The sequence below is a fragment of the Lepidochelys kempii genome, chromosome 10, assembly GCF_965140265.1.
Source record: "Lepidochelys kempii isolate rLepKem1 chromosome 10, rLepKem1.hap2, whole genome shotgun sequence".
In the NCBI taxonomy this organism is placed as follows: domain Eukaryota; kingdom Metazoa; phylum Chordata; order Testudines; family Cheloniidae; genus Lepidochelys; species Lepidochelys kempii.
In genome coordinates this window covers 47,847,604-47,984,237 of record NC_133265.1, presented here as the reverse complement: position 1 = coordinate 47,984,237, position 136,634 = coordinate 47,847,604, and the positions used below count along the sequence as shown (strand labels likewise).

General features: G+C 49.4%; 11 protein-coding genes and 1 pseudogene across 11 annotated transcripts; all 12 read right to left on the bottom strand.

The window, feature by feature from the left end:
• The window catches only part of LOC140918018 (zona pellucida sperm-binding protein 3-like), a 5,638-nt pseudogene extending 380 nt beyond the window's left edge, over positions 1 to 5,258 (bottom strand).
• Positions 5,259 to 9,901: 4,643 nt separating this feature from the next.
• LOC140917930 (zona pellucida sperm-binding protein 3-like) lies at positions 9,902 to 13,194 on the bottom strand. Its single transcript, XM_073361460.1, has 9 exons — positions 12,781 to 13,194; positions 11,905 to 12,023; positions 11,721 to 11,824; positions 11,467 to 11,644; positions 11,266 to 11,386; positions 11,074 to 11,165; positions 10,840 to 10,985; positions 10,591 to 10,716; positions 9,902 to 10,046 (listed from the first exon to the last, which is right to left on the bottom strand). Exons 1-9 carry the CDS (start codon positions 13,192 to 13,194, stop codon positions 9,940 to 9,942), a joined length of 1,407 nt encoding a protein of 468 aa, XP_073217561.1. The 3' UTR covers positions 9,902 to 9,939.
• Positions 13,195 to 24,442: 11,248 nt separating this feature from the next.
• On the bottom strand, positions 24,443 to 27,719 carry LOC140917929 (zona pellucida sperm-binding protein 3-like). Its single transcript, XM_073361459.1, has 9 exons — positions 27,302 to 27,719; positions 26,436 to 26,554; positions 26,252 to 26,355; positions 26,003 to 26,180; positions 25,805 to 25,925; positions 25,613 to 25,704; positions 25,379 to 25,524; positions 25,130 to 25,255; positions 24,443 to 24,587 (listed from the first exon to the last, which is right to left on the bottom strand). The coding sequence occupies exons 1-9, from the start codon at positions 27,713 to 27,715 to the stop codon at positions 24,481 to 24,483; spliced, it is 1,407 nt and encodes a 468-aa protein (XP_073217560.1). The 5' UTR covers positions 27,716 to 27,719; the 3' UTR covers positions 24,443 to 24,480.
• A 4,339-nt stretch (positions 27,720 to 32,058) lies between these two features.
• On the bottom strand, positions 32,059 to 35,349 carry LOC140917928 (zona pellucida sperm-binding protein 3-like). Its single transcript, XM_073361458.1, has 9 exons — positions 34,863 to 35,349; positions 34,094 to 34,212; positions 33,910 to 34,013; positions 33,659 to 33,836; positions 33,458 to 33,578; positions 33,266 to 33,357; positions 33,032 to 33,177; positions 32,783 to 32,908; positions 32,059 to 32,238 (listed from the first exon to the last, which is right to left on the bottom strand). Exons 1-9 carry the CDS (start codon positions 35,274 to 35,276, stop codon positions 32,132 to 32,134), a joined length of 1,407 nt encoding a protein of 468 aa, XP_073217559.1. The 5' UTR covers positions 35,277 to 35,349; the 3' UTR covers positions 32,059 to 32,131.
• A 3,800-nt stretch (positions 35,350 to 39,149) lies between these two features.
• On the bottom strand, positions 39,150 to 44,350 carry LOC140917927 (zona pellucida sperm-binding protein 3-like). Its single transcript, XM_073361457.1, has 9 exons — positions 43,937 to 44,350; positions 43,071 to 43,189; positions 42,887 to 42,990; positions 42,633 to 42,810; positions 42,435 to 42,555; positions 42,243 to 42,334; positions 42,012 to 42,154; positions 41,723 to 41,848; positions 39,150 to 39,324 (listed from the first exon to the last, which is right to left on the bottom strand). The coding sequence occupies exons 1-9, from the start codon at positions 44,348 to 44,350 to the stop codon at positions 39,191 to 39,193; spliced, it is 1,431 nt and encodes a 476-aa protein (XP_073217558.1). The 3' UTR covers positions 39,150 to 39,190.
• A 6,650-nt stretch (positions 44,351 to 51,000) lies between these two features.
• On the bottom strand, positions 51,001 to 54,258 carry LOC140917926 (zona pellucida sperm-binding protein 3-like). The gene is made up of 9 exons (XM_073361456.1): positions 53,841 to 54,258; positions 52,959 to 53,077; positions 52,775 to 52,878; positions 52,526 to 52,703; positions 52,328 to 52,448; positions 52,136 to 52,227; positions 51,902 to 52,047; positions 51,660 to 51,778; positions 51,001 to 51,115 (listed from the first exon to the last, which is right to left on the bottom strand). The coding sequence occupies exons 1-9, from the start codon at positions 54,252 to 54,254 to the stop codon at positions 51,092 to 51,094; spliced, it is 1,317 nt and encodes a 438-aa protein (XP_073217557.1). The 5' UTR covers positions 54,255 to 54,258; the 3' UTR covers positions 51,001 to 51,091.
• Positions 54,259 to 58,597: 4,339 nt separating this feature from the next.
• LOC140917925 (zona pellucida sperm-binding protein 3-like) lies at positions 58,598 to 61,889 on the bottom strand. The gene is made up of 9 exons (XM_073361454.1): positions 61,403 to 61,889; positions 60,633 to 60,751; positions 60,449 to 60,552; positions 60,198 to 60,375; positions 59,997 to 60,117; positions 59,805 to 59,896; positions 59,571 to 59,716; positions 59,322 to 59,447; positions 58,598 to 58,777 (listed from the first exon to the last, which is right to left on the bottom strand). Exons 1-9 carry the CDS (start codon positions 61,814 to 61,816, stop codon positions 58,671 to 58,673), a joined length of 1,407 nt encoding a protein of 468 aa, XP_073217555.1. The 5' UTR covers positions 61,817 to 61,889; the 3' UTR covers positions 58,598 to 58,670.
• Positions 61,890 to 65,693: 3,804 nt separating this feature from the next.
• On the bottom strand, positions 65,694 to 70,894 carry LOC140917924 (zona pellucida sperm-binding protein 3-like). Its single transcript, XM_073361453.1, has 9 exons — positions 70,481 to 70,894; positions 69,615 to 69,733; positions 69,431 to 69,534; positions 69,177 to 69,354; positions 68,979 to 69,099; positions 68,787 to 68,878; positions 68,556 to 68,698; positions 68,267 to 68,392; positions 65,694 to 65,868 (listed from the first exon to the last, which is right to left on the bottom strand). The coding sequence occupies exons 1-9, from the start codon at positions 70,892 to 70,894 to the stop codon at positions 65,735 to 65,737; spliced, it is 1,431 nt and encodes a 476-aa protein (XP_073217554.1). The 3' UTR covers positions 65,694 to 65,734.
• Positions 70,895 to 77,544: 6,650 nt separating this feature from the next.
• Positions 77,545 to 80,803, bottom strand: LOC140917923 (zona pellucida sperm-binding protein 3-like). The gene is made up of 9 exons (XM_073361452.1): positions 80,386 to 80,803; positions 79,503 to 79,621; positions 79,319 to 79,422; positions 79,070 to 79,247; positions 78,872 to 78,992; positions 78,680 to 78,771; positions 78,446 to 78,591; positions 78,204 to 78,322; positions 77,545 to 77,659 (listed from the first exon to the last, which is right to left on the bottom strand). The coding sequence occupies exons 1-9, from the start codon at positions 80,797 to 80,799 to the stop codon at positions 77,636 to 77,638; spliced, it is 1,317 nt and encodes a 438-aa protein (XP_073217553.1). The 5' UTR covers positions 80,800 to 80,803; the 3' UTR covers positions 77,545 to 77,635.
• A 4,339-nt stretch (positions 80,804 to 85,142) lies between these two features.
• Positions 85,143 to 88,433, bottom strand: LOC140917921 (zona pellucida sperm-binding protein 3-like). Its single transcript, XM_073361451.1, has 9 exons — positions 87,947 to 88,433; positions 87,178 to 87,296; positions 86,994 to 87,097; positions 86,743 to 86,920; positions 86,542 to 86,662; positions 86,350 to 86,441; positions 86,116 to 86,261; positions 85,867 to 85,992; positions 85,143 to 85,322 (listed from the first exon to the last, which is right to left on the bottom strand). Exons 1-9 carry the CDS (start codon positions 88,358 to 88,360, stop codon positions 85,216 to 85,218), a joined length of 1,407 nt encoding a protein of 468 aa, XP_073217552.1. The 5' UTR covers positions 88,361 to 88,433; the 3' UTR covers positions 85,143 to 85,215.
• Positions 88,434 to 95,668: 7,235 nt separating this feature from the next.
• Positions 95,669 to 100,725, bottom strand: LOC140917920 (zona pellucida sperm-binding protein 3-like). Its single transcript, XM_073361450.1, has 9 exons — positions 100,312 to 100,725; positions 98,740 to 98,858; positions 98,546 to 98,649; positions 98,296 to 98,473; positions 98,098 to 98,218; positions 97,906 to 97,997; positions 97,490 to 97,632; positions 97,195 to 97,320; positions 95,669 to 95,843 (listed from the first exon to the last, which is right to left on the bottom strand). The coding sequence occupies exons 1-9, from the start codon at positions 100,723 to 100,725 to the stop codon at positions 95,710 to 95,712; spliced, it is 1,431 nt and encodes a 476-aa protein (XP_073217551.1). The 3' UTR covers positions 95,669 to 95,709.
• A 7,162-nt stretch (positions 100,726 to 107,887) lies between these two features.
• LOC140917919 (zona pellucida sperm-binding protein 3-like) lies at positions 107,888 to 111,166 on the bottom strand. Its single transcript, XM_073361449.1, has 9 exons — positions 110,742 to 111,166; positions 109,886 to 110,004; positions 109,702 to 109,805; positions 109,452 to 109,629; positions 109,251 to 109,371; positions 109,055 to 109,146; positions 108,802 to 108,944; positions 108,541 to 108,666; positions 107,888 to 108,060 (listed from the first exon to the last, which is right to left on the bottom strand). The coding sequence occupies exons 1-9, from the start codon at positions 111,153 to 111,155 to the stop codon at positions 107,930 to 107,932; spliced, it is 1,428 nt and encodes a 475-aa protein (XP_073217550.1). The 5' UTR covers positions 111,156 to 111,166; the 3' UTR covers positions 107,888 to 107,929.
• Positions 111,167 to 136,634: the final 25,468 nt, after the last annotated feature.

Sequence of the window (136,634 nt, the reverse complement as noted above, 5' to 3'; positions counted from 1 at the left end):
GGAGATAAGCCCAGCCTACAGTGGCCGACAGTCCTATGTATGACTGACTCTGGTTGGACCATCTCAGCAAGAAGCCTTCTTGAGTCTCGTTTACTCATTGCTAACACCCCTGTCCTTGGGGTAAGGGATTCTTACAGCTGACTTTGTAAGACTCATTTCTTCCATCCTTTAGATCAACTTTTCCAAGCCACCCTAATGTAGATTAAGTGACAATAGAGACACCATGTGACTTGTTCTGAGTAGTACTAGTTACCTTCTGACGCAGTCTTCTCTGCTTCCATTTGACCAGTTAAGAGATCCCTTGATCCTTGATCAGCATCAAAGATGATTAGGGGTCCTACCACAACATCAGCCCCACCTTCCCTCACCAAGGGCTCACCTGTATTGAGGAGAGAAGCACTACTAGAGAACCAATACAGGTCAGGTTAGTCTCATCCATCCCATTTTGGGTGAAAGATCCCCTAGGAACAGTCTGTTGGAGTAAGCCAAACATCTTCCCAGGTGAAGTGGGCACAGAACCTACCATGCCTAGAGGCCACATCTCTCTGGAAGCGCCTCCCTGACCATCTGTCCAGAGGGTTCACTCTCCTGGACTGTCCAGCCAGCCCACAGTTCCCAGTCTCACAGCACCTGCAGATGTCTCGGGTGCCTTCCACTGGAGACCAGCTGGAACAGAACGGGAACAGTCATCTACAGTGAAGAGTTCTGTTCTAGGCTGCCTGTCACTCCCCTGATGGGGTTCTAGGCTACTCACATGTTGCCTGCTTTGTTGAAGGAACAAGCCTTGTTCAAGGCATCTGGGGCTTGCTCAGCTGCAGTGACTTTCAGATGACAGGTGATGTAGATCTGGAAGGGAAGTGGGAAGAGGGGTTAGGACCATCCCAGGGGACCCTAACAGCTGCTTAGCCTGGGGAAATCGACTTGGAGCAGAAATGTGGGCTCTCACCAAGTTCCTGGCATCTCCTGCAAACCTGAACACATCCACCATGAACTGCAGCGTGTCCTGCCTGGGCCTGGGGGATATGAAGGCCGAGGTGGTGTCATCTGATCTCCCATCCACCAGGCACCTACACACAAGAACTCTGGTTAGTAAGATCCCCACAGACTTGAGGTAGATTCTAGACTAGAAAGGGCTCCCAGCTCTTACCCATTGAAGTCAATGACAGCATAACGGGGAGAGGAGTCCCTGTCTGGGCTCAGGGTGGCCACACAGCTGTCCACAAAGAGCCTCAGAGCCACATGGTTCCCAGTGTGGACATCAGCTTGGATATGCATGACCTCCCCCAGCTGGAATCTATTGGAGGGTCTCTCAGCACTCCAGTCATCTGCAAGGCAAGTTCACAGTGAGCAGGACAGACAGGCAGGCAGGGCTGGGCTCCCCTGAAGGCTCCTCCCACCTACCATTCATCAGGTGCAGGGAGAAATCCAGCCTCTCCTCAGCAGACAGGGTGGAGCTGAAGGGAACCCATGTTGGCTTGATGGCTTTACTGCTCACATTGTCCTTCCTGGGAGGAGGAGCAAACCTCAGTCACTGAGCCAGATTCCAGAAGGGGACAGAGGGGATCTGAGCATCTCAGACTCTCACCTGGGGTAGTGACACTCAATGGGAATCACAGCTGGATTGGTTCTCAGGATCACTGGGTTGCTGGCAGGGGTGGGGTTATAGTTCAGGCTTGTGCTATAAAGCAGGGAGTCTGGGGTCTTCTGGGAAGGAGCAGACATGGAAGGGTTAACAGTAGTACACAGAGCATTTGTAAAGTCATTCAGATGGGCCCAAGAACAAGCCTCAGCCAGATGGAAAACTTGAGCTCAAGTTTTCCAACCAGTGCCCAGTCAACTGGCAACTGCCTTTGGAAGGACTGGACACTAGAAGCAGGGGATTTCAGAGCTCAGTCTGCTAGAGCAGCCATCGGAAGATGAGCACCACAGTAGTGCCATTTTACACAACTCTGCTCACTGGTTTCCTCTGTGCAGGTTGTGAAGGAATCTCAGACAGTAAAACCCCCAGGGTTAATCTGTTAGCTGCCTTGAGGTGAATTTTGAGCAGGGATTAAGGAAGCCAGTAGTCTGTCCCTTTCCCTCCTACAGACTATGCAGAGCTCAGGCTAACACCAATCAGTTTATTCAGTTGCAGGCTCCGGTCTGTGGAGTCTGCAGACAGACTTTGGACCGGGGGGGGGGGGGGTCGGGTCTAGAAGTAAAGTCTGTCTGAGCCACAAGAGCACCCTCTTCAGGCTCCACTTGTGAGCCTGCTCCAGGAGCTGAGCAAGGCAGAATTCTTTGCCTGGCGCATGAGACTGGAAGCTAAGAAGAAGCACCCAGGAAAAACCAGGGAGCTTATCAATAACATGGACAAAATCCCACCCACTGTTCTCTCCTGCTGCCCCATTTTTACCCCATCAGACAAGGCAGGGGCAGTGATGCTAGGGATCAGTAGGGGCTCCTGGCTTGCATAAATCCTTACCTGCAAGGTGCTGCCACATTCATGGAGCCCAGCTACAAAGATCACTGTGTTCTCTGCAGCATTAAGGGACACGTACCGGCAGGCAGCTGGGCCAAGGCTCAGGTCAGCAGCTTTGATCAGTCTCCCCATCCCAAACAGATCCCTGTGCACAGTGATCACCATCTGAGCCTCCTCACACTGCACTGTGACAGGCTGCAGCAGGGACACAGCCCTGAGCTGGGAAGAATCAACCCGAGCCCAGGGGGAGGGCTGGGCAAGAGAAGGCACATGGGCTTGTCATTGAGGGGGCTCAGCTCTGGGGGTGGGTCTCCAGACGGCTGAGTCAATCCTAGAGAAATCCCAGGGATTGTAACAGGTCACTCTACTGACCACCCAGCACAGAAAACCAAAGCACAGGTTGCATAGACAATCCAGGAAGTTTTTGGAAAGCGTAGGGGACAATTTCCTGGCGCAAGTGCTAGAGGAGCCAACTAGGGGGGGGTGCTTTTCTTGACCTGCTGCTCACAAACCGGGTAGAATTAGTGGGGGAAGCAAAAGTGGATGGGAATCTGGGAGGCAGTGACCATGAGTTGGTTGAGTTCAGGATCCTGACGCAGGGAACAAAGGTAAGCAGCAGGATACGGACCCTGGACTTCAGGAAAGCAGACTTCGACTCCCTCAGGGAACGGATGGCCAGGATCCCCTGGGGGACTAACTTGAAGGGGAAAGGAGTCCAGGAGAGCTGGCTGTATTTCAAGGAATCCCTGTTGAGGTTACAGGGACAAACCATCCCGATGAGTCGAAAGAATAGTAAATATGGCAGGCGACCAACTTGGCTTAATGGTGAAATCCTAGCGGATCTTAAACATAAAAAAGAAGCTTACAAGAAGTGGAAGGTTGGACATATGACCAGGGAAGAGTATAAAAATATTGCTCGGGCATGTAGGAATGTTATCAGGAGGGCCAAATCGCACCTGGAGCTGCAGCTAGCCAGAGATGTCAAGAGTAACAAGAAGGGTTTCTTCAGGTATGTTGGCAACAAGAAGAAAGCCAAGGAATGTGTGGGCCCCTTACTGAATGAGGGAGGCAACCTAGTGACAGAGGATGTGGAAAAAGCTAATGTACTCAATGCTTTTTTTGCCTCTGTTTTCACTAACAAGGTCAGCTCCCAGACTGCTGCGCTGGGCATCACAAAATGCGGAAGAGATGGCCAGCCCTCTGTGGAGATAGAGGCAGTTAGGGACTATTTAGAAAAGCTGGACGTGCACAAGTCCATGGGGCCGGACGAGTTGCATCCGAGAGTGCTGAAGGAATTGGCGGCTGTGATTGCAGAGCCACTGGCCATTATCTTTGAAAACTCGTGGCGAACCGGGGAAGTCCCGGATGACTGGAAAAAGGCTAATGTAGTGCCAATCTTTAAAAAAGGGAAGAAGGAAGATCCTGGGAACTACAGGCCAGTCAGCCTCACCTCAGTCCCTGGAAAAATCATGGAGCAGGTCCTCAAAGAATCAATCCTGAAGCACTTGCATGAGAGGAAAGTGATCAGGAACAGCCAGCATGGATTCACCAAGGGAAGGTCATGCCTGACTAATCTAATCGCCTTTTATGATGAGATTACTGGTTCTGTGGATGAAGGGAAAGCAGTGGATGTATTGTTTCTTGACTTTAGCAAAGCTTTTGACACGGTCTCCCATAGTATTCTTGTCAGCAAGTTAAGGAAGTATGGGCTGGATGAATGCACCATAAGGTGGGTAGAAAGCTGGCTAAATTGTCGGGCTCAACGGGTAGTGATCAATGGCTCCATGTCTAGTTGGCAGCCGGTATCAAGTGGAGTGCCCCAGGGGTCGGTCCTGGGGCCGGTTTTATTCAATATCTTCATAAATGATCTGGAGGATGGTGTGGATTGCACTCTCAGCAAATTTGCGGATGATACTAAACTGGGAGGAGTGGTAGATACGCTGGAGGGGAGGGATAGGATACAGAAGGACCTAGACCAATTGGAAGATTGGGCCAAAAGGAATCTGATGAGGTTCAATAAGGATAAGTGCAGGGTCCTGCACTTAGGACGGAAGAACCCAATGCACAGCTACAGACTAGGGACCGAATGGCTAGGCAGCAGTTCTGCAGAAAAGGACCTAGGGGTGACAGTGGACGAGAAGCTGGATATGAGTCAGCAGTGTGCCCTTGTTGCCAAGAAGGCCAATGGCATTTTGGGATGTATAAGTAGGGGCATAGCGAGCAGATCGAGGGACGTGATCGTTCCCCTCTATTCGACATTGGTGAGGCCTCATCTGGAGTACTGTGTCCAGTTTTGGGCCCCACACTTCAAGAAGGATGTGGATAAATTGGAGAGAGTCCAGCGAAGGGCAACAAAAATGATTAGGGGACTGGAACACATGACTTATGAGGAGAGGCTGAGGGAGCTGGGATTGTTTAGCCTGCAGAAGAGAAGAATGAGGGGGGATTTGATAGCTGCTTTCAACTACCTGAAAGGGGGTTCCAAAGAGGATGGCTCTAGACTGTTCTCAATGGTAGCAGATGACAGAACGAGGAGTAATGGTCTCAAGTTGCAGTGGGGGAGGTTTAGATTGGATATTAGGAAAAACTTTTTCACTAAGAGGGTGGTGAAACACTGGAATGCGTTACCTAGGGAGGTGGTAGAATCTCCTTCCTTAGAGGTTTTTAAGGTCAGGCTTGACAAAGCCCTGGCTGGGATGATTTAACTGGGAATTGGTCCTGCTTTGAGCAGGGGGTTGGACTAGATGACCTTCTGGGGTCCCTTCCAACCCTGATATTCTATGATTCTGTACCCCATCCTGCCTGCTTGCAGCAAATCCAGTATGGAGAGAAACTGCTGCTCTGGGGCTTTATACCGTGACTCAGAGCCAGGTGACAACTGTCCCAGGTAATTAACACCCTCCCCTAATCTGCAGGTAACCGGGGCCCAATCATGCCCAGTGCCCACGCCCTGAACCAGGGAAATAGGAGGGCCAATGGGAATCAGCTCCACCTGTTGGTCAGTACATCAGCTGCAGTTTGGAAAATTCCTGCCCTGTTTTGTTCAATGGAAGGCTAAGGGTGGGCTCCACCACAAAGGGACCCAGGCCCCTCAATCCCCAATTTAGGCCTGTAAATCCTGGGTTTGGCTCCACTGTGATCCAGAAATCACACAGCGGCAAAGAGTCCTGAGGCACCTTATAGACTAACAGAGGTATTGGAGCATAAGCTTTCATGGGTGAATACCCTCTTCATCAGACCCACCCACTCCCCTCTGATACAAACCATATAGCGAACTCTGTAGGTGCCCAAATTCAGCAGCACCGAAATTTTTACACTATAAAGGTCCCTAGGTGCCCGTGTCTCAGCCTCTGGGCACATGCCCAGCTGCCTCCCTCTGGGAGTCTGGGCACCTGTCTGCCACCTAAGGCCAGAGCTGTCCATGAGCTAGGTGAAGTTAGGCATTTAGTTGCCTATGTCTTATGTGGAGCCCAATTCACTAGCTGTGCTGCTTGCCAATGTTGACCCCGTTCACAATTGCACTGGAGCAGGACGTGGGGTCCTCCTCAGATGTTTTAGCCCAGCGGTTAGAGCATTCATCTGGAATATGGGAGACCCAGGTTTCATTCCCCCTCTCTGCTGAGGGGAGAGAAAGGACGTGAACAGGGGTCTCCCATCTCTCAGAAGAATGCTTGAACCACTGAGCTAGGGGACATTCTGATGTTGGGCTTCCTCCTACTCTCCCATTCAAGCTGTTCTGTTGTGGATAAATGATGAAAGAGGGACCAGACCCCAGTGCTTCCACCTCCCACCGGGCTACAGCCGCATTCCTGGTCACTTGTTCTCTCAGTCTGGGCCACCAGGTGTTCCACTGTGGATAAGTGTGAAAGTAAAATCTGTTCAAGGGGAAATTTGTGTCCTCTCTAATATCCGCATAACTCGTCAGATGAGTTCCAGAACTGGTGTTCTCCTTCCAGGGTTGGGGTGGAGTTTGCTGGGTTGAATTGTTTTCCCCAACGTGTACCCACATCTGCCCCCATATCTCCCCTCCCCAGAATGCTTTGTTTCTCAAAGCGAAGAGAGGGCCTGTCCTGGAGGGAGGATCCATGTGAAACTGAGATTCCTGGGATAGGGACTGTGACACTTCTCAGGGCAGCCAGGGCTGTGCGGCAACCTAGTTGCCACCAGCCTCCTGTATGAAGGAGCCTTGCCTGTGCCAGCTGGGTTTTAGCTCCCCAATGCAACCAGCCCATCAGCGCCTCAAGCATTCTTCTCTGGGATAGCCCAGCCCTGTGTTTTGCCTGGCAGGATAACAATTAATGCGCCCCAGGCTTCAAGTCCCTTCAAAGTGGGCCCCCCTGTGGTTCAACCCCAATCACTGGATACCCAGAGAAATCCCAGATGCTCTGTTTCCAAAGGAACAGCGCATCCTCATTCACCAGTTTGGCTTTAGCTCAGTGCTCTTGTATCACACACAGCACTTCAGCTCAATTCTAAAGTAAAAGGAGATTTATCCTCCAATCTGGAAAGCGTCTCACCCAAGTTCCCTCCAGCATTTGCAGCCAAGCCTGGCTGAAACCCCTTATTCATGATGCCAACTCGCTGTTAGTTTACTTCCTAGGCACCTGATGTTGGGATGTCTTTTTGCCCCTCAAATATTCAAGCAGGCACCTTTGATGTTTATCAGTAGATAGGGTTCCCCCTCCAATGTTGACTTCTTCCTGTTAGTTTCTGTCTGAAGTCTCTGCCAGCTCCTCATTGGCATTTGTCTTAGACATTGCATGACATACAACACACAATGGTCCACCATGAAGAAAAGCATCGCCCACCCCCCCTGTCTGCAGGATTTTGTCTCAAACCCACTACCTTTGAGAGGCCTGCTTCATCTACAAGGCCTACAGAACCTCATTTTCAGTGCTCCTTGCATACTTCCCATACCTACATCTCACAATGGTTATGATGACCTGTGTGACTCAGGTTTTCATTAGAGACCTTACATGTCATTCTTCTGGTGAACCCAGAGAGTCCCTGTGCCTCCCAGTACCCTCTGCCAAATACGTATTTGTTCCTGCAGTGCTAATAACAGATTAAGGCTTCATAGCCCTATTCCAGGGCAAGGCAGCTCTCATGCTCTGGCATCTTAGAGCTAAGCAAACTGAGAAGTTACATCATGTTCTCCCTGGGTAAGCTAGAAATAAAATCTAGGTCTCTCCAGATGACCCCAGTCACAGCCGTGCTGCTGTCTGAAATGAATGCATGGAGTGAATGCAGTCGGTTACATTCCCTGTGCTAAGCAGGAGACCACAGTCTCCTTCCAGAGCTGGGTCAAGAACCCAGGAATCCTGATTCTCTGCCAAGCAGCTGTGAAGCCCACTGACAGAAAGGTTAGGTCAAGGAGCAGAGGACTGTGTCCAAACCAGGTGAGTCCCAGGGGTGTAATTTTGGCACCACATGATGGAATTGCTCTTTTCCCAGTTTAGTGAAGGTTGTAGTGAAATTTCTATTTAAAAATCAGATTTTGGCATCCCCTCTTCAAGGCACGTGAGAAAGCCAGAAAACTGGCAGGTCAGGGCCTGACAGCTCTACCAGCTGCAGTACCTCCAGGCATTGAATCCACACCCCTCATGCAGCACCAACTCCTCTTAGTTTGGGAACTGGCCACTAATTTTGGCTTAGCAGCACTGAACCTTAGAGTCTCCTCTGTGAAATGAGGACAGGAATGATTCCTGCTCTTTGTTTCGATACAGCCAACAATATTTGGGAGGGAGAGAAACAAGCTGAGTGCAGAGAAAGGAGGGGGATTTGAAGGATGTCAGGGTCTTGGAGCTTCCCAACTAGAGGACCCATATTTTAGAGGAAGGGCTGGAGTTGTGCCAGAGGCAGGGGGAAATGTATCTACGGCTTGAGGGCTGGATCTCAGCTAGTCAGAGGGGTCCCTTCAAGAACAGAGGGACTTTGGGAATATGGGCTGAAAAGCATTGAGAGACATGGTCTGATGGTTGAGACACCACCTTGGCATGCAAGAGACCAAGGTTAAATTCCACATTGTGCCAAAGCCTTCCTGGGCAACCTCACTTAATAACCCTGTCTTTTCCCCCCTTGTATGAAAGGTGGTCAGCATTCCCCTACCTCCCAGGGCATTGGGGGAGTCATTGGACACTGTAGATGAGGCGCTCTGACCTTAGACAGTCCCTGTCAGGACCTTACTCGCTCAGAGTCCCTTCCACTTGCAGGTGCACAGCAAGCCTCCAAGGGCCCCTGCTCAGAGAGCTGCATGTGTTGGAGGAAAGAGGCTGCTCCTGCCCCACTGCAGCATCACACGGGAGAGGGTGAATAACCACTCCGGCAGAGAGCTTGTTCTGGGAACATACACGCTGCTGCTCCCTTTGCTCTCCTCTGGCCGGCTGAGGAGGTTTATTTGTGCAACCCTGGTCTTGGATCTGCTCCCCACACAGCTAAAGGGCAGATGTTGAAGAAGTGACATCCTGTCCTAGAGCAGGGTTGGCTGTGTTGTCTCTACCACGGTAGTGACCTAGATAGAGCCTTTTACACTTGGGTTTGAGTAGAGGCTGCATGATCATTGTTGTACAGGCCTCACTCCACTGCAGGTAAGGGCACAGAAACTGGAAAGTTTTTTTAAGACACTTTCTGCCTAGGCCTGGTGGTAAGAGAACAGGGCTAGCATGCAGAACTAACTAGCCTGAGTCTAAAGAGTTCACCCCAGCCATGATTTCATTCCATGGTGAGACCAGTTTGTCTAAAGTGCCCCGATCCTTCTCTCTAAGGTGAGTAGTTACCCTAGAGCAGCAGTTCTTAAACTGCAGGCTAGGATCCCAAAGTGGGTCACCACCCCATTTTAATGGGTTTGCCAAGGCTGTGTTAGACTGGCTCAAACTAAAGTTGCCAACTGAGCCCCAGTGCCCAGGGCCAAAGCACAAGAGCTTCAGCCCTGTTTGGCAGGTCAGTCTTTTGCCCTAGGCAGTGGGGCTCAGGTTACAGCCCCTGCTCCCCAGGGTAAGCCCTGGGGGTTTGACCCCCTGGACCAGGGCAGTAGTTGGACAACAGGGATTACAGTGCAATGAAGTTTAAAAACCCTTGCCCTAGAGCATCACCTAAAGCCAGTCATGGAGTCAGTAGGAACTCCCTCATGGCATCTGTTTCACTTAGAGGGCACAGTGGCTGGGGGATGTGTGTTCTCTCTACTGCAAGAGCCCTGTAATGGTTACAGGTGCCAGATGGACAGTTCAGGTGGAGGGAAATCCCCCTGCCATTTGCCTCTGGGAGCCTGAAGGCAGCAATCTCTGCTTTCTTCACCTTCACATGATCTCTCCCCATGCAGCCCCGTGGGTGTGTCCATAATGTGGTTGGTGCATCAACCACACCATTTCCTTCCCCACAGAAGGGAAGGCATCTCCCTTGCCCATTAATACGTCACAGACCAGAATCAAGTCATTGGGGTTTATTTACATTAGACAGAAGGTAAAAAGGCCTGTGACTGCTCAGGCACTGGAATGGCTGCATCTTCTGTATACGAGTATCCCCAGCGTAATAAAGGCCAGTGCAATGGCAGCTGCCACTGAGATCAGACCAGCTGTAGAAGAGAATCCTACAAGAGGAAGGACACATGGTTAAAACTGCAGCTAGTTGCTTCTCCAGCAACCTCTCCTCTCCAAAAATCTACCAGGGACTCGCTGGGTACATGAGTCAAGGCCACAGTTAATAAAATGGGGGATTTTTTCTTTGAGCTGTATTGTAGGGCTGTGTTTTTTGAAGTCTTTTATCGCCATACATATTGGAGTTTGTCTACTAGAAGTGGCTGGAGCAGGAGATCAGCACCTCTTTATAAATCCCACTGGATAATAGGTTGCAGGTCTCAGGTCACACAACTGGTGTCCCAGCAGATAAGCCCAGGCTACAGTGGCCGACAGTCCTATGTTTGACTGACTCTGGTTGGACCCTCTCAACAAGGAGCCCTTCTTGAGTCTTGTTGACTCATTATTAACACTCCCTCCTTGGACTAAGGGATCCTTACAACTGACTTTGTAAAACTCATTTCTTCCATCTTTTAGTGCATCTTTTCCCAGCAAACCTAATGTAGATTAGTAGTGACAATAGAGGCACCATGAGACTTGTTCATTAGAACTAGTTACCCTCTGATGCTGCCTTCTCTGCTTCCATTTGAGCAACTGAGAGATCCCTTGATCCTTGATCAGTATCCAAGATGATCATGGGTCCTACCACAACATCAGCCTCAGCTTCCCTCACCAAGGGCTCACCTGTATTGGGAGAGAAGCACTACTAGAAAACCAATCCATCCCATTTTGGGTGGAAGATCCCCCAGGAACAGTCTGCTGGAGTAAGCCAGACATCTTCCCAGGTGAAGTGGGCACAGAACCTACCATGCCTGGAGGCCACATCTCTCTGGAAGCGCCTCCCTGACCATCTGTCCAGAGGGCTGCCTCTCCCAGACTGTCCTCCAAGGAATGCGCAGTTCCCAGTCTCACAGCACCTGCAGATGTCTCGGATGCCTTCCACTGGAGACCAGCTGGAACAGAACAGGAACAGTCATCTACAGTGAAGAGTTCTGTTCTAGGCTGCCTGTCACTCCCCTGATGGGGTTCTAGGCTACTCACATGTTGCCTGCTTTGTTGAAGGAACAAGCCTTGTTCAAGGGATCTGGGGCTTGCTCAGCTGCAGTGACTTTCAGATGACAGGTGATGTAGATCTGGAAGGGAAGTGGGAAGAGGGGTTAGGACCATCCCAGGGGACACTAACAGCTGCTTAGCCTGGGGAAATCGACTTGGAGCAGAAATGTGGGCTCTCACCAAGTTCCTGGCATCTCCTGCGAACCTGAACACATCCACCATGAACTGCAGCGTGTCCTGCCTGGGCCTGGGGGATATGAAGGCTGAGGTGGTGTCATCTGATCTCCCATCCACCAGGCACCTACACACAAGAACTCTGGTTAGTAAGATCCCCACAGACTTGAGGTAGATTCTAGACTAGAAAGGGCTCCCAGCTCTTACCCATTGAAGTCAATGACAGCATAATGGGGAGAGGAGTCCCTGTCTGGGCTCAGGGTGGCCACACAGCTGTCCACAAAGAGCCTCAGAGCCACATGGTTCCCAGTGTGGACATCAGCTTGGATATGCATGACCTCCCCCAGCTGGAATCCATTGGAGGGTCTCTCAGCACTCCAGTCATCTGCAAGGCAAGTTCACAGTGAGCAGGACAGACATGCAGGCAGGGCTGGGCTCCCCTGAAGGCTCCTCCCACCTACCATTCATCAGGTGCAGGGAGAAATCCAGCCTCTCTTCAGCAGACAGGGTGGAGCTGAAGGGAACCCATGTTGGCTTGATGGCTTTACTGCTCACATTGTCCTTCCTGGGAGGAGGAGCAAACCTCAGTCACTGAGCCAGATTCCAGAAGGGGAGGGAGGGGATCTGAGCATCTCAGACTCTCACCTGGGGTAGTGACACTCAATGGGAATCACAGCTGGACTGGTTCTCAGGATCACTGGGTTGCTGGCAGGGGTGGGGTTATAGTTCAGGTTTGTGCTGTAAACCAGGGAGTCTGGGGTCATCTGGGAAGGAGCAGACATGGAAGGGTTAACACTAGTACACAGAGCATTTGTAAAGTCATTCAGATGGGCCCAAGAACAAGCCTCAGCCAGATGGAAAACTTGAGCTCAAGTTTTCCAACCAGTGCCCAGTCAACTGGCAACTGCCTTTGGAAGGACTGGACACTAGAAGCAGGGGATTTCAGAGCTCAGTCTGCTAGAGCAACCATCGGAAGATGAGCACCACAGTAGTGCCATTTTACACAACTCTGCTCACTGTTTTCCTCTGTGCAGGTTGTGAAGGAATCTCAGACAGTAAAACCCCCAGGGTTAATCTGTTAGCTGCTTTGAAGTGAATTTTGAGCAGGGATTAAGGAAGCCAGTAGTCTGTCCCTTTCCCTCCTACAGACTATGCAGAGCTCAGGCTAACACCAATCAGTTTATTCAGTTGCAGGCTCTGGTCTGTGGAGTCTGCAGACAGACTTTGGACGGGGGGGGGGGGGGGGGTCTAGAAGTAAAGTCTGTCTGAGCCACAAGAGCACCCTCTTCAGGCTCCACTTGTGAGCCTGCTCCAGGAGCTGAGCAAGGCAGAATTCTTTGCCTGGCGCATGAGACTGGAAGCTAAGAAGAAGCACCCAGGAAAAACCAGGGAGCTTATCAATAACATGGACAAAATCCCACCCACTGTTCTCTCCTGCTGCCCCATTTTTACCCCATCAGACAAGGCAGGGGCAGTGATGCTAGGGATCAGTAGGGGCTCCTGGCTTGCATAAATCCTTACCTGCAAGGTGCTGCCACATTCATGGAGCCGAGCTGCAAAGATCACTGTGTTCTCTGCATCATTAAGGGACACGTACCGGCAGGCAGCTGGGCCAAGGCTCAGGTCAGCAGCTTTGATCAGTCTCCCCATCCCAAACAGATCCCTGTGCACAGTGATCACCATCTGAGCCTCCTCACACTGCACTGCGACAGGCTGCAGCAGGGACACAGCCCTGAGCTGGGAAGCATCAACCCGAGCCCAGGGGGAGGGCTGTGCAAGAGAGAGAACATGGGCTTGTCTTTGAGGGGGCTCAGCCCTGGGGGTGGGTCTCCAGATGGCAGAGTCAATCCTAGAGAAATCCCAGGGATTGTAACAGGTCACCCCACTGACCACCCAGCACAGAAGAGCAAAGCCCAAGTTCTTTCTGTGCCCCATCCTGCCTGCTTGCAGCAAATCCAGTATAGAGGGAAACTGTTGCTCTGGGGCTTTATACTGTGACCCAGAGCCAGGTGACAGCTGTCCCAGGTAATTAACACCCTCCCCTAATCTGCAGGTAACCGGGGCCCAATCATACCCAGTGCCCACGCCCTGAACCAGGGAAATAGGAGGGCCAATGGGAATCAGCTCCACCTGTTGGTCAGTACATCAGCTGCAGTTTGGGAAATTCCTGCTCTGTTTCGTTCAATGGAAGGCTAAGGGTGGGCTCCACCACAAAGGGACCCAGGCCCCTCAATCCCCAATTTAGGTCTGTAAATCCTGGGTTTGGCTCCACTGTGATCCACAAATCACACAGCGGCAAAGAGTCCTGAGGCACCTTATAGACTAACAGAGGTATTGGAGCATAAGCTTTCATGGGTGAATACCCACTTCATCGGATGCTACCCCTCTGATACAAACCATACAGCGAACTCTGTAGGTGCCCAAATTCACTCAGCAGCACTGAAGTTTTTACAGTATAAAGTTCCCTGGTGCCCGTGTCTCAGCCTCTGGGCACGTGCCCAGCTGCCTCCCTCTGGGAGTCCGGGCACCTGTCTCCCACCTAAGCCCAGAGCCATCCATGAGCCAGGGGAAGTTAGGCATTTAGTTGCCTACCTCATATGCGGAGCTCAATTCACTAGCTGTGCTGCTTGCCCATGTTGACCCCATTCACAATTGCACTGAAGCAGGACGTGGTGTCCTCCTCAGATGTTTTAGCCCAGCGGTTAGAGCATTCACCTGGAATATGGGAGACCCAGGTTTCATTCCCCCTCTCTGCTGAGGGGAGAGAAAGGACGTGAACAGGGGTCTCCCATCTCTCAGAAGAATGCTTGAACCACTGAGCTAGGGGACATTCTGATGTTGGGCTTCCTCCTACTTTCCCATTCAAGCTGTTCTGTTGTGGATAAATGATGAAAGAGGGACCAGTCTCCAGTGCTTCCACCTCCCACCGGACTACAGCCGCATTCCTGGTCACATGCTCTCTCAGTCTGGCCCACCAAGTGTTCCACTGTGGATAAGTGTGAAAGTAAAATCTGTTCAAGGGGAAATTTGTGTCCTCTCTAATATTCGCATAACTCGTCAGATGAGTTCCAGAACTGGTGTTCTCCTTCCAGGGTTGGGGTGGAGTTTGCTGGGTTGAATTGTTTTCCCCAACGTGTACCCACATCTGCCCCCGTATCTCCCCTCCCCAGAATGGTTTGTTTCTCAAAGCGAAGAGAGGGCCTGTCCTGGAGGGAGGATCCATGTGAAACCGAGATTCCTGGGATAGGGACTGTGACACTTCTCAGGGCAGCCAGGGCTGTGCAGCAACCTAGTTGCCACCAGCCTCCAGTATGAAGGAGCCTTGCCTGTGCCAGCTGGGTGTTAGCTCCCCAATGCAACCAGCCCATCAGCGCCTCAAGCATTCTTCTCTGGGATAGCCCAGCCCTGTGTTTTGCCTGGCAGGTTGACAATCAATGCGCCCCAGGCTTCAAGTCCCTTCAATGTGGGATCCACCCTGATCACTGGAGATCCACAGAAATCCCAGACCTTCTGTTGCTAAAGGACAGGGCGTCCCCCTTTACTAGTTTGGCGTTAGCTCACCGCTCTTGTATCACACACTACGCTTCAGCCGAATTCTAAAGCAAAAGGAGATTTATTTAAGACAGAATAGTCACATAAAAATGGTGTGAGAGCTGGAAACAAACGGCTAGCTGTGAAACAAAATCATAACTTGCGTTCTGGAGCCTCCACTTAACTAACAAGTTATCCTCCAGTCTCGAAAAGTGTCTCTCACCCAAGTTCTCTCCAGCATTTTCAGCTAAGCCTGGCTGAGACTCCTTTTTCATGACACCAACTCGCTGTCAGTTTACTTCCTAGGCACCTGATGTCGGGGTGTCTTTTTGCTCCTCAAATACACCAGAATGCACCTTTGATGTTTACCTCTAGCTAGGGTTCCCCCTCCAATGTTGACTTCATCCTGTTAGTTTCTTTCTGAAGTCTCTGCCAGCTCCTCATTTGCTGACTGGAGGAGTTTGTCTCAAGATGCACACCTTTGAGAGGCCTGCTTCATCTACAAGGCCTACAGATTGTAATTTTCAGTGCTCCTTGCATGCTTCCCATGCCTACATCTCACAAAGGTTATGATGACCTGTGTGACCCGGGGTTTCATTCGAGACCTTACATGACATTCTTTTGGTGAACCCAGGGGGTCCCTGTCCCCCGGTGTCTCCCAGTACCCTCTGTCAGTTGGTTCTTGGGACAGAGGTACCCCTGTGGGAATCTAGTGGCCTGCACCAGGGGCAAGCTCCAAAAGCTAGTCCATATGAAGTTATTCAACTTTATCTCTGGTTTGATGGAGCAACGAATGGGACTGCTGAGAGCCTGCATGGAATGACAGTGTGCCCAGAGGGAGACAGACACTTGTTCTCAACACCATACCTGTGGGGAGCCCATGGGATGGCATGCAACTGAGCTAATGTACTCAATGCTTTTTTTGCCTCTGTTTTCACTAACAAGGTCAGCTCCCAGACTGCTGCGCTGGGCATCACAAAATGGGGAAGAGATGGCCAGCCCTCTGTGGAGATAGAGGTAGTTAGGGACTATTTAGAAAAGTTGGACGTGCACAAGTCCATGGGGCCGGACGAGTTGCATCCGAGAGTGCTGAAGGAATTGGCGGCTGTGATTGTAGAGCCATTGGCCATTATCTTTGAAAACTCGTGGCGAACCGGGGGAAGTCCCGGATGACTGTTTTGGTGTGGTTTGTGTTTCCCAGATTAACAGGATTTAGGTGGGAAGGCTATGACAGATTCAGAGGTGGCAGTGGAGTGACCCATGTAGCAGATGACACAATGAAGATGACTGGATGTGGAAGCTGTGGTATGTACATGATCCTGGAGGGGGCACCTGGTAAGAGTTTTGTCTGCATGAAATGCCGTCTGATAGAGCTGATGGAGGAAAAGATCAGAGGTTTGGAGATGCAGGTGGAAAGTCTGGTAGAGTTTAGGAAGGGGTTTGAGCAGATTATGGAGCAAAGACATGAGGTATCTGAAGGGAAAAGCTCAGACTTGCAGATGGAAGCAGGACTAGGGAATTTTGAGGGGAGACTGGGTGAGGAAAGTGGTCAGTGGAAGCATGTGACTAAAAGAACTAGGCAGAGGAAAAGACGGGCTAGTGAAGGAGAAATAGACCTTCAGAATAGGTTTGCAGAGTTGGAAAATGAAGAAGGGGCTCAGCAGGTAGTCACTGAAGGTGACAGGGCAAGGAAGAAGAGAAGAGCGGTTAGTCCTATAGGAAAAGGGGAAGAGTTAATGGAGATTACACCAAATATGAGCCCCAGGAGGATACAGGATGGGTTAAAAAGGATTACAAGGGAGAATGGGAATGGAAAAAACTTGCAGCCAGAGGGAACAGGGGATAGACTGGAGAATAGCACCGTCACTAGGAAAAGGCAGGTCTATGTGATTGGGGACTCTTTATTGAGAAGAATAGATAGGCCTGTAACCAGAGCTGATCCAGAAAATAGGAGGGTGTGCTGTCTTCCAGGTGCTAAGATACGGGATGTAGACCTGAGGTTAAAAAGGATTCTAAAGGGAGCGGGAAAGAATCCCCTAATTATCCTTCATGTGGGAACAAATGATACGGCTAGATTCTCACTGGAAAGTATTAAGGGAGACTATGTTAGGCTGGGGAGGACGCTTAAGGAAATTGAGGCTCAGGTGATCTTTAGTGGGATTTTGCCTGTTCCTAGAGAAGGGCAACAAAGGTGTGACAAGATTATGACTATCAATAGATGGCTTAGGCAGTGGTGCTATAAGGAGGGCTTTGGGATGTATGGCCATTGGGAGGCATTCATGGATAGAGGACAGTTCTCTCGGGATGGACTTCATCTGAGTAGGGAAGGAAATAGACTTCTAGGATGGAGGCTGGCACAACTGATTAAGAGAGCTTTAAACTAGGAATTTGGGGGAGATGGTTGGGAGATGTCCAGGTAATCTCCACGCCAGAATTTAGCATAGAGTGGAAAGAAAATGAAGTAAGAGTGGATACAGCTGTAGGTAGGAGGAAGGGCAGTGTAGATACAAGTCTAATAGGTTATACTGGTAGTAAAATAACCGTGCCTAATAGGGTACAGAATGTGAGTGAGGCCAAACAGCAAAAATTAAGATGTTTGTACACTAATGCAAGGAGCCTAGGTAACAAAATGGAGGAACTAGAGTTACTGGTGCAGGAAGTGAAACCAGATATTATAGGTATAACAGAGACCTGGTGGAATAGTCGTCATGACTGGGCTACAGGTATTGAAGGGTATGTGCTGTTTAGGAAAGACCGAAATAAAGGTAAAGGTGGTGGAGTAGCACTGTATATCAATGATGAGATAGAATGTAAAGAAATAAGAAGCGATGAAATGGATATGACTGAGTCTGTCTGGGCAATAATTAAATTGGGGAAGAAAACTATTAGAGCCTCCCCTGGGATAGTGCTTGGGGTGTGCTATAGACCGCCGGGATCTAATTTGGATATGGATAGAGCCCTTTTTAATGTTTTTAATAAAGTAAATACTAATGGAAACTGTGTGATCATGGGAGACTTTAACTTCCCAGATATAGACTGGAGGATGAGTGCTAGTAATAATAATAGGGCTCAGATTTTCCTAGATGCGATAGCTGATGGATTCCTTCAACAAGTAGTTGCTGAACCGACTAGAGGGGATGCCATTTTAGATCTGGTCTTGGCGAGTAATGAGGATCTCATAGAGGAAATGGTTGTAGGGGATAATCTTGGCTCAAGTGATCATGAGCTAATTCAGTTCAAACTGAATGGAAGGATTAACAAAAATAAATCTGCAACTAGGGTTTTTGATTTCAAAAGGGCTGACTTTCAAAAATTAAGGAAATTAGTTAGGGAAGTGGATTGGACTGAAGAATTTATGGGTTTAAAGGTAGAGGAGGCCTGGGATTATTTTAAATTAAAGCTGCAGAAGCTATCGGAAGCCTGCATCCCAAGAAAGGGGAAAAAATTCATAGGCAGGAGTTGTAGACCAAGCTGGATGAGCAAGCATCTTAGAGAGGTAATTAAGAAAAAGCAGAAAGCATATAGGGAGTGGAAGAAGGGAGGGATCAGTAAGGAAAGCTACCTTATTGAGGTCAGAATATGTAGGGATAAAGTGAGACAGGCTAAAAGTCAAGTAGAGTTGGACCTTGCAAAGGGAATTAAAACCAATAGTAAAAGGTTCTATAGTCATATAAATAGGAAAAAAACAAAGAAAGAAGAAGTGGGACCGCTAAAAACTGAGGATGGAGTGGAGGTCAAGGATAATCTAGGCATGGCCCAATATCTAAACAAATACTTTGCCTCAGTCTTTAATAAGACTAAAGAGGATCTTAGGGATAATGGTAGCATGATAAATGGGAATGAGGATATGGAGGTAGACATCACCATATCTGAGGTAGAAGCGAAACTCAAACAGCTTAATGGGGCTAAATCGGGGGGCCCAGATAATCTTCATCCAAGAATATTAAAAGAATTGGCACAAGAAATTGCAAGCCCATTAGCAAGAATTTTTAATGAATCTGTAAATTCAGGGGTTGTACCATATGATTGGAGAATTGCTAACATAGTTCCTATTTTTAAGAAAGGGAAAAAAAGTGATCCAAGTAATTATAGGCCTGTTAGTTTGACATCTGTAGTATGCAAGGTCTTGGAAAAAATTTTGAAGGAGAAGGTAGTTAAGGACATTGAAGTCAATGGTAAATGGGACAAAATACAACATGGTTTTACAAAAGGTAGATCGTGCCAAACCAACCTGATTTCCTTCTTTGAGAGAGTAACAGATTTTTTAGATAAAGGAAACGCAGTGGATCTAATTTATTTAGATTTTAGTAAGGCGTTTGATACTGTGCCACATGGGGAATTATTAGTTAAATTGGATAAGATGGGCATCAATAGGAAAATTGAAAGGTGGATAGGGAATTGGTTAAAGGGGAGACTACAACGGGTCCTACTGAAAGGTGAACTGTCAAGTTGGAGGGAGGTTACCAGTGGAGTTCCTCAAGGATCAGTTTTGGGACCAATCTTATTTAATCTTTTTATTACTGACCTGGGCACAAAAAGTGGGAGTGTGCTAATAAAGTTTGCAGATGATACAAAGCTGGGAGGTATTGCTAATTTAGAGAAGGACAGGGATACCCTACAGGAGGATCTGGATGACCTTGTAAACTGGAGTAATAGGAATAGGATGAAATTTAATAGTGAGAAGTGTAAGGTCATGCATTTAGGGATTAATAACAAGAATTTTAGTTATAAGCTAGGGACGCATCAACTAGAAGTAACGGAGGAGGAAAAGGACCTTGGAGTATTGGTTGATCATAGGTTGACTATGAGCTGCCAATGTGATATGGCTGTGAAAAAAGCTAATGTCGTCTTGGGATGCATCAGGAGAGGTATTTCCAGTAGGGATAAGGAGGTTTTAGTACCGTTATATAAGGCACTGGTGAGACCTCACCTGGAATACTGTGTGCAGTTCTGGTCTCCCATGTTTAAGAAGGATGAATTCAAACTGGAACAGGTACAGAGAAGGGCTACTAGGATGATCCGAGGAATGGAAAACTTGTCTTATGAAAGGAGACTCAGGGAGCTTGGCTTGTTTAGCCTAACTAAAAGAAGGTTGAGGGGAGATATGATTGCTCTCTATAAATATATCAGAGGGATAAATACCAGAGAGGGAGAGGAATTATTTAAACTCAATACCAATGTGGACACAAGAACAAATGGATATAAACTGGCCACTAGGAAATTTAGATTAGAAATTAGACGAAGGTTTCTAACCATCAGAGGAGTGAAGTTTTGGAATAGCCTTCCGAGGGAAGTAGTGGGGGCAAAAGATCTATCTTGCTTTAAGATTAAACTCGATAAGTTTATGGAGGAGATGGTATGATGGGATAACATGGTTTTGGTAATTAAATATTCATGGTAAATAGGCCCAATGGCCTGTGATGGGTTTTTAGATGGGGTAAGATCCAAGTTACCTGGGAAAGAATTTTCTGTAGTATCTGGCTGATGAATCTTGCCCATATGCTCAGGGTTTAGCTGATCGCCATATTTGGGGTCGGGAAGGAATTTTCCTCCAGGGCAGATTGGAAGGCCCTGGAGGTTTTTCGCCTTCCTCTGTAGCATGGGGCACGGGTCACTTGCTGGAGGATTCTCTGCTCCTTGAGGTCTTCAAACTACAATTTGAGGACTTCAATAGCACAGATATAGGTGTGAGGTCTTTTTTAGGAGTGGTGGGTGAAATTCTGTGGCCTGCATTGTGCAGGAGGTCAGACTAGATGATCATAATGGTCCCTTCTGACCTAAATATCTATGAATCTATGAATCTATGACTGGAAAAAGGCTAATGTAGTGCCAATCTTTAAAAAAGGGAAGAAGGAGGATCCTGGGAACTACAGGCCAGTCAGCCTCACCTCAGTCCCTGGAAAAATCATGGAGCAGGTCCTCAAAGAATCAATCCTGAAGCACTTGCATGAGAGGAAAGTGATCAGGAACAGCCAGCATGGATTCACCAAGGGAAGGTCATGCCTGACTAATCTAATCGCCTTTTATGATGAGATTACTGGTTCTGTGGATGAAGGGAAAGCAGTGGATGTATTGTTTCTTGACTTTAGCAAAGCTTTTGACACGGTCTCCCACAGTATTCTTGTCAGCAAGTTAAGGAAGTATGGGCTGGATGAATGCACTATAAGGTGGGTAGAAAGCTGGCTAGATTGTCGGGCTCAACGGGTAGTGATCAATGGCTCCATGTCTAGTTGGCAGCCGGTATCAAGTGGAGTGCCCCAAGGGTCGGTCCTGGGGCCGGTTTTGTTCAATATCTTCATAAATGATCTGGAGGATGGTGTGGATTGCACTCTCAGTAAATTTGTGGATGATACTAAACTGGGAGGAGTGGTAGATACGCTGGAGGGGAGGGATAGGATACAGAAGGACCTAGACAAATTGGAAGATTGGGCCAAAAGAAATCTGATGAGGTTCAATAAGGATAAGTGCAGGGTCCTGCACTTAGGATGGAAGAACCCAATGCACAGCTACAGACTAGGGACCGAATGGCTAGGCAGCAGTTCTGCAGAAAAGGACCTAGGGGTGACAGTGGACGAGAAGCTGGATATGAGTCAGCAGTGTGCCCTTGTTGCCAAGAAGGCCAATGGCATTTTGGGATGTATAAGTAGGGGCATAGCGAGCAGATCGAGGGACGTGATCGTTCCCCTCTATTCGACATTGGTGAGGCCTCATCTGGAGTACTGTGTCCAGTTTTGGGCCCCACACTACAAGAAGGATGTGGATAAATTGGAGAGAGTCCAGCGAAGGGCAACAAAAATGATTAGGGGTCTGGAACACATGACTTATGAGGAGAGGCTGAGGGAGCTGGGATTGTTTAGCCTGCAGAAGAGAAGAATGAGGGGGGATTTGATAGCTGCTTTCAACTACCTGAAAGGGGGTTCCAAAGAGGATGGCTCTAGACTGTTCTCAATGGTAGCAGATGACAGAACGAGGAGTAATGGTCTCAAGTTGCAGTGGGGGAGGTTTAGATTGGATATTAGGAAAAACTTTTTCACTAAGAGGGTGGTGAAACACTGTAATGCGTTACCTAGGGAGGTGGTAGAATCTCCTTCCTTAGAGGTTTTTAAGGTCAGGCTTGACAAAGCCCTGGCTGGGATGATTTAACTGGGAATTGGTCCTGCTTCGAGCAGGGGGTTTGGACTAGATGACCTTCTGGGGTCCCTTCCAACCCTGATATTCTATGATTCTATGGTCCATTCCACTGACAGCTCTTAATACGTATTTGTTCCTGCAGCACTAATAACTGATTAAGGCTTCATTGCCCTATACTAGGGCAAGGCAGCTCTCATGCTCCGGCATCTTAGAGCTAAGCTAACTGAGAGGTTACATCATGTTCCCCCTGGGTAAGCTAGAGATAAAACCCAGGTCTCTCCAGATGACCCCAGTCACAGCCGTGCATGAATGAATGAATGCATGGAGTGAATGTGGTCGGTTACCTTCCCTGTGCTAAGCACGAGACCACAGTCTCCTCCCACAGCTGGGACCAGGAATCCTGATTCTCTGCCAAGCAGCTGTGAAGCCCACCGACAGAAAGGTTAGGTCAAGGGGCAGAGGACTGTGTCCAAACCAGGTGAGTCCCAGGGGTGTAATTTTGGCACCACATGATGGAATTGCTCTTTTCCCAGTTTAGTGAAAGTTGCAGCAAAATTTCTATTTAAAAATCAGATTTTGCATCCCCTCTTCAAGGCACCCGAGAAAGCCAGAAAACTGGCAGGTCAGGGCCTGACAGCTCTACCAGCTGCAGTACCTCCAGGCATTGAATCCACACCCCTCATGCAGCACCAACTCCTCTTAGTTTGGGAGCTGGCCACTAATTTTGGCTTAGCAGCACTGAACCTTAGAGTCTCCTCTGTGAAATGAGGACAGGAATGATTCCTGCTGTTTGTCTAGATACAGCCAACAATATTCGGGAGGGAGAGAAACAAGCTGAGTGCAGGGAAAGGAGGGGGATTTGAAGGATGTCAGGGTCTTGGAGCTTCCCAACTAGAAGACCCATATTTTAGAGGAAGGGCTGGAGTTGTGCCAGAGGCAGGGGGAAATGTATCTACGGCTTGAGGGCTGGATCTCAGCTAGTCAGAGGGGTCCCTTCAAGAACAGAGGGACTTTGGGAATATGGGCTGAAAAGCATTGAGAGACATGGTCTGATGGTTGAGACACCACCTTGGCATGCAAGAGACCAAGGTTAAATTCCACATTGTGCCAAAGCCTTCCTGGGCAACCTCACTTAATAACCCTGTCTTTTCCCCCCTTGTATGAAAGGTGGTCAGCATTCCCCTACCTCCCAGGGCATTGGGGGAGTCATTGGACACTGTAGATGAGGCGCTCTGACCTTAGACAGTCCCTGTCAGGACCTTACTCGCTCAGAGTCCCTTCCACTTGCAGGTGCACAGCAAGCCTCCAAGGGCCCCTGCTCAGAGAGCTGCATGTGTTGGAGGAAAGAGGCTGCTCCTGCCCCACTGCAGCATCACACGGGAGAGGGTGAATAACCACTCCGGCAGAGAGCTTGTTCTGGGAACATACACGCTGCTGCTCCCTTTACTCTCCTCTGGCCTGCTGAGGAGGTTTATTTGTGCAACCCTGGTCTTGGATCTGCTCTCCACACAGCTAAAGGGCAGATGTTGAAGAAGTGACATCCTGTCCTAGAGCAGGGTTGGCTGTGTTGTCTCTACCACGGTAGAGACCTAGATAGAGCCCTTTACACTTGGGTTTGAGTAGAGGCTGCATGATCATTGTTGTACAGGCCTCACTCCACTGCAGGTAAGGGCACAGAAACTGGAAAGTTTTTTTTAAGACACTTTCTGCCTAGGCCTGGTGGCAAGAGAACAGGGCTAGCCTGCAGAACTAACTAGCCTGAGCCTAAAGAGTTCACCCCAGCCATGATTTCAGTCCATGGTGAGACCAGTTTGTCTAAAGTGCCCCGATCCTTCTCTCTAAGGTGAGTAGTTACCCTAGAGCAGCAGTTCTTAAACTGCAGGTTAGGATCCCAAAGTGGGTCACCACCCCATTTTAATGGGTTTGCCAAGGCTGTGTTAGACTGGCTCAAACTAAAGTTGCCAACTGAGCCCCAGTGCCCAGGGCCAAAGCACAAGGGCTTCAGCCCTGTTTGGCAGATCTCAGTCTTTTGCCCTAGGCAGTGGGGCTCAGGTTACAGCCCCTGCTCCCCAGGGTAAGCCCTGGGGGTTTTTACCCCTGGACCAGGGCAGTAGTTGGACAATGGGGATTACAGTGCAATGAAGTTTAAAAACCCTTGCCCTAGAGCATAACCTAAAGCCAGTCATGGAGTCAGTAGGAACTCCCTCATGGCATCTGTTTCACTTAGAGGGCACAGTGGCTGGGGGATGTGTGTTCTCTCTACTGCAAGAGCCCTGTAATGGTTACAGGTGCCAGATGGACAGTTCAGATGGAGGGAAATCCCCCTGCCATTTGCCTCTGGGAGCCTGAAGGCAGCAATCTCTGCTTTCTTCACCTTCACATGATCTCTCCCCATGCAGCCCCGTGGGTGTGTCCATAATGTGGTTGGTGCATCAACCACACCATTTCCTTCCCCACAGAAGGGAAGGCATCTCCCTTGCCCATTAATACGTCACAGACCAGAATCAAGTCATTGGGGTTTATTTACATTAGACAGAAGGTAAAAAGGCCTGTGACTGCTCAGGCACTGGAATGGCTGCATCTTCTGTATACGAGTATCCCCAGCGTAATAAAGGCCAGTGCAATGGCAGCTGCCACTGAGATCAGACCAGCTGTAGAAGAGAATCCTACAAGAGGAAGGACACATGGTTAAAACTGCAGCTAGTTGCTTCTCCAGCAACCTCTCCTCTCCAAAAATCTACCAGGGACTCGCTGGGTACATGAGTCAAGGCCACAGTTAATAAAATGGGGGATTTTTTCTTTGAGCTGTATTGTAGGGCTGTTTTTTGAAGTCTTTTATAGCCATACATATTGGAGTTTGTCTACTAGAAGTGGCTGGAGCAGGAGATCAGCACCTCTTTATAAATCCCACTGGATAATAGGTTGCAGGTCTCAGGTCACACAACTGGTGTCCCAGCAGGTAAGCCCAGGCTACAGTGGCCGACAGTCCTATGTTTGACTGGCTCTGGTTGGACCCTCTCAACAAGGAGCCCTTCTTGAGTCTTGTTGACTCATTATTAACACTCCCTCCTTGGACTAAGGGATTCTTACAACTGACTTTGTAAAACTCATTTCTTCCATCTTTTAGTGCATCTTTTCCCAGCAAACCCAATGTAGATTAGTAGTGACAATAGAGGCACCATGAGACTTGTTCATTAGAACTAGTTACCCTCTGATGCTGCCTTCTCTGCTTCCATTTGAGCAACTGAGAGATCCCTTGATCCTTGATCAGTATCCAAGATGATCATGGGTCCTACCACAACATCAGCCTCAGCTTCCCTCACCAAGGGCTCACCTGTATTGGGAGAGAAGCACTACTAGAAAACCAATCCATCCCATTTTGGGTGGAAGATCCCCCAGGAACAGTCTGCTGGAGTAAGCCAGACATCTTCCCAGGTGAAGTGGGCACAGAACCTACCATGCCTGGAGGCCACATCTCTCTGGAAGCGCCTCCCTGACCATCTGTCCAGAGGGCTGCCTCTCCCAGACTGTCCTCCAAGGAATGCGCAGTTCCCAGTCTCACAGCACCTGCAGATGTCTCGGATGCCTTCCACTGGAGACCAGCTGGAACAGAACAGGAACAGTCATCTACAGTGAAGAGTTCTGTTCTAGGCTGCCTGTCACTCCCCTGATGGGGTTCTAGGCTACTCACATGTTGCCTGCTTTGTTGAAGGAACAAGCCTTGTTCAAGGGATCTGGGGCTTGCTCAGCTGCAGTGACTTTCAGATGACAGGTGATGTAGATCTGGAAGGGAAGTGGGAAGAGGGGTTAGGACCATCCCAGGGGACCCTAACAGCTGCTTAGCCTGGGGAAATCGACTTGGAGCAGAAATGTGGGCTCTCACCAAGTTCCTGGCATCTCCTGCAAACCTGAACACATCCACCATGAACTGCAGCGTGTCCTGCCTGGGCCTGGGGGATATGAAGGCCGAGGTGGTGTCATCTGATCTCCCATCCACCAGGCACCTACACACAAGAATCAAGGGTCAGTAAGAGTCCCTGATCAGTCTTGTTTTAGTCTAGAAAGGGCTCCCAGCTCTTACCCATTGAAGTCAATGACAGCATAGCGGGGAGAGGAGTCCCTGTCTGGGCTCAGGGTGGCCACACAGCTGTCCACAAAGAGCCTCAGAGCCACATGGTTCCCAGTGCTGACATCAGCTTGGATATGCATGACCTCCCCCAGCTGGAATCCATTGGAGGGTCTCTCAGCACTCCAGTCATCTGCAAGGCAAGTTCACAGTGAGCAGGACAGACAGGCAGGCAGGGCTCCCCTGGAGGCTTCTCCCACCTACCATTCATCAGGTGCAGGGAGAAATCCAGCCTCTCCTCAGCAGACAGGGTGGAGCTGAAGGGAACCCATGTTGGCTTGATGGCTTTACTGCTCACATTGTCCTTCCTGGGAGGAGGAGCAAACCTCAGTCACTGAGCCAGATTCCAGAAGGGGAGGGAGGGGATCTGAGCATCTCAGACTCTCACCTGGGGTAGTGACATTCAATGGGAATCACAGCTGGATTGGTTCTCAGGATCACTGGGTTGCTGGCAGGGGTGGGGTTATAGTTCAGGTTTGTGCTGTAAACCAGGGAGTCTGGGGTCATCTGGGAAGCAGCAGACATGGAAGGGTTAACACTAGTACACAGAGCATTTGTAAAGTCATTCAGATGGGCCTAAGAACAAGCCTCAGCCAGATGGAAAACTTGAGCTCAAGTTTTCCAACCAGTGCCCAGTCAACTGGCAACTGCCTTTGGAAGGACTGGACACTAGAAGCAGGGGATTTCAGAGCTCAGTCTGCTAGAGCAGCCATCGGAAGATGAGCACCACAGTAGTGCCATTTTACACAACTCTGCTCACTGTTTTCCTCTGTGCAGGTTGTGAAGGAATCTCAGACAGTAAAACCCCCAGGGTTAATCTGTTAGCTGCCTTGAGGTGAATTTTGACCAGGGATTAAGGAAGCCAGTAGTCTGTCCCTTTCCCTCCTACAGACTATGCAGAGCTCAGGCTAACACCAATCAGTTTATTCAGTTGCAGGCTCCGGTCTGTGGAGTCTGCAGACAGACTTTGGACAGGGGGGTCTAGAAGTAAAGTCTGTCTGAGCCACAAGAGCACCCTCTTCAGGCTCCACTTGTGAGCCTGCTCCAGGAGCTGAGCAAGGCAGAATTCTTTGCCTGGCGCATGAGACTGGAAGCTAAGAAGAAGCACCCAGGAAAAACCAGGGAGCTTATCAATAACATGGACAAAATCCCACCCACTGTTCTCTCCTGCTGCCCCATTTTTACCCCATCAGACAAGGCAGGGGCAGTGATGCTAGGGATCAGTAGGGGCTCCTGACTTGCATAAATCCTTACCTGCAAGGTGCTGCCACATTCATGGAGCCCAGCTACAAAGATCACTGTGTTCTCTGCATCATTAAGGGACACGTACCGGCAGGCAGCTGGGCCAAGGCTCAGGTCAGCAGCTTTGATCAGTCTCCCCATCCCAAACAGATCCCTGTGCACAGTGATCACCATCTGAGCCTCCTCACACTGCACCATGACAGGCTGCAGCACGGACACAGCCCTGAGCTGGGAAGTATCAGCCCGAGCCCAGGGGTAGGGCTGGGCAAGAGAGAGAACATGGGCTTGTCGTTGAGGGGGCTCAGCCCTGGGGGTGGGTCTCCAGATGGCAGAGTCAATCCTAGAGAAATCCCAGGGATTGTAACAGGTCACCCCACTGACCACCCAGCACAGAAGAACAAAGCACAGGTTGTTTCTGTACCCCATCTTGCCTGCTTGCAGCAAATCCAGTATGGAGGGAAACTGCTGCTCTGGGGCTTTATACCGTGACTCAGAGCCAGGTGACAGCTGTCCCAGGTAATTAACACCCTCCCCTAATCTGCAGGTAACCGGGGCCCAATCATGCCCGGTGCCCATGCCCTGAACCAGGGAAATAGGAGGGCCAATGGGAATCAGCTCCACCTGTTGGTCAGTACATCAGCTGCAGTTTGGAAAATTCCTGCCCTGTTTCGTTCAATGGAAGGCTAAGGGTGGGCTCCACCACAAAGGGACCCAGGCCCCTCAATCCCCAATTTAGGCCTGTAAATCCTGGGTTTGGCTCCACTGTGATCCACAAATCACACAGCGGCAAAGAGTCCTGAGGCACCTTATAGACTAACAGAGGTATTGGAGCATAAGCTTTCGTGGGTGAATACCCTCTTCATCAGACCCACCCACTCCCCTCTGATACAAACCATATAGCGAACTCTGTAGGTGTCCAAATTCAGCAGCACCGAAGTTTTTACACTATAAAGGTCCCTGGTGCCCGTGTCTCAGCCTCTGGGCACATGCCCAGCTGCCTCCCTCTGGGAGTCTGGGCACCTGTCTCCCACCTAAGGCCAGAGCTGTCCATGAGCTAGGGGAAGTTAGGCATTTAGTTGCCTATGTTTCATGTGGAGCCCAATTCACTAGCTGTGCTGCTTGCCCATGTTGACCCCGTTCACAATTGCACTGGAGCAGGACGCGGTGTCCTCCTCGGATCTTTTAGCCCAGCGGTTAGAGCATTCACCTGGAATGTGGGAGACCCAGGTTTCATTCCCCCTCTCTGCTGAGGGGAGAGAAAGGACGTGAACAGGGGTCTCCCATCTCTCAGAAGAATGCTTGAACCACTGAGCTAGGGGACATTCTGATGTTGGGCTTCCTCCTACTTTCCCATTCAAGCTGTTCTGTTGTGGATAAATGATGAAAGAGGGACCAGACCCCAGTGCTTCCACCTCCCACCGGGCTACAGCCGCATTCCTGGTCACTTGTTCTCTCAGTCTGGCCCATCAAGTGCTCCACTGTGGATAAGTGTGAAACTAAAATCTGTTCAAGGGGAAATTTGTGTCCTCTCTAATATCCGCATAACTCGTCAGATGAGTTCCAGAACTGGTGTTCTCCTTCCAGGGTTGGGGTGGAGTTTGTTGGGTTGAATTGTTTTCCCCAACGTGTACCCACATCTGCCCCCATATCTCCCCTCCCCAGAATGGCTTGTTTCTCAAAGCGAAGAGAGGGCCTGTCCTGGAGGGAGGATCCATGTGAAACTGAGATTCCTGGGATAGGGACTGTGACACTTCTCAGGGCAGCCAGGGCTGTGCGGCAACCTAGTTGCCACCAGCCTCCTGTATGAAGGAGCCTTGCCTGTGCCAGCTGGGTTTTAGCTCCCCAATGCAACCAGCCCATCAGCGCCTCAAGCATTCTTCTCTGGGATAGCCCAGCCCTGTGTTTTGCCTGGCAGGATAACAATTAATGCGCCCCAGGCTTCAAGTCCCTTCAAAGTGGGCCCCTCTGTGGTTCAACCCCAATCACTGGATACCCAGAGAAATCCCAGATGCTCTGTTTCCAAAGGAACAGCGCATCCTCATTCACCAGTTTGGCATTAGCTCAGTTCTCTTGTATCACACACAGCACTTCAGCTCTAATCTAAAGTAAAAGGAGATTTATCCTCCAATCTGGAAAGCGTCTCACCCAAGTTCCCTTCAGCATTTGCAGCCAAGCCTGGCTGAAACCCCTTATTCATGATGCCAACTCGCTGTTAGTTTACTTCCTAGGCACCTGATGTTAGGATGTCTTTTTGCCCCTCAAATATTCCAGCAGGCACCTTTGATGTTTATCAGTAGATAGGGTTCCCCCTCCAATATTGACTTCTTCCTGTTAGTTTCTGTCTGAAGTCTCTGCCAGCTCCTCATTGGCATTTGTCTTAGACATTGCATGACATACAACACACAATGGTCCACCATGAAGAAAAGCATTGCCCACCCCTCCTGTCTGCAGGATTTTGTCTCAAGACCCACTACCTTTGAGAGGCCTGCTTCATCTACAAGGCCTACAGAACCTCATTTTCAGTGCTCCTTGCATACTTCCCATACCTACATCTCACAATGGTTATGATGACCTGTGTGACTCGGGTTTTCATTAGAGACCTTACATGTCATTCTTCTGGTGAACCCAGAGAGTCCCTGTGCCTCCCAGTACCCTCTGCCAAATACGTATTTGTTCCTGCAGTGCTAATAACAGATTAAGGTTTCATAGCCCTATTCCAGGGCAAGGCAGCTCTCATGCTCTGGCATCTTAGAGCTAAGCTAACTGAGAAGTTACATCATGTTCTCCCTGGGTAAGCTAGAAATAAAACCTAGGTCTCTCCAGATGACCCCAGTCACAGCCGTGCTGCTGTCTGAAATGAATGCATGGAGTGAATGCAGTCGGTTACATTCCCTGTGCTAAGCACGAGACCACAGTCTCCTTCCAGAGCTGGGTCAAGAACCCAGGAATCCTGATTCTCTGCCAAGCAGCTGTGAAGCCCACTGACAGAAAGGTTAGGTCAAGGAGCAGAGGACTGTGTCCAAACCAGGTGAGTCCCAGGGGTGTAATTTTGGCACCACATGATGGAATTGCTCTTTTCCCAGTTTAGTGAAGGTTGTAGTGAAATTTCTATTTAAAAATCAGATTTTGGCATCCCCTCTTCAAGGCACGCGAGAAAGCCAGAAAACTGGCAGGTCAGGGCCTGACAGCTCTACCAGCTGCAGCACCTCCAGGCATTGAATCCACGCCCCTCATGCAGCACCAACTCCTCTTAGTTTGGGAACTGGCCACTAATTTTGGCTTAGCAGCACTGAACCTTAGAGTCTCCTCTGTGAAATGAGGACAGGAATGATTCCTGCTCTTTGTTTCGATACAGCCAACAATATTTGGGAGGGAGAGAAACAAGCTGAGTGCAGAGAAAGGAGGGGGATTTGAAGGATGTCAGGGTCTTGGAGCTTCCCAACTAGAGGACCCATATTTTAGAGGAAGGGCTGGAGTTGTGCCAGAGGCAGGGGGAAATGTACCTCCGGCTTGAGGGCTGGATCTCAGCTAGTCAGAGGGGTCCCTTCAAGAACAGAGGGACTTTGGGAATATGGGCTGAAAAGCATTGAGAGACATGGTCTGATGGTTGAGACACCACCTTGGCATGCAAGAGACCAAGGTTAAATTCCACATTGTGCCAAAGCCTTCCTGGGCAACCTCACTTAATAACCCTGTCTTTTCCCCCCTTGTATGAAAGGTGGTCAGCATTCCCCTACCTCCCAGGGCATTGGGGGAGTCATTGGACACTGTAGATGAGGCGCTCTGACCTTAGACAGTCCCTGTCAGGACCTTACTCGCTCAGAGTCCCTTCCACTTGCAGGTGCACAGCAAGCCTCCAAGGGCCCCTGCTCAGAGAGCTGCATGTGTTGGAGGAAAGAGGCTGCTCCTGCCCCACTGCAGCATCACACGGGAGAGGGTGAATAACCACTCCGGCAGAGAGCTTGTTCTGGGAACATACACGCTGCTGCTCCCTTTGCTCTCCTCTGGCCTGCTGAGGAGGTTTATTTGTGCAACCCTGGTCTTGGATCTGCTCCCCACACAGCTAAAGGGCAGATGTTGAAGAAGTGACATCCTGTCCTAGAGAAGGGTTGGCTGTGTTGTCTCTACCACTGTAGAGAACTAGATAGAGCCCCGGATAAACTGCAGGCTAGGATCCCAAAGTGGGTCACCACCCCATTTTAATGGGTTTGCCAAGGCTGTGTTAGACTGGCTCAAACTAAAGTTGCCGACTGAGCCCCAGTGCCCAGGGCCAAAGCACAAGGGCTTCAGCCCTGTTTGGCAGGTCAGTCTTTTGCCCTAGGCAGTGGGGCTCAGGTTACAGCCCCTGCTCCCCACGCGCTATCTCAGAGTAACCCCCTGGGACCCAGGGGCAGTAGTTGGACAACGGGGATTACAGTGCAATGAAGTTTAAAAACCCTTGCCCTAGAGCATCACCTAAAGCCAGTCATGGAGTCAGTAGGAACTCCCTCATGGCATCTGTTTCACTTAGAGGGCGCAGTGGCTGGGGGATGTGTGTTCTCTCTACTGCAAGAGCCCTGTAATAGTTACAGGTGCCAGATGGACAGTTCAGGTGGAGGGAAATCCCCCTGCCATTTGCCTCTGGGAGCCTGAAGGCAGCAATCTCTGCTTTCTTCACCTTCACATGATCTCTCCCCATGCAGCCCCGTGGGTGTGTCCATAATGTGGTTGGTGCATCAACCACACCATTTCCTTCCCCACAGAAGGGAAGGCATCTCCCTTGCCCATTAATACGTCACAGACCAGAATCAGGTCATTGGGGTTTATTTACATTAGACAGAAGGTAAAAAGGCCTGTGACTGCTCAGGCACTGGAATGGCTGCATCTTCTGTATACGAGTATCCCCAGAGTAATAAAGGCCAGTGCAATGGCAGCTGCCACTGAGATCAGACCAGCTGTAGAAGAGAATCCTACAAGAGGAAGGACACATGGTTAAAACTGCAGCTAGTTGCTTCTCCAGCAACCTCTCCTCTCCAAAAATCTACCAGGCACTCGCTGGGTACATGAGTCAAGGCCACAGTTAATAAAATGGGGGATTTTTTCTTTGAGCTGTATTGTAGGGCTGTGTTTTTTGAAGTCTTTTATAGCCATACATATTGGAGTTTGTCTACTAGAAGTGGCTGGAGCAGGAGATCAGCACCTCTTTATAAATCCCACTGGATAATAGGTTGCAGGTCTCAGGTCACACAACTGGTGTCCCAGCAGATAAGCCCAGGCTACGGTGGCTGACAGTCCTATGTTTGACTGGCTCTGGTTGGACCCTCTCAACAAGGAGCCCTTCTTGAGTCTTGTTGACTCATTATTAACACTCCCTCCTTGGACTAAGGGATTCTTACAACTGACTTTGTAAAACTCATTTCTTCCATCTTTTAGTGCATCTTTTCCCAGCAAACCTAATGTAGATTAGTAGTGACAATAGAGGCACCATGAGACTTGTTCATTAGAACTAGTTACCCTCTGATGCTGCCTTCTCTGCTTCCATTTGAGCAACTGAGAGATCCCTTGATCCTTGATCAGTATCCAAGATGATCATGGGTCCTACCACAACATCAGCCTCAGCTTCCCTCACCAAGGGCTCACCTGTATTGGGAGAGAAGCACTACTAGAAAACCAATCCATCCCATTTTGGGTGGAAGATCCCCCAGGAACAGTCTGCTGGAGTAAGCCAGACATCTTCCCAGGTGAAGTGGGCACAGAACCTACCATGCCTGGAGGCCACATCTCTCTGGAAGCGCCTCCCTGACCATCTGTCCAGAGGGCTGCCTCTCCCAGACTGTCCTCCAAGGAATGCGCAGTTCCCAGTCTCACAGCACCTGCAGATGTCTCGGATGCCTTCCACTGGAGACCAGCTGGAACAGAACAGGAACAGTCATCTACAGTGAAGAGTTCTGTTCTAGGCTGCCTGTCACTCCCCTGATGGGGTTCTAGGCTACTCACATGTTGCCTGCTTTGTTGAAGGAACAAGCCTTGTTCAAGGCATCTGGGGCTTGCTCAGCTGCAGTGACTTTCAGATGACAGGTGATGTAGATCTGGAAGGGAATTGGGAAGAGGGGTTAGGACCATCCCAGGGGACCCTAACAGCTGCTTAGCCTGGGGAAATCGACTTGGAGCAGAAATGTGGGCTCTCACCAAGTTCCTGGCATCTCCTGCAAACCTGAACACATCCACCATGAACTGCAGTGAGTCCTGCCTGGGCCTGGGGGATATGAAGGCCGAGGTGGTGTCATCTGATCTCCCATCCACCAGGCACCTACACACAAGAACTCTGGTTAGTAAGATCCCCACAGACTTGAGGTAGATTCTAGACTAGAAAGGGCTCCCAGCTCTTACCCATTGAAGTCAATGACAGCATAGCGGGGAGAGGAGTCCCTGTCTGGGCTCAGGGTGGCCACACAGCTGTCCACAAAGAGCCTCAAAGCCACATGGTTCCCAGTGCTGACATCAGCTTGGATATGCATGACCTCCCCCAGCTGGAATCCATTGGAGGGTCTCTCAGCACTCCAGTCATCTGGAAGGCAAGTTGACAGTGAGCAGGACAGACAGGACAGGGCTCAGCTCCCCTGAAGGGACCTTCCACCTACCATTCATCAGGTGCAGGGAGAAATCCAGCCTCTCCTCAGCAGACAGGGTGGAGCTGAAGGGAACCCATGTTGGCTTGATGGCTTTACTGCTCACATTGTCCTTCCTGGGAGGAGGAGCAAACCTCAGTCACTGAGCCAGATTCCAGAAGGGGAGAGAGGGGATCTGAGCATCTCAGACTCTCACCTGGGGTAGTGACACTCAATGGGAATCACAGCTGGATTGGTTCTCAGGATCACTGGGTTGCTGGCAGGGGTGGGGTTATAGTTCAGGCTTGTGCTGTAAACCAGGGAGTCTGGGGTCATCTGGAAGGAGGGGACATTGGACAGATTAAGGGCAAGTAGTTCAGCTGAGAGCTGAGAATTTAAGACAGTTCTCCAGGAAGCGGGCATGTCTTCCAACAAGTAGTTCCTGTGCTCATTCTGCTGAGCAGCCATCGAAATACTGGAGCTATGGTAGTGCCCCCCATCGCATGACTATTCACGAGTTTCCTCTGTGCCTGTTCTGAGGTATGTGCCATACAGTGACTGCCCCCCCCCATGTAAAACACATCTCACTCCACTTCTCAAGTTACTGCGCTAGCAGAGTACAGAAACACATTCAGCTGCCTCCTTCCCATCTACAGGGTTTGGGGAGCTCACAGAATTCAGTGAGCCAAACTGGGCTTTCCTGGCAGTAAAAGTCCCTGGCTTGGACTGAGCACAAGGGTCCACTTGTGAAATCTGACAGAGCCACCATGGCTCACTCCCCATGCATGCTCTTAAACCTCCTTTTGGAGCATAAAGACATGAAATAGTTCTTAACTGTAAGGAGACTGAAGACTAAGGGGAAAAGACACCCTCCCCTCCAAGAAATAGCTAGCGGCTCAGTAACTGAGCCAAGACCCTGTGCTGCACTGTTACCCCTTTTTAATCCCACAAATAGGAAGCTCCTGGTTTCTATGAAGCTGCCTTACCTGCAAGGTGCTGCCACATTCATGGAGCCCAGCTGCAAAGGTCACAGTGTTCTCTGCAGCATTAAGGGATGTGTACCTGCAGGTGGCCTGGCCAAGGCTCAGGTCAGCAGCTTTGATCAGTCTCCCCGTGCCAAACAGATCCCTGTGCACAGTGATCACCATCTGAGCCTCCTCACACTGCACTGTGACAGGCTGCAGCAGGGACACAGCCCTGAGCTGGGAAGCATCAACCCGAGCCCAGGGGGAGGGCTGGGCAAGAGAAGGCACATGGGCTTGTCGTTGAGGGGGCTCAGCTCTGGGGGTGGGTCTCCAGACGGCTGAGTCAATCCTAGAGAAATCCCAGGGATTGTAACAGGTCACCCCACTGACCACCCAGCACAGAAGAGCAAAGCCCAGGCTACCTCTGTACCCCATCCTGCCTACCAGTAGCAAACCCAGTATGGGGAGAATCTGCTGCTGTGGGCCTTTTATACCCTGCACCTAAAGCCAGTTCACAGCTGCTCCAGGTAATGAACACCCTCCCCTAGACTGCAAGCAGCTGGGGCCCAATCACATCCACTACCCATCCCTGGAGCAGGGAAATGGGAGGACCAATGGGAATCAGCTCCACCTGTTGGTCAGTTCATCAGTTGTATTCTGGGAGATTCCTGTGCGGTTTCATTCAATTAAATCTGACACATTTTGTCGTGGATGTGAAACATCAGCTGTGCAGAGTCTGCAATGCTGATACTCAATTCCAAAGGGGATTTTTATTATGGAGCAGTGATCGCTGCATCATGGTTACGTTTGAAACCCACTCTCTGTTTAAATTCCTGGTCTCTGAATTTTGCCTCTTATCTGAACTTGGTGTCGATAGTCAGATCAGCTCCCAAACTGGCAATCTAGTTCAGCGGCTGAGGTGCATTTTGGGATGCCAACTTGAGTTCATTTGACCAAAGGGTTTGCCAGCCACAGCTCTCCCAAGTGGCCTACTTTTAAATTTTGAGTATGCTGTTGGAACAATCTAATCATGATATTTTTGCACAGCTAAGAAATGATCAGGGAGGGATCCCCGTGAAACGGAGATCGTTGGGCTACCCCTGCTGAAGGCTAAGGTCCAGTCCAAAGAACAAGTCCCAAAACTTAGCCTATCCAAAATCCTTCTGTTTTATTTCTGGTCCTGGGGAAGAGCCCAGGGGTTTTCTGTGAGCCATGCATGCTGTGCCTGTATGCACAGATAAACACAGGATTCCTCTTTCAACCAGGGGACAGGGCACTGGGCTAGGAACCATGACCCAGCTCCTCATAGGTAGTTAGGCTCAATGGAATTTAGGAGCCTAAATACCTTGGAAGAACTGGGCCCAGGAGACTGTAAGTTCAAGATTTGTTGCTTCCAGCGATGGCTGTTCATATTTATGTGTATTTATACTTGACTAGCTTCCTCCGCATGCACTAGGGGAGACAGGTCTCATTCTCCCCTGTTTTATAGGTAACGTCACCAAGAGGCTGCACAATGGTCCTCTTGGGAAAGGTCACATTTATATCTAGCTCATTAATATGGCAGACCTGAGTGTCATCCACTGAGCCAGGCTGTCTATTGAAGCGAACATCCAAAGCATGTGGTTGGTTGTCCTGTCTGTAGCCACGGTTCTAACCACTAGAGAACACTTCCATTCCTGACACAAGCAGCCTGACTCTGCTGCTGTCTAACCAACCGTTGAACAGTCCACTTATACGGTGGATTAGCTGAATGGGCAGAGGGCCACGGGCTGGTTCTAAAGGGCCTGCGTTAAATTGGATGCCGATCATGGTTGGGCATTTTATGGTTCCACCTGATAGAAATTCTCTGTAGCCAGTTCAGTGAAGGCCGCAGCTAAATTTCTCTTTAAAACCAAATTTTGCATTTTTTTTTTCAAAATCACTTACATGGGAATTTAGATAGGTGGCCACTAATTCTGGCCCTTTGTCAGCGTGCCTCAGTTCCCCTGTGAGAGATGGGGATGATTACACGACCCCTCCCTAACTGCAGGTTTGGATAGATAAATGCAGTCATAGTGGAGGGATGTTAGGGGCAGGGAGCTGTCTAGAGTGGAACAAAGGGCTGGGTTGAAAGCTTAAGGAATGGGGGGAAGGTTAAAGTTGTCCTAGAGGCAGCTGAGCAGTCAGTATCTCTGCAGCACCAGGCGTGGGAAGGTTGGGAGAACAGAGGGACGGTCAGCGGCTAGAGCCAGCTCTGCTCTTTTGAGGGCAGTATGTGTGCAGAACCCCGCTGATGACCTTGAGGTGTGTTCTGGTGGTTGAAGCACTGGCTTTGGACTCCCCAGCTCAGGGTTCAACTTCTAGTTCTGCTGCCATATTCTTGGGGGACCACGACCATGTCACAGCCTCTCTATGTCTCAATTTCCACAGGTGTAAAATAGGGATAAAATTCCTCCCTGCATCTTGTGTCATCACAGGTGCCGACTCCATGGGTGCTCTGGGGCTGGAGCACCCATGGGAAAAAAAATGGTGGGTGCTGAGCACCCACTGGCAACCCAGTGCCTCCTGCCTTCCAGCGGGCCTTGCCCATCAGCACCTCCCGCTCCCTGTGCCTCCCACCCACCATGAACAGTTCTTGCCTCTGTGCTCCCAGCCAGGAGGGCAGGTACCTGGGGCTTCTTGCTTCCAGCAGAGAGATCCACAGCTGGAGTCTAGCTGGCTGCTGTACTCCTGGCAGGGACTCTGGGGGGCAGTAGGGCTCCCAGTGGGGACCCCAGGTAGCAGCCCAAGCCAGAATAGCAGCCAGGCTGGGGAACTGGCTTTCTTGTTAGTTTCATGGCTCCCCTGGAGCCACAAAATTGACAAGAACAGCTGATGTATGGAACAGTATCTACCCAGACACTCCATCATCCTAACTACATGGACAGAAGTGCTACACCACTCCCTGCGATGGTTTTATGATGTTGCCATTGCAGGGGAGTTACATTTCAGCACAAGTGTTCACTGTAGACAAGGCCATAGTTTTCCCCACAGCAGCACAGCCCTATGAAGATGTTTAGGAGGCACATGGGATTATTTCCTATTCCACATCTTGTCAGATAGGAACATGCATCTTAGCTGCTGGCATCCTCCACCCTAGCATTACTGGTGCCCTCAGTGGTCCTGCTCTCTATGCACCCCTTCCCCCCCACCCCCCCCCCAGGCCTGCTCTGTCCCCTGCATTTGCAGTTTTCCTTCCAAGGGAGTTTTTACTGTACCAGGTTTCAGAGTAGCAGCCGTGTTAGTCTGTAGTTGCAAAAAGAAAATGAGTACTAGTGGCACCTTAGAGACTAGCTAATTTATTTGAGCATAAGCTTTCGTGAGCTACAGCTCACTTCCTCGGATGCATTCGATGCTCAGATAAACTGGTTAGTCTCTAAAGGTGCCACTAGTACATCTTTTCTTTTTACTGTACCAGGACTTTTCTACAGCAAGGCAGGTTGGATGGAGGATGCTGGCTACAGAGGTCATCAGAGGCCAGCTGCAGCGTCCCTTCCCCACACTGTAAGGGGTGTCATGCAGCAGAGTTTTCTGACCAAGATAGTGCAGGAGGTTGTTTAAGTGATGTTGGCTGGGCCACTGTATAAATAAGCCAAGCCCTACTGAACCACCGCAGGGCCAGGACTATGACTAATACCTGGCCACCGAAGTTATACCAGGGATGAGTTTGGTCCACTGGTAGCTTGTTCTCCTTAGTAATAATGCTACCCTAGACTTGACCAGGTGTAAATTCCAGCTGGAGGAAGCTTATCTGCACTTGGCTGTTGAGCTTGCCAACTTTAAAATAAAATGGTTGAGTAGGGTAGTGAGGGGCTAGTTGCCCTGACAGTGATACCCTGGTACATAGGGAGGCAGGGAGCCCCTCCCACTCCACAGCCACACTAGTTATAGCGTGGGTGTCTCCCCTCGAGGTGGAATTTATACCTTTCTATCTAGGATAGGCCTGCTGTTAGATCGGTTCTCAGCATTCTGGCTGCCTCTAGCTGTTGTCACCAGTGACTTCCAGCCACGACTCCCCCTGCAAATTAAGGCAGACTGCTTTTGTTTGGAGAAGGACTACAGGTAGCAGGTGTTAGATCCCAAGCAGCTCAGGACAGCACTGCCAACATTTCACATTAACAGCTCAACTCTGTTGCCAGGAGAGAGGCTAACTCTGCCCTCATCCCCCCACTGTGTGAATAGTAATCACTGCAGTGTCAGTTCATGAGGAGACCAGCTGGTTGAGTTACCCCCACAGCACAGAAAGCATCACTCCCACCCATTAAGAAGTCAGCACTGACCAGACTCAAGTCCATTTATGGGTTTATTTTACATGACACAGAAGGGCCAAGTCACATGACAGCACCAGCCATTGCACGGCTGCGGTTTTTGTATATGAAGCAGATGGTCAGAGTCACGGAGGCCAAACCAATAGCAGCCGCCACCAAGCTCAGCCCAAGCACCAGCCCAGGAGTCTCTTCTGCACCTGTAGGAAAGATCTGTGGTTAGAATGGGAACCAGGCACTTTTCCAGCTTTAGTGAAATCGCTGGGTGTTTGTATCCTACATAGGCAAGCCAGTTATTCCCTCTTTTGTAGCCAGGCATTTGATTTTTCCCTTCTTAAGTGTAGTGCTTAGCACTTCATGGACTTCCATCTTGAATTCTCCAGTCAGTTTTGAATTCTTATCCTGTACTCCAGAGCGCAAGCTGAGACGGGTTGCACGGTGTCAGCCACCCTTTAAGTACACTCACCCCTCTTATCTAAGAGATTCACAAAAATATTGACTAGTACCAGACCCAGGGACTGTCTGCTTAAATACACCCTCTCAGAGTCACAGCAGACCACTGATAATTACTGAGTAATATCTTTCAACCAGTTGCATCTACATGCATTTCCTTAGTTTGCTTATGAGACTCATTGGACTGATCCAAGGCTGACTAAAAAAGTCTATACACACACCTGACATCTGCTTCCCCCACCTCCTGCACCACTAGGCCAGTAATTTCCTTTTTTGACAGTTATTGATCAAGAACAAATGTCAAACCAATTCATGCTGCCTACTCCCTATAACCCTATTGTCTTCTAGGCGCCTACCTGTAAGGTATGGCGCAATCAGTTTGTAATAAAGTTAGGCTAACTAGTCCTATTTCCCAGGCCTTTGGTTCCCCTTTTTAAAGCTTGGTGCAAACGTAGTGCCTATCTAGTCCTTTGGGACCTCATCTCAGAGTGCATGGAGGACGAGTGATCACTAACGGTTCAGAGATGGTTTCAGCTAGTTCCGTAGGATAGATATCAGGCCCTGCCAACTAGAATACAGCTCAATACTTTCTATCCTGTTCTTTACCTACTTTGGCTTGTGTTCCTTCCACCTTGTTAATAGTGGTGTTGAGTATCTGGTCACCGTAAACCTTTTTAATGGTGACTGAAGAAAAATAGGCACTAGACACCTCAGCCTTCTTGATGTCATCCCTTATTAGATCCCCTCCCCACTAAGGAAAGGGCAGCCCCTTTCCTTAGTCTCTTGCTCCTAATGTATTTGCAGAATGGCTTTTTGCCTTTTATGTCCCTTGGCAGGTGTAACTCATTTTTGTGCCTTAGTCTGATTTTGTCCCTACATGCTTGTGCTAGCATTTTGTACTCCTTAGCATTTTTAGGACATTAAAGAGCTCTTGATGGAGCCATAGTGACCTTACTCTACCTTTCCTTTAAATTGGGATAGTTTGCAGGTGTGCTTGTAATATTTCTCCTTGAGAAATTGCTAGCTCTTCTGAATTCCTTTTCCCCTTAAATTACCTTCCCTTGGGACCTTTCCCTACCTGTCTGTTAATCGGCTATTTTTGAAGTCCATTATCTTGATTTTACTGCTCTTGCCTTAGGCTTGTAAGAGATCATTGCAGGATCTCTTCCACCCCAATTGCCTTCCACCTTCTGATTTGTTACCAATGCCTCCCTGTTGGTCAGGATCAAGTCTCAGATGGCTCTCCTCAGTTACTGCCTCTACTCTCCAAAACAGAATGTAGTGTGAACTTGTTGGAAGAATTAGTTTTTGCTGTATTGGACAACCCAGATGTCTTAGAAAAGAAAGTCCCCCATTACCACCAGGTCTCCTGTTTTGATATTTCTATTATGTCCTAGAAATTCCTCATCCACTTCTTCCTGATTTGGAATCTACAATGGACCTGCACTCCCCTCCCCCGGATATATTCTTTAGGCAGAGACATTAAACTGATCTAAGATCCAGGAGAGGACACAGAACACATGTACATCAAGAATAGACAAGGTATCCTTTTTTTAAATCCTGTCCTTCCTGAAGGAGCTATATCCATCTATAGCTACATTCCAGTCATGAGATTTCTCCCACCAAGCTGGGACATAAGCTAAACTTATGTACTTCTACCACCACTTTATTCCCCATACTCCTTGGATGTTGATCCACAAATCCAAGACATGATCAGATTCCCACCTTGTTAATCCTATGACCCTACTGTAATTTTCCATGTTCCCTCCTAAATCTAGCCCTCTGTTAAGGTCACTCTATTGGTTCTGTGGTATGTGTTTTGTCATAACTTCCTGGAGCAGGAGTCAGGCACTTCCTGTTAAACAAGCCACCCAGATTATAAATTAGTCTCAGCCACTTTAGTGCTTCAGCCCAGCTGGGGGTGGAGTCAGGAGTGGAGGATGGAGAACTTCCCTGGATTCTAGTTTGCTTCTTTTGGGTCCTCCCCACTGGTCTGACAGCCCATAGGTTTGTCCTGGCAAAGCCATTTACTCAGTGTTCCCTTGGGTTGCAGGGCTGAGCCTGGTGGTTGCAGGGAGTTTTCACTTTTCATAAAAGGCCCAATGCCCTGAAGGTGCATGGATTACTACTATACAAGTTAAGTACCTGGTGATGCTGCCTTCCCTACTTCCATTTGATCTTCCACAAGATTCCTGGATCCCCAATAGGCATCAGTGATGAATAGGGGTCCTACCACAACATCAGCCTCAGCCTCCCTCAGTGAGGAGTCACCTGTATTGAGGTAAGAGATGTTACTACATGGGTGTTGCTTCGTTATCCACATTGTGATAAAGCCAAGCTGAAGGTCCCTGGGTTGTCTAGCAGAACCCCCTTTTTTATTGAGAGACCTAAACACCACACAGCCACCTATTAACTCTGATTATAGAGATCCTACCATGCCTGGAGGCCACGTCTCTCTGGAAGCGCCTCCCTGACCATCTGTCCAGAGGGTTCACTCTCCTGGACTGTCCAGCCAGCCCACAGTTCCCAGTCTCACAGCACCTGCAGATGTCTCGGATGCCTTCCACTGGAGACCAGCTGGAACAGAACAGGAACAGTCATCTACAGTGAAGAGTTCTGTTCTAGGCTGCCTGTCACTCCCCTGATGGGGTTCTAGGCTACTCACATGTTGCCTGCTTTGTTGAAGGAACAAGCCTTGTTCAAGGCATCTGGGGCTTGCTCAGCTGCAGTGACTTTCAGATGACAGGTGATGTAGATCTGGAAGGGAAGTGGGAAGAGGGGTTAGGACCATCCCAGGGGACCCTAACAGCTGCTTAGCCTGGGGAAATCGACTTGGAGCAGAAATGTGGGCTCTCACCAAGTTCCTGGCATCTCCTGCAAACCTGAACACATCCACCATGAACTGCAGCGTGTCCTGCCTGGGCCTGGGGGATATGAAGGCCGAGGTGGTGTCATCTGATCTCCCATCCACCAGGCACCTACACACAAGAATCAAGGGTCAGTAAGAGTCCCTGATCAGTCTTGTTTTAGTCTAGAAAGGGCTCCCAGCTCTTACCCATTGAAGTCAATGACAGCATAGCGGGGAGAGGAGTCCCTGTCTGGGCTCAGGGTGGCCACACAGCTGTCCACAAAGAGCCTCAGAGCCACATGGTTCCCTGTGTGGACATCAGCTTGGATATGCATGACCTCCCCCAGCTGGAATCCATTGGAGGGTCTCTCAGCACTCCAGTCATCTGCAAGGCAAGTTCACATTGAGCAGGACAGACAGGCAGGCAGGGCTGGGCTCCCCTGAAGGCTCCTCCCACCTACCATTCATCAGGTGCAGGGAGAAATCCAGCCTCTCCTCAGCAGACAGGGTGGAGCTGAAGGGAACCCATGTTGGCTTGATGGCTTTACTGCTCACATTGTCCTTCCTGGGAGGAGGAGCAAACCTCAGTCACTGAGCCAGATTCCAGAAGGGGAGAGAGGGGATCTGAGCATCTCAGACTCTCACCTGGGGTAGTGACACTCAATGGGAATCACAGCTGGATTGGTTCTCAGGATCACTGGGTTGCTGGCAGGGGTGGGGTTATAGTTCAGGCTTGTGCTGTAAACCAGGGAGTCTGGGGTCATCTGGGAAGCAGCAGACATGGAAGGGTTAACACTAGTACACAGAGCATTTGTAAAGTCATTCAGATGAGCCCAAGAACAAGCCTCAGCCAGATGGAAAACTTGAGCTCAAGTTTTCCAACCAGTGCCCAGTCAACTGGCAACTGCCTTTGGAAGGACTGGACACTAGAAGCAGGGGATTTCAGAGCTCAGTCTGCTAGAGCAGCCATCGGAAGATGAGCACCACAGTAGTGCCATTTTACACAACTCTGCTCACTGTTTTCCTCTGTGCAGGTTGTGAAGGAATCTCAGACAGTAAAACCCCCAGGGTTAATCTGTTAGCTGCCTTGAGGTGAATTTTGACCAGGGATTAAGGAAGCCAGTAGTCTGTCCCTTTCCCTCCTACAGACTATGCAGAGCTCAGGCTAACACCAATCAGTTTATTCAGTTGCAGGCTCCGGTCTGTGGAGTCTGCAGACAGACTTTGGACGGGGGGGTCTAGAAGTAAAGTCTGTCTGAGCCACAAGAGCACCCTCTTCAGGCTCCACTTGTGAGCCTGCTCCAGGAGCTGAGCAAGGCAGAATTCTTTGCCTGGCGCATGAGACTGGAAGCTAAGAAGAAGCACCCAGGAAAAACCAGGGAGCTTATCAATAACATGGACAAAATCCCACCCACTGTTCTCTCCTGCTGCCCCATTTTTACCCCATCAGACAAGGCAGGGGCAGTGATGCTAGGGATCAGTAGGGGCTCCTGACTTGCATAAATCCTTACCTGCAAGGTGCTGCCACATTCATGGAGCCCAGCTACAAAGATCACTGTGTTCTCTGCATCATTAAGGGACACGTACCGGCAGGCAGCTGGGCCAAGGCTCAGGTCAGCAGCTTTGATCAGTCTCCCCATCCCAAACAGATCCCTGTGCACAGTGATCACCATCTGAGCCTCCTCACACTGCACCATGACAGGCTGCAGCACGGACACAGCCCTGAGCTGGGAAGTATCAGCCCGAGCCCAGGGGTAGGGCTGGGCAAGAGAGAGAACATGGGCTTGTCGTTGAGGGGGCTCAGCCCTGGGGGTGGGTCTCCAGATGGCAGAGTCAATCCTAGAGAAATCCCAGGGATTGTAACAGGTCACCCCACTGACCACCCAGCACAGAAGAACAAAGCACAGGTTGTTTCTGTACCCCATCTTGCCTGCTTGCAGCAAATCCAGTATGGAGGGAAACTGCTGCTCTGGGGCTTTATACCGTGACTCAGAGCCAGGTGACAGCTGTCCCAGGTAATTAACACCCTCCCCTAATCTGCAGGTAACCGGGGCCCAATCATGCCCAGTGCCCACGCCCTGAACCAGGGAAATAGGAGGGCCAATGGGAATCAGCTCCACCTGTTGGTCAGTACATCAGCTGCAGTTTGGAAAATTCCTGCCCTGTTTCGTTCAATGGAAGGCTAAGGGTGGGCTCCACCACAAAGGGACCCAGGCCCCTCAATCCCCAATTTAGGCCTGTAAATCCTGGGTTTGGCTCCACTGTGATCCACAAATCACACAGCGGCAAAGAGTCCTGAGGCACCTTATAGACTAACAGAGGTATTGGAGCATAAGCTTCCGTGGGTGAATACCCTCTTCATCAGACCCACCCACTCCCCTCTGATACAAACCATATAGCGAACTCTGTAGGTGTCCAAATTCAGCAGCACCGAAGTTTTTACACTATAAAGGTCCCTGGTGCCCGTGTCTCAGCCTCTGGGCCCATGCCCAGCTGCCTCCCTCTGGGAGTCCGGGCACCTGTCTCCCACCTAAGCCCAGAGCCATCCATGAGCCAGGGGAAGTTAGGCATTTAGTTGCCTACCTCATATGCGGAGCTCAATTCACTAGCTGTGCTGCTTGCCCATGTTGACCCCGTTCACAATTGCACTGGAGCAGGACGCGGTGTCCTCCTCGGATCTTTTAGCCCAGCGGTTAGAGCATTCACCTGGAATGTGGGAGACCCAGGTTTCATTCCCCCTCTCTGCTGAGGGGAGAGAAAGGACGTGAACAGGGGTCTCCCATCTCTCAGAAGAATGCTTGAACCACTGAGCTAGGGGACATTCTGATGTTGGGCTTCCTCCTACTTTCCCATTCAAGCTGTTCTGTTGTGGATAAATGATGAAAGAGGGACCAGTCTCCAGTGCTTCCACCTCCCACCGGACTACAGCCGCATTCCTGGTCACATGCTCTCTCAGTCTGGCCCACCAAGTGTTCCACTGTGGATAAGTGTGAAAGTAAAATCTGTTCAAGGGGAAATTTGTGTCCTCTCTAATATTCGCATAACTCGTCAGATGAGTTCCAGAACTGGTGTTCTCCTTCCAGGGTTGGGGTGGAGTTTGCTGGGTTGAATTGTTTTCCCCAACGTGTACCCACATCTGCCCCCATATCTCCCCTCCCCAGAATGGTTTGTTTCTCAAAGCGAAGAGAGGGCCTGTCCTGGAGGGAGGATCCATGTGAAACCGAGATTCCTGGGATAGGGACTGTGACACTTCTCAGGGCAGCCAGGGCTGTGCAGCAACCTAGTTGCCACCAGCCTCCAGTATGAAGGAGCCTTGCCTGTGCCAGCTGGGTGTTAGCTCCCCAATGCAACCAGCCCATCAGCGCCTCAAGCATTCTTCTCTGGGATAGCCCAGCCCTGTGTTTTGCCTGGCAGGTTGACAATCAATGCGCCCCAGGCTTCAAGTCCCTTCAATGTGGGATCCACCCTGATCACTGGAGATCCACAGAAATCCCAGACCTTCTGTTGCTAAAGGACAGGGCGTCCCCCTTTACTAGTTTGGCGTTAGCTCACCGCTCTTGTATCACACACTACGCTTCAGCCGAATTCTAAAGCAAAAGGAGATTTATTTAAGACAGAATAGTCACATAAAAATGGTGTGAGAGCTGGAAACAAACGGCTAGCTGTGAAACAAAATCATAACTTGCGTTCTGGAGCCTCCACTTAACTAACAAGTTATCCTCCAGTCTCGAAAAGTGTCTCTCACCCAAGTTCTCTCCAGCATTTTCAGCTAAGCCTGGCTGAGACTCCTTTTTCATGACACCAACTCGCTGTCAGTTTACTTCCTAGGCACCTGATGTCGGGGTGTCTTTTTGCTCCTCAAATACACCAGAATGCACCTTTGATGTTTACCTCTAGCTAGGGTTCCCCCTCCAATGTTGACTTCATCCTGTTAGTTTCTTTCTGAAGTCTCTGCCAGCTCCTCATTTGCTGACTGGAGGAGTTTGTCTCAAGATGCACACCTTTGAGAGGCCTGCTTCATCTACAAGGCCTACAGATTGTAATTTTCAGTGCTCCTTGCATGCTTCCCATGCCTACATCTCACAAAGGTTATGATGACCTGTGTGACCCGGGGTTTCATTCGAGACCTTACATGACATTCTTTTGGTGAACCCAGGGGGTCCCTGTCCCCCGGTGTCTCCCAGTACCCTCTGTCAGTTGGTTCTTGGGACAGAGGTACCCCTGTGGGAATCTAGTGGCCTGCACCAGGGGCAAGCTCCAAAAGCTAGTCCATATGAAGTTATTCAACTTTATCTCTGGTTTGATGGAGCAACGAATGGGACTGCTGAGAGCCTGCATGGAATGACAGTGTGCCCAGAGGGAGACAGACACTTGTTCTCAACACCATACCTGTGGGGAGCCCATGGGATGGCATGCAACTGAGCTAATGTACTCAATGCTTTTTTTGCCTCTGTTTTCACTAACAAGGTCAGCTCCCAGACTGCTGCGCTGGGCATCACAAAATGGGGAAGAGATGGCCAGCCCTCTGTGGAGATAGAGGTAGTTAGGGACTATTTAGAAAAGTTGGACGTGCACAAGTCCATGGGGCCGGACGAGTTGCATCCGAGAGTGCTGAAGGAATTGGCGGCTGTGATTGTAGAGCCATTGGCCATTATCTTTGAAAACTCGTGGCGAACCGGGGAAGTCCCGGATGACTGGAAAAAGGCTAATGTAGTGCCAATCTTTAAAAAAGGAAGAAGGAGGATCCTGGGAACTACAGGCCAGTCAGCCTCACCTCAGTCCCTGGAAAAATCATGGAGCAGGTCCTCAAAGAATCAATCCTGAAGCACTTGCATGAGAGGAAAGTGATCAGGAACAGCCAGCATGGATTCACCAAGGGAAGGTCATGCCTGACTAATCTAATCGCCTTTTATGATGAGATTACTGGTTCTGTGGATGAAGGGAAAGCAGTGGATGTATTGTTTCTTGACTTTAGCAAAGCTTTTGACACGGTCTCCCACAGTATTCTTGTCAGCAAGTTAAGGAAGTATGGGCTGGATGAATGCACTATAAGGTGGGTAGAAAGCTGGCTAGATTGTCGGGCTCAACGGGTAGTGATCAATGGCTCCATGTCTAGTTGGCAGCCGGTACCAAGTGGAGTGCCCCAAGGGTCGGTCCTGGGGCCGGTTTTGTTCAATATCTTCATAAATGATCTGGAGGATGGTGTGGATTGCACTCTCAGTAAATTTGTGGATGATACTAAACTGGGAGGAGTGGTAGATACGCTGGAGGGGAGGGATAGGATACAGAAGGACCTAGACAAATTGGAGGATTGGGCCAAAAGAAATCTGATGAGGTTCAATAAGGATAAGTGCAGGGTCCTGCACTTAGGATGGAAGAACCCAATGCACAGCTACAGACTAGGGACCGAATGGCTAGGCAGCAGTTCTGCAGAAAAGGACCTAGGGGTGACAGTGGACGAGAAGCTGGATATGAGTCAGCAGTGTGCCCTTGTTGCCAAGAAGGCCAATGGCATTTTGGGATGTATAAGTAGGGGCATAGCGAGCAGATCGAGGGACGTGATCGTTCCCCTCTATTCGACATTGGTGAGGCCTCATCTGGAGTACTGTGTCCAGTTTTGGGCCCCACACTACAAGAAGGATGTGGATAAATTGGAGAGAGTCCAGCGAAGGGCAACAAAAATGATTAGGGGTCTGGAACACATGACTTATGAGGAGAGGCTGAGGGAGCTGGGATTGTTTAGCCTGCAGAAGAGAAGAATGAGGGGGGATTTGATAGCTGCTTTCAACTACCTGAAAGGGGGTTCCAAAGAGGATGGCTCTAGACTGTTCTCAATGGTAGCAGATGACAGAACGAGGAGTAATGGTCTCAAGTTGCAGTGGGGGAGGTTTAGATTGGATATTAGGAAAAACTTTTTCACTAAGAGGGTGGTGAAACACTGTAATGCGTTACCTAGGGAGGTGGTAGAATCTCCTTCCTTAGAGGTTTTTAAGGTCAGGCTTGACAAAGCCCTGGCTGGGATGATTTAACTGGGAATTGGTCCTGCTTCGAGCAGGGGGTTTGGACTAGATGACCTTCTGGGGTCCCTTCCAACCCTGATATTCTATGATTCTATGGTCCATTCCACTGACAGCTCTTAATACGTATTTGTTCCTGCAGCACTAATAACTGATTAAGGCTTCATTGCCCTATACTAGGGCAAGGCAGCTCTCATGCTCCGGCATCTTAGAGCTAAGCTAACTGAGAGGTTACATCATGTTCCCCCTGGGTAAGCTAGAGATAAAACCCAGGTCTCTCCAGATGACCCCAGTCACAGCCGTGCATGAATGAATGAATGCATGGAGTGAATGTGGTCGGTTACCTTCCCTGTGCTAAGCACGAGACCACAGTCTCCTCCCACAGCTGGGTCGAGAACCCAGGAATCCTGATTCTCTGCCAAGCAGCTGTGAAGCCCACCGACAGAAAGGTTAGGTCAAGGGGCAGAGGACTGTGTCCAAACCAGGTGAGTCCCAGGGGTGTAATTTTGGCACCACATGATGGAATTGCTCTTTTCCCAGTTTAGTGAAAGTTGCAGCAAAATTTCTATTTAAAAATCAGATTTTGCATCCCCTCTTCAAGGCACCCGAGAAAGCCAGAAAACTGGCAGGTCAGGGCCTGACAGCTCTACCAGCTGCAGTACCTCCAGGCATTGAATCCACACCCCTCATGCAGCACCAACTCCTCTTAGTTTGGGAGCTGGCCACTAATTTTGGCTTAGCAGCACTGAACCTTAGAGTCTTCTCTGTGAAATGAGGACAGGAATGATTCCTGCTGTTTGTCTAGATACAGCCAACAATATTCGGGAGGGAGAGAAACAAGCTGAGTGCAGGGAAAGGAGGGGGATTTGAAGGATGTCAGGGTCTTGGAGCTTTCCAACTAGAGGACCCATATTTTAGAGGAAGGGCTGGAGTTGTGCCAGAGGCAGGGGGAAATGTATCTACGGCTTGAGGGCTGGATCTCAGCTAGTCAGAGGGGTCCCTTCAAGAACAGAGGGACTTTGGGAATATGGGCTGAAAAGCATTGAGAGACATGGTCTGATGGTTGAGACACCACCTTGGCATGCAAGAGACCAAGGTTAAATTCCACATTGTGCCAAAGCCTTCCTGGGCAACCTCACTTAATAACCCTGTCTTTTCCCCCCTTGTATGAAAGGTGGTCAGCATTCCCCTACCTCCCAGGGCATTGGGGGAGTCATTGGACACTGTAGATGAGGCGCTCTGACCTTAGACAGTCCCTGTCAGGACCTTACTCGCTCAGAGTCCCTTCCACTTGCAGGTGCACAGCAAGCCTCCAAGGGCCCCTGCTCAGAGAGCTGCATGTGTTGGAGGAAAGAGGCTGCTCCTGCCCCACTGCAGCATCACACGGGAGAGGGTGAATAACCACTCCGGCAGAGAGCTTGTTCTGGGAACATACACGCTGCTGCTCCCTTTACTCTCCTCTGGCCGGCTGAGGAGGTTTATTTGTGCAACCCTGGTCTTGGATCTGCTCTCCACACAGCTAAAGGGCAGATGTTGAAGAAGTGACATCCTGTCCTAGAGCAGGGTTGGCTGTGTTGTCTCTACCACGGTAGAGACCTAGATAGAGCCCTTTACACTTGGGTTTGAGTAGAGGCTGCATGATCATTGTTGTACAGGCCTCACTCCACTGCAGGTAAGGGCACAGAAACTGGAAAGTTTTTTTTAAGACACTTTCTGCCTAGGCCTGGTGGCAAGAGAACAGGGCTAGCCTGCAGAACTAACTAGCCTGAGCCTAAAGAGTTCACCCCAGCCATGATTTCAGTCCATGGTGAGAGCAATTTGTCTAAAGTGCCCCGATCCTTCTCTCTAAGGTGAGTAGTTACCCTAGAGCAGCAGTTCTTAAACTGCAGGTTAGGATCCCAAAGTGGGTCACCACCCCATTTTAATGGGTTTGCCAAGGCTGTGTTAGACTGGCTCAAACTAAAGTTGCCAACTGAGCCCCAGTGCCCAGGGCCAAAGCACAAGGGCTTCAGCCCTGTTTGGCAGATCTCAGTCTTTTGCCCTAGGCAGTGGGGCTCAGGTTACAGCCCCTGCTCCCCAGGGTAAGCCCTGGGGGTTTTTACCCCTGGACCAGGGCAGTAGTTGGACAATGGGGATTACAGTGCAATGAAGTTTAAAAACCCTTGCCCTAGAGCATAACCTAAAGCCAGTCATGGAGTCAGTAGGAACTCCCTCATGGCATCTGTTTCACTTAGAGGGCACAGTGGCTGGGGGATGTGTGTTCTCTCTACTGCAAGAGCCCTGTAATGGTTACAGGTGCCAGATGGACAGTTCAGATGGAGGGAAATCCCCCTGCCATTTGCCTCTGGGAGCCTGAAGGCAGCAATCTCTGCTTTCTTCACCTTCACATGATCTCTCCCCATGCAGCCCCGTGGGTGTGTCCATAATGTGGTTGGTGCATCAACCACACCATTTCCTTCCCCACAGAAGGGAAGGCATCTCCCTTGCCCATTAATACGTCACAGACCAGAATCAAGTCATTGGGGTTTATTTACATTAGACAGAAGGTAAAAAGGCCTGTGACTGCTCAGGCACTGGAATGGCTGCATCTTCTGTATACGAGTATCCCCAGCGTAATAAAGGCCAGTGCAATGGCAGCTGCCACTGAGATCAGACCAGCTGTAGAAGAGAATCCTACAAGAGGAAGGACACATGGTTAAAACTGCAGCTAGTTGCTTCTCCAGCAACCTCTCCTCTCCAAAAATCTACCAGGGACTCGCTGGGTACATGAGTCAAGGCCACAGTTAATAAAATGGGGGATTTTTTCTTTGAGCTGTATTGTAGGGCTGTGTTTTTTGAAGTCTTTTATAGCCATACATATTGGAGTTTGTCTACTAGAAGTGGCTGGAGCAGGAGATCAGCACCTCTTTATAAATCCCACTGGATAATAGGTTGCAGGTCTCAGGTCACACAACTGGTGTCCCAGCAGGTAAGCCCAGGCTACAGTGGCCGACAGTCCTATGTTTGACTGGCTCTGGTTGGACCCTCTCAACAAGGAGCCCTTCTTGAGTCTTGTTGACTCATTATTAACACTCCCTCCTTGGACTAAGGGATTCTTACAACTGACTTTGTAAAACTCATTTCTTCCATCTTTTAGTGCATCTTTTCCCAGCAAACCTAATGTAGATTAGTAGTGACAATAGAGGCACCATGAGACTTGTTCATTAGAACTAGTTACCCTCTGATGCTGCCTTCTCTGCTTCCATTTGAGCAACTGAGAGATCCCTTGATCAGTATCCAAGATGATCATGGGTCCTACCACAACATCAGCCTCAGCTTCCCTCACCAAGGGCTCACCTGTATTGGGAGAGAAGCACTACTAGAAAACCAATCCATCCCATTTTGGGTGGAAGATCCCCCAGGAACAGTCTGCTGGAGTAAGCCAGACATCTTCCCAGGTGAAGTGGGCACAGAACCTACCATGCCTGGAGGCCACATCTCTCTGGAAGCGCCTCCCTGACCATCTGTCCAGAGGGCTGCCTCTCCCAGACTGTCCTCCAAGGAATGCGCAGTTCCCAGTCTCACAGCACCTGCAGATGTCTCGGATGCCTTCCACTGGAGACCAGCTGGAACAGAACAGGAACAGTCATCTACAGTGAAGAGTTCTGTTCTAGGCTGCCTGTCACTCCCCTGATGGGGTTCTAGGCTACTCACATGTTGCCTGCTTTGTTGAAGGAACAAGCCTTGTTCAAGGGATCTGGGGCTTGCTCAGCTGCAGTGACTTTCAGATGACAGGTGATGTAGATCTGGAAGGGAAGTGGGAAGAGGGGTTAGGACCATCCCAGGGGACCCTAACAGCTGCTTAGCCTGGGGAAATCGACTTGGAGCAGAAATGTGGGCTCTCACCAAGTTCCTGGCATCTCCTGCAAACCTGAACACATCCACCATGAACTGCAGCGTGTCCTGCCTGGGCCTGGGGGATATGAAGGCCGAGGTGGTGTCATCTGATCTCCCATCCACCAGGCACCTACACACAAGAATCAAGGGTCAGTAAGAGTCCCTGATCAGTCTTGTTTTAGTCTAGAAAGGGCTCCCAGCTCTTACCCATTGAAGTCAATGACAGCATAGCGGGGAGAGGAGTCCCTGTCTGGGCTCAGGGTGGCCACACAGCTGTCCACAAAGAGCCTCAGAGCCACATGGTTCCCAGTGCTGACATCAGCTTGGATATGCATGACCTCCCCCAGCTGGAATCCATTGGAGGGTCTCTCAGCACTCCAGTCATCTGCAAGGCAAGTTCACAGTGAGCAGGACAGACAGGCAGGCAGGGCTCCCCTGGAGGCTTCTCCCACCTACCATTCATCAGGTGCAGGGAGAAATCCAGCCTCTCCTCAGCAGACAGGGTGGAGCTGAAGGGAACCCATGTTGGCTTGATGGCTTTACTGCTCACATTGTCCTTCCTGGGAGGAGGAGCAAACCTCAGTCACTGAGCCAGATTCCAGAAGGGGAGGGAGGGGATCTGAGCATCTCAGACTCTCACCTGGGGTAGTGACATTCAATGGGAATCACAGCTGGATTGGTTCTCAGGATCACTGGGTTGCTGGCAGGGGTGGGGTTATAGTTCAGGTTTGTGCTGTAAACCAGGGAGTCTGGGGTCATCTGGGAAGCAGCAGACATGGAAGGGTTAACACTAGTACACAGAGCATTTGTAAAGTCATTCAGATGGGCCTAAGAACAAGCCTCAGCCAGATGGAAAACTTGAGCTCAAGTTTTCCAACCAGTGCCCAGTCAACTGGCAACTGCCTTTGGAAGGACTGGACACTAGAAGCAGGGGATTTCAGAGCTCAGTCTGCTAGAGCAGCCATCGGAAGATGAGCACCACAGTAGTGCCATTTTACACAACTCTGCTCACTGTTTTCCTCTGTGCAGGTTGTGAAGGAATCTCAGACAGTAAAACCCCCAGGGTTAATCTGTTAGCTGCCTTGAGGTGAATTTTGACCAGGGATTAAGGAAGCCAGTAGTCTGTCCCTTTCCCTCCTACAGACTATGCAGAGCTCAGGCTAACACCAATCAGTTTATTCAGTTGCAGGCTCCGGTCTGTGGAGTCTGCAGACAGACTTTGGATGTGTGTGTGTGGGGGGGGGGGGGTCTAGAAGTAAAGTCTGTCTGAGCCACAAGAGCACCCTCTTCAGGCTCCACTTGTGAGCCTGCTCCAGGAGCTGAGCAAGGCAGAATTCTTTGCCTGGCGCATGAGACTGGAAGCTAAGAAGAAGCACCCAGGAAAAACCAGGGAGCTTATCAATAACATGGACAAAATCCCACCCACTGTTCTCTCCTGCTGCCCCATTTTTACCCCATCAGACAAGGCAGGGGCAGTGATGCTAGGGATCAGTAGCGGCTCCTGACTTGCATAAATCCTTACCTGCAAGGTGCTGCCACATTCATGGAGCCCAGCTACAAAGATCACTGTGTTCTCTGCATCATTAAGGGACACGTACCGGCAGGCAGCTGGGCCAAGGCTCAGGTCAGCAGCTTTGATCAGTCTCCCCATCCCAAACAGATCCCTGTGCACAGTGATCACCATCTGAGCCTCCTCACACTGCACCATGACAGGCTGCAGCACGGACACAGCCCTGAGCTGGGAAGTATCAGCCCGAGCCCAGGGGTAGGGCTGGGCAAGAGAGAGAACATGGGCTTGTCGTTGAGGGGGCTCAGCCCTGGGGGTGGGTCTCCAGATGGCAGAGTCAATCCTAGAGAAATCCCAGGGATTGTAACAGGTCACCCCACTGACCACCCAGCACAGAAGAACAAAGCACAGGTTGTTTCTGTACCCCATCTTGCCTGCTTGCAGCAAATCCAGTATGGAGGGAAACTGCTGCTCTGGGGCTTTATACCGTGACTCAGAGCCAGGTGACAGCTGTCCCAGGTAATTAACACCCTCCCCTAATCTGCAGGTAACCGGGGCCCAATCATGCCCGGTGCCCATGCCCTGAACCAGGGAAATAGGAGGGCCAATGGGAATCAGCTCCACCTGTTGGTCAGTACATCAGCTGCAGTTTGGAAAATTCCTGCCCTGTTTCGTTCAATGGAAGGCTAAGGGTGGGCTCCACCACAAAGGGACCCAGGCCCCTCAATCCCCAATTTAGGCCTGTAAATCCTGGGTTTGGCTCCACTGTGATCCACAAATCACACAGCGGCAAAGAGTCCTGAGGCACCTTATAGACTAACAGAGGTATTGGAGCATAAGCTTTCGTGGGTGAATACCCTCTTCATCAGACCCACCCACTCCCCTCTGATACAAACCATATAGCGAACTCTGTAGGTGTCCAAATTCAGCAGCACCGAAGTTTTTACACTATAAAGGTCCCTGGTGCCCGTGTCTCAGCCTCTGGGCACATGCCCAGCTGCCTCCCTCTGGGAGTCTGGGCACCTGTCTCCCACCTAAGGCCAGAGCTGTCCATGAGCTAGGGGAAGTTAGGCATTTAGTTGCCTATGTTTCATGTGGAGCCCAATTCACTAGCTGTGCTGCTTGCCCATGTTGACCCCGTTCACAATTGCACTGGAGCAGGACGCGGTGTCCTCCTCGGATCTTTTAGCCCAGCGGTTAGAGCATTCACCTGGAATGTGGGAGACCCAGGTTTCATTCCCCCTCTCTGCTGAGGGGAGAGAAAGGACGTGAACAGGGGTCTCCCATCTCTCAGAAGAATGCTTGAACCACTGAGCTAGGGGACATTCTGATGTTGGGCTTCCTCCTACTTTCCCATTCAAGCTGTTCTGTTGTGGATAAATGATGAAAGAGGGACCAGACCCCAGTGCTTCCACCTCCCACCGGGCTACAGCCGCATTCCTGGTCACTTGTTCTCTCAGTCTGGCCCATCAAGTGCTCCACTGTGGATAAGTGTGAAACTAAAATCTGTTCAAGGGGAAATTTGTGTCCTCTCTAATATCCGCATAACTCGTCAGATGAGTTCCAGAACTGGTGTTCTCCTTCCAGGGTTGGGGTGGAGTTTGTTGGGTTGAATTGTTTTCCCCAACGTGTACCCACATCTGCCCCCATATCTCCCCTCCCCAGAATGGCTTGTTTCTCAAAGCGAAGAGAGGGCCTGTCCTGGAGGGAGGATCCATGTGAAACTGAGATTCCTGGGATAGGGACTGTGACACTTCTCAGGGCAGCCAGGGCTGTGCGGCAACCTAGTTGCCACCAGCCTCCTGTATGAAGGAGCCTTGCCTGTGCCAGCTGGGTTTTAGCTCCCCAATGCAACCAGCCCATCAGCGCCTCAAGCATTCTTCTCTGGGATAGCCCAGCCCTGTGTTTTGCCTGGCAGGATAACAATTAATGCGCCCCAGGCTTCAAGTCCCTTCAAAGTGGGCCCCTCTGTGGTTCAACCCCAATCACTGGATACCCAGAGAAATCCCAGATGCTCTGTTTCCAAAGGAACAGCGCATCCTCATTCACCAGTTTGGCATTAGCTCAGTTCTCTTGTATCACACACAGCACTTCAGCTCTAATCTAAAGTAAAAGGAGATTTATCCTCCAATCTGGAAAGCGTCTCACCCAAGTTCCCTTCAGCATTTGCAGCCAAGCCTGGCTGAAACCCCTTATTCATGATGCCAACTCGCTGTTAGTTTACTTCCTAGGCACCTGATGTTAGGATGTCTTTTTGCCCCTCAAATATTCCAGCAGGCACCTTTGATGTTTATCAGTAGATAGGGTTCCCCCTCCAATATTGACTTCTTCCTGTTAGTTTCTGTCTGAAGTCTCTGCCAGCTCCTCATTGGCATTTGTCTTAGACATTGCATGACATACAACACACAATGGTCCACCATGAAGAAAAGCATTGCCCACCCCTCCTGTCTGCAGGATTTTGTCTCAAGACCCACTACCTTTGAGAGGCCTGCTTCATCTACAAGGCCTACAGAACCTCATTTTCAGTGCTCCTTGCATACTTCCCATACCTACATCTCACAATGGTTATGATGACCTGTGTGACTCGGGTTTTCATTAGAGACCTTACATGTCATTCTTCTGGTGAACCCAGAGAGTCCCTGTGCCTCCCAGTACCCTCTGCCAAATACGTATTTGTTCCTGCAGTGCTAATAACAGATTAAGGTTTCATAGCCCTATTCCAGGGCAAGGCAGCTCTCATGCTCTGGCATCTTAGAGCTAAGCTAACTGAGAAGTTACATCATGTTCTCCCTGGGTAAGCTAGAAATAAAACCTAGGTCTCTCCAGATGACCCCAGTCACAGCCGTGCTGCTGTCTGAAATGAATGCATGGAGTGAATGCAGTCGGTTACATTCCCTGTGCTAAGCACGAGACCACAGTCTCCTTCCAGAGCTGGGTCAAGAACCCAGGAATCCTGATTCTCTGCCAAGCAGCTGTGAAGCCCACTGACAGAAAGGTTAGGTCAAGGAGCAGAGGACTGTGTCCAAACCAGGTGAGTCCCAGGGGTGTAATTTTGGCACCACATGATGGAATTGCTCTTTTCCCAGTTTAGTGAAGGTTGTAGTGAAATTTCTATTTAAAAATCAGATTTTGGCATCCCCTCTTCAAGGCACGCGAGAAAGCCAGAAAACTGGCAGGTCAGGGCCTGACAGCTCTACCAGCTGCAGCACCTCCAGGCATTGAATCCACGCCCCTCATGCAGCACCAACTCCTCTTAGTTTGGGAACTGGCCACTAATTTTGGCTTAGCAGCACTGAACCTTAGAGTCTCCTCTGTGAAATGAGGACAGGAATGATTCCTGCTCTTTGTTTCGATACAGCCAACAATATTTGGGAGGGAGAGAAACAAGCTGAGTGCAGAGAAAGGAGGGGGATTTGAAGGATGTCAGGGTCTTGGAGCTTCCCAACTAGAGGACCCATATTTTAGAGGAAGGGCTGGAGTTGTGCCAGAGGCAGGGGGAAATGTACCTCCGGCTTGAGGGCTGGATCTCAGCTAGTCAGAGGGGTCCCTTCAAGAACAGAGGGACTTTGGGAATATGGGCTGAAAAGCATTGAGAGACATGGTCTGATGGTTGAGACACCACCTTGGCATGCAAGAGACCAAGGTTAAATTCCACATTGTGCCAAAGCCTTCCTGGGCAACCTCACTTAATAACCCTGTCTTTTCCCCCCTTGTATGAAAGGTGGTCAGCATTCCCCTACCTCCCAGGGCATTGGGGGAGTCATTGGACACTGTAGATGAGGCGCTCTGACCTTAGACAGTCCCTGTCAGGACCTTACTCGCTCAGAGTCCCTTCCACTTGCAGGTGCACAGCAAGCCTCCAAGGGCCCCTGCTCAGAGAGCTGCATGTGTTGGAGGAAAGAGGCTGCTCCTGCCCCACTGCAGCATCACACGGGAGAGGGTGAATAACCACTCCGGCAGAGAGCTTGTTCTGGGAACATACACGCTGCTGCTCCCTTTGCTCTCCTCTGGCCTGCTGAGGAGGTTTATTTGTGCAACCCTGGTCTTGGATCTGCTCCCCACACAGCTAAAGGGCAGATGTTGAAGAAGTGACATCCTGTCCTAGAGAAGGGTTGGCTGTGTTGTCTCTACCACTGTAGAGAACTAGATAGAGCCCCGGATAAACTGCAGGCTAGGATCCCAAAGTGGGTCACCACCCCATTTTAATGGGTTTGCCAAGGCTGTGTTAGACTGGCTCAAACTAAAGTTGCCGACTGAGCCCCAGTGCCCAGGGCCAAAGCACAAGGGCTTCAGCCCTGTTTGGCAGGTCAGTCTTTTGCCCTAGGCAGTGGGGCTCAGGTTACAGCCCCTGCTCCCCAGGGTAAGCCATGGGGGTTTGACCCCCTGGACCAGGGCAGTAGTTGGACAACGGGGATTACAGTGCAATGAAGTTTAAAAACCCTTGCCCTAGAGCATCACCTAAAGCCAGTCATGGAGTCAGTAGGAACTCCCTCATGGCATCTGTTTCACTTAGAGGGCGCAGTGGCTGGGGGATGTGTGTTCTCTCTACTGCAAGAGCCCTGTAATAGTTACAGGTGCCAGATGGACAGTTCAGGTGGAGGGAAATCCCCCTGCCATTTGCCTCTGGGAGCCTGAAGGCAGCAATCTCTGCTTTCTTCACCTTCACATGATCTCTCCCCATGCAGCCCCGTGGGTGTGTCCATAATGTGGTTGGTGCATCAACCACACCATTTCCTTCCCCACAGAAGGGAAGGCATCTCCCTTGCCCATTAATACGTCACAGACCAGAATCAGGTCATTGGGGTTTATTTACATTAGACAGAAGGTAAAAAGGCCTGTGACTGCTCAGGCACTGGAATGGCTGCATCTTCTGTATACGAGTATCCCCAGAGTAATAAAGGCCAGTGCAATGGCAGCTGCCACTGAGATCAGACCAGCTGTAGAAGAGAATCCTACAAGAGGAAGGACACATGGTTAAAACTGCAGCTAGTTGCTTCTCCAGCAACCTCTCCTCTCCAAAAATCTACCAGGCACTCGCTGGGTACATGAGTCAAGGCCACAGTTAATAAAATGGGGGATTTTTTCTTTGAGCTGTATTGTAGGGCTGTGTTTTTTGAAGTCTTTTATAGCCATACATATTGGAGTTTGTCTACTAGAAGTGGCTGGAGCAGGAGATCAGCACCTCTTTATAAATCCCACTGGATAATAGGTTGCAGGTCTCAGGTCACACAACTGGTGTCCCAGCAGATAAGCCCAGGCTACGGTGGCTGACAGTCCTATGTTTGACTGGCTCTGGTTGGACCCTCTCAACAAGGAGCCCTTCTTGAGTCTTGTTGACTCATTATTAACACTCCCTCCTTGGACTAAGGGATTCTTACAACTGACTTTGTAAAACTCATTTCTTCCATCTTTTAGTGCATCTTTTCCCAGCAAACCTAATGTAGATTAGTAGTGACAATAGAGGCACCATGAGACTTGTTCATTAGAACTAGTTACCCTCTGATGCTGCCTTCTCTGCTTCCATTTGAGCAACTGAGAGATCCCTTGATCCTTGATCAGTATCCAAGATGATCATGGGTCCTACCACAACATCAGCCTCAGCTTCCCTCACCAAGGGCTCACCTGTATTGGGAGAGAAGCACTACTAGAAAACCAATCCATCCCATTTTGGGTGGAAGATCCCCCAGGAACAGTCTGCTGGAGTAAGCCAGACATCTTCCCAGGTGAAGTGGGCACAGAACCTACCATGCCTGGAGGCCACATCTCTCTGGAAGCGCCTCCCTGACCATCTGTCCAGAGGGCTGCCTCTCCCAGACTGTCCTCCAAGGAATGCGCAGTTCCCAGTCTCACAGCACCTGCAGATGTCTCGGATGCCTTCCACTGGAGACCAGCTGGAACAGAACAGGAACAGTCATCTACAGTGAAGAGTTCTGTTCTAGGCTGCCTCTCACTCCCCTGATGGGGTTCTAGGCTACTCACATGTTGCCTGCTTTGTTGAAGGAACAAGCCTTGTTCAAGGCATCTGGGGCTTGCTCAGCTGCAGTGACTTTCAGATGACAGGTGATGTAGATCTGGAAGGGAATTGGGAAGAGGGGTTAGGACCATCCCAGGGGACCCTAACAGCTGCTTAGCCTGGGGAAATCGACTTGGAGCAGAAATGTGGGCTCTCACCAAGTTCCTGGCATCTCCTGCAAACCTGAACACATCCACCATGAACTGCAGTGAGTCCTGCCTGGGCCTGGGGGATATGAAGGCCGAGGTGGTGTCATCTGATCTCCCATCCACCAGGCACCTACACACAAGAACTCTGGTTAGTAAGATCCCCACAGACTTGAGGTAGATTCTAGACTAGAAAGGGCTCCCAGCTCTTACCCATTGAAGTCAATGACAGCATAGCGGGGAGAGGAGTCCCTGTCTGGGCTCAGGGTGGCCACACAGCTGTCCACAAAGAGCCTCAAAGCCACATGGTTCCCAGTGCTGACATCAGCTTGGATATGCATGACCTCCCCCAGCTGGAATCCATTGGAGGGTCTCTCAGCACTCCAGTCATCTGGAAGGCAAGTTGACAGTGAGCAGGACAGACAGGACAGGGCTCAGCTCCCCTGAAGGGACCTTCCACCTACCATTCATCAGGTGCAGGGAGAAATCCAGCCTCTCCTCAGCAGACAGGGTGGAGCTGAAGGGAACCCATGTTGGCTTGATGGCTTTACTGCTCACATTGTCCTTCCTGGGAGGAGGAGCAAACCTCAGTCACTGAGCCAGATTCCAGAAGGGGAGAGAGGGGATCTGAGCATCTCAGACTCTCACCTGGGGTAGTGACACTCAATGGGAATCACAGCTGGATTGGTTCTCAGGATCACTGGGTTGCTGGCAGGGGTGGGGTTATAGTTCAGGCTTGTGCTGTAAACCAGGGAGTCTGGGGTCATCTGGAAGGAGGGGACATTGGACAGATTAAGGGCAAGTAGTTCAGCTGAGAGCTGAGAATTTAAGACAGTTCTCCAGGAAGCGGGCATGTCTTCCAACAAGTAGTTCCTGTGCTCATTCTGCTGAGCAGCCATCGAAATACTGGAGCTATGGTAGTGCCCCCCATCGCATGACTATTCACGAGTTTCCTCTGTGCCTGTTCTGAGGTATGTGCCATACAGTGACTGCCCCCCCCCCATGTAAAACACATCTCACTCCACTTCTCAAGTTACTGCGCTAGCAGAGTACAGAAACACATTCAGCTGCCTCCTTCCCATCTACAGGGTTTGGGGAGCTCACAGAATTCAGTGAGCCAAACTGGGCTTTCCTGGCAGTAAAAGTCCCTGGCTTGGACTGAGCACAAGGGTCCACTTGTGAAATCTGACAGAGCCACCATGGCTCACTCCCCATGCATGCTCTTAAACCTCCTTTTGGAGCATAAAGACATGAAATAGTTCTTAACTGTAAGGAGACTGAAGACTAAGGGGAAAAGACACCCTCCCCTCCAAGAAATAGCTAGCGGCTCAGTAACTGAGCCAAGACCCTGTGCTGCACTGTTACCCCTTTTTAATCCCACAAATAGGAAGCTCCTGGTTTCTATGAAGCTGCCTTACCTGCAAGGTGCTGCCACATTCATGGAGCCCAGCTGCAAAGGTCACAGTGTTCTCTGCAGCATTAAGGGATGTGTACCTGCAGGTGGCCTGGCCAAGGCTCAGGTCAGCAGCTTTGATCAGTCTCCCCGTGCCAAACAGATCCCTGTGCACAGTGATCACCATCTGAGCCTCCTCACACTGCACTGTGACAGGCTGCAGCAGGGACACAGCCCTGAGCTGGGAAGCATCAACCCGAGCCCAGGGGGAGGGCTGGGCAAGAGAAGGCACATGGGCTTGTCGTTGAGGGGGCTCAGCTCTGGGGGTGGGTCTCCAGACGGCTGAGTCAATCCTAGAGAAATCCCAGGGATTGTAACAGGTCACCCCACTGACCACCCAGCACAGAAGAGCAAAGCCCAGGCTACCTCTGTACCCCATCCTGCCTACCAGTAGCAAACCCAGTATGGGGAGAATCTGCTGCTGTGGGCCTTTTATACCCTGCACCTAAAGCCAGTTCACAGCTGCTCCAGGTAATGAACACCCTCCCCTAGACTGCAAGCAGCTGGGGCCCAATCACATCCACTACCCATCCCTGGAGCAGGGAAATGGGAGGACCAATGGGAATCAGCTCCACCTGTTGGTCAGTTCATCAGTTGTATTCTGGGAGATTCCTGTGAGGTTTCATTCAATTAAATCTGACACATTTTGTCGTGGATGTGAAACATCAGCTGTGCAGAGTCTGCAATGCTGATACTCAATTCCAAAGGGGATTTTTATTATGGAGCAGTGATCGCTGCATCATGGTTACGTTTGAAACCCACTCTCTGTTTAAATTCCTGGTCTCTGAATTTTGCCTCTTATCTGAACTTGGTGTCGATAGTCAGATCAGCTCCCAAACTGGCAATCTAGTTCAGCGGCTGAGGTGCATTTTGGGATGCCAACTTGAGTTCATTTGACCAAAGGGTTTGCCAGCCACAGCTCTCCCAAGTGGCCTACTTTTAAATTTTGAGTATGCTGTTGGAACAATCTAATCATGATATTTTTGCACAGCTAAGAAATGATCAGGGAGGGATCCCCGTGAAACGGAGATCGTTGGGCTACCCCTGCTGAAGGCTAAGGTCCAGTCCAAAGAACAAGTCCCAAAACTTAGCCTATCCAAAATCCTTCTGTTTTATTTCTGGTCCTGGGGAAGAGCCCAGGGGTTTTCTGTGAGCCATGCATGCTGTGCCTGTATGCACAGATAAACACAGGATTCCTCTTTCAACCAGGGGACAGGGCACTGGGCTAGGAACCATGACCCAGCTCCTCATAGGTAGTTAGGCTCAATGGAATTTAGGAGCCTAAATACCTTGGAAGAACTGGGCCCAGGAGACTGTAAGTTCAAGATTTGTTGCTTCCAGCGATGGCTGTTCATATTTATGTGTATTTATACTTGACTAGCTTCCTCCGCATGCACTAGGGGAGACAGGTCTCATTCTCCCCTGTTTTATAGGTAACGTCACCAAGAGGCTGCACAATGGTCCTCTTGGGAAAGGTCACATTTATATCTAGCTCATTAATATGGCAGACCTGAGTGTCATCCACTGAGCCAGGCTGTCTATTGAAGCGAACATCCAAAGCATGTGGTTGGTTGTCCTGTCTGTAGCCACGGTTCTAACCACTAGAGAACACTTCCATTCCTGACACAAGCAGCCTGACTCTGCTGCTGTCTAACCAACCGTTGAACAGTCCACTTATACGGTGGATTAGCTGAATGGGCAGAGGGCCACGGGCTGGTTCTAAAGGGCCTGCGTTAAATTGGATGCCGATCATGGTTGGGCATTTTATGGTTCCACCTGATAGAAATTCTCTGTAGCCAGTTCAGTGAAGGCCGCAGCTAAATTTCTCTTTAAAACCAAATTTTGCATTTTTTTTTTCAAAATCACTTACATGGGAATTTAGATAGGTGGCCACTAATTCTGGCCCTTTGTCAGCGTGCCTCAGTTCCCCTGTGAGAGATGGGGATGATTACATGACCCCTCCCTAACTGCAGGTTTGGATAGATAAATGCAGTCATAGTGGAGGGATGTTAGGGGCAGGGAGCTGTCTAGAGTGGAACAAAGGGCTGGGTTGAAAGCTTAAGGAATGGGGGGAAGGTTAAAGTTGTCCTAGAGGCAGCTGAGCAGTCAGTATCTCTGCAGCACCAGGCGTGGGAAGGTTGGGAGAACAGAGGGACGGTCAGCGGCTAGAGCCAGCTCTGCTCTTTTGAGGGCAGTATGTGTGCAGAACCCCGCTGATGACCTTGAGGTGTGTTCTGGTGGTTGAAGCACTGGCTTTGGACTCCCCAGCTCAGGGTTCAACTTCTAGTTCTGCTGCCATATTCTTGGGGGACCACGACCATGTCACAGCCTCTCTATGTCTCAATTTCCACAGGTGTAAAATAGGGATAAAATTCCTCCCTGCATCTTGTGTCATCACAGGTGCCGACTCCATGGGTGCTCTGGGGCTGGAGCACCCATGGGAAAAAAAATGGTGGGTGCTGAGCACCCACTGGCAACCCAGTGCCTCCTGCCTTCCAGCGGGCCTTGCCCATCAGCACCTCCCGCTCCCTGTGCCTCCCACCCACCATGAACAGTTCTTGCCTCTGTGCTCCCAGCCAGGAGGGCAGGTACCTGGGGCTTCTTGCTTCCAGCAGAGAGATCCACAGCTGGAGTCTAGCTGGCTGCTGTACTCCTGGCAGGGACTCTGGGGGGCAGTAGGGCTCCCAGTGGGGACCCCAGGTAGCAGCCCAAGCCAGAATAGCAGCCAGGCTGGGGAACTGGCTTTCTTGTTAGTTTCATGGCTCCCCTGGAGCCACAAAATTGACAAGAACAGCTGATGTATGGAACAGTATCTACCCAGACACTCCATCATCCTAACTACATGGACAGAAGTGCTACACCACTCCCTGCGATGGTTTTATGATGTTGCCATTGCAGGGGAGTTACATTTCAGCACAAGTGTTCACTGTAGACAAGGCCATAGTTTTCCCCACAGCAGCACAGCCCTATGAAGATGTTTAGGAGGCACATGGGATTATTTCCTATTCCACATCTTGTCAGATAGGAACATGCATCTTAGCTGCTGGCATCCTCCACCCTAGCATTACTGGTGCCCTCAGTGGTCCTGCTCTCTATGCACCCCTTCCCCCCCACCCCCCCCCCCCAGGCCTGCTCTGTCCCCTGCATTTGCAGTTTTCCTTCCAAGGGAGTTTTTACTGTACCAGGTTTCAGAGTAGCAGCCGTGTTAGTCTGTAGTTGCAAAAGGAAAATGAGTACTAGTGGCACCTTAGAGACTAGCTAATTTATTTGAGCATAAGCTTTCGTGAGCTACAGCTCACTTCCTCGGATGCATTCGATGCTCAGATAAACTGGTTAGTCTCTAAAGGTGCCACTAGTACATCTTTTCTTTTTACTGTACCAGGACTTTTCTACAGCAAGGCAGGTTGGATGGAGGATGCTGGCTACAGAGGTCATCAGAGGCCAGCTGCAGCGTCCCTTCCCCACACTGTAAGGGGTGTCATGCAGCAGAGTTTTCTGACCAAGATAGTGCAGGAGGTTGTTTAAGTGATGTTGGCTGGGCCACTGTATAAATAAGCCAAGCCCTACTGAACCACCGCAGGGCCAGGACTATGACTAATACCTGGCCACCGAAGTTATACCAGGGATGAGTTTGGTCCACTGGTAGCTTGTTCTCCTTAGTAATAATGCTACCCTAGACTTGACCAGGTGTAAATTCCAGCTGGAGGAAGCTTATCTGCACTTGGCTGTTGAGCTTGCCAACTTTAAAATAAAATGGTTGAGTGGGGTATTGTGAGGGGCTAGTTGCCCTGACAGTGATACCCTGGTACATAGGGAGGCAGGGAGCCCCTCCCACTCCACAGCCACACTAGTTATAGCGTGGGTGTCTCCCCTCGAGGTGGAATTTATACCTTTCTATCTAGGATAGGCCTGCTGTTAGATCTGTTCTCAGCATTCTGGCTGCCTCTAGCTGTTGTCACCAGTGACTTCCAGCCATGACTCCCCCTGCAAATTAAGGCAGACTGCTTTTGTTTGGAGAAGGACTACAGGTAGCAGGTGTTAGATCCCAAGCAGCTCAGGACAGCACTGCCAACATTTCACATTAACAGCTCAACTCTGTTGCCAGGAGAGAGGCTAACTCTGCCCTCATCCCCCCACTGTGTGAATAGTAATCACTGCAGTGTCAGTTCATGAGGAGACCAGCTGGTTGAGTTACCCCCACAGCACAGAAAGCATCACTCCCACCCATTAAGAAGTCAGCACTGACCAGACTCAAGTCCATTTATGGGTTTATTTTACATGACACAGAAGGGCCAAGTCACATGACAGCACCAGCCATTGCACGGCTGCGGTTTTTGTATATGAAGCAGATGGTCAGAGTCACGGAGGCCAAACCAATAGCAGCCGCCACCAAGCTCAGCCCAAGCACCAGCCCAGGAGTCTCTTCTGCACCTGTAGGAAAGATCTGTGGTTAGAATGGGAACCAGGCACTTTTCCAGCTTTAGTGAAATCGCTGGGTGTTTGTATCCTACATAGGCAAGCCAGTTATTCCCTCTTTTGTAGCCAGGCATTTGATTTTTCCCTTCTTAAGTGTAGTGCTTAGCACTTCATGGACTTCCATCTTGAATTCTCCAGTCAGTTTTGAATTCTTATCCTGTACTCCAGAGCGCAAGCTGAGACGGGTTGCACGGTGTCAGCCACCCTTTAAGTACACTCACCCCTCTTATCTAAGAGATTCACAAAAATATTGACTAGTACCAGACCCAGGGACTGTCTGCTTAAATACACCCTCTCAGAGTCACAGCAGACCACTGATAATTACTGAGTAATATCTTTCAACCAGTTGCATCTACATGCATTTCCTTAGTTTGCTTATGAGACTCATTGGACTGATCCAAGGCTGACTAAAAAAGTCTATACACACACCTGACATCTGCTTCCCCCACCTCCTGCACCACTAGGCCAGTAATTTCCTTTTTTGACAGTTATTGATCAAGAACAAATGTCAAACCAATTCATGCTGCCTACTCCCTATAACCCTATTGTCTTCTAGGCGCCTACCTGTAAGGTATGGCGCAATCAGTTTGTAATAAAGTTAGGCTAACTAGTCCTATTTCCCAGGCCTTTGGTTCCCCTTTTTAAAGCTTGGTGCAAACGTAGTGCCTATCTAGTCCTTTGGGACCTCATCTCAGAGTGCATGGAGGACGAGTGATCACTAACGGTTCAGAGATGGTTTCAGCTAGTTCCGTAGGATAGATATCAGGCCCTGCCAACTAGAATACAGCTCAATACTTTCTATCCTGTTCTTTACCTACTTTGGCTTGTGTTCCTTCCACCTTGTTAATAGTGGTGTTGAGTATCTGGTCACCGTAAACCTTTTTAATGGTGACTGAAGAAAAATAGGCACTAGACACCTCAGCCTTCTTGATGTCATCCCTTATTAGATCCCCTCCCCACTAAGGAAAGGGCAGCCCCTTTCCTTAGTCTCTTGCTCCTAATGTATTTGCAGAATGGCTTTTTGCCTTTTATGTCCCTTGGCAGGTGTAACTCATTTTTGTGCCTTAGTCTGATTTTGTCCCTACATGCTTGTGCTAGCATTTTGTACTCCTTAGCATTTTTAGGACATTAAAGAGCTCTTGATGGAGCCATAGTGACCTTACTCTACCTTTCCTTTAAATTGGGATAGTTTGCAGGTGTGCTTGTAATATTTCTCCTTGAGAAATTGCTAGCTCTTCTGAATTCCTTTTCCCCTTAAATTACCTTCCCTTGGGACCTTTCCCTACCTGTCTGTTAATCGGCTATTTTTGAAGTCCATTATCTTGATTTTACTGCTCTTGCCTTAGGCTTGTAAGAGATCATTGCAGGATCTCTTCCACCCCAATTGCCTTCCACCTTCTGATTTGTTACCAATGCCTCCCTGTTGGTCAGGATCAAGTCTCAGATGGCTCTCCTCAGTTACTGCCTCTACTCTCCAAAACAGAATGTAGTGTGAACTTGTTGGAAGAATTAGTTTTTGCTGTATTGGACAACCCAGATGTCTTAGAAAAGAAAGTCCCCCATTACCACCAGGTCTCCTGTTTTGATATTTCTATTATGTCCTAGAAATTCCTCATCCACTTCTTCCTGATTTGGAATCTACAATGGACCTGCACTCCCCTCCCCCGGATATATTCTTTAGGCAGAGACATTAAACTGATCTAAGATCCAGGAGAGGACACAGAACACATGTACATCAAGAATAGACAAGGTATCCTTTTTTTAAATCCTGTCCTTCCTGAAGGAGCTATATCCATCTATAGCTACATTCCAGTCATGAGATTTCTCCCACCAAGCTGGGACATAAGCTAAACTTATGTACTTCTACCACCACTTTATTCCCCATACTCCTTGGATGTTGATCCACAAATCCAAGACATGATCAGATTCCCACCTTGTTAATCCTATGACCCTACTGTAATTTTCCATGTTCCCTCCTAAATCTAGCCCTCTGTTAAGGTCACTCTATTGGTTCTGTGGTATGTGTTTTGTCATAACTTCCTGGAGCAGGAGTCAGGCACTTCCTGTTAAACAAGCCACCCAGATTATAAATTAGTCTCAGCCACTTTAGTGCTTCAGCCCAGCTGGGGGTGGAGTCAGGAGTGGAGGATGGAGAACTTCCCTGGATTCTAGTTTGCTTCTTTTGGGTCCTCCCCACTGGTCTGACAGCCCATAGGTTTGTCCTGGCAAAGCCATTTACTCAGTGTTCCCTTGGGTTGCAGGGCTGAGCCTGGTGGTTGCAGGGAGTTTTCACTTTTCATAAAAGGCCCAATGCCCTGAAGGTGCATGGATTACTACTATACAAGTTAAGTACCTGGTGATGCTGCCTTCCCTACTTCCATTTGATCTTCCACAAGATTCCTGGATCCCCAATAGGCATCAGTGATGAATAGGGGTCCTACCACAACATCAGCCTCAGCCTCCCTCAGTGAGGAGTCACCTGTATTGAGGTAAGAGATGTTACTACATGGGTGTTGCTTCGTTATCCACATTGTGATAAAGCCAAGCTGAAGGTCCCTGGGTTGTCTAGCAGAACCCCCTTTTTTATTGAGAGACCTAAACACCACACAGCCACCTATTAACTCTGATTATAGAGATCCTACCATGCCTGGAGGCCACGTCTCTCTGGAAGCGCCTCCCTGACCATCTGTCCAGAGGGTTCACTCTCCTGGACTGTCCAGCCAGCCCACAGTTCCCAGTCTCACAGCACCTGCAGATGTCTCGGATGCCTTCCACTGGAGACCAGCTGGAACAGAACAGGAACAGTCATCTACAGTGAAGAGTTCTGTTCTAGGCTGCCTGTCACTCCCCTGATGGGGTTCTAGGCTACTCACATGTTGCCTGCTTTGTTGAAGGAACAAGCCTTGTTCAAGGCATCTGGGGCTTGCTCAGCTGCAGTGACTTTCAGATGACAGGTGATGTAGATCTGGAAGGGAAGTGGGAAGAGGGGTTAGGACCATCCCAGGGGACCCTAACAGCTGCTTAGCCTGGGGAAATCGACTTGGAGCAGAAATGTGGGCTCTCACCAAGTTCCTGGCATCTCCTGCAAACCTGAACACATCCACCATGAACTGCAGCGTGTCCTGCCTGGGCCTGGGGGATATGAAGGCCGAGGTGGTGTCATCTGATCTCCCATCCACCAGGCACCTACACACAAGAATCAAGGGTCAGTAAGAGTCCCTGATCAGTCTTGTTTTAGTCTAGAAAGGGCTCCCAGCTCTTACCCATTGAAGTCAATGACAGCATAGCGGGGAGAGGAGTCCCTGTCTGGGCTCAGGGTGGCCACACAGCTGTCCACAAAGAGCCTCAGAGCCACATGGTTCCCTGTGTGGACATCAGCTTGGATATGCATGACCTCCCCCAGCTGGAATCCATTGGAGGGTCTCTCAGCACTCCAGTCATCTGCAAGGCAAGTTCACATTGAGCAGGACAGACAGGCAGGCAGGGCTGGGCTCCCCTGAAGGCTCCTCCCACCTACCATTCATCAGGTGCAGGGAGAAATCCAGCCTCTCCTCAGCAGACAGGGTGGAGCTGAAGGGAACCCATGTTGGCTTGATGGCTTTACTGCTCACATTGTCCTTCCTGGGAGGAGGAGCAAACCTCAGTCACTGAGCCAGATTCCAGAAGGGGAGAGAGGGGATCTGAGCATCTCAGACTCTCACCTGGGGTAGTGACACTCAATGGGAATCACAGCTGGATTGGTTCTCAGGATCACTGGGTTGCTGGCAGGGGTGGGGTTATAGTTCAGGCTTGTGCTGTAAACCAGGGAGTCTGGGGTCATCTGGGAAGCAGCAGACATGGAAGGGTTAACACTAGTACACAGAGCATTTGTAAAGTCATTCAGATGAGCCCAAGAACAAGCCTCAGCCAGATGGAAAACTTGAGCTCAAGTTTTCCAACCAGTGCCCAGTCAACTGGCAACTGCCTTTGGAAGGACTGGACACTAGAAGCAGGGGATTTCAGAGCTCAGTCTGCTAGAGCAGCCATCGGAAGATGAGCACCACAGTAGTGCCATTTTACACAACTCTGCTCACTGTTTTCCTCTGTGCAGGTTGTGAAGGAATCTCAGACAGTAAAACCCCCAGGGTTAATCTGTTAGCTGCCTTGAGGTGAATTTTGACCAGGGATTAAGGAAGCCAGTAGTCTGTCCCTTTCCCTCCTACAGACTATGCAGAGCTCAGGCTAACACCAATCAGTTTATTCAGTTGCAGGCTCCGGTCTGTGGAGTCTGCAGACAGACTTTGGACGGGGGGGTCTAGAAGTAAAGTCTGTCTGAGCCACAAGAGCACCCTCTTCAGGCTCCACTTGTGAGCCTGCTCCAGGAGCTGAGCAAGGCAGAATTCTTTGCCTGGCGCATGAGACTGGAAGCTAAGAAGAAGCACCCAGGAAAAACCAGGGAGCTTATCAATAACATGGACAAAATCCCACCCACTGTTCTCTCCTGCTGCCCCATTTTTACCCCATCAGACAAGGCAGGGGCAGTGATGCTAGGGATCAGTAGGGGCTCCTGACTTGCATAAATCCTTACCTGCAAGGTGCTGCCACATTCATGGAGCCCAGCTACAAAGATCACTGTGTTCTCTGCATCATTAAGGGACACGTACCGGCAGGCAGCTGGGCCAAGGCTCAGGTCAGCAGCTTTGATCAGTCTCCCCATCCCAAACAGATCCCTGTGCACAGTGATCACCATCTGAGCCTCCTCACACTGCACCATGACAGGCTGCAGCACGGACACAGCCCTGAGCTGGGAAGTATCAGCCCGAGCCCAGGGGTAGGGCTGGGCAAGAGAGAGAACATGGGCTTGTCGTTGAGGGGGCTCAGCCCTGGGGGTGGGTCTCCAGATGGCAGAGTCAATCCTAGAGAAATCCCAGGGATTGTAACAGGTCACCCCACTGACCACCCAGCACAGAAGAACAAAGCACAGGTTGTTTCTGTACCCCATCTTGCCTGCTTGCAGCAAATCCAGTATGGAGGGAAACTGCTGCTCTGGGGCTTTATACCGTGACTCAGAGCCAGGTGACAGCTGTCCCAGGTAATTAACACCCTCCCCTAATCTGCAGGTAACCGGGGCCCAATCATGCCCAGTGCCCACGCCCTGAACCAGGGAAATAGGAGGGCCAATGGGAATCAGCTCCACCTGTTGGTCAGTACATCAGCTGCAGTTTGGAAAATTCCTGCCCTGTTTCGTTCAATGGAAGGCTAAGGGTGGGCTCCACCACAAAGGGACCCAGGCCCCTCAATCCCCAATTTAGGCCTGTAAATCCTGGGTTTGGCTCCACTGTGATCCACAAATCACACAGCGGCAAAGAGTCCTGAGGCACCTTATAGACTAACAGAGGTATTGGAGCATAAGCTTCCGTGGGTGAATACCCTCTTCATCAGACCCACCCACTCCCCTCTGATACAAACCATATAGCGAACTCTGTAGGTGTCCAAATTCAGCAGCACCGAAGTTTTTACACTATAAAGGTCCCTGGTGCCCGTGTCTCAGCCTCTGGGCCCATGCCCAGCTGCCTCCCTCTGGGAGTCCGGGCACCTGTCTCCCACCTAAGCCCAGAGCCATCCATGAGCCAGGGGAAGTTAGGCATTTAGTTGCCTACCTCATATGCGGAGCTCAATTCACTAGCTGTGCTGCTTGCCCATGTTGACCCCGTTCACAATTGCACTGGAGCAGGACGCGGTGTCCTCCTCGGATCTTTTAGCCCAGCGGTTAGAGCATTCACCTGGAATGTGGGAGACCCAGGTTTCATTCCCCCTCTCTGCTGAGGGGAGAGAAAGGACGTGAACAGGGGTCTCCCATCTCTCAGAAGAATGCTTGAACCACTGAGCTAGGGGACATTCTGATGTTGGGCTTCCTCCTACTTTCCCATTCAAGCTGTTCTGTTGTGGATAAATGATGAAAGAGGGACCAGTCTCCAGTGCTTCCACCTCCCACCGGACTACAGCCGCATTCCTGGTCACATGCTCTCTCAGTCTGGCCCACCAAGTGTTCCACTGTGGATAAGTGTGAAAGTAAAATCTGTTCAAGGGGAAATTTGTGTCCTCTCTAATATTCGCATAACTCGTCAGATGAGTTCCAGAACTGGTGTTCTCCTTCCAGGGTTGGGGTGGAGTTTGCTGGGTTGAATTGTTTTCCCCAACGTGTACCCACATCTGCCCCCATATCTCCCCTCCCCAGAATGGTTTGTTTCTCAAAGCGAAGAGAGGGCCTGTCCTGGAGGGAGGATCCATGTGAAACCGAGATTCCTGGGATAGGGACTGTGACACTTCTCAGGGCAGCCAGGGCTGTGCAGCAACCTAGTTGCCACCAGCCTCCAGTATGAAGGAGCCTTGCCTGTGCCAGCTGGGTGTTAGCTCCCCAATGCAACCAGCCCATCAGCGCCTCAAGCATTCTTCTCTGGGATAGCCCAGCCCTGTGTTTTGCCTGGCAGGTTGACAATCAATGCGCCCCAGGCTTCAAGTCCCTTCAATGTGGGATCCACCCTGATCACTGGAGATCCACAGAAATCCCAGACCTTCTGTTGCTAAAGGACAGGGCGTCCCCCTTTACTAGTTTGGCGTTAGCTCACCGCTCTTGTATCACACACTACGCTTCAGCCGAATTCTAAAGCAAAAGGAGATTTATTTAAGACAGAATAGTCACATAAAAATGGTGTGAGAGCTGGAAACAAACGGCTAGCTGTGAAACAAAATCATAACTTGCGTTCTGGAGCCTCCACTTAACTAACAAGTTATCCTCCAGTCTCGAAAAGTGTCTCTCACCCAAGTTCTCTCCAGCATTTTCAGCTAAGCCTGGCTGAGACTCCTTTTTCATGACACCAACTCGCTGTCAGTTTACTTCCTAGGCACCTGATGTCGGGGTGTCTTTTTGCTCCTCAAATACACCAGAATGCACCTTTGATGTTTACCTCTAGCTAGGGTTCCCCCTCCAATGTTGACTTCATCCTGTTAGTTTCTTTCTGAAGTCTCTGCCAGCTCCTCATTTGCTGACTGGAGGAGTTTGTCTCAAGATGCACACCTTTGAGAGGCCTGCTTCATCTACAAGGCCTACAGATTGTAATTTTCAGTGCTCCTTGCATGCTTCCCATGCCTACATCTCACAAAGGTTATGATGACCTGTGTGACCCGGGGTTTCATTCGAGACCTTACATGACATTCTTTTGGTGAACCCAGGGGGTCCCTGTCCCCCGGTGTCTCCCAGTACCCTCTGTCAGTTGGTTCTTGGGACAGAGGTACCCCTGTGGGAATCTAGTGGCCTGCACCAGGGGCAAGCTCCAAAAGCTAGTCCATATGAAGTTATTCAACTTTATCTCTGGTTTGATGGAGCAACGAATGGGACTGCTGAGAGCCTGCATGGAATGACAGTGTGCCCAGAGGGAGACAGACACTTGTTCTCAACACCATACCTGTGGGGAGCCCATGGGATGGCATGCAACTGAGCTAATGTACTCAATGCTTTTTTTGCCTCTGTTTTCACTAACAAGGTCAGCTCCCAGACTGCTGCGCTGGGCATCACAAAATGGGGAAGAGATGGCCAGCCCTCTGTGGAGATAGAGGTAGTTAGGGACTATTTAGAAAAGTTGGACGTGCACAAGTCCATGGGGCCGGACGAGTTGCATCCGAGAGTGCTGAAGGAATTGGCGGCTGTGATTGTAGAGCCATTGGCCATTATCTTTGAAAACTCGTGGCGAACCGGGGAAGTCCCGGATGACTGGAAAAAGGCTAATGTAGTGCCAATCTTTAAAAAAGGAAGAAGGAGGATCCTGGGAACTACAGGCCAGTCAGCCTCACCTCAGTCCCTGGAAAAATCATGGAGCAGGTCCTCAAAGAATCAATCCTGAAGCACTTGCATGAGAGGAAAGTGATCAGGAACAGCCAGCATGGATTCACCAAGGGAAGGTCATGCCTGACTAATCTAATCGCCTTTTATGATGAGATTACTGGTTCTGTGGATGAAGGGAAAGCAGTGGATGTATTGTTTCTTGACTTTAGCAAAGCTTTTGACACGGTCTCCCACAGTATTCTTGTCAGCAAGTTAAGGAAGTATGGGCTGGATGAATGCACTATAAGGTGGGTAGAAAGCTGGCTAGATTGTCGGGCTCAACGGGTAGTGATCAATGGCTCCATGTCTAGTTGGCAGCCGGTACCAAGTGGAGTGCCCCAAGGGTCGGTCCTGGGGCCGGTTTTGTTCAATATCTTCATAAATGATCTGGAGGATGGTGTGGATTGCACTCTCAGTAAATTTGTGGATGATACTAAACTGGGAGGAGTGGTAGATACGCTGGAGGGGAGGGATAGGATACAGAAGGACCTAGACAAATTGGAGGATTGGGCCAAAAGAAATCTGATGAGGTTCAATAAGGATAAGTGCAGGGTCCTGCACTTAGGATGGAAGAACCCAATGCACAGCTACAGACTAGGGACCGAATGGCTAGGCAGCAGTTCTGCAGAAAAGGACCTAGGGGTGACAGTGGACGAGAAGCTGGATATGAGTCAGCAGTGTGCCCTTGTTGCCAAGAAGGCCAATGGCATTTTGGGATGTATAAGTAGGGGCATAGCGAGCAGATCGAGGGACGTGATCGTTCCCCTCTATTCGACATTGGTGAGGCCTCATCTGGAGTACTGTGTCCAGTTTTGGGCCCCACACTACAAGAAGGATGTGGATAAATTGGAGAGAGTCCAGCGAAGGGCAACAAAAATGATTAGGGGTCTGGAACACATGACTTATGAGGAGAGGCTGAGGGAGCTGGGATTGTTTAGCCTGCAGAAGAGAAGAATGAGGGGGGATTTGATAGCTGCTTTCAACTACCTGAAAGGGGGTTCCAAAGAGGATGGCTCTAGACTGTTCTCAATGGTAGCAGATGACAGAACGAGGAGTAATGGTCTCAAGTTGCAGTGGGGGAGGTTTAGATTGGATATTAGGAAAAACTTTTTCACTAAGAGGGTGGTGAAACACTGTAATGCGTTACCTAGGGAGGTGGTAGAATCTCCTTCCTTAGAGGTTTTTAAGGTCAGGCTTGACAAAGCCCTGGCTGGGATGATTTAACTGGGAATTGGTCCTGCTTCGAGCAGGGGGTTTGGACTAGATGACCTTCTGGGGTCCCTTCCAACCCTGATATTCTATGATTCTATGGTCCATTCCACTGACAGCTCTTAATACGTATTTGTTCCTGCAGCACTAATAACTGATTAAGGCTTCATTGCCCTATACTAGGGCAAGGCAGCTCTCATGCTCCGGCATCTTAGAGCTAAGCTAACTGAGAGGTTACATCATGTTCCCCCTGGGTAAGCTAGAGATAAAACCCAGGTCTCTCCAGATGACCCCAGTCACAGCCGTGCATGAATGAATGAATGCATGGAGTGAATGTGGTCGGTTACCTTCCCTGTGCTAAGCACGAGACCACAGTCTCCTCCCACAGCTGGGTCGAGAACCCAGGAATCCTGATTCTCTGCCAAGCAGCTGTGAAGCCCACCGACAGAAAGGTTAGGTCAAGGGGCAGAGGACTGTGTCCAAACCAGGTGAGTCCCAGGGGTGTAATTTTGGCACCACATGATGGAATTGCTCTTTTCCCAGTTTAGTGAAAGTTGCAGCAAAATTTCTATTTAAAAATCAGATTTTGCATCCCCTCTTCAAGGCACCCGAGAAAGCCAGAAAACTGGCAGGTCAGGGCCTGACAGCTCTACCAGCTGCAGTACCTCCAGGCATTGAATCCACACCCCTCATGCAGCACCAACTCCTCTTAGTTTGGGAGCTGGCCACTAATTTTGGCTTAGCAGCACTGAACCTTAGAGTCTTCTCTGTGAAATGAGGACAGGAATGATTCCTGCTGTTTGTCTAGATACAGCCAACAATATTCGGGAGGGAGAGAAACAAGCTGAGTGCAGGGAAAGGAGGGGGATTTGAAGGATGTCAGGGTCTTGGAGCTTTCCAACTAGAGGACCCATATTTTAGAGGAAGGGCTGGAGTTGTGCCAGAGGCAGGGGGAAATGTATCTACGGCTTGAGGGCTGGATCTCAGCTAGTCAGAGGGGTCCCTTCAAGAACAGAGGGACTTTGGGAATATGGGCTGAAAAGCATTGAGAGACATGGTCTGATGGTTGAGACACCACCTTGGCATGCAAGAGACCAAGGTTAAATTCCACATTGTGCCAAAGCCTTCCTGGGCAACCTCACTTAATAACCCTGTCTTTTCCCCCCTTGTATGAAAGGTGGTCAGCATTCCCCTACCTCCCAGGGCATTGGGGGAGTCATTGGACACTGTAGATGAGGCGCTCTGACCTTAGACAGTCCCTGTCAGGACCTTACTCGCTCAGAGTCCCTTCCACTTGCAGGTGCACAGCAAGCCTCCAAGGGCCCCTGCTCAGAGAGCTGCATGTGTTGGAGGAAAGAGGCTGCTCCTGCCCCACTGCAGCATCACACGGGAGAGGGTGAATAACCACTCCGGCAGAGAGCTTGTTCTGGGAACATACACGCTGCTGCTCCCTTTACTCTCCTCTGGCCGGCTGAGGAGGTTTATTTGTGCAACCCTGGTCTTGGATCTGCTCTCCACACAGCTAAAGGGCAGATGTTGAAGAAGTGACATCCTGTCCTAGAGCAGGGTTGGCTGTGTTGTCTCTACCACGGTAGAGACCTAGATAGAGCCCTTTACACTTGGGTTTGAGTAGAGGCTGCATGATCATTGTTGTACAGGCCTCACTCCACTGCAGGTAAGGGCACAGAAACTGGAAAGTTTTTTTTAAGACACTTTCTGCCTAGGCCTGGTGGCAAGAGAACAGGGCTAGCCTGCAGAACTAACTAGCCTGAGCCTAAAGAGTTCACCCCAGCCATGATTTCAGTCCATGGTGAGAGCAATTTGTCTAAAGTGCCCCGATCCTTCTCTCTAAGGTGAGTAGTTACCCTAGAGCAGCAGTTCTTAAACTGCAGGTTAGGATCCCAAAGTGGGTCACCACCCCATTTTAATGGGTTTGCCAAGGCTGTGTTAGACTGGCTCAAACTAAAGTTGCCAACTGAGCCCCAGTGCCCAGGGCCAAAGCACAAGGGCTTCAGCCCTGTTTGGCAGATCTCAGTCTTTTGCCCTAGGCAGTGGGGCTCAGGTTACAGCCCCTGCTCCCCAGGGTAAGCCCTGGGGGTTTTTACCCCTGGACCAGGGCAGTAGTTGGACAATGGGGATTACAGTGCAATGAAGTTTAAAAACCCTTGCCCTAGAGCATAACCTAAAGCCAGTCATGGAGTCAGTAGGAACTCCCTCATGGCATCTGTTTCACTTAGAGGGCACAGTGGCTGGGGGATGTGTGTTCTCTCTACTGCAAGAGCCCTGTAATGGTTACAGGTGCCAGATGGACAGTTCAGATGGAGGGAAATCCCCCTGCCATTTGCCTCTGGGAGCCTGAAGGCAGCAATCTCTGCTTTCTTCACCTTCACATGATCTCTCCCCATGCAGCCCCGTGGGTGTGTCCATAATGTGGTTGGTGCATCAACCACACCATTTCCTTCCCCACAGAAGGGAAGGCATCTCCCTTGCCCATTAATACGTCACAGACCAGAATCAAGTCATTGGGGTTTATTTACATTAGACAGAAGGTAAAAAGGCCTGTGACTGCTCAGGCACTGGAATGGCTGCATCTTCTGTATACGAGTATCCCCAGCGTAATAAAGGCCAGTGCAATGGCAGCTGCCACTGAGATCAGACCAGCTGTAGAAGAGAATCCTACAAGAGGAAGGACACATGGTTAAAACTGCAGCTAGTTGCTTCTCCAGCAACCTCTCCTCTCCAAAAATCTACCAGGGACTCGCTGGGTACATGAGTCAAGGCCACAGTTAATAAAATGGGGGATTTTTTCTTTGAGCTGTATTGTAGGGCTGTGTTTTTTGAAGTCTTTTATAGCCATACATATTGGAGTTTGTCTACTAGAAGTGGCTGGAGCAGGAGATCAGCACCTCTTTATAAATCCCACTGGATAATAGGTTGCAGGTCTCAGGTCACACAACTGGTGTCCCAGCAGGTAAGCCCAGGCTACAGTGGCCGACAGTCCTATGTTTGACTGGCTCTGGTTGGACCCTCTCAACAAGGAGCCCTTCTTGAGTCTTGTTGACTCATTATTAACACTCCCTCCTTGGACTAAGGGATTCTTACAACTGACTTTGTAAAACTCATTTCTTCCATCTTTTAGTGCATCTTTTCCCAGCAAACCTAATGTAGATTAGTAGTGACAATAGAGGCACCATGAGACTTGTTCATTAGAACTAGTTACCCTCTGATGCTGCCTTCTCTGCTTCCATTTGAGCAACTGAGAGATCCCTTGATCAGTATCCAAGATGATCATGGGTCCTACCACAACATCAGCCTCAGCTTCCCTCACCAAGGGCTCACCTGTATTGGGAGAGAAGCACTACTAGAAAACCAATCCATCCCATTTTGGGTGGAAGATCCCCCAGGAACAGTCTGCTGGAGTAAGCCAGACATCTTCCCAGGTGAAGTGGGCACAGAACCTACCATGCCTGGAGGCCACATCTCTCTGGAAGCGCCTCCCTGACCATCTGTCCAGAGGGCTGCCTCTCCCAGACTGTCCTCCAAGGAATGCGCAGTTCCCAGTCTCACAGCACCTGCAGATGTCTCGGATGCCTTCCACTGGAGACCAGCTGGAACAGAACAGGAACAGTCATCTACAGTGAAGAGTTCTGTTCTAGGCTGCCTGTCACTCCCCTGATGGGGTTCTAGGCTACTCACATGTTGCCTGCTTTGTTGAAGGAACAAGCCTTGTTCAAGGGATCTGGGGCTTGCTCAGCTGCAGTGACTTTCAGATGACAGGTGATGTAGATCTGGAAGGGAAGTGGGAAGAGGGGTTAGGACCATCCCAGGGGACCCTAACAGCTGCTTAGCCTGGGGAAATCGACTTGGAGCAGAAATGTGGGCTCTCACCAAGTTCCTGGCATCTCCTGCAAACCTGAACACATCCACCATGAACTGCAGCGTGTCCTGCCTGGGCCTGGGGGATATGAAGGCCGAGGTGGTGTCATCTGATCTCCCATCCACCAGGCACCTACACACAAGAATCAAGGGTCAGTAAGAGTCCCTGATCAGTCTTGTTTTAGTCTAGAAAGGGCTCCCAGCTCTTACCCATTGAAGTCAATGACAGCATAGCGGGGAGAGGAGTCCCTGTCTGGGCTCAGGGTGGCCACACAGCTGTCCACAAAGAGCCTCAGAGCCACATGGTTCCCAGTGCTGACATCAGCTTGGATATGCATGACCTCCCCCAGCTGGAATCCATTGGAGGGTCTCTCAGCACTCCAGTCATCTGCAAGGCAAGTTCACAGTGAGCAGGACAGACAGGCAGGCAGGGCTCCCCTGGAGGCTTCTCCCACCTACCATTCATCAGGTGCAGGGAGAAATCCAGCCTCTCCTCAGCAGACAGGGTGGAGCTGAAGGGAACCCATGTTGGCTTGATGGCTTTACTGCTCACATTGTCCTTCCTGGGAGGAGGAGCAAACCTCAGTCACTGAGCCAGATTCCAGAAGGGGAGGGAGGGGATCTGAGCATCTCAGACTCTCACCTGGGGTAGTGACATTCAATGGGAATCACAGCTGGATTGGTTCTCAGGATCACTGGGTTGCTGGCAGGGGTGGGGTTATAGTTCAGGTTTGTGCTGTAAACCAGGGAGTCTGGGGTCATCTGGGAAGCAGCAGACATGGAAGGGTTAACACTAGTACACAGAGCATTTGTAAAGTCATTCAGATGGGCCTAAGAACAAGCCTCAGCCAGATGGAAAACTTGAGCTCAAGTTTTCCAACCAGTGCCCAGTCAACTGGCAACTGCCTTTGGAAGGACTGGACACTAGAAGCAGGGGATTTCAGAGCTCAGTCTGCTAGAGCAGCCATCGGAAGATGAGCACCACAGTAGTGCCATTTTACACAACTCTGCTCACTGTTTTCCTCTGTGCAGGTTGTGAAGGAATCTCAGACAGTAAAACCCCCAGGGTTAATCTGTTAGCTGCCTTGAGGTGAATTTTGACCAGGGATTAAGGAAGCCAGTAGTCTGTCCCTTTCCCTCCTACAGACTATGCAGAGCTCAGGCTAACACCAATCAGTTTATTCAGTTGCAGGCTCCGGTCTGTGGAGTCTGCAGACAGACTTTGGATGTGTGTGTGTGGGGGGGGGGGGGGTCTAGAAGTAAAGTCTGTCTGAGCCACAAGAGCACCCTCTTCAGGCTCCACTTGTGAGCCTGCTCCAGGAGCTGAGCAAGGCAGAATTCTTTGCCTGGCGCATGAGACTGGAAGCTAAGAAGAAGCACCCAGGAAAAACCAGGGAGCTTATCAATAACATGGACAAAATCCCACCCACTGTTCTCTCCTGCTGCCCCATTTTTACCCCATCAGACAAGGCAGGGGCAGTGATGCTAGGGATCAGTAGCGGCTCCTGACTTGCATAAATCCTTACCTGCAAGGTGCTGCCACATTCATGGAGCCCAGCTACAAAGATCACTGTGTTCTCTGCATCATTAAGGGACACGTACCGGCAGGCAGCTGGGCCAAGGCTCAGGTCAGCAGCTTTGATCAGTCTCCCCATCCCAAACAGATCCCTGTGCACAGTGATCACCATCTGAGCCTCCTCACACTGCACCATGACAGGCTGCAGCACGGACACAGCCCTGAGCTGGGAAGTATCAGCCCGAGCCCAGGGGTAGGGCTGGGCAAGAGAGAGAACATGGGCTTGTCGTTGAGGGGGCTCAGCCCTGGGGGTGGGTCTCCAGATGGCAGAGTCAATCCTAGAGAAATCCCAGGGATTGTAACAGGTCACCCCACTGACCACCCAGCACAGAAGAACAAAGCACAGGTTGTTTCTGTACCCCATCTTGCCTGCTTGCAGCAAATCCAGTATGGAGGGAAACTGCTGCTCTGGGGCTTTATACCGTGACTCAGAGCCAGGTGACAGCTGTCCCAGGTAATTAACACCCTCCCCTAATCTGCAGGTAACCGGGGCCCAATCATGCCCGGTGCCCATGCCCTGAACCAGGGAAATAGGAGGGCCAATGGGAATCAGCTCCACCTGTTGGTCAGTACATCAGCTGCAGTTTGGAAAATTCCTGCCCTGTTTCGTTCAATGGAAGGCTAAGGGTGGGCTCCACCACAAAGGGACCCAGGCCCCTCAATCCCCAATTTAGGCCTGTAAATCCTGGGTTTGGCTCCACTGTGATCCACAAATCACACAGCGGCAAAGAGTCCTGAGGCACCTTATAGACTAACAGAGGTATTGGAGCATAAGCTTTCGTGGGTGAATACCCTCTTCATCAGACCCACCCACTCCCCTCTGATACAAACCATATAGCGAACTCTGTAGGTGTCCAAATTCAGCAGCACCGAAGTTTTTACACTATAAAGGTCCCTGGTGCCCGTGTCTCAGCCTCTGGGCACATGCCCAGCTGCCTCCCTCTGGGAGTCTGGGCACCTGTCTCCCACCTAAGGCCAGAGCTGTCCATGAGCTAGGGGAAGTTAGGCATTTAGTTGCCTATGTTTCATGTGGAGCCCAATTCACTAGCTGTGCTGCTTGCCCATGTTGACCCCGTTCACAATTGCACTGGAGCAGGACGCGGTGTCCTCCTCGGATCTTTTAGCCCAGCGGTTAGAGCATTCACCTGGAATGTGGGAGACCCAGGTTTCATTCCCCCTCTCTGCTGAGGGGAGAGAAAGGACGTGAACAGGGGTCTCCCATCTCTCAGAAGAATGCTTGAACCACTGAGCTAGGGGACATTCTGATGTTGGGCTTCCTCCTACTTTCCCATTCAAGCTGTTCTGTTGTGGATAAATGATGAAAGAGGGACCAGACCCCAGTGCTTCCACCTCCCACCGGGCTACAGCCGCATTCCTGGTCACTTGTTCTCTCAGTCTGGCCCATCAAGTGCTCCACTGTGGATAAGTGTGAAACTAAAATCTGTTCAAGGGGAAATTTGTGTCCTCTCTAATATCCGCATAACTCGTCAGATGAGTTCCAGAACTGGTGTTCTCCTTCCAGGGTTGGGGTGGAGTTTGTTGGGTTGAATTGTTTTCCCCAACGTGTACCCACATCTGCCCCCATATCTCCCCTCCCCAGAATGGCTTGTTTCTCAAAGCGAAGAGAGGGCCTGTCCTGGAGGGAGGATCCATGTGAAACTGAGATTCCTGGGATAGGGACTGTGACACTTCTCAGGGCAGCCAGGGCTGTGCGGCAACCTAGTTGCCACCAGCCTCCTGTATGAAGGAGCCTTGCCTGTGCCAGCTGGGTTTTAGCTCCCCAATGCAACCAGCCCATCAGCGCCTCAAGCATTCTTCTCTGGGATAGCCCAGCCCTGTGTTTTGCCTGGCAGGATAACAATTAATGCGCCCCAGGCTTCAAGTCCCTTCAAAGTGGGCCCCTCTGTGGTTCAACCCCAATCACTGGATACCCAGAGAAATCCCAGATGCTCTGTTTCCAAAGGAACAGCGCATCCTCATTCACCAGTTTGGCATTAGCTCAGTTCTCTTGTATCACACACAGCACTTCAGCTCTAATCTAAAGTAAAAGGAGATTTATCCTCCAATCTGGAAAGCGTCTCACCCAAGTTCCCTTCAGCATTTGCAGCCAAGCCTGGCTGAAACCCCTTATTCATGATGCCAACTCGCTGTTAGTTTACTTCCTAGGCACCTGATGTTAGGATGTCTTTTTGCCCCTCAAATATTCCAGCAGGCACCTTTGATGTTTATCAGTAGATAGGGTTCCCCCTCCAATATTGACTTCTTCCTGTTAGTTTCTGTCTGAAGTCTCTGCCAGCTCCTCATTGGCATTTGTCTTAGACATTGCATGACATACAACACACAATGGTCCACCATGAAGAAAAGCATTGCCCACCCCTCCTGTCTGCAGGATTTTGTCTCAAGACCCACTACCTTTGAGAGGCCTGCTTCATCTACAAGGCCTACAGAACCTCATTTTCAGTGCTCCTTGCATACTTCCCATACCTACATCTCACAATGGTTATGATGACCTGTGTGACTCGGGTTTTCATTAGAGACCTTACATGTCATTCTTCTGGTGAACCCAGAGAGTCCCTGTGCCTCCCAGTACCCTCTGCCAAATACGTATTTGTTCCTGCAGTGCTAATAACAGATTAAGGTTTCATAGCCCTATTCCAGGGCAAGGCAGCTCTCATGCTCTGGCATCTTAGAGCTAAGCTAACTGAGAAGTTACATCATGTTCTCCCTGGGTAAGCTAGAAATAAAACCTAGGTCTCTCCAGATGACCCCAGTCACAGCCGTGCTGCTGTCTGAAATGAATGCATGGAGTGAATGCAGTCGGTTACATTCCCTGTGCTAAGCAGGAGACCACAGTCTCCTTCCAGAGCTGGGTCAAGAACCCAGGAATCCTGATTCTCTGCCAAGCAGCTGTGAAGCCCACTGACAGAAAGGTTAGGTCAAGGAGCAGAGGACTGTGTCCAAACCAGGTGAGTCCCAGGGGTGTAATTTTGGCACCACATAATGGAATTGCTCTTTTCCCAGTTTAGTGAAGGTTGTAGTGAAATTTCTATTTAAAAATCAGATTTTGGCATCCCCTCTTCAAGGCACGCGAGAAAGCCAGAAAACTGGCAGGTCAGGGCCTGACAGCTCTACCAGCTGCAGCACCTCCAGGCATTGAATCCACGCCCCTCATGCAGCACCAACTCCTCTTAGTTTGGGAACTGGCCACTAATTTTGGCTTAGCAGCACTGAACCTTAGAGTCTCCTCTGTGAAATGAGGACAGGAATGATTCCTGCTCTTTGTTTCGATACAGCCAACAATATTTGGGAGGGAGAGAAACAAGCTGAGTGCAGAGAAAGGAGGGGGATTTGAAGGATGTCAGGGTCTTGGAGCTTCCCAACTAGAGGACCCATATTTTAGAGGAAGGGCTGGAGTTGTGCCAGAGGCAGGGGGAAATGTACCTCCGGCTTGAGGGCTGGATCTCAGCTAGTCAGAGGGGTCCCTTCAAGAACAGAGGGACTTTGGGAATATGGGCTGAAAAGCATTGAGAGACATGGTCTGATGGTTGAGACACCACCTTGGCATGCAAGAGACCAAGGTTAAATTCCACATTGTGCCAAAGCCTTCCTGGGCAACCTCACTTAATAACCCTGTCTTTTCCCCCCTTGTATGAAAGGTGGTCAGCATTCCCCTACCTCCCAGGGCATTGGGGGAGTCATTGGACACTGTAGATGAGGCGCTCTGACCTTAGACAGTCCCTGTCAGGACCTTACTCGCTCAGAGTCCCTTCCACTTGCAGGTGCACAGCAAGCCTCCAAGGGCCCCTGCTCAGAGAGCTGCATGTGTTGGAGGAAAGAGGCTGCTCCTGCCCCACTGCAGCATCACACGGGAGAGGGTGAATAACCACTCCGGCAGAGAGCTTGTTCTGGGAACATACACGCTGCTGCTCCCTTTGCTCTCCTCTGGCCTGCTGAGGAGGTTTATTTGTGCAACCCTGGTCTTGGATCTGCTCCCCACACAGCTAAAGGGCAGATGTTGAAGAAGTGACATCCTGTCCTAGAGAAGGGTTGGCTGTGTTGTCTCTACCACTGTAGAGAACTAGATAGAGCCCCGGATAAACTGCAGGCTAGGATCCCAAAGTGGGTCACCACCCCATTTTAATGGGTTTGCCAAGGCTGTGTTAGACTGGCTCAAACTAAAGTTGCCGACTGAGCCCCAGTGCCCAGGGCCAAAGCACAAGGGCTTCAGCCCTGTTTGGCAGGTCAGTCTTTTGCCCTAGGCAGTGGGGCTCAGGTTACAGCCCCTGCTCCCCAGGGTAAGCCATGGGGGTTTGACCCCCTGGACCAGGGCAGTAGTTGGACAACGGGGATTACAGTGCAATGAAGTTTAAAAACCCTTGCCCTAGAGCATCACCTAAAGCCAGTCATGGAGTCAGTAGGAACTCCCTCATGGCATCTGTTTCACTTAGAGGGCGCAGTGGCTGGGGGATGTGTGTTCTCTCTACTGCAAGAGCCCTGTAATAGTTACAGGTGCCAGATGGACAGTTCAGGTGGAGGGAAATCCCCCTGCCATTTGCCTCTGGGAGCCTGAAGGCAGCAATCTCTGCTTTCTTCACCTTCACATGATCTCTCCCCATGCAGCCCCGTGGGTGTGTCCATAATGTGGTTGGTGCATCAACCACACCATTTCCTTCCCCACAGAAGGGAAGGCATCTCCCTTGCCCATTAATACGTCACAGACCAGAATCAGGTCATTGGGGTTTATTTACATTAGACAGAAGGTAAAAAGGCCTGTGACTGCTCAGGCACTGGAATGGCTGCATCTTCTGTATACGAGTATCCCCAGAGTAATAAAGGCCAGTGCAATGGCAGCTGCCACTGAGATCAGACCAGCTGTAGAAGAGAATCCTACAAGAGGAAGGACACATGGTTAAAACTGCAGCTAGTTGCTTCTCCAGCAACCTCTCCTCTCCAAAAATCTACCAGGCACTCGCTGGGTACATGAGTCAAGGCCACAGTTAATAAAATGGGGGATTTTTTCTTTGAGCTGTATTGTAGGGCTGTGTTTTTTGAAGTCTTTTATAGCCATACATATTGGAGTTTGTCTACTAGAAGTGGCTGGAGCAGGAGATCAGCACCTCTTTATAAATCCCACTGGATAATAGGTTGCAGGTCTCAGGTCACACAACTGGTGTCCCAGCAGATAAGCCCAGGCTACGGTGGCTGACAGTCCTATGTTTGACTGGCTCTGGTTGGACCCTCTCAACAAGGAGCCCTTCTTGAGTCTTGTTGACTCATTATTAACACTCCCTCCTTGGACTAAGGGATTCTTACAACTGACTTTGTAAAACTCATTTCTTCCATCTTTTAGTGCATCTTTTCCCAGCAAACCTAATGTAGATTAGTAGTGACAATAGAGGCACCATGAGACTTGTTCATTAGAACTAGTTACCCTCTGATGCTGCCTTCTCTGCTTCCATTTGAGCAACTGAGAGATCCCTTGATCCTTGATCAGTATCCAAGATGATCATGGGTCCTACCACAACATCAGCCTCAGCTTCCCTCACCAAGGGCTCACCTGTATTGGGAGAGAAGCACTACTAGAAAACCAATCCATCCCATTTTGGGTGGAAGATCCCCCAGGAACAGTCTGCTGGAGTAAGCCAGACATCTTCCCAGGTGAAGTGGGCACAGAACCTACCATGCCTGGAGGCCACATCTCTCTGGAAGCGCCTCCCTGACCATCTGTCCAGAGGGCTGCCTCTCCCAGACTGTCCTCCAAGGAATGCGCAGTTCCCAGTCTCACAGCACCTGCAGATGTCTCGGATGCCTTCCACTGGAGACCAGCTGGAACAGAACAGGAACAGTCATCTACAGTGAAGAGTTCTGTTCTAGGCTGCCTGTCACTCCCCTGATGGGGTTCTAGGCTACTCACATGTTGCCTGCTTTGTTGAAGGAACAAGCCTTGTTCAAGGCATCTGGGGCTTGCTCAGCTGCAGTGACTTTCAGATGACAGGTGATGTAGATCTGGAAGGGAATTGGGAAGAGGGGTTAGGACCATCCCAGGGGACCCTAACAGCTGCTTAGCCTGGGGAAATCGACTTGGAGCAGAAATGTGGGCTCTCACCAAGTTCCTGGCATCTCCTGCAAACCTGAACACATCCACCATGAACTGCAGTGAGTCCTGCCTGGGCCTGGGGGATATGAAGGCCGAGGTGGTGTCATCTGATCTCCCATCCACCAGGCACCTACACACAAGAACTCTGGTTAGTAAGATCCCCACAGACTTGAGGTAGATTCTAGACTAGAAAGGGCTCCCAGCTCTTACCCATTGAAGTCAATGACAGCATAGCGGGGAGAGGAGTCCCTGTCTGGGCTCAGGGTGGCCACACAGCTGTCCACAAAGAGCCTCAAAGCCACATGGTTCCCAGTGCTGACATCAGCTTGGATATGCATGACCTCCCCCAGCTGGAATCCATTGGAGGGTCTCTCAGCACTCCAGTCATCTGGAAGGCAAGTTGACAGTGAGCAGGACAGACAGGACAGGGCTCAGCTCCCCTGAAGGGACCTTCCACCTACCATTCATCAGGTGCAGGGAGAAATCCAGCCTCTCCTCAGCAGACAGGGTGGAGCTGAAGGGAACCCATGTTGGCTTGATGGCTTTACTGCTCACATTGTCCTTCCTGGGAGGAGGAGCAAACCTCAGTCACTGAGCCAGATTCCAGAAGGGGAGAGAGGGGATCTGAGCATCTCAGACTCTCACCTGGGGTAGTGACACTCAATGGGAATCACAGCTGGATTGGTTCTCAGGATCACTGGGTTGCTGGCAGGGGTGGGGTTATAGTTCAGGCTTGTGCTGTAAACCAGGGAGTCTGGGGTCATCTGGAAGGAGGGGACATTGGACAGATTAAGGGCAAGTAGTTCAGCTGAGAGCTGAGAATTTAAGACAGTTCTCCAGGAAGCGGGCATGTCTTCCAACAAGTAGTTCCTGTGCTCATTCTGCTGAGCAGCCATCGAAATACTGGAGCTATGGTAGTGCCCCCCATCGCATGACTATTCACGAGTTTCCTCTGTGCCTGTTCTGAGGTATGTGCCATACAGTGACTGCCCCCCCCCATGTAAAACACATCTCACTCCACTTCTCAAGTTACTGCGCTAGCAGAGTACAGAAACACATTCAGCTGCCTCCTTCCCATCTACAGGGTTTGGGGAGCTCACAGAATTCAGTGAGCCAAACTGGGCTTTCCTGGCAGTAAAAGTCCCTGGCTTGGACTGAGCACAAGGGTCCACTTGTGAAATCTGACAGAGCCACCATGGCTCACTCCCCATGCATGCTCTTAAACCTCCTTTTGGAGCATAAAGACATGAAATAGTTCTTAACTGTAAGGAGACTGAAGACTAAGGGGAAAAGACACCCTCCCCTCCAAGAAATAGCTAGCGGCTCAGTAACTGAGCCAAGACCCTGTGCTGCACTGTTACCCCTTTTTAATCCCACAAATAGGAAGCTCCTGGTTTCTATGAAGCTGCCTTACCTGCAAGGTGCTGCCACATTCATGGAGCCCAGCTGCAAAGGTCACAGTGTTCTCTGCAGCATTAAGGGATGTGTACCTGCAGGTGGCCTGGCCAAGGCTCAGGTCAGCAGCTTTGATCAGTCTCCCCGTGCCAAACAGATCCCTGTGCACAGTGATCACCATCTGAGCCTCCTCACACTGCACTGTGACAGGCTGCAGCAGGGACACAGCCCTGAGCTGGGAAGCATCAACCCGAGCCCAGGGGGAGGGCTGGGCAAGAGAAGGCACATGGGCTTGTCGTTGAGGGGGCTCAGCTCTGGGGGTGGGTCTCCAGACGGCTGAGTCAATCCTAGAGAAATCCCAGGGATTGTAACAGGTCACCCCACTGACCACCCAGCACAGAAGAGCAAAGCCCAGGCTACCTCTGTACCCCATCCTGCCTACCAGTAGCAAACCCAGTATGGGGAGAATCTGCTGCTGTGGGCCTTTTATACCCTGCACCTAAAGCCAGTTCACAGCTGCTCCAGGTAATGAACACCCTCCCCTAGACTGCAAGCAGCTGGGGCCCAATCACATCCACTACCCATCCCTGGAGCAGGGAAATGGGAGGACCAATGGGAATCAGCTCCACCTGTTGGTCAGTTCATCAGTTGTATTCTGGGAGATTCCTGTGAGGTTTCATTCAATTAAATCTGACACATTTTGTCGTGGATGTGAAACATCAGCTGTGCAGAGTCTGCAATGCTGATACTCAATTCCAAAGGGGATTTTTATTATGGAGCAGTGATCGCTGCATCATGGTTACGTTTGAAACCCACTCTCTGTTTAAATTCCTGGTCTCTGAATTTTGCCTCTTATCTGAACTTGGTGTCGATAGTCAGATCAGCTCCCAAACTGGCAATCTAGTTCAGCGGCTGAGGTGCATTTTGGGATGCCAACTTGAGTTCATTTGACCAAAGGGTTTGCCAGCCACAGCTCTCCCAAGTGGCCTACTTTTAAATTTTGAGTATGCTGTTGGAACAATCTAATCATGATATTTTTGCACAGCTAAGAAATGATCAGGGAGGGATCCCCGTGAAACGGAGATCGTTGGGCTACCCCTGCTGAAGGCTAAGGTCCAGTCCAAAGAACAAGTCCCAAAACTTAGCCTATCCAAAATCCTTCTGTTTTATTTCTGGTCCTGGGGAAGAGCCCAGGGGTTTTCTGTGAGCCATGCATGCTGTGCCTGTATGCACAGATAAACACAGGATTCCTCTTTCAACCAGGGGACAGGGCACTGGGCTAGGAACCATGACCCAGCTCCTCATAGGTAGTTAGGCTCAATGGAATTTAGGAGCCTAAATACCTTGGAAGAACTGGGCCCAGGAGACTGTAAGTTCAAGATTTGTTGCTTCCAGCGATGGCTGTTCATATTTATGTGTATTTATACTTGACTAGCTTCCTCCGCATGCACTAGGGGAGACAGGTCTCATTCTCCCCTGTTTTATAGGTAACGTCACCAAGAGGCTGCACAATGGTCCTCTTGGGAAAGGTCACATTTATATCTAGCTCATTAATATGGCAGACCTGAGTGTCATCCACTGAGCCAGGCTGTCTATTGAAGCGAACATCCAAAGCATGTGGTTGGTTGTCCTGTCTGTAGCCACGGTTCTAACCACTAGAGAACACTTCCATTCCTGACACAAGCAGCCTGACTCTGCTGCTGTCTAACCAACCGTTGAACAGTCCACTTATACGGTGGATTAGCTGAATGGGCAGAGGGCCACGGGCTGGTTCTAAAGGGCCTGCGTTAAATTGGATGCCGATCATGGTTGGGCATTTTATGGTTCCACCTGATAGAAATTCTCTGTAGCCAGTTCAGTGAAGGCCGCAGCTAAATTTCTCTTTAAAACCAAATTTTGCATTTTTTTTTCAAAATCACTTACATGGGAATTGTTAGGGGGCTTATTCCTTCACCTACTTACTTCCCTGGTCCTTCTCGCATGAACAGAGAGCAACAATACCCGAAGTCCAAAGGTGCAAACAATTCGATGTTTATTGGGGTGAACTTCCAGCAAGCATGATTCCAGTTTCCTTCCTTAGTATCCTCCTTCCCAGCTCTGACACCACAGAGCCTTACACCTGTGTCCCTGTTCCCATTTCTGCCCTTTGCCAAACATGATTCCAACTTCCTTACTCCCATTCCCTGTTCCCATTTCCCCCTTTAGCAAAACATGATTCCAATTTTCTTACCCCCATTCCCTGTTCCCATCTCCCCCTTTAGCAAAACATGATTCCAATTTTCTTACCCCCATTCCCTGTTCCCATCTCACACACCCACACCCAGTCACTTCCTCATTGACTACAGATTATATAGTAAAACTTGAGTTCTGCTTAGCTATACCTTAACCAATCATTTTCCTGAAATTTAACTAACCAATCCTAACATATTGTAACATGATTATGTAACCAATTATATCCCACCACCTCAATTAGTTTACACCCAGCAAAATTAATTATACAGCAGACAGGAACAATCACAGAACCAGACAGAGATTATACAGACAAACAACAGCAAAGTGGGAACTATAATGACAAAACAATACAGAAGTGAGGATTTCACATCCCAGCTATTGATAAGTGAGTTCTTGCCAGACAGGATGCTATCAAACTAAGTTTCCTTTTACATTTTCTAGGCACTTCCCTTTCTCTGGAGGTGATAGGAATACAATCCTGTCCTGATAGTGCCTAACAGCCCAATAGCACCTTATTTCAATGTGACTAGTTTGGAATGTGAGGATGTGACCGTTCACTTCCCAGCTTATGGCTGCCTCTGCTGCTTAGCCAAAGGCCTGAGCCTAAGCACAGGGCCACAAACTGTCACAGTAAGAGAAGGCCCTTACACTGGCAGACAGTGGTTTTGATTCTTTCTTTTATACCTCTATCACTAGCCAAGTGATAAGAATACACCTAAATTCTTAGAGTATAGGCCTTTACAGACAGGCCTGAATATCTATATCCTAACACTCCACCCCTTTTTTTTTTCTTTTGGGATCCTCCTGCCCAGGTATCCCTGGAAAAGCATAGGACATATGGCGACACATTTCCTGATAGGGCCAGGCATCAAGGTGGAAGGTGTCGATATTCCATTTGTCCCACTGCCCCTTGTGTAGTATTGTGCCCTGCACCTTCTCTCATATGGGCATACCACACCTATTCCAATTAGTGTTCCAGACTTCCCATTAGAGTGGGCCTGAGAAGGTTGGGTCCGGGTTGTCTAGTACACTGCAGGGTTTGGAGGGCTTATTACATTCCTAATAGGTTATCTCCCTATGCAACGTAACACAAGTACAGTTAACAATACAAAATCCACAGCAACACCGAGTCCTGACCACTGCAGTATGGTCCAACATCCAAGACACCCCCAGAACACTTCCTCTCCTCCTTCGACGGGGTCACGATCTTGTGTCCAGTTGCTGGCAGTTGCAACAAGCTGCTCCTTCAAGTTTTGTATGCTTTTGTCCATATCACAAGTCCATTGAATGTTCACAGAGAAATGGGATATTGTCCAAACCAGCTTGACCACTTGGTATGGAATCAGGCAGTAAGCCCTGGCTTATTCACAGCAATAAGATTCACAGATCCATTTGTGCACCAAAGTCCATATAGCAGCATGTAGATGGGTGTAGTTTGGTTATGGGCTGGTGTAATTGTGCCCCCAGTAATATGTACATTCCCAGCAAAACACCTTATACACAGTACACCCAATTGTCCACCCCTTGCATAGGCCATTGATCCCGCTCCTCTATAGTCATAGGAGAGGGGCACATCCAAACATCTTCTATTAATTTACACTATTTTACACACACCCCCATTGATTTCCAGTGAGCTCCTCCCCTTCTCATTATTTCCATAGGGCTTGTGGGGGCCACCTTAGTTGCCATTCCATTTCCAGGTACCATGGTAGCTATTACACAGGTGCTGGCCTCCTAGTTGAGAATTTGCATTCCCATACACATCTTCCCCCCCAAGGCCAGCCTTTGGAAGCCATCCCCCACCCACATCATGAGGTTTTCTGTTCATTAAAACACAACAATGCTAGCAACAAGACAAACACCACAGACAAACAACACAAAACATAGATCCATGGTATTCTGGGTTATTTTTCCGCTGGCGCCAGCTTGCTTGTAGAGTGTCTGAAAAACAAAAGAAACAATTTCCACCCCCCTGGTGGGGACAGATTATTGCTTAATAATAATACCACTTTCTTTTACAAATGTCCTTGCTACTTGCAGGAAAAACAGAAGAATTACCTCCAGACTGTCCTTATTTTGTTCTATAGTCAGGCTAGTGAATTACCCCACTCACTGGTCATTTATGAAATTCATGAGATGGTGTACCTCAGTTTCCCCTCTTGTACAACAGACCAAGTTTGCAATAGTTTCTCTGCTGTACCAAGCTTTAAGTTTATTCTCAGGTAATAGCTGAGACACAGCTTCAGATTTTAGCACTGTACACACACACACACACATACCCCTTAAGGTTAACCTGTCCCCCTTATTTTCAGGCTTGACTTGTTTTTTTCACCTCCCTTTCCTGAAGGGCCATAATCTGAGTCTTCTAGTAGCTTGTTTGCTGACCAGATGTATTTGTTATTTGCAGCTCCTTTGTGCCCATCAGCTAGGTAATTTGCATTTACACAGAGGATTACTAGCTTGCTTCTGGATCCAAAGCTGTTAGCAGCTCAGACACTGTCTTAAAAGGGAAGCATTTTACTTCCACCAGAGTTCTGATTACTTTCCACTTTCATCTCCTGCTCCAAAACACAGCGATCTGAAAAAGAAAGCACAACCTATTGTGGCTCCTTTTGGAGCCCTATTAGGATTTTAATGAAGTACCATGTTTTATTTGCATTTCTTTTACTCCTTTTCCAATATACACTGCACATGTCCTGGGAAAATGCAAATTCCTTACATATAGTTTAACCTCCATAACATCATATTAGCCAAATTAATTTTACACAAGGTATAACTGCCTCCCCCATGCCTACAGAGTTTTCATGCAGAACCCACCAAAGCAACAATCTGATCCCCCAGAGCCATCCCAAGGCTCAGTGTTCCCATCATTCCTCCCCTTTTCCTTTTCTTTTACCTGTGCACACATACACACAAAATTCTGTTTTGCCTAACATCCCTTGCACTGTAATTACTCTTTTTACACAACTGTACCCCGATTACACTTCCATCTTGTACAACTAGACACAACTAGGGGCAGCCAAGTTAAGTTCCAAAAGAAACCTCTTCCATCCTTTAGTGATTTTGATTACATTACCCAATAGTCAAATAATTTTGCTCAGATTCTCTCTCTGCCTGCAGCCTGCAGCAGTCCCTTATAGACCATTTCTGTGGGAAAAGGGCCCATTTTCCCTCAGAATAGCTGTAAAGGCTTCTGGGGACAGAAGCGTAGATGGTGATAGTAGCCACTCTACCTGACCCCCTTGGAAAATTTAATGACCAAGCTTCCATCCAATGTGACTGCACAGAGTTGCACATACAGTTACATTTATATAACTGGGTTTTATCACTAAACAAAAACTTCCTTCTTGACATCTCACATAAGTATCCAAAGTACCCTCCATTAAAACTTCAGAAAAACAAAAGAGTGTGGAAAGGCAGGTTGCACTTTGAAACTTTTATTTTTTTTTTCCTCTACTCCCCCAGGACCAAGTCTCAGATCCAGTCTCTAAAGGTGGTCTGTTAACTCTGCTTTTGACCTTAAACCCTTTTGTGCCAAATCATCTTTCACTACCCCTAACTAATTTACCCTTTGTCACCGTGCCTCAGTTCCCCTGTGTGAGATGGGGATGATTACATGACCCCTCCCTAACTGCAGGTTTGGATAGATAAATGCAGTCATAGTGGAGGGATATTAGGGGCAGGGAGCTGTCTAGAGTGGAACAAAGGGCTGGGTTGAAAGCTTAAGGAATGGGGGGAAGGTTAAAGTTGTCCTAGAGGCAGCTGAGCAGTCAGTATCTCTGCAGCACCAGGCGTGGGAAGGTTGGGAGAACAGAGGGACGGTCAGCGGCTAGAGCCAGCTCTGCTCTTTTGAGGGCAGTATGTGTGCAGAACCCTGCTGATGACCTTGAGGTGTGTTCTGGTGGTTGAAGCACTGGCTTTGGACTCCCCAGCTCAGGGTTCAACTTCTACTGCCATATTCTTGGGTGAATATGGCTTTCAGGCTGGGGAACTGGCTTTCTTGTTAGTTACATGGCTCCCCTGGAGCCACAAAATTGACAAGAACAGCTGATGTATGGAACAGTATCTACCCAGACACTCCATCATCCTAACTACATGGACAGAAGTGCTACACCACTCCCTGCAATGGTTTTATGATGTTGCCATTGCAGGGGAGTTACATTTCAGCACAAGTGTTCACTGTAGACAAGGCCATAGTTTTCCCCACAGCAGCACAGCCCTATGAAGATGTTTAGGAGGCACATGGGATTATTTCCTATTCCACATCTTGTCAGATAGGAACATGCATCTTAGCTGCTGGCATCCTCCACCCTAGCATTACTGGTGCCCTCAGTGGTCCTGCTCTCTATGCACCCCTTCCCGCCCCCCCCCCCCCACCAGGCCTGCTCTGTCCCCTGCATTTGCAGTTTTCCTTCCAAGGGAGTTTTTACTGTACCAGGTTTCAGAGTAGCAGCTGTGTTAGTCTGTATTTGCAAAAGGAAAATGAGTAGTAGTGGCACCTTAGAGACAAGCTAATTTATTTGAGCATAAGCTTTTGTGAGCTACAGCTCACTTCCTCGGATGCATTCGATGCTCAGATAAACTGGTTAGTCTCTAAAGGTGCCACTAGTATGTCTTTTCTTTTTACTGTACCAGGACTTTTCTACAGCAAGGCAGGTTGGATGGAGGATGCTGGCTACAGAGGTCATCAGAGCCCAGCTGCAGCGTCCCTTCCCCACACTGTAAGGGGTGTCATGCAGCAGAGTTTTCTGACCAAGATAGTGCAGGAGGTTGTTTAAGTGATGTTGGCTGGGCCACTGTATAAATAAGCCAAGCCCTACTGAACCACCGCAGGGCCAGGACTATGACTAATGCCTGGCCACCAAAGTTATACCAGGGATGAGTTTGGTCCACTGGTAGCTTGTTCTCCTTAGCAATAATGCTACCCTAGACTTGACCAGGTGTAAATTCCAGCTGGAGGAAGCTTATCTGCACTTGGCTGTTGAGCTTGCCAACTTTAAAATAAAATGGTTGACTGGGGTATTGTGAGGGGCTAGTTGCCCTGACAGTGATACCCTGGTACATAGGGAGGCAGGGAGCCCCTCCCACTCCACAGCCACACTAGTTATAGCGTGGGTGTCTCCCCTCGAGGTGGAATTTATACCTTTCTATCTAGGATAGGCCTGCTGTTAGATCGGTTCTCAGCATTCTGGCTGCCTCTAGCTGTTGTCACCAGTGACTTCCAGCCATGACTCCCCCTGCAAATGAAGGCAGACTGCTTTTGTTTGGAGAAGGACTACAGGTAGCAGGTGTTAGATCCCAAGCAGCTCAGGACAGCACTGCCAACATTTCACATTAACAGCTCAACTCTGTTGCCAGGAGAGAGGCTAACTCTGCCCTCATCCCCCCACTGTGTGAATAGTAATCACTGCAGTGTCAGTTCATGAGAGGACCAGCTGGTTGAGTTACCCCCACAGCACAGAAAGCATCACTCCCACCCATTAAGAAGTCAGCACTGACCAGACTAAAGTCCATTTATGGGTTTATTTTACATGACACAGAAGGGCCAAGTCACATGACAGCACCAGCCATTGCACGGCTGCGGTTTTTGTATATGAAGCAGATGGTCAGAGTCACGGAGGCCAAACCAATAGCAGCCGCCACCAAGCTCAGCCCAAGCACCAGCCCAGGAGTCTCTTCTGCACCTGTAGGAAAGATCTGTGGTTAGAATGGGAACCAGGCACTTCTCCAGCTTTAGTGAAATCGCTGGGTGTTTGCATCCTACATAGGCAAGCCAGTTATTCCCTCTTTTGTAGCCAGGCATTTGATTTTTCCCTTCTTAAGTGTAGTGCTTAGCACTTCCATCTTGAATTCTCCAGTCAGTTTTGAATTCTTATCCTGTACTCCAGAGCGCAAGCTGAGAGGGGTTGCACGGTGTCAGCCACCCTTTAAGTACACTCACCCCTCTTATCTAAGAGATTCACAAAAATATTGACTAGTACCAGACCCAGGGACTGTCTGCTTAAATACACCCTCTCAGAGTCACAGCAGACTGCTGATAACTACTGAGTAACATCTTTCAACCAGTTGCATCTACATGCATTTCCTTAGTTTGCTTATGAGACTCATTGGACTGATCCAAGGCTGACTAAAAAAGTCTATACACACACCTGACATCTGCTTCCCCCACCTCCTGCACCACTAGGCCAGTAATTTCCTTTTTTGACAGTTATTGATCAAACACAAATGTCAAACCAATTCATGCTGCCTACTCCCTATAACCCTATTGTCTTCTAGGCGTCTACCTGTAAGGTACGGCACAATCAGTTTGTAATAAAGTTGGGCTAACTAGTCCCCCGCCCCCCCCCCAGATATATTCTTTAGGCAGAGACATTAAACTGATCTAAGATCCAGGAGAGGACACAGAACACATGTACATCAAGAATAGACAAGGTATCCTTTTTTTAAATCCTGTCCTTCCTGAAGGAGCTATATCCATCTATAGCTACATTCCAGTCATGAGATTTCTCCCACCAAGCTGGGACATAAGCTAAACTTATGTACTTCTACCACCACTTTATTCCCCATACTCCTTGGATGTTGATCCACAAATCCAAGACATGATCAGATTCCCACCTTGTTAATCCTATGACCCTACTGTAATTTTCCATGTTCCCTCCTAAATCTAGCCCTCTGTTAAGGTCACTCTATTGGTTCTGTGGTATGTGTTTTGTCATAACTTCCTGGAGCAGGAGTCAGGCACTTCCTGTTAAACAAGCCACCCAGATTATAAATTAGTCTCAGCCACTTTAGTGCTTCAGCCCAGCTGGGGGTGGAGTCAGGAGTGGAGGATGGAGAACTTCCCTGGATTCTAGTTTGCTTCTTTTGGGTCCTCCCCACTGGTCTGACAGCCCATAGGTTTGTCCTGGCAAAGCCATTTACTCAGTGTTCCCTTGGGTTGCAGGGCTGAGCCTGGTGGTTGCAGGGAGTTTTCACTTTTCATAAAAGGCCCAATGCCCTGAAGGTGCATGGATTACTACTATACAAGTTAAGTACCTGGTGATGCTGCCTTCCCTACTTCCATTTGTTCTTCCACAAGATTCCTGGATCCCCAATAGGCATCAGTGATGAACAGGGGTCCTACCACAACATCAGCCTCAGCCTCCCTCAGTGAGGAGTCACCTGTATTGAGGTAAGAGATGTTACTACATCGGTGTTGCTTCTTTTGTTATCCACATTGTGATAAAGCCAAGCTGAAGGTCCCTGGGTTGTCTAGCAGAACCCCCTTTTTTATTGAGAGAGACCTAAACACCACACAGCCACCTATTAACTCTGATTATAGAGATCCTACCATGCCTGGAGGCCACGTCTCTCTGGAAGCGCCTCCCTGACCATCTGTCCAGAGGGTTCACTCTCCTGGACTGTCCAGCCAGCCCACAGTTCCCAGTCTCACAGCACCTGCAGATGTCTCGGGTGCCTTCCACTGGAGACCAGCTGGAACAGAACAGGAACAGTCATTACAGTGAAGAGTACTGTTCTAGGCTGCCTGTCACTCCCCTGATGGGGTTCTAGGCTGCCTGTCACTCCCCTGATGGGGTTCTAGGCTGCCTGTCACTCCCCTGATGGGGTTCTAGGCTGCCTGTCACTCCCCTGATGGGGTTCTAGGCTGCCTGTCACTCCCCTGATGGGGTTCTAGGCTGCCTGTCACTCCCCTGATGGGGTTCTAGGCTGCCTGTCACTCCCCTGATGGGGTTCTAGGCTACTCACATGTTGCCTGCTTTGTTGAAGGAACAAGCCTTGTTCAAGGCATCTGGGGCTTGCTCAGCTGCAGTGACTTTCAGATGACAGGTGATGTAGATCTGGAAGGGAAGTGGGAAGAGGGGTTAGGACCATCCCAGGGGACCCTAACAGCTGCTTAGCCTGGGGAAATCGACTTGGAGCAGAAATGTGGGCTCTCACCAAGTTCCTGGCATCTCCTGCAAACCTGAACACATCCACCATGAACTGCAGCGTGTCCTGCCTGGGCCTGGGGGATATGAAGGCCGAGGTGGTGTCATCTGATCTCCCATCCACCAGGCACCTACACACAAGAATCAAGGGTCAGTAAGAGTCCCTGATCAGTCTTGTTTTAGTCTAGAAAGGGCTCCCAGCTCTTACCCATTGAAGTCAATGACAGCATAGCGGGGAGAGGAGTCCCTGTCTGGGCTCAGGGTGGCCACACAGCTGTCCACAAAGAGCCTCAGAGCCACATGGTTCCCAGTGCTGACATCAGCTTGGATATGCATGACCTCCCCCAGCTGGAATCCATTGGAGGGTCTCTCAGCACTCCAGTCATCTGCAAGGCAAGTTCACAGTGAGCAGGACAGACAGGCATGGCTGGGCTCCCCTGAACGGACCTCCCACCTACCATTCATCAGGTGCAGGGAGAAATCCAGCCTCTCCTCAGCAGACAGGGTAGAGCTGAAGGGAACCCACGTTGGCTTGATGGCTTTACTGCTCACATTGTCCTTCCTGGGAGAGGAGGAAACCTCAGTCACTGAGTCAGATCCCAGACCAGGGACTGAAGGGGAGGGAGGGGATCTGAGCATCTCAGACTCTCACCTGGGGTAGAGACACTCAATGGGAATCACAGCTGGATTGGTTCTTAGGATCACTGGGTTGCTGGCAGGTGTGGGGTTATAGTTCAGGCTTGTGCTGTAAACCAGGGAGTCCGGGGTCATCTGGGAAGGAGCAGACATGGAAGGGTTAACAGCACACAAGTGACATACAAAACTAGTAGGTTACAGCAAGACCTAGAGAAACATTTCCTATTAACAGAAAAGTCTTTCAAACACGTGCACAACCATAGATGTAAGGTAACAGGAACTCTGGTTTTAGGGCTCCTTCCGCAGAAGGCCAGCCAGGTAAATACTGGTGTGTACTGTAGGCTCTAGTGCTGTATAGCTCTAGTCATTGCTAGAAATAGATGCTGCACTTTCCTACAGGTAGTCATCTTATCCCCCACAGTGCAGATGAAGTCACTCTGGAAGTCAGTGAGAATCTAGCTCCCATTGGGCACTCCTTTATGCTGTTGGCCATCCTTCCCTGGGCAGGATGAATTAATCCAGCTGCCCTGGCCTATTGTTATAGGGACTCTCCCATGGCAAGAGTCATTGTGAAAGTGAGACAGGGGAAGTCCAACAGCTGGTTGCGACTATCTCTTAGCATTGCAAGCAGGGAAGCGGATCAGCATGGTGGTATCTCAAGATATGACCCAAAGAGCTCCGTTTCCTTGCTGATAACACACTGGCCTACAGCCTCCCACAGCACTGGGCATCAAAGGCGCAGCAGAAAATTAAGTGGGATCCATGTGCTCTTGTCCACACCATGTACTTCTCTAAAGTTAGGGCTAAAACTACAAAAAAGCTGTGTTCTTAACTCAGGTGAGCTAACTGGGGTTCAAATAGCAGAGAAGACCTGGCACATCTTGTTTTAACCCAGGTTGCAGCTGAGATGCAACCCCAGGCTCCTCTACAAGTATTAGCCGAGCTGCTAACATAAGTTAGAAAGCCAAGCTGCTGTAACTTCACTGCTGTTTGACCCCCCAAGATAGCCAATGCTAAGTAAGAACAGCTTCTTTGAGTTTAGATACACACTAGATCAAACCCTCTAGAAGGGCACTATTGTGAGGCAAGTGTTAGACAAGGAAACCCCAAGCTAATCAAGTGACATGTGCCAGGTTCCTGCTCTCCAACTCAGATACGATATTGGGGGATCATTCACTCACTTACCCCCAATCCTTATGGGACTCCAAGGAGGGAGAGGTCACAACCCATCAGTGCATTTACTTGGATTTTCTTGTGTCTTACAGGACCAGGCCTATTCTGGCCTAAGCAAGATTTACAGCCTGTGTCCAGGGGGACATTCACACAGTGCTACCAAGCATCCCTCCCCACCCTATCTTTGGGCACTGCTTTAAAAGCACAGCTCAGGATTGTTTTGTGGGACAGGTGACATTAGGGATTCTGATGCAGCATCCACAAGGGAGGACCAGAGTTAATTCCACCCTTTGGTGCCTTTAACCCAACATTGCTTTTACACCCCATTTAGCCCCCCCAATAAAGCACAAATGGGACAAAGTGTATGAGGCTCATCTTACTCACAGGTGGTCTAGCTTGTATGAAGCTGCCTTACCTGCAAGGTGCTGCCACATTCATGGAGCCCAGCTTCAAAAGTCACCATGTTCTCTGCAGTATTAAGGGATGTGTACTGGCAGGCAGCCGGGCCAAGACTCAGGTCAGCAGCTTTGATCAGTCTCCCCATCCCAAACAGATCCCTGTGCACAGTGATCACCATCTGAGCCTCTTCACACTGCACCAGGACAGGCTGCAGTGGGGACACAGCCCTGAGCTGGGAAGCATCAGGCCGAGCCCAGGGATAGGGCTGGGCAAGAGAAGGCACATGGGGCTGTCTCTGAGGGGGCTCAGCCCTGAGGTTGGGTCTCCAGATGGCTGAGTCACCCCTAGAGAAATCCCAGGGATTGTAACAGGTCACTCTACTGACTACCCAGCATAGAAGAGCAATGCCCAGACCACTCCTATACCCCATCCTTCCTGCCTGAAGCAAACCCAGTACAGAAAGAAACTGCTGCTCTGCGACCCTTTATACCCTGCACCTAAAGCTAGCTCACAGCTGCCCCAGATAATTAACACCCTCCCCCAGACTGCAGGCAGCTGGAGCCCAATCACACCCACTGCTCACACCCTGGAGCAGGGAAATGGGAGGAACAATGGGAATCAGTCCCACCTGTTGGTCAGTTCATCAGTTGTATTTTGGGAGATTCCTACCATGTTTTATTCAATTAAAGTTTAAAAGATTTTGATATGATGGAAGTGCCAGTTGTACAGTCTGCTTTGGGAATGATGGATTCCAGGGGGCTTTCCGTCATGGGGCAGTGGTAGCTGCACCAGAGTTAAACTTGTAACATGGACTTGTTAAAGCCGAAGTTTGCATCCTCTCTGAAATCCACATACCCAGGCAGATCAGTTTCTGGGTCAATGGCTGGGGTGGAGATTGTGATGCAAAGTTGAGTTCATTTGACCAAAGGCATCTTCTCCAGATACAGCTCTGCCAAAGGGCCTGTTTTTAAATGTGAACATTCTTATCATGAGAGTCATAGATTCCAAGGCCAGAAGAAAGAATCTCATCTGACGTTCTGACCAGCACAGGCCAGAGAATTTCCCCCAAACAATTCCTAGAGCTGATCTCTCGGAAAAACATCCAACCTGGATTTTAAAATTGCCAGTGATGGAAAATCCACCCCCCTCCCACCTTAGTAAGTTGATCCGATTGTTAATTACTCTCACTGTGAAAGATTTACATCTTATTTCCAGTCTGAATTTGTCTAGCTTCAACCTCCAGCCATTAGATGGTGTTAGACCTTTGTCTGCTAGATTGAAGAGCCAATTCATAAATATTTGTTCCCCAGGTAGATATTTATACACTGTAATCAAGTCATCCCTTAATCTTCTCTTTGTTAAGACAATAAATTGAGCTCTTTCAGACTTTCCCTATAAGACATATTTTCTAATCTGTTACTCCTTCTCGTGGCTCTTCTCTGAACCCGCTCCAATTTATCAATATCCTCCTTGAACTGGATGCAGGATTCCAGCAGCAGTCATACCAGTGCCAAATAGAGAGGCAAAGTCAAATCTGTGCTCCAATTCGAGATTTCCCTGTTTATACATCTCAGGGTCATATCTGGCTGCAGCATCACACTGGGAGCTCACCCCCAAATCTTTTTCAGAGTCACTGCTGCCCAGAATAGAGTCCCCCATTCTGTAAGTATGGCTTACTCTCTTTGTTTCTAGATGTATATATTTACATTTAGACATATTCAAATGCATCTTGTTTGCTTGCGCCCAGTTTACCAAGAGATCCATATTGCTCTGTATCAGTGGCCTGTCCTCTTCATTATTTACCACTTCCCCAATTTCTGTATTATCTGCAAAAGTTATCAGTGATGATTTGATATTTTCCTCCAGCTCATCGATGAAAATGTTAAATAGCATCTGGGACCCCACTGGAAACATGTCTGCTCAATGACAATTCCCCGTTTACGGTTTTATTTTGAGACCCCCACTCAATTAGCCAGTTTTTAATACAATGAACGTGTGATGTGCTCATTTTAGATCGTTCTAGTTTTTTAATCAATATGTCATGTGGGACCAAGTCAAACGCCTCACAGAAGTCCAAGTCTACTATGTCAGTACTGTTACCTTTCTCAACCAAACTCGCAATCTCATAAAAAAAAATCAAGTTAGTTTGACAGGATCTATTTTCCATAAGGCCATGTTGATTGGCATGATTTACATTACTTTCCTTTAGTTCTTTATTAATTGAGTCCCATATCAGCTGCTCCATTAGCTTTCTCAGAATCGCTGACAGGCCTATAATTAACCAGGTCATCCCATTTACCCTTCATAAAAATTGGCACATTAGTTTACTTCTAGTCTTCTGAACCTCCGAGTACTCCAACACTTACTGAAAATCAAGATTAACGGTACAGCGAACTCCCCAGCCAGCGCTCTTATGTGCATAGAGATAGGTACTGCTCGGGGGGGTCCACCTGAAGCCAAGATCATTGGGATACCCCTGCTAAGGGCTAGTGTCCATTCCCAAAGTGCAAGTCCCTAAACTTGTCCCATCCATTCAACTTTATTGCTGGCCCTGGGGAGCAGTCCAGGGCTTGCTGGGAGCTCTGCATGCCAGGCCAGCGTCCACAGATGAAGATAGACAGAAGGACCTGTAGTTTGGGGAAGTTGCACTTGGCTGGGACCCAGAAGGACATAAATTCAAGAGTCCTCTTCTGCTGCTGCCTGTTAATATTGATGTGTATCACTCAGCTCTGATAATTGACCAGAACTTCCTGTCCTACATTGTGAGGGACACATCTCTCATTCTACCCCATTTTACAGATCAGGTAACTTTGAGGCTGCACAAGGCTCCTTCTGGGAGAACTCAGAATAAAATCCAGGCCATTAATATGACAGACCTCAGGGTCATCCATTGATCCATACTGGCATTTGAAATGCTCATACCAAATGCCTCTGGTCGGTTCTCCTGTCTGCAGCCATGGCTCTAACCTCTAGAGCTCACTGGCAGACCAGATACAGGAGCAGAATCCAGGAAGCCTGCATCTGCTGCTGTCTAACAGCACTAGTTACAGAGCAAGTAACCTCCAGGGTAAGGGACCACCCGGTGGTTTTGAAGGGTCAAATCCTTCTGCTGAGCTACATTGTGAGTTCTGTGGTTCCAAATGAAGGAATTTCTCTTTGGGGGTCTTGGTGAAGGTTGCAGCAAAATTTCTCTTTAGTGCAACATTTGGTTTTTTCTTCAAAATCAGTCACACTAGAATTTTGTTAGGTGGCCATTCATTTTGGCTCTTTAGTTTCCCTGTGTGGAATGGGGATGATTGTATTCCCTTCAGCCACTGCAGTTTTGGGTAGATAAATTCAGGGGTGTTTGCAAAGAAGAGTGGAGAGATGTCAGGGGCTCAGAGCTTTCTCGGTCAGGACAGTCATGTGGGGAACATTAGTCTGTGTTAAAGGGTGGAGTTGTGGCAGTAGCGTGGTTAACAGGGGAACCCCATCTGCTGTGTGGGGTGGAGGAGGGCTGGGAGAACAGAGGGACCAAGGGGCTGTTAGGAATGTAGCCAGGGGACCCCAGGGATGAAGGAGGGTCAGATACTTGTTCAGATCAGGCACTGGCTTCACATTCACCAGAGCAGGGTACAGCTCTGGTTCTGCCACTGTCTTCTTCTGTGACTGTGCCCAAGTCATTCTGTATCAGTTTCCACACATGTGAAATAGAGAGAATAGTTCCTCACTCCCACAACACTGTCAGGGTATCTTCACTAATATTAGCAAAGTGTTCATATAGTATGGTGATGGGGCTGTGTAAGCACCTTGCTGGAGGCATCAGTGGCTGCCCTCGGGCGCCACCTCCAGTGTTAGACTCATGGAGAGTCCGGACAACCCTTCTACCCCTTGAGAGGCTAGGTAAGGGGCACCAGTCTTAAACAGAAACAATGAGGAATCTTTATGGCACCTTAGAGACCAACGAATTTATCTGGGCCTAAGCTTTCGTGGGCTAGAACCCACTTCATCAGATGCAAGTGGGTTATAGCCCACAAAAGCTTATACCCAAATAAATTTGTTAGTCTCTAAGGTGCCATAAGGATTCCTCATTGTTTTTGCTGTTACAGACTAACATGGCTACCCCTCTGAAACCTGTCTTAAATAGCAAACGCCTTGGTAGCTACCCTCAGGTCCAGGCCTAAGCATTCAAAGGGTAGAGGTATGCATTTGAATTTAAGGACTCCAAGTGCTAGCAAATCCTCCAGTGCTCCTGCTAAGCGGTACGAGGGTTCATCATCCCCTCTTGTAAATATTGGCATCTTCTGTTCAGTTTCAATGTGGTTGCTTCAGCTCCCAGATCTCTTATGTCTTCATCTGTTAAGAAGGCCCCTGTGTCTGCAGTCTCCTCCCCATGTAGGAGCTGCTGAGCCAACTCACTCACTGCTGATCTCTCTTACTCTCCCCATTCTCTGGAAGAACTCTGGGCCCTGGAGAACACACACACAATGGATGCTAGAGCAGCATACCTCATTTTCCTTTCTTTTTGCAAAGACCAGGCCAAAAATGGCCCAGGCCCATTGTTCCTAGTTTCAGAGCTGTACATCACAGCTAGTGACATTTCCCTCTCCTCTCCCATGCACTCGCTCTGCCAGGGCCGCCTCAGGTCACTGAAGAACGTGTTAATGGAAACGGGTTGGCACTGTAACAAGAGTTTTCTAAAAAAGCGAAGATCAGCCCCTGTAGAGGGCAAGTTTTAGTCAGCACAGAGTTCTTCTCTGGATGTGTGAGCAGTGTCTAGTTAAGCAGCTTGCTGACCTGGGACAGACTTCTTTCACCAATGGCATTTTAATCTAATCAGGCTTCAGCACCGAAGGTGGTTTAAGCAGGTTACGCTAGACCAACACGCAGACAAGCCAAGGCATTTCAGTGAGCACAGGGCCACATTCATCACGAATGCCTGCCTACTGCAGTCATACTAGGGATAGGCCTGGGCCATTATTAACCTGATGGCATTGCTACCACAACTCAGAGTGCTGTGAATAGATACAGAGTGTTGTCAGTACTCAGCCCTGGGCCCTGTTTGAAAGGGGAGTAGTGGCTAGGAGCGGGAGGGTTTCCCCCAGTAGTCTGGGGAAAGGGCTCTAGGATCTTGCAGTTGACAGGGAGCAGCTCAGAGAGAGAGAGGAGGGTGTCTCCTTTAATATTTGTCCATTACATGGCATGACCAGCAGTTCAGCTGTTCATATAGAGGAGGATAATGCCACATACAGCCTGGGTGCTCCCTGGGGTGGGGGGGGGGAGGAGGAGAAATCTCATTGAAATACCCCAGAGGGACAAAGTCAGGCAAGCCCTGAGTTAAAACTGGCAAGAAATATTCGTGACAAGAAGGAGTTCTATAACTCTATCAGACAAAAGGAAGCCCAGGGCCTGCTGCTCATTGGAGGTGGTGAGCTGGTAATAGAAGATAAGAAGGCAGAACTGCTCAATGCTGCCTTTCTTCAGTCTTCAGACCCAAAAATAACATGACTAGATAACTAGCGAAGTTCCACTTTATTGTCTAGGGTAAGTAAAGAATACACAGGAGATTGAATTCATTCAAATTAGTCAAGCAGGGTCTGAGGTCACTCAGCCCAGAGCCACAGGTGATATTTGTCCACTCAGGGAGGACAGGAGAGGTCCTGGCCACCTGAAGGGTTAACAGTGTTCCTCTTTAAAAAGGAGGAGCTGGGGAACCATACAGACCAGTCAGCCTGACCTTGATACCTGGGACGCTACTAGGCCAATGTATAAAACATTCCATTTGCATGTAGCTAGAGGATGAAGGGGTAAGACTAGCAGCCAGCATGGATTTACCAATAACAAGATCACAAACCAACTGGATTTCCTTCTTTGACAAGGTAACTGGTTGGACGGAGGAGGGAAATGCGGGGGATAAAAATATACCTGGACTTAAGCAAATGTCAGGTGGGACTGTGGCTAAAGCAAGCTGGAGAAACGCAGGCTCAGTAGAACTACCATTAGATACATAATGGTCAAACAACTGCAAAACCATGACTATTTATGAAATGACATTGAAGTGTCAGGTCTTGCAGGGGGTTCCTTAGGACTCTGTTCTGGGGCTAGTGTTATTTAACATTAGGGAGCTGAACCTAGGAGTAGAGGTATGGCTCATGTTTGCAGATGAGACAAAGCTGGGTTGTCAACAGTGCTGAAGCTGTAATGAAAGATGCCTTGTAATGAAAGGCTCAAGCTTTTTTTTTTTTTTGAACTTCCATAACCAAATGCAGCAATCCCAGAGATATTGGGGCTCTGAACTGCCAAGCCTAGAAGTGCCAGGGCTCAGCCCTCAAACAAATTAAGCATTGGTTGTAAACACTTTGGAGGATAGAACTAAAATTTAGAGGGATCTTGATAAATTGGAGATGTAGGCAAGAGACAAAACAAAATTCACTAACGTTTAAGATGCTATACTTAGGGAAGACAAACCAAATGCACCAAATACAGAGTGGAGGATAACTGGCTTGTCAGTAGCACTGCTGAGAAGAACTGGGGAGTTGTGGTGGATCACAACCACATCAGGAGTCAACCAGGCAATACTGTCTTCTCCCCTCTAAAAAAACCCATGCAATTTTAGGTTGCATAAACAGATAATATGCAAGTACCACTACTTACAGCTGGCTAGGCCTAAGCTGGAATACTATGTCCAATTTTGGACAGAGCTGCATAGAAAGGATGTGGAGAAACTGAAAAGGATCCAGAGGCAAGAAAAAAAAAGTCAAAGGGATAGAATATAAGCCATTGAGCAAAGGCTGAAGGAACTGGGTATGTTTTGTTTGGAAAAGAGGAGATTAAGGGGGGGGGGGGGGGGAATATGACAGTCTTCAGATACTTGAAAGGCTGCCATAAAAAAGGCTGGATAAAAATTGTTCTCTTGTGCCAGAGGCCAAGAGAAGAGGCAATGGGTTCAAATTACAGCAAAGTAGATTTCAATTAAATCTCAAAAAAATTCTTAACTAAGAACAGAACGACAATGGAACAGACTAGGGAAGTCATGGAAACTTTCAGAGGTTTTCAAAAGAGGCTGGATAGCTATCCACAGGCTCCAACTCTGGGTGATCCAGCCCTGGAGCACCCATTGGAGGGAGAGAGGGGAGAAGAGTGAGCACCCACCAGCAGGCCCCTGATCAACTCTTGCCTCTCCCTCCAGCACCTCCTGCCTACCAATGGGCACCGCTGGTCAGCTCCTCCCCTTCTAGTGCCTCCCACCTGCTGTGGTCAGCAGCATGCAGGAGGTGCTGGGGAGCAGTGAGGGTGGGGCATGGAGGAGTGGAGCAGGGGTCAAGCACCCACCAGCAATTCAGAAAGCCAGCACCTCTGTAGCTATCTGTCTTGGCTGGAAAAGCACTGGTCTAAACCATCCTTCTCATTTGCAGACCCTTAAATTTTTAATGGAGGTGTGGATCCCTTTGGGGATCTGTCTGCAGACCCCCAGGGGTCCATGGACTATAGTTTTCAAACTCCTGCACCTTAGGAGCACCTAAGTGCATGGAGCAGCTTGTCTCCTTTCCCCCTTGCCCACAGAACAGAAGACCCCTCCCGCACCCATTAGGAAATCAGCACTGACCAGATGAGACATTTTGTAGTTTTATTTTATGTTAGACAGAAGGTGCCAGTCACACAGTTCCAGCAGTGGTACAGCTGTGGTTTTTGTATATGAAGCAAATGGCAAGAACCATGGAGGCTAAAGCTATGGCAGCTGCCACCAAGGTCAGTCCCAGCTCCAGCCCAGGATTCTCCTCTGCACCTACAGGAAGAGGTCAGTGGTTAGAACTGGAATTGGAGCTTCTTGGTGCAGACACCCCCACCACAGATTAGGAAGTGGTAAATTCTTGTTTGTGCTGTTCAGCTATTGCTCAGCTTTGTGGACCTGATCCTTCATATTGATTTTGTTGACTAGTGTTTTAGTCCAAGACCAGCTGGAGTCAACTAGAATCTGGATTCTAGAGTTGTGGGTTTTAGGACACCTTTTGGTGCAACTAATCAGCTGAACTGCAGGGGGGCATTGCTGCTAGTCTAGAGATTTCTCTGCAGTGTTTAAGAGGGCATGCCCCTGGATTTAGTTTGCTCTTTTGCTTTCCAGCTGCTGCCCACAGGCTGGATAGCACTAGATTTGTCCTTGAAAGGTCCATTATTCAAGGTTCTCTTGAGGTAGAAGGCATCCCCCAAAAGATTCATAACATATGCTCCCAGGGTACACGGCTGGTTCTTATAACCTAGATGATACCTGGTGCTGCCACCTTCCTGGTTTCCATTTGATCTTCTACAACATCCCTGGATTCTTGGTAGGCATCAAGGATGAATAGGGGTCCAACCACAACATCAGCCTCTCCTACCCTCACTGAGGAGTCACCTGTATTGACAAAAGAATTCATCAACATTACTGCTCTTTTCCTCCTAAAAAGAGGATGACAACCAAACAGTGGGTTTGGCTAAGAGAAACATTTGGGCTCAGCCCCCTATTAGCTATGTAGGATATACAGCCTACCATGTCTGGAGGCCACATCTCTCTGGAAGCGCCTCCTTGGCCATCTGTCCAGAGGGCTGCCTCTCCCAGACTGTCCAAGCAATGCACAGTTCCCAGTCTCACAGCACCTGCAGATGTCTTGGGTGCCTTCCACTGGAGCCCAGCTGGAACAGAAGAAGGGGCAGGGTCACTTACAGTAAGACTTGTCCTCTCCAGGCTGCTGATCCCACCAGCCCCCAAACCACCTCCATGGGGTTCTACTCCAGCTACTCACATGTTGCCTGCTTTGTTGAAGGAGCAGGCCTTGTTCAAGGGATCTGGGGCTTGCTCAGCTGCAGTGACTTTCAGATGACAGGTGATGTAGATCTGGAAGGGAAGTGGGAAGAGGGGTTAGGACCATCCTAGGGGACACTCACTAACACCAGTTTAGCCTGGGGAAATCGACTTGGAGCAGAAATGTGGGCGCTCACCAAGTTCCTGGCATCTCCTGCAAACCTGAACACATCCACCATGAACTGCAGCGTGTCCTGCCTGGGCCTGGGGGATATGAAGGCCGAGGTGGTGTCATCGAATCTCCCATCCACCAGGCATCTACACACAAGAACTCTCGTTAGTAAGATCCCCACAGACTTGAGGTAGATTCCAGACTAGAAAGGGTTGCCACCTCTTACCCATTGAAGTCAATGACAGCATAGCGGGGAGAGGAGTCCCTGTCTGGGCTCAGGGTGGCCACACAGCTGTCCACAAAGAGCCTCAAAGCCACATGGTTCCCAGTGCTGACATCAGCTTGGATATGCATGACTTCCCCCAGCTGGAATCCATTGGAGGGTCTCTCAGCACTCCAGTCATCTGGAAGGCAATTTCACAGTGAGCAGGACAGACAGGCAGGGCTGGGCTCCCCTGAAGGGACCTCCCACCTACCATTCATCAGGTGCAGGGAGAAATCCAGCCTCTCCTCAGCAGACAGGGTGGAGCTGAAGGGAACCCACGTTGGCTTGATGGCTTTACTGCTCACATTGTCCTTCCTGGGAGGAGGAGCAAACCTCAGTCACTGAGCCAGATTCCAGAAGGGGAGAGAGGGGATCTGAGCATCTCAGACTCTCACCTGGGGTAGTGACACTCAATGGGAATCACAGCTGGATTGGTTCTCAGGATCACTGGGTTGCTGGCAGGGGTGGGGTTATAGTTCAGGCTTGTGCTGTAAACCAGGGAGTCTGGGGTCATCTGGAAGGAGGGGACATAGAAGGGTTAACAGCACACAACTGACATAGAAAGCTACAGTACTAGGTTCAGCAAGACCTAGAGAGATTTTTTCCTATTAACAGGATGTCTTTCAACACATGCCCAACTCATGCAATAACCATTGCTGGAAGGTAACAGAATCATTAGAGCTTTTTGAGCTCATTCCCCCAGAATGGCTGCCTGGGGACTCCTGATGGGCACTGTCGGGTCTAATTCTGCACAGCTGTGGTCACCACAGCTACTGCTTCTAGCAGTGTTCAACCATCATGTAGGATATGCTGTTTTCCCTTACAGGAAGGGAGCATTCTGGAAGACAGTCAACATCTAGCATCCTTTGGCCACTCCAGTTCTGCTGTCTGTCATCTCTCTCTGGGAGGAGTGCAGCTGTTGTGGCTTCTTGAAATAGGGACTCTTAGTGGAGGAGATTATTGCAAGGGCATGACTCAGCTCACTGTTCTCTCAGTGGAGAGGACGTTACTCAAAGGGGAAGCTCTGACAGCTAGTAGCTGCCGCTGAGCACTGCGAGCAGGGGAACCAGTAACAGAAGCTATGGACTCAAGTCATTAAGCATCCTAGATGTTAATATCAGACTGGCATAGAGTCACCCATCAGCCACACTACTGTGCATTACAGAAAGTTAGCTGGGGCCTGCATGATGAGGGGGATCAGGATACTTATCTGAACCATTGGAGCTCCAGGCTTCTATGAAGCTGCCTTACCTGCAAGGTGCTGCCACATTCATGGAGCCCAGCTATAAAAGTCACGGTGTTCTCCACAGCATTAAGGGACATGTACTGGCAGGCAGCCAGGCCAAGACTCAGGTCAGCAGCTTTGATCAGTCTCCCCGTCCCAAACAGATCCCTGTGCACAGTGATCACCATCTGAGCTTCCTCACACTGCACCATGACAGGCTGTAGCACGGACACAGCTCTGAGCTGGGAAGTATCAACCTGAGCCCAGGGGTAGGGCTGGGCAAGAGAGGACACGTGGGTTTCTCTGCGAGGGGGCTCAGCCCTGGGGGTGGGTCTCCAGATGGCTGAGTCACTCCTAGAGAAATCCCAGGGATTGTAACAGGTCACCCCACTGACCACCCAGCACAGGAGAGCAAAGCCCAGATTGCTTCTGTACCCCATTCTGCCTGCCTACAGCAAACCCAGCATGAAGAGAAACTGCTGCTCTGGGCCCTTTATACCCTGACCTAAAGCCAGCTCACAGCTGCCTCAGGTAATTAATTCCCCAGACTCACCCTGGGAGCAGGGAAATAATGAATGGGAATTAATGCCAACTGGGAGTTGTTATCATTTGTGTTTTAGGAAACCGCCTACGTGGTTTCAGCCAATTAATAGCTAACAGACTTTGATGCTGATGGGAACTATCAGTTATGTAGCGTGTGATACTGATGACGGATTCCAGATGGAATTTTTGTATGTTATGAATCTTGTGCTGTGAGTGGGAAGCATTTAGTCCAACTGATTTGCTGATGAAATAGCTTAAATCACAGTCTTAAAGATTTATTAGCTTTAGTCTTCACCTCGTGCTCATAAAAGACAGTGCAACTGAGCAAATATGACTCTGTGCTGTTTGGAAAGCTGCCTCAGGGTGAGAAATGCTCCTTACTGCATAGACACCACAAATGGCCCAGGACAGGAATAGCGAGGGAGTGATGCACATCAGATCTGCGGAGCCCTGGTGAAGCTGAGATGGAGCCCCACAACTGAAACAAGAGCAGCTCAGGAAGGAAGTGTTTTGGCAGATCCCTGAGGAATCCAGGAGCGGGATCTCAAGGACGTCTTGCTGGGAACAGCGGTTGTGCGTCGTCTGGGAAGCACTGGCAATCAAAATGCCTCTGAATGCACTGTGCGCTCATGTGAGCATTCGTAAATTAGGACTTGGATGGGCAGATGGATCAAGGAACATCAGCAAAAAAAAACAAACCAACCCAGACTGTTTAGGAGAGTGCTGTGTTCCTGGAAGCAGCCTATCTCATAATGCTCCTTGGCCCACACATCCTCAGAGGAATCCTAAATCACTTTGAGGATCTGGGCCTGAAATTTTACAGAGTAAGTGAGACGCATGAGGCATGGAACCCGGAGCTCAGTGCCTGCAAGCCAGAGCAGCCCAGGCCCAGCACTCCACCCAGCTCCCTGCCTGCCAGACAGTGGAGTTTCCTTTAACAGCAGGATTTCTCCTTTCTGCCCGTCTCTCTCACATCCTCCCGAGCAAATAGGATGTGCCTTGGGGCATGAGGCAGATAACGGAACCAAAACAGCCATTGTAGCGAGTCCAGTGTTGCAGCTGGGTGTGGAGAAGTGCCCCACCCGTCACCCCTCCCTGTTGGGTGGTGAGATACCCCATGTTCTCCATTGGATGGGAGACAGTTTGACATCCCTGTTGGTTGGTCTGACCCTAGTCCGCCATACCCCATACTTGGTCCATCCTCTATAGGCTCAGGCATTATTCTGGTGCTCATTTCTTGGGGGCATAGCTGTGCCCCACCCATGAGGTCCTGAAGTGTGGAGATCAAACTCAGGGCTCTCATTCAGCAGTAAAGACAAGGGCCCGGACTCTTGAAGGTATCTGGACACCTACCTCCCAGCTAGATGCCTAAATACCTTTGAGGATCTGGGCACACAGCAGGATCTGGGCCTACTTCTCCTCTGCCTGGCACCTTGTCAGAACAGTAGCATTTTGCACCCACTTGGCATGGGCATAAGCGACTACACAAGGGGACAGTCAGGCCCTGATTCTTGTTGCCTGATTCTAATCCTGAGATTCCCCTGTGTGCAGCATAAAGAGTTTTTAAAGGGGAAGGCAATGACCCCCTGACAATACCTGCCATAGAGGGGGCATCCCTGGCTGCTACAGAGCTGGGGTAATGGCTGTACGCTAGCCCTGCTCCCGGTCCCAATGACAGGGGCCATCCTGGTGGCAGGAAAGGGTAAGCCAAGGGTAGGGAGGGGGTATGGCTGAACTGTACCCTGCTATGGCTATTTTTCCGCTTGCTGGGGTCCCAGGAAATACAGTGTAACTTAGCACAGGCTGCTCAGACTTTCATCAGCGCCTGGCCAGCCCCCAAATACGGCAGGCCAGCTGTGGCTGAAAGCCAACTTTGCCTTCCCCTCTGTTTCTGGCCCAAGTGGAGCTGCGAATCAGGACCTTGGCCTCTTGTGTAGTAATGACAAGAGCCCGCTGCCCCTGCAGTGCTGATGTATTGCCAAAGTACAGACAAGGGGCACCCATGAACCTTTCCTCCATTAGCCTGGACTTCCCCCAACCTACTGACTGCTATTCCTACCTACATGCCTCCAGCTTTCACCCTGACCACACCACACGATCCATCGTCTACAGCCAAGCTCTGCGATACAACCGCATTTGCTCCAACCCCTCAGACAGAGACAAACACCTACAAGATCTCTATCAAGCATTCTTACAACTACAATACCCACCTGCGGAAGTGAAGAAACAGATTGATAGAGCCAGAAGAGTTCCCAGAAGTCACCTACTACAGGACAGGCCTAACAAAGAAAATAACAGAACGCCACTAGCCGTGACCTTCAGCCCCCAACTAAAACCCCTCCAACGCATTATTAAGGATCTACAACCTATGCTGAAGGATGACCCAACACTCTCACAAATCTTGGGAGACAGGCCAGTCCTTGCCTACAGACAGCCCCCCAACCTGAAGCAAATACTCACCAACAACCACATACCACACAACAGAACCACTAACCCAGGAACCTATCCTTGCAACAAAGCCCGTTGCCAACTGTGCCCACATATCTATTCAGGGGACACCATCACAGGGCCTAATCACATCAGCCACACTATCAGAGGCTCGTTCACCTGCACATCCACCAATGTGATATATGCCATCATGTGCCAGCAATGCCCCTCTGCCATGTACATTGGTCAAACTGGACAGTCTCTACGTAAAAGAATAAATGGACACAAATCAGATGTCAAGAATTATAACATTCATAAACCAGTCGGAGAACACTTCAATCTCTCTGGTCACGCAATTACAGACATGAAGGTCGCTATCTTAAAACAAAAAAACTTCAAATCCAGACTCCAGCGAGAAACTGCTGAATTGGAATTCATTTGCAAATTGGATACTATTAATTTAGGCTTAAATAGAGACTGGGAGTGGCTAAGTCATTATGCAAGGTAGCCTATTTCCCCTTGTTTTTTCCTACCTCCCCCCCCCCCCCCCCCGACGTTCTGGTTAAACTTGGATTTGTGCTGGAAATGGCCCACCTTGATTATCATACACATTGTAAAGAGAGTGGTCACTTTGGATGGGCTATTACCAGCAGGAGAGTGAGTCTGTGTGTGTGTGGGGGGGGGGGGGGGCGGAGGGTGAGAAAACCTGGATTTGTGCTGGAAATGGCCCAACTTGATTATCATACACATTGTAAGGAGAGTGATCACTTTAGATAAGCTATTACCAGCAGGAGAGTGGGGTGGGAGGAGGTATTGTTTCATGGTCTCTGTGTATATAATGTCTTCTGCAATTTCCACAGTATGCATCCGATGAAGTGAGCTGTAGCTCACGAAAGCTCATGCTCAAATAAATTGGTTAGTCTCTAAGGTGCCACAAGTCCTCCTGTTCTTTTTGCGAATACAGATTAACACGGCTGTTACTCTGAAACCATTCATATTCTTGTTATTCATGACTATTTAAATAGTACCAGGATATACACGGGGCTCTGTAAGACTCAGAACAAGAGACAATTTCTGCTTTGAAGCCTTACAGAGAGCGGGGGCCAGATCCTCAGCTGGTGTCAATGGGCTGCTCACTTTAATAGAGCTAGTCCATTGACACGAACCCAGGGTCTGGTCCATTGTCACGACCTGTCACCTGGCTTCGCTCTCCTCTCTCTTTTCAATCTCCCCAACAAGTTGTGTCCTGTTGGGGCTCATTCCAGTCTGTGATCCACTGCTCTCGCCTGTTCTGGATGAGTGGGGATGGTCCAGAGCTTGCAGCTCAAACTGCCTTTCAATCCATCTATGAAGTGTTTGTTTGGGTTCTCATGCTATCATGCCAGGAAATCCACTGCAGAGCTTTACAGGAAGAGACTGGAATTGATGTGCTGAGAACAAGGAGCACTGAACGGAGTCACAAAAGTCAAACCCCATCTGTAACACCCGTTCAAAAATAAAAAGGTTACAGGGCCCAGATCCAGTGGCCACTGTAACCAATTAAAAGACACCCATTGACGTCTATGGCTCTGGTATCTGGCTCTTAGAGAGGGATCTGATACAGAGGTGAACTTCCCAAGACGTCTGTTGTAGTAATTTAGATGGAAAACATGGGCCTAAGGTGTTAACACAACCCAGTCACTATACAATCTGAAACAGCATTAAACAAGGTGTAGGGGTTGGTATCTAGAGACCTCTTAATCCCATGGCAAACACACCATTAAAGATCCTTTTAACCTTTCATTAAAGATACAGAAAAGAAGAGAAAACAGTCAAAGCATCTGAAATGTAAAGTGATGCTTTCTTTTGTCCAACATCCCTTGTTCTCTTTCCCTGGAGAGAGTTTTTAGAAGGAAAGCCAGTCTAACCCAGTCAAGGATCTCTTAACTCCAAACCATCCCATCCCAGTTTCTTTTGGGTCAGATTGAGACTGACCCAGGTGCCAGGGAAGTTCTGGCATCTAGCAGTCTCAGGATAGCCTCCGCTGGGCCTTCCCGTAGGCAGCCTGTGGTCCTAGCCAGGCCTTCTTTTAAGAGACAAGCACAAAAGAGCCATCGCTCAGCTGGGTTTTTTCCTCTTTTAATGTCTCCCCCCACCCCACCGGCCTGACACCTGTCAGGTATAAAGGGGCAGGGCTGATTGAGCCCATGAGCTCTCATTAACCCCTTCACAGCCAGGATAGGGTCTGGATCTCCCATCTCAAGGAAGAATAAAATATGGTATAGAAGGGTACAGCTTGCTTAGGAAGGACAGGCAGGAAAAAAAAGGGAGGAGGTGTTGCCTTATATATTAAAAATGTATACACTTGGACTGAGGTTGAGATGGAAACAGGAGACAGATTTGCTGAACGTCTCTGGGTAAGGATAAAAAGGGAAAAAACAACTAACAAAATCATCCAAAGCACAGGACTTGGTGGTGATGGGACTTCAGCTACCCAGATATTTGTTGGGGAAATAACACAGCAGGGCACAGATTATCCAACAAGTTCTTGGAATGTATTGGAGACAATTTTTTATTTCAGAAGGTGGAGAAAGCTACTAGGGGAGAGGCTGTTCTAGATTTGATTTTCACAAATAGGGAGGAACTGGTTGAGAATTTGAAAGTAGAAGGCAGCTTGGGTGAAAGTGATCGTGAAATGGTAGAGTTCATGATTTTAAGGAATGGTAGGAAAGCGAACGGCAAAATAAAGACAATGGATTTCAAGAAGGCAGACTAGCACACACAGGGAGTTGGTAGGTAAGATCCCATGGGAAGCAAGTCTAAGGAGAAAAGCAATTGAAGACAGTTGGCAGTTTTTCAACAAGACATTATTAAGGGCACAAGCGTCAACTATCCAACTGCACAAGAAAGAAGGAGCTGACTGAGGAGATATCTGAGCCATTAGTGATTATCTTTGAAAAGTCATGGAAGATGGGAGAGATTCCAGAAGCCTGGAAAAGGGCAAATATAGTGCCAATCTATAAAAAGAGAAATAAGGACAACCCGGGGAATTACAGACCAGTCAGCTTAACTTCTGTACCCGGAAAGATAATGGAGCAAATAATTAAGCAATCAATTTGCAAACATCTAGAAGATAATACGGTGATAAGTAACAGTCAGCATGGATTTGTCAAAAACAAATTGTGTCAAACCAATCTGATAGCTTTCTTTGACCGGGTAATAAGCCTTGTGGATATGGGGAAAGCGCTAGGCATGGTATATCTTGACTTTAGTAAAGCTTTTGATACTGTCTTGCATGACCGTCTCATAAACAAACTAGGGAAATGCAACCTAGATGGAGCTACTGTAAGGTGGGCGCAAAACTGTTCCCGGAGAGTAGTTTTCAGTGGTTCACTGTCATGCTGGAAGGGCATAACAAGTGAGGTCACACAGGGATCAGTTTGGGTCTGGTTCTGTTCAATGTCTTCATCAATGATCTAGATAATGGCATAGAGAGTACACTTATAAAGTTTGCGGAATATACCAACTGGGAGGGGTTGCCAATGCTTTGGAGGATAGGATTAAAATTCAAAATGATCTGGACAAACTGGAGAAATGGTCTGAAGTAAATAGGATGAAATTCAATAAGGACAAATGCAAAGTACTCCACTTAGGAAGGAACCACCAGTTGTGTTAGGGGGCTTATTCCTTCACCCACTTACTTCCCTGGTCCTTCTCGCATGAACAGAGAGCAACAATACCCGAAGTCCAAAGGTGCAAACAATTCGATGTTTATTGGGGTGAACTTCCAGCAAGCATGATTCCAGTTTCCTTCCTTAGTATCCTCCTTTCCAGCTCTGACACCACAGAGCCTTACACCTGTGTCCCTGTTCCCATTCCTACCCTTAGCCAAACATGATTCCAACTTCCTTACTCCCATTCCCTGTTCCCATTTCCCCCTTTAGCAAAACATGATTCCAATTTTCTTACCCCCATTCCCTGTTCCCATCTCCCCCACACACCCTCCCACCCACTTCCTCATTGACTACAGATTATATAGTAAAACTTGAGTGCTGCTTAGCTATACCTTAACCAATCATTTTCCTGAAATTTAACTAACCAATCCTAACATATTGTAACATGATTATGTAACCAATTATATCCCACCACCTTAATTAGTTTACACCCAGCAAAATTAATTATACAGCAGACAGGAACAATCACAGAACCAGACAGAGATTATACAGACAAACAATAGCAAAGTGGGAACTATAATGACAAGACAATACAGAAGTGAGGATTTCACATCCCAGCTATTGATAAGTGAGTTCTTGCCAGACAGGATGCTATCAAACTAAGTTTCCTTTTACATTTTCTAGGCACTTCCCTTTCTCTGGAGGTGATAGGAATACAATCCTGTCCTGATAGTGCCTAACAGCCCAATAGCACCTTATTTTAATGTGACTAGTTTGGAATGTGAGGATGTGACCGTTCACTTCCCAGCTTATGGCTGCCTCTGCTGCTTAGCCAAAGGCCTGAGCCTAAGCACAGGGCCACAAACTGTCACAGTAAGAGAAGGCCCTTACACCGGCAGACAGTGATTTCTTTCTTTTATACCTCTATCACTAGCCAAGCGATAAGAATACACCTAAATTCTTAAAGTACAGGCCTTTGCAGACAGGCCTGAATATCTATATCCTAACAAGTTGCACACGTACAAAATGGGAAATTACTGCCTAGGAAGGAGTACTGCGGAAAGGGATCTGGGGTCATAGTGGATCACAAGCTAAATATGAGTCAACAGTGTAACACCATTGCAAAAAAAAGTGAACATGATTCTGGGCTGTATTAGCAGCAGTGTTGTAAGCAAGACACGAGAAGTAATTCTTCCGCTCTACTCCATGCTGATTAGGCCTCAACTGGAGTATTGTGTCCAGTTTTGGGTGCCACATTTCAGGAAAGATGTGGACAAATTGGAGAAAGTCCAGTGAAGAACAAAAAAAATGATTAAAGGCCTAGAAAACATGACCTATGAGGGAAGATTGAAAAAAATGGGTTTGTTTAGCCTGGAGAAGAGAAGACTGAGAGGGGACATGATGATAGTTTTCAAGTACATAAAAAGTTGTTACAAGGAGAAGGGAGAAAAATTGTTCTTCTTAACCTCTTAGGATAGGACAAGATCCAATGGGCTTACCTGCAGCAAGGGAGGTTTAGGTTGGACATTAAGAAAAACTTCCTAACTGTCAGGGTGGTTAAGCACTGGAATAAATTACCCAGGGAGGTTGTGGAATCTCTACCATTGGAGATTTTTGAGAGCAGGTTGGACAAACGCCTGTGAGGGATGGTTTAGATAATACTTAGTCCTGCCATAAGTGCAGGGGACTGGACTAGATGACCTCTCGAGGTCCCTTCCAGTCCTATAAGTCTATGCTCCAGGTAGTAGCATGGGGCTTTGCAGATATTCCTGGGGCTGCCTGGCTCTCTGGTTAATTCCCTGTATTCAGGAATAAATAGGGGTAATTATAGAGGTGGATGGTGAGGACCTTTCTCCCAGTGCTCAATTTGTAGTGCAAGAAGTGCCGGGGCTCAACCCGTTAAGTTCTGGGGTGCAAGCAATATTTTGATTTTCATTTCTGATACAGCAGGTCCAGAGGTGCTGGGACTATGAACTGCCAAGCTTAGAGGTGCTGGGGCGCAGCCCTGCACAAATTAAGCACCACTTTTTCCCCATCCGTCCACTATGCTTGGTCAGGAGGTGTTATCATGGGGAGCGCAGGGGGGTATATGCGCCGGCTTTGATTAGCAGCTTTCAGTCAAACTCTCCTCCCTGCACCAGCCACAGCTGATCGGCTCAGTGCGCCCACCAGCCCCTAAGGGCCACTCCGTTCCCGACTGGGCTGGCAAGAGGGTGTAGCAGTGACTTGTCTGGATCCAGAGCAGCTTCCTCCCAGGGCCCCTCTCCCCAGCCCACGTGGCCCCAGGTGCAGCCCTGAAGCAGTCTGGCCAGGCAGGGATGGGACCATGGAGAGGGGCACAGTAGGGGTGGATCTTGGGCGGGGGGACAGAAGCAGGAGGGGCAGGATGTGGTGAGTGCAGAGCCTCAGGATGGTGGGGAGAATGGGATGAAGGAAGAGTTTGTTCCCCACCCCATACAACCACTTTTGGGCAATAAGCCTCCGGAAGGACATTCCCAACAGATGCCAGAAGAGGCTGGCCCCTGGGGGTAGGATGAGCACCAGAGCAATTAGCTGGGCTACTGGGTAAACCCAAAGAGGACAGTGGGCGCCACTCACACAGACAGGGCACTTCCCATTAGCCCCTGTGTGTGGGGCAGGATTTCCAATTAGGCACGTGCCTAGGGGTGCCAGCATTCTAGGGGAGCCTAAAAGTGGGTTAAAAGTTAATACATACGCCAGTGGGTCTCAACCCGCGGGGCTGCACGCGGCCCAGTTGGCACAATGAGCTAAAAGAAGTTCCATTTGCCGCTCTGGTCCAGCAGGGGGCAGGGCTGGCTGATCGGCTCCTGCCAGCAGGGAAGGCGAAGTGCATGCGGTCGGAGAGTGGGCTCTGGGAGGTTTGGGAGGGGGCTCTGGGCAGTGAGGGGGTGTGGGGTGCTGGGCTGTGGGGGGATGCGGGACAGTGTGGGGTCTGTGGGCGGGGGGGACTGAAGATGCTGTGCCTAGGGGTGCATAAGGGATCAATCCAGCCCTACCTGTGTGTCAGAAGCATGTCCAGTGGAGCCTGCCTGCAGGGCCGGAATAATCACTAGGCGGACTAGGTGGCCGCCTAGGGCGCCAAGTTTTGGAAGCACCAAAAAGCAAGCCCAGCGGCAGCGGGGCTTTGCGAGGAAACAGGCGGCTGCCTCGGCTCAGCCTCCACGCTCAGCCCCAGCGGGGGGCACGGAGAACGCATTCAACCCCCCCACCCCCCAAACAAAAGAGCCTCGTGCGGCAGCCCAACAGAGGAAGAGGACGCTGGTGTGTTGGCCAAGGTAAGTGTTTCCCCACAGCTTGGGTGCCTGCTGATCCGTGCTCCCCACATGTGTGGGCGGCTGCAGAGGACAGCAGCCCGCAGAGCTGAGCTGCCCTGGTGCCCCTCTCCCTGCCCCAGTCTCTGTCAGTGGGGGAACGGTCGGAGCTGCCCTGGGCTGGGGCTTTCTGCAAACGGGACCCAGGCAGGAGAAGAGGGACAAAGCCAGAGAGACACTGTACCCCAAAGAGAGATCAGGGCTAATGGGAAATGTAGAGCTGCACTAATGGCTTCAAATACAAATAGCGATTGATTGGCTCCAACTATGCGGTATTGGAGAGGGAGAGGAGTGTAGGGCAAGCAGGATCTGCAGTACTTCCTAGCTGAGTCTCTCCATCCATCCCAGGATGGTCCTGCCAAGACTGACAGTGCGAATACAGACACATTGAATTTGGTTGTTAATGATGCTGCAAAGTGTTGCTTGGAGACAACAGCCTTCTTTGATTTAGTTCAGCGTGTTTATGTGTATTTCTCAGCTTCTACACGTGGCTGGGAAGTTCTAACACACCACGTATCTAATCTCACAGGTAAGCCATGGAGTGAAACAAGATGGGAAAGTCCAGTCGATGCCTTGAAACCTCTTCACTATCAGCTTGGTGACATCTATGACGCTCTGATAGAGATCTATGATGACACTACTCTAACAGGATCATCTGGCAATGTGTCACAAGTTGATGCAAAGGATCTTACAAAAGCCATTTCTAGTTTCAAGTTTCTTGTTTCTCTTGTTGTGTGGTATGACATATTGTTTGAGATCAACATGACTAGCCAACAACTTCAGGAAAAAGAATTCGACATACATGACGCCATTAATCAACTTGGAGAAACCAAGAAGTTTCTTGTGGGCCGCAGAAGCGATGCAGACTTTGAGAAAACATTGGTAGATGCAGGTGAACTTGCAGAGGAGTTGGATGTACTGGCACTTTTTGAACCAGATCCAATCCGTATTAGAAAAAAGAGGAAGCAGTTCACATATGAAGCAAATGACAAACCTATTTATAATCCGAAAGAAAAATTCAAAGTGAACTTTTACTTTGCAGCCATCGACACAGCAATACATTCGGTTGAAGAAAGATTCACATTGATGCAGCAAATTAGTTCAGTACTTGGCTTCCTATATGATGTTTACAGTTTGCAAAATACAACACCAAAGCAAATTATGGAACATTGCTTGAATCTGGAGCAAGCTTTGCAACATGGTGAATCCAGATGTTGATGCCTTTGACTTGTGAATTGCAAGCTATTGCAAGACGAGTCCCAAAGAGTGCATCACTGCAAGATGTATTGAACTTCATATGGAAAAATAAACTGACAGATAATGTCCCCAACACAGTTATTGCTCTTCGCATCCTCTTGACTCTCCCAGTTTCTGTGGCCAGTGGTGAGCAAAACTTCTCGAAGCTCAAGTTGATAAAAACATACATGTGAACATCAATGTTGCAACAAAGACTTGTTGGGCTATCTACCTTGTCAATAGAACATGATATTACTCGCAGCATTGACTTGGAGGAACTTGTTTCTAAATTTGCTAAACTGAAAGCGTGGAAAAATAAATTCTAAATTATAATGTGTTACTCTGTGACAGTGTATTGTGTATAATATATGTGATTTATTTTAAGATCCATGCTATGTTGTGCAAAGTGAAAACAATAACAATGTCAACCCTGTAAGGTTATTCATTTATTTTCATTAAATATGAAGACTAAATAATGAAATTAATAAACTTTCAAGCTGAACGTATATTAATTCTAATGAACAATGCCACATTATGCAGTATTCATTTTTGAACGTTTATAATAAGCAATGCTCCGGGGGGAGGGGAGGTGGGGGGGGCACAAGATGGAAGTTTCGCCTAGGGCACAAAATATCCTTCAACCAGCCCTGCCAGCCTGCAGATGGGACAAGGTCGATGGGTGGGAAGGACCGGGGCATTCTCAAAGGGTGCAGGAGGCGACACTTGGGTTACTATACAGCACGGGGAAGGGAGAGATGACCAAGGGAGGAGGAGTCTCAGCAGGGAGACAAGTTTCTCCTTTGGGAAAGTTTGTAGCCCCGGCGCCAGAGCAGTTTGGCAGCAGAATACCCTCCAGGTTTGCCTCATGCTCTGAAGATACTGCTACCACTCAGGAGGATGCAGCAAGAGCGAGGCTGGGTGCCCTTGGCCATAAGCTCTGGCAAGGACAACAGAGGTAGGCACGTGCCAGTAATGTTACACAGCCATGCTAAGCCCTTCTGGCTGGAGAGAACTGTGGCTCTGGGAGGAGGGTGGGCTCAGCTCTGGGGTCTGCCCCCTGGAATGACAGCCAGTCACTGAGGTAATAGGTGGCAATGCCAGGACATTTCCAAACAGAGAGACAGGCGGTAAATAAATCAAACAAACACGATGACTTTCCCTGAGGAACTACGGCCTCGACTTCTGGTGAGCGAGCACTGAGCCGGGTCCCTTACCTACCCAGAGCAAGGGCTGCTCATCTAGCTAGGCCCCAAACCCCCTCTTTCACTACACCATTAACCCTGGAAGGGAGGACAGCATCCATGGCTGCCTGTTTGTTTCCCCAGGTGCTGAGTGCCTCCATCCATGTGGGTACAGCAGATCTCCTAAACCAGATGAGGGAGGCTGCCTGGGACCTTTCAGGGAGATCCTGGAAGGTGCACTTGGAGGACATGCAGAAGGTAAAGGGTTAGCATGCTGCAGGAGCAGATCACAGACTCGGATGGGGGAGGAGGGCTCTCGCCCTGCTGGAACAGCTGTAGTCCAATGTAATTCCTTCAAAACCCAGCAAAAATCCTTACCAATCCCCAAGGTACAAAGTAATGACTATGGAAACTACAGTAGAATCCCTGACCCTTTGCTGGTGGGACTGAGCGTTCTGGCTGGCGGTGGCGAGGCCAGGTGTCCTGTCTAGTGTAGGAAACAGAAAGCTGGTGCAGGAAGAGGATATTTCCATACTTAGATAGCTCTGCAGGTTTTATCGCCTTGGCTACTGCACGACCTCAGCCCAGCGGCCCACGGGCCAGACCTGCTTCTCCTCCTGCAGACATTAGTTGGAGTAGTGAGTATGATTCCGGAGGAAGGCAGGCTGCCCTTGGCCAGCAGGTGCAGCAAGGGTAAACAGAAGTGAGTCCCAGTCTTTTGTCCACCTGCTTTTAATCTTTCTGTAGTGAGAGGCTTCTGCCCCGAGGTTGGGGTGGGGATCAGCTCTCGGCTCCGTTTCCTGCCCACTACAAGGACACAGCTTGTTGTCGAGGGACAGTTAGAGCTCAGAGGTCAATGCAAAGGAGTTGTCCAGACTCGGAGCCTGACAGGACTTTTCTCTCTTCTGTTCTCAGGGGAAACCCCAGGGCCTCCCAGCTCCAGGAGCTGCTGGGGAACAAGTTATGCTCAGGTGGTTTCCTTATGCAGTGACTGCAGAGAAGCGAGAGGAGAAGGAAATCCAGCTCCTCCTCTGTTCCTGTTACACCTGCAAGGCCCTATGGGAGTTTCAAAACTAACTTGTTGGCACAAGGTTTGAGGATAGCATGGAGCATCCCAGTGATCTGTACATAACAGAGCTGGGGGCAGGGCAGAGAGGCCAGGTGGGGTTTCCCTGCCTTTACTAGAGAATTAACGGTACAGAAATGGATTCACAACCATGTTGTGTTTTGCTTTACTGTGGTGGAAGAGCAGAAATCAGGCCCCAGAGATAGGGCTTAAAAAGAAGGCCGTTCCTAAAATGGGATCATTGGACACATGCCTAGAGAGGAAGGAGAGAGAGCTGATGGAGAAAGATATTTCCATACTTAGATGGCTTTCCCCTGCCTTTGAAAGGTTTTATGGCCTGGGCTCCTGGAGCACCTCAGGCCAGCAGCCTAGCAGCCAGCCCTGCCTCTCTTCCAGCAGATACTACTCAGGGTAGTGAAGAGGAGGCAGGCAGAGAAAAAGAGAGTTTTTTCTGCGAATCTCCAAGGGAAGGTGTAGAGACAGGTGCACAGAAGCAGCACAAGCCCTGGGAGTCAAGCATGTCCCAGTTAGCTACACTCGAGGAAGGGTACGAGGCCTATTCATGGGGTCTCTGCCCCACTTGGAACCTCCCACAGCCTCATGGGCTCAGGGCAGGTAAAACCAAGGACACCCAGAGGCTGACCTGGAATTCTCTCTGAAGGTGTGTTAGGCCTACCAAGGTTACCCTGAGCATCTGTGCTTACATCACACACTGATTCCCTTGGGCTTCTAGCACCCTATCCACCATTTCTCTCTCTACTAGGCATAGTGAGGCCAAGGCCAGTTGGGGAGCTTTGGTTGTGGTGACAGTCTGGCCCAGCACGGCCTGTTGGACAGAACCATTAAAGCAAGAGAGCCTGAGAAAGCGTGTGGCTGGGAGAGAGGATGACAAACTAAGCAAAGCCCCACAGCAGGCTTCACACACAGCCCCAGGATCCCCCCGCTGCCTCCGTGTGTAGCATTGGGCTCCCCCTGCAACCAGCTCCAGATTTCCCCAGCCAGTCCCACTGGTAGCATCAGACTCTTCCCCCACCCCGGCTGGCTCCCTGTGCAGCAGCCAGCTATAGCTGGTGCCCTGCAGCCTAGCTTCCTGTCAGCAGCTGCTCTCCCCTTTGATCCCATTAGCTGTCTTGCCTTCTCTGACTGGGCACTCTTCCCTACAGGACACCAGCAGCTGGAGGGGGACATGCCAAGAGCTCATGAGCCATCTCAGCACATTGTTTAATAAACTAAGAAAACCCTTATTTGATGCCACCCACCTCCCCAGCACCAGGCCGGCCCCAGCACCTGGCCAAGCCACCTTACTCCCCTGCCAGGTAGCCCCTCCCGCCCACCACGTCCCTCCTCACTCCCCATCCCAAGGGGGGGGAACATGGTGAGCAGTGGGGATTTCTGGAGGGGGAGTGGTGGACTTACTGGCAGGTAGCAGTGGAGGCCTTGGGGAAGGGGCAGGGCTAACACAGCCCAGGTGTCATGGCAGCGGGTCGGCAGCAGCTGCACCAAGGAAGGCTTAGCCTTCTCTGGCCTGTTATACCCACCGCCCATGCTGGGGGAACGGAAGATGCTGTGCCTAGGGATGCATAAGGTATAAATCTGGCCCTGCCTGCATGTCAGAAGCACATCAAGTGGGGCCTGCCTGTGGCTGGGTGGGAAGGGCCAGGGCACTCTCACAGGGTGTGGGAGGCGACACCCGGGTTACTATGCAGCACAGGGAAGGGAGAGATAGAGGGAAGAGGCGTCTAGGCATTGAAACAACCTTCCCCTTTGGGAAGGTTTGTGGCCTTGGCACCGGAGCAGTTTGGCGACAGAATACCCTCCAGGCTCACCTCGTGCTCCGAAGATACTGCTACTGTTCAGGAGAATGAAGCAAGAGCAAGACTGTGTGCCCTTGGCCATAAGCTCTGGTAAGGACAACATAGGTAGGCACATGCCAGTAACATTATACAGCCATGCTAAGCCCAGTACAGCCTGTTGGACAGGAGAGCCTGAGAAAGCATGCGCCTGGCAGAGAGAATGATGATCTAAGCAAAGATGGGCGATAGATTTCTCTGTTCCAGGGAGCTCCCCATTTCCCCAGCCCTGCAACATCCCAATAGTTCCCCTCTGCAAACTGGATCTGCTCCAGAGACGGCAGGAATGGACTCTGGGACCCAGGCTAGAGTACTCCCTTGCAGGCCACAGCCACCCAGCAGGCTTCATGCATGGCACCAGGCTCCCCTTGCTGCTGTCAGCTCCCAGCTGCCTCCCTGTGTGGCCCCTGCTGCCTGCCCTGAACAGTGCCAGATTTCCCCAGCCAGCCCCACTGGTGGCACTGACTCTTTCCACCCCCCTCAATGCCCCAGCTGACTGCACTTGCAGCAGTCAGCTATAGCTGGTGCCCTCCAAGCTTGCTCCCTGTACATACTGCAAGAATGTAGTTCCATGCTGATCCTAGGAGGAGGAGGAGTCACTGTATAACACACCTGGATCTCTGGCTGTTCCAGGGAAGTGTCAGCTCAGACTAGACTGCCATCCTTAAACAAGGCCAGCTGAGCAGCACTGCTTTACTGGGAAACAGGCAGAACCTAGCCAGCCATGGTTGTGATTCATAACCAGGTCTAGGAGGGTCCAGATTTCCTCTAGCTCTGAGGAAAGTTGGGTGTATTGTCCACCATCCCCTTCCTGCTGAAGGGGCATCTTTAGAGCTGCTTGGCTAGATGTTTCCTCTGTGAAACTACAATAAGCCTTAGATGTGCCCCAGAAGGTTTAGGGAACTTGTCTGTTTGAGTGCTGACATCTTAAACTACTTGTCAGCAGGAATACTGGAGACTCCCAGTGCCACAAGTTTTCCCTGCAAAGGTCCATAGTCAGCTAAAGATTTGCCCAACAGCAAATGCTTTGCCGAGCTTGATATTCTTGGCTAAAGGAGGAATATAGACTGTCTAGCTGCAAAGCTCCTTTCAGCCCCCTCTGCTGTAGTATGGGGTGGGTGTATTGCCATGGTGGGGAGCAGAGGATTCTGTGGGAGGAGACAGCACTGCTAATAAAGCCTCCTTTAGCTAAGGGCTGAATCTGGAAGACTGTTAGATGGTCAGCTCTGGGCTACCCTTAAACCCCCCCCCCCCCCCCCCGGCCTCTCAATAAGCACATGCCAACAGGGTATATTCTTAGACCATTTATTCAGAATCACACATAGTACACATTCACTGAAATGATTGCCACAGCTGAGAAACACATATAAAAAAGGGGCACAAGTTAAATCAGTTTGCTGTGAGGGGGAATAAATATCTGCTGTTGGCAGGGAAAGCTATGTCAGCAGCAGGCACTTTGAATAGGAGTGGACTGTCACCCTACTACATTCAGCCTCATACTGTTTGCTACTCTTCCCCCTCTCCCCCCAAAAAAACCCATGAACAAACCTGATGGAGATTGAGGACTACAATAGCAGTCAGTTTCTAAGGAACACATTATTCTGTATAATTATGTTTAGACCAGTAGTTTCTCAGAAATGCAGACTTGCTGAGAGTTTGAAATGCAAGTAGTCCATGATGCAGAAGTAACCGCCCCATTACCCAGGTAATCCAGCTGTTTCTCTGAAGAGCACAAGAGAAGATTCTTTAAGGACATGGTGCTTAAGAGTGAAAGCATCCCAAGTACTGGAATAGCACCCTTCTTAGTCTAGGTCACCAATCTAGAGTAGATTCTCAGCTTCCTCAGAACATGCTTTGGCTTCTGCCACCTCAGTTTGACAGGTGACATTTCCCAGAAAGTTGGAAGTGCCCATCATTCAAGGACATATTGGCTAAGGAGACATGGCCTTATAGTGACTCAAACTGACAGGCTATTTCCACATCCCTGGGATGCGGCCACCAAATAAGCTAACTTGGGCAGGAGTCCACCTGGCTGGTGAAAGCAAATCTGGGCTGGATCTTGTCTTTGCTCAGACCTACAAGATGGAAGAGTTACTCTTCCAGAGAAAAAGTCATGGATGCTCTTAAGGGAAGAGTGTCCTCTGGTTAAAAGGGGAGCCTGGAAGGGAGCTGAGGAGGAAGAATCCTCACTGGAGGATGCTAACAGCTTCCAGAGGACTTGCCTAAGCAGGAAATGACAGACCAAGGAGGGAGGTCTGAACCACAGCAAAAAACTTCTAGGAAGCGGAAATGGGAGACCTTATCTTAACTCAATTAAGGGCCTTTTTGAGAGGCAGTTGCCTAGAGATTGCATTAGTACTTCTACGAGAGTGTCTGGGAATGAGATGATCTGATGTCCTTCTGTAGCTTAGGACAAATGTCCTCCCTGCTCAAAGAGCTCAGCTAGTTTAAGCAGTCACAAGACTGCCCTTGGTTCAGAGTTACAGAAACCAGGTATCTTAAGCCTCCTAGTCACAGCAACCATCAGAAGACAATGTTTTGGCACTGTAGCTACAGATACTCAGTAGCAAGCCATGATACGAGTAGGAGACAGTTTAAAACATAACTTAAAACATTAAGTCAAATGCATGCTTACAATAAAACTTCCCTATCTCATAGGGGATTTCTGCTTAAGTCAGGGAGAGCTGGGGGCATTATTAACACTGAATACCTAATCAGAACTCTTGCTAGGTCAAGAGGGCCTTCATCCAGGAGTTATTTCAGGTTGATAGAAGTCTGCCTCCTCGTGTTCCCTTGGAAGGAGTAGCTAGTCCTCAACAAGAGAGCTGTGCACAATTTAAGCATCACAGAAATCTTTTACTACAGCACTGATGCTCTTCAAGGAGGGAGGTGATGTCATTTCTTCCACCAAGAAGTTAGCCAGGATACACCTGGTGCTGCCACCTCCCTCCAGAATGTGGAAAAATGAACCCAGTTGCGGCCACTATTTTAGTTCTATAGTGTAGATAGAGTTTATTTAGGGTGCAGACATGAAATTGTTATTTCATACAGCTGAGAAAGTTTGCTCCATCCAACGATTTTAGAATCATTCACATTTGGAAAGCAGCATGAATACTGACACCCCTATCAGAGACAGTGCTTTGAATCTTCCTGTTTCTACAGCAGGTTGGAGATTTAGGCCCATGAGCCAGGAGGAAGAACTTGTATATTGCATCTTCACTCACTGGCAGAGAGTTTTGTAGGTGTGTACGAATGTCTGCCATCATCCTGCAGTTTAAAAAGAAAAAAAAAAAGAGTTTAAGTCACACCCCTACAGATTTGCCTGTGTCCTAGATAGCATCTTCTCCTGTCCCCAAGAGGCTTTCCTTTGGGACCCTGTACTCAGTGACTTTTTGCTACAGAGGGGCAAGTCTACCTCATGAGGGAGAGCTCCATTATCCTAGGGAAAGGCATATATGGAAAGGTCTAACACTGCATTATGTGGAATGAATTAGCACACAATGCTAGCATATTCCTACTCCAGGCAAGGAGCAGCTTGCTGTCTGGAGCATTGCATCTCCCCCTCTAGTGCTGGATCTCAGCTTGGAAGGAAGGATCACCAAATATCTTAATATTAGAAAGGTATGGAGCCATGGGGATTTGGTAGTTGTCTCTTCAGTGGAGAAAGGAAGATTCAGATAATTGTATGAGTGAGGGTATTAATAGATCTGCAAAGCTGCACTCTAGGACATGGTAGGAAAGCCCATTAAGTAGCAACACTGGCATCCCTAGACCACCTGTTACCTCCTTGTTTGTGCCACCTTAGTATTGCTACCAGGCCCCAGAATACTAATCTGTATTCACCTTAGGCATGGAATTTAAGTAAGGAAACATGCCCCTATCCCCGGACTGTTGTTGTTACTTGCCTCTTCAATGGTAGAGCGGAATCCTTGATTATCCAGTTCAAATGTCTGTGTCCCTGCTTCATGGTCTCTCCCACCCTGAATTATAGCCTTGTCGTGCCAGCCAAATAGCCCAGAATTCAGGTACTAGTCAGAAAAAAATTACACCATAAGTGAGAAGAGATTTGTGCTAACAGGCTAGTGAGAGGCACAACCAGTTGCTAGGAAATGACCGACAGCTGCTCTGAATAGAGAGCTCTGAACTGCATGCACCTTGTGTAGGCTAGCCCACATAGTGGCTCAGTGGACCAGGCTACTCGACAAGCCTGTCTGAGCAGATAACTTTTGTACAAGAGGCAAAAAGTTACCACCTGGAAATGGAGCAATTGGTGGTACATATTAACTCTGCTTTACTGCTAGGTGAGCTCCTACATCTGAAGCTAGCCTCATTCCTTATTTGAAAGTTATCCAGGAGGAGACAAAGTTGACCAGTATACATTTTACACAAGTGTTTCCACTTATGTTGCTCAAGAGCAAGTTACAGCCCATCCGTTTGGATGCCAAGGAGTTTTTGGGTTAATACCCAGTGTCTGTTGGTAGATCCCTGGTTACAGGAGCAGTCACCCGCAAGTGAATGGAGAGAATACAAAAAAACTGGACAGAAAGTTCAGATAGTGCCTTCTGCCAGAGGCTATGCTTACTAAGTATTACTACCAACTTACCAGCAGAGCCACAATGGGAATGGCAATTAGAACAAGGCCACACATGACAATAATTGCCATGGCATATCCAGGGAAACTTGGATACACAAAGGGAGGTTCCAGTTGGTCATCTAGAGTCAAGAGAGACAGTTAGTCCTACAGCTACTATGCTATGCCCTGTCAAAGAAAGTAAAATTCTTTTTAGTAGCACCCCCAATCTAGTGATCACCACAGCTTTATTTTTAGCTAAGCTATTTGAATGTAGCCCTTATGGGAGTAGTTTCTACTTTGCTGACTCAGCTTCACACCCTCCCCCCAGTCTCCTGCCCTCCATCGGGCACTCAGTCTAGTATCATTCTTTCTTCTCCAATGAAGAGGAGTCTCAACTGGTACATTAGGCCAGTAGTTCTTTGGAGCCAATCCCTGTGGGCGGTTTGAAGCAGTGGTGTGGCCAGCTGCCATAGCCAACAATTTAGAGTCCACCTTATGCAGGGCTCTTGAGCCTCCATTGGCATAGGAAGCGTGACAAGCTCTTAGTTTTGGGTGGCAGGGGAAGAGAAATAATTGATGCTTCCCCCCAGGTAAAGCAGTAGCACAAACATGGGGTTGTGGTTCTGCTCCTGAAGTTTAGTGCTTTTGAGCAGGGAGCTTCAGACTGGAGGTCTGTTCTACAGCTATGTTACAACAGCTGGATAAGACTTCAGAATTTGACCAACACCATGCTGAAGATGTCTAGTATTCCAGCTAGATTCCCAAGCAGTCATACCTGCCACTGTGAAAGAATACGGGTCCACCTGAAAGCCTGACCCAGCCAACATGTGACCTGGACCAACTGAAAGAACAAGAGTCTGCAGAATGTCTGTACTGGCTGGGGCAGGGTGCTGGAATACAACATCCCCATGACAGATCAGGGAGCCGCTTCTGTGGAGAGAGCAATAGATTCCAGTGAGGCACAGTAGCAGTCACTCAGAGGGCCACAGGCAGTCTGGACTTGAGAGCCAGACCCATGGCTTTTAACCCAGGGCTGCATCCTGGAATCATTCAGTCTTAGACTCCCAATTGTCACAGGCTCTAGGCAGCATGGGAATTAAGATCCACTGCTTCTTATGGGGAATGGTTATGTTCTAGCCAGAGGTTCATTGAAGTTGGTGGGAAACTTAGTAGGTAGAAGAGGGAGGCATGCTTTTTGGATCCAGAAACACCATTACTGTAGTGTGGGAGTCTCAATAATGGATTGAGACACAAACATGTGACAAATGCTTTGGTCAGGCACTTTCAGCTGGCATCTTCCTAACCCTACTAAGGTAGTGATCTATCCTAGTACAGATACATTGATCCCTTGGTGCCCCAGAAGACAACCTTGTAGGAGGCAGACAAGAGGCCTTCCAGCCTACACAGAAGCAGAGCGTTTACTCACAGGAAGTCTCGAATTACCACTTGCAGGAGGCCTTGGTATTTCCTCAGGGAATGCATCAGCTGGAAGAGTGGATCAGAGTTAGACTGATTCAGTTCCCCTCCCACAGGCATTTTGTCCCATTGTGAAGCCTCTGCCAGCAAGGTACTCAGAACATCTGTCTCCAGCTCAACCCCATTCAGACCACTCTTTCCTCAGCAGGAGTCAGACCCAGGCTTAAGAACTAGAGCATGGCTACACTCGCCAACGTAGAGCGCTTTGAGTTAAACCAGCCTTTGTAGAGCACAGTAGGGAAAGCGCTGCAGTCTGTCCACAGACAGCTTCAAGCACACTGGCATGGCCACATTTGCAGCGGCATTGGGTGTGGTGCATGCTGGGATAGCTGCCCATAATGCAAGTGACTGCAATGGGCTTTTCAAATGGGGGGTGGGGAGTGGAGTGGGTTGTGTGTATGTGGGGGGGAGAGTGGGTTTTTGGGGGGCTGAGAGCATGTCAACATGCTGTCTTGTAAGTTCAGACAGCAGCAGACCACTCCCCCTGCTACCTCCCTCTCACACACAGCATTTCACAGTAATGGTTGCTTTGTCTCAGAGCAGATAAGCAGCTGGCTGTCAGAAACTGAGCTTTCAAAGGGCATTTCTTCATTCCTACAGTGATTCAAAAAACAATGAGAAGAGTGGCCACTTAAGGGGATTATGGGATGTTTCCAGAGGCTGATCAGAGCGCAGTAATGCAACACCTCGTCCACATGGGCGCTGCAGTGCTCCAGCGGGGCACAACAAAAATGTTATTCCACTTGCCGAGGTGGAGTACCAGCAGCGCTGTAGCCAGAGTCAGAGTGCTCTACGTGCCTTGCCAGTGTGGATGGGTAGTGAGCCAGTGTGCCTGGGGCTCCTTTATTGCCCTGTAACTTGCAAGTGTAGCCAAGCCCTTAGCTTCACCCACCAGTTAGAGTTGTGGGAGCTCCAGCAAGGACATACTTGTCTGGAGTAACTCAGATGCCTTAAATCCATGTCAATATTCTAGGTTGAGCCTGGAATTCTATTAGAGCCTCACATATAGGACAACACATTAGGAAGCCAAGTGAGCTTTGAAGCTCAGACACTATGAAGTCTGATTAAGCATAGCATGCTCCAGTAGTGTAGTCTTAAGAAGCAGTTTAGTTGCAACTCCCCCTTCCCTACCACAACCCTCCAGCTGAAGCTTTTGCTGTGATGGAATTTTACAAAGTTGTTTGATTTGTGAGATCATTTAAGTGAGCAACAAGAGCTAGCAGACTGTCCCCCGCAAGAGCCTGGTTTCACTAGAGAGCCTCGGGTGGGGGATTACTGGTGCTCCAAGCCTCTGGAGACGCTAGTTACGATAAAGCACTGTAACCATTTTATTCCAAGTTGAGAGTGCTCCTTCTCCTAGCAGATGGGGTAGTCCAAGGCCTATATTTAGGATTAGTCTAAAGCCTTGAAGTAAGGCTTTCTAGATTCCTCCTTTCTGCCCTTAAGATCTCAAGAGGGATTCTATAGGGTCTCCTCTCCAATCCCAGAAGGATCTCAGAGTACACTGGTGTCACTGGCTGGAAATTGGGTAGGCCTACCACATCAGCAAGGTCCCTGGTGAGGTTCTGGTGTTCCACAGAAGAGTGATCCAGCAGTTTCTCATTGACTGTCCTGTTGTTGATCAGGAAAGAAATGGGGAAGACCTGCAAGCTAAGCCTTGAATCTGGAATTGGAAGGAGAGATTCGAGCTAGATAAGTGTTTAGTGGCCTCTACCAGCCAAGAGGAAGTGCTGGAGGGAAGGGTACTGACCATCCACAGAGAGAGTTGTCAAGTCTACAGAGTAGTTAACAAGACCCCTCAGTGCTTCCAGAACCTGGCTGACATCAGCATGGGCATGCGTGTCAATGTAGGCTTTGCCACTGATCTCCAGGTCACCTTTGATGTCCCTAAGGGAGAAGAGTTTTAGCAGGGCACAAAGGTAGAAGCCAGCAGGGGTTTGGAGGCTTCCCAGCACACGTCGCCACATTTCATTTGGTTACTACAACAGTACTGCAGCCACCCAGTAGAGTCCCTCATTTCAGATCATAGTCTCTGCAGAGACTACGAAGTCACAACAGAGCGCTGCAGCAGGACTGCAATCCCCCAGGACTTGCTGCCCTAATAGCAGGAGCTCATAAGATGTACTTTTGCCACCCAATTCTGCCCATACCACCACAAAAACACCCCCCCCCCGGCCAGACTGTGGTAATTTGCAGGAAAACACTATATCTCATCAGTTTACCAAGGAGTAGCCTACATTTTGTTTGAGTTAAGCATTTTACATGGTTTAAGATCTGCTTTATTCTTTTAGTGATAAAAATGGTGTCTGAATTCCATGTGTATATTCTAATATATTAATGGACTTTTAGTAGCATAGGGTGGGGTGGAAATCTGCCTTTTGCAGGATCTAAGGTTTTTGCAGGTAGGAGTGGGATTTAAAAATATATAAAAATCTATGCATGAAACAATGCAGGAGCAGGATTTATAAATAAATAGTCCCATGCAGGGCTCTATTTCACAGCAGTTGCATTTAAGACTGGATGATTAATACCTGCCCCTACTCATCCTTTAATTGGCTTTTGTATTCATGGAGGGGGGATTTTTATTTCAATACAGCCAGAGGCTATTGACTAGGTTGGAGCCAGTGCTAGAACTAGAATGAGTCCAGTGCCCAACATGCTGCTTCGGGCATTTGAGAGATCTTTCATCACAGGATGTTGCATTGTGACACAAGATAGTTCTCATTGAAGGAATAGGATGTACTCCTCCCCCACCCCGAGTAATGTTAGCACCACAGCATGGAGACCTTGGATTTCTACCTCACAGGTCTACCTGTGTGTCTCAATCTGGTCTTGCAGGGACTCCTGCTATCCTGAATGTTCAGCGTTCTAGGTACGTAACGCAAGGAAATTATATGTAGTGTTGGATTCTTGCCTTCACTATGCTGCTTCCATTCCTTCCACCCTCTCATGCATCATGAAGGCATTTAGCTTACAGACAGTGGCAACAGGAGCAAGTCATTGAGCTCCCAGGATTGGCTCTTCCTTAGGGAAGGAGTATTTGGTAGAGAGATATTAGATGAGTGACATCTTGTGGGTAGCTTGATTTATTGCAAGGTCTCTATACACCCTACAATTCAGGGAGTCTGGAGCCTCCTCTCCTGTAGTCAATAGTAGTTGGAAGCTGCTGAATGGTTCTTAGTTTCACCCCAGAAGAGGGTCTCTTCCCCATCCTCCACCCCCACCTGCGCCCTAAAGCAGTCTAGCCTTGTGCAGTCTAGCCAAGGCTATTTGGCTCCTTTGCACTCAGCCTAGCACTGCCCAGAGCTCCCCATTGGCTCCCCCACACTGCTAAGTAGCTACTTCTGTGTATATAGCTTCCAAATAAGGTCTAGAGCTCTTAAAGGAATCACCACCTCTTGAGTTGTCCATACCTGAGTCTGACAAAGGTGAAGTTCTTCACTTTGTACAGGGCCCCCAGAGACTGAACCACCTACAGAGAAGAAAGGGGACAATTTGTTTCCCAGCTTCTCCAGAAGAGGGGTTGGGGAGACTGAAGTGACAATTCAACAGGAACCTTATTCCTAATTCAGTTATTTAGGCCATTTCCATTCCCTAAATCTCTCATGTCCCTTGCAGTCCTTGATATGCAGCTGAGCCGCTCTTTCCTTTCACCCCAGTGGAACTAGATTGGAGTTCTGGTGGTCTATTTACTATGTGCAGCCATATGGTTATTTGTGCATCACGGTCTTCACTAGCCTCTACTTGCAGGGCACTAAGACCTCTGCTAGAGTTAGTGAGCACTCAGCCTTGCAAGATTGTCAAGCATTATCCTCACTTTGCAGATATCAAGTGACATACCCAACGGAACACAAGAGCCCACATTCCCATGCCTTAACCATGAGGTGATCATTCTTCTCTTACAAGAGATAAAGGGAGACACTGCTCCATTGTCATGCGATTCAGTATAAGAGTTACCATACCACATTGTTTAGTTGGTCCAGAGAGCCCTGGCTGCTCACCCCACCGAATGCTGCAATTGAGCCGAGTCTCAGAGCAGTGAATGAGACAGACAGCTTTTCTGGTTCTAGATTCTCAAAGCTGAAACCTAGACAAGAGGGAGGCAGAAGGGCAGTGACATTGCCTAGACAGAGTAATGGCCTGGTGTCCAGCCACCCTCCCCCTTCTCTGTCCAATGATGTTCAAGTAGTACACAGGCTTTAGGCCTTAAGCCCAAACTAGAAGATCCACTATTTTAAGTTGTGGCAAGGTAAAGTTTTGGCCAGAGGGGGAGAGCACATGGGGTAACAACAAATCTGAGGTGGCAGGAGGCATGCTCCATCTCAGTGATGGAGGCACCCTAAGAAGGGTATGCTACTCTGATATTTTCCTTTAAGCAAAGTGCAGCATACTGTGAAAGCATCCCTATAACTGCTACTGCAGCAAATGCAGTTTACCCATGACACTGGATGGTTATCAAGAACCATGGTACAGTAGTCTCCAAATATATGGCTTGCATCTAATTGAGAGCCAACACCCCTTTCCCTCCCCATCACCCAATTATGATGGTCATGGAGTGACCATGGAGATTACAGAAGCCACC

Excerpts from the sequence above, each read along its gene's own strand:
- LOC140917930 (XM_073361460.1), bottom strand. The coding sequence starts at position 13,194 with ATGGGGCACAGAAAGAACTTGGGCTTTGCTCTTCTGTGCTGGGTGGTC. Across the intron at positions 11,825-11,904 it reads ATTGAGTGTCACTACCCCAG|GAAGGACAATGTGAGCAGTA; the intron begins GTGAGAGTCTGA and ends TCCTCCTCCCAG. Across the intron at positions 10,717-10,839 it reads AGATGTGGCCTCCAGGCATG|GTGAGCCCTTGGTGAGGGAA; the intron begins GTAGGTTCTGTG and ends CTCCCAATACAG.
- LOC140917929 (XM_073361459.1), bottom strand. The coding sequence starts at position 27,715 with ATGGGGTACAGAAACAACCTGTGCTTTGTTCTTCTGTGCTGGGTGGTC. Across the intron at positions 25,926-26,002 it reads GCTGTCATTGACTTCAATGG|GTGCCTGGTGGATGGGAGAT; the intron begins GTAAGAGCTGGG and ends TCTTGTGTGTAG. Across the intron at positions 25,705-25,804 it reads CAGGAGATGCCAGGAACTTG|ATCTACATCACCTGTCATCT; the intron begins GTGAGAGCCCAC and ends CTTCCCTTCCAG.
- LOC140917928 (XM_073361458.1), bottom strand. The coding sequence starts at position 35,276 with ATGGGGTACAGAGGTAGCCTGGGCTTTGCTCTTCTGTGCTGGGTGGTC. Across the intron at positions 34,213-34,862 it reads AATGTGGCAGCACCTTGCAG|ATGACCCCAGACTCCCTGGT; the intron begins GTAAGGCAGCTT and ends CCCTCCTTCCAG. Across the intron at positions 32,239-32,782 it reads AGAGAAGGCAGCATCAGAGG|GATTCTCTTCTACAGCTGGT; the intron begins GTAACTAGTTCT and ends TTCCTCTTGTAG.
- LOC140917927 (XM_073361457.1), bottom strand. The coding sequence starts at position 44,350 with ATGGGGTACAGAAACAACCTGTGCTTTGTTCTTCTGTGCTGGGTGGTC. Across the intron at positions 42,556-42,632 it reads GCTGTCATTGACTTCAATGG|GTGCCTGGTGGATGGGAGAT; the intron begins GTAAGAGCTGGG and ends TCTTGTGTGTAG. Across the intron at positions 41,849-42,011 it reads AGACGTGGCCTCCAGGCATG|GTGACTCCTCACTGAGGGAG; the intron begins GTAGGATCTCTA and ends ACCTCAATACAG.
- LOC140917926 (XM_073361456.1), bottom strand. The coding sequence starts at position 54,254 with ATGGGGTACAGAAACAACCTGTGCTTTGTTCTTCTGTGCTGGGTGGTC. Across the intron at positions 52,048-52,135 it reads TTCAACAAAGCAGGCAACAT|CTGGTCTCCAGTGGAAGGCA; the intron begins GTGAGTAGCCTA and ends GTTCTGTTCCAG. Across the intron at positions 51,116-51,659 it reads AGAGAAGGCAGCATCAGAGG|GATTCTCTTCTACAGCTGGT; the intron begins GTAACTAGTTCT and ends TTCCTCTTGTAG.
- LOC140917925 (XM_073361454.1), bottom strand. The coding sequence starts at position 61,816 with ATGGGGTACAGAGGTAGCCTGGGCTTTGCTCTTCTGTGCTGGGTGGTC. Across the intron at positions 60,376-60,448 it reads CTCCCTGCACCTGATGAATG|ATGACTGGAGTGCTGAGAGA; the intron begins GTAGGTGGAAGG and ends CTTGCCTTCCAG. Across the intron at positions 60,118-60,197 it reads GCTGTCATTGACTTCAATGG|GTGCCTGGTGGATGGGAGAT; the intron begins GTAAGAGCTGGG and ends TCTTGTGTGTAG.
- LOC140917924 (XM_073361453.1), bottom strand. The coding sequence starts at position 70,894 with ATGGGGTACAGAAACAACCTGTGCTTTGTTCTTCTGTGCTGGGTGGTC. Across the intron at positions 69,100-69,176 it reads GCTGTCATTGACTTCAATGG|GTGCCTGGTGGATGGGAGAT; the intron begins GTAAGAGCTGGG and ends TCTTGTGTGTAG. Across the intron at positions 65,869-68,266 it reads AGGGAAGGCAGCATCACCAG|GTGCAGAAGAGACTCCTGGG; the intron begins GTACTTAACTTG and ends TCTTTCCTACAG.
- LOC140917923 (XM_073361452.1), bottom strand. The coding sequence starts at position 80,799 with ATGGGGTACAGAAACAACCTGTGCTTTGTTCTTCTGTGCTGGGTGGTC. Across the intron at positions 78,592-78,679 it reads TTCAACAAAGCAGGCAACAT|CTGGTCTCCAGTGGAAGGCA; the intron begins GTGAGTAGCCTA and ends GTTCTGTTCCAG. Across the intron at positions 77,660-78,203 it reads AGAGAAGGCAGCATCAGAGG|GATTCTCTTCTACAGCTGGT; the intron begins GTAACTAGTTCT and ends TTCCTCTTGTAG.
- LOC140917921 (XM_073361451.1), bottom strand. The coding sequence starts at position 88,360 with ATGGGGTACAGAGGTAGCCTGGGCTTTGCTCTTCTGTGCTGGGTGGTC. Across the intron at positions 87,098-87,177 it reads ATTGAGTGTCACTACCCCAG|GAAGGACAATGTGAGCAGTA; the intron begins GTGAGAGTCTGA and ends TCCTCCTCCCAG. Across the intron at positions 85,323-85,866 it reads AGAGAAGGCAGCATCAGAGG|GATTCTCTTCTACAGCTGGT; the intron begins GTAACTAGTTCT and ends TTCCTCTTGTAG.
- LOC140917920 (XM_073361450.1), bottom strand. The coding sequence starts at position 100,725 with ATGGGGTATAGGAGTGGTCTGGGCATTGCTCTTCTATGCTGGGTAGTC. Across the intron at positions 97,998-98,097 it reads CAGGAGATGCCAGGAACTTG|ATCTACATCACCTGTCATCT; the intron begins GTGAGAGCCCAC and ends CTTCCCTTCCAG. Across the intron at positions 97,633-97,905 it reads TTCAACAAAGCAGGCAACAT|CTGGTCTCCAGTGGAAGGCA; the intron begins GTGAGTAGCCTA and ends GTTCTGTTCCAG.
- LOC140917919 (XM_073361449.1), bottom strand. The coding sequence starts at position 111,155 with ATGGGGTACAGAAGCAATCTGGGCTTTGCTCTCCTGTGCTGGGTGGTC. Across the intron at positions 109,630-109,701 it reads CTCCCTGCACCTGATGAATG|ATGACTGGAGTGCTGAGAGA; the intron begins GTAGGTGGGAGG and ends ATTGCCTTCCAG. Across the intron at positions 109,372-109,451 it reads GCTGTCATTGACTTCAATGG|ATGCCTGGTGGATGGGAGAT; the intron begins GTAAGAGGTGGC and ends TCTTGTGTGTAG.